The sequence below is a fragment of the Phacochoerus africanus genome, chromosome 11, assembly GCF_016906955.1.
Source record: "Phacochoerus africanus isolate WHEZ1 chromosome 11, ROS_Pafr_v1, whole genome shotgun sequence".
NCBI classification, from domain to species: Eukaryota; Metazoa; Chordata; class Mammalia; order Artiodactyla; family Suidae; genus Phacochoerus; species Phacochoerus africanus.
The window spans coordinates 130,073,619-130,213,622 of NC_062554.1; the positions used below are offsets into that span (position 1 = coordinate 130,073,619).

Sequence of the window (140,004 nt, forward strand, 5' to 3'; positions counted from 1 at the left end):
GCCATGTCTGCAACCTACACCACAGCTCACAGCAATGCCGGATCATTAACCCACTGAGCAAGGGCAGGGATCGAACCTGCAATCTCATGGTTCCTAGTCGGATTTGTTAACCACTGCGCCACGACGGGAACTCCGTTTTTTTGGTTTTTAGGGCTGCACCTGCGGCATATGGAAGTTCCCAGGCTAGGGGTCTAATTGGAGCTACAGCTGCCAGCCTACGCCACAGGAACGTGGGATCCGAGCCGCGTCTGTGACCTACACCACAGCTCATGGCAACACCAGATCCTTAACCCACTGAGCAAGGCTAGGGATCAAACCCACATCCTCATGGATCCTAGTCGGGTTTGCTAACCACTGAGCCACAAAGGGAACTCCCAGGTGAGTTTTTAAAACATTATGTCAAGTAATGAAACGTTACACGGAAGTGTTCATAGTGTATGATTTTATATAAAGTTATAAAAAACAAGCAAAACTAATCAATGTTGAAAAAACTAAAGACTATGGTTGCCTCTGGGGTAGAGTGGGAGTGAGGATGTACTGGAAAGAGACACTGGGAACTTTTGAGGATGATGTTAATTATTCTCTTTCTCTCTCTGTATTTTTTGTCTTTTGTCTTTTTTCTAAGGCCACCTCCATGGCATATTGAGGTTCCCAGACTAGGGGTCCAATAGAGGCTGTAGCCCCTCACCTACTCCATAGCCACAGCAACGCGGGATCCAAGCCACGTCTGCGACCTACACCACAGCTCACGGCAACACTGGATCCTTAACCCACTGAGCAAGGGCAGGGACCGAACCCGCAACCTCATGGTTCCTAGTCGGATTCGTTAACCACTGCGCCACGACGGGAACTCCATCTCTATATATTTTTTGATAGCTTTATTTAGATATAATTCATATGCCATACAATCCACCTATTTAAATATGCAATCTAGTGATTTTTAGTGTATTTATACGTGCAACCATCAGCTCAAAAAAGAAACCCTTACCCTTTAAATTTCTAAATCTTGATAGGTCTTTGCTTTTGTTCTTTGTCCAAACTCACTGAATGATCAATCCACTTAAAATTTGTGCATTTCACTCTAAATATATAATATATGTAAACTTTACCTTTAAAAGTTTATTTGAAGGAAATATGAACTAATTTTCAAAGTTTGTGTGTAGAGTCATCCTTCAGAAAAGAAAATATTGATAGTTTTGATTACTTTAAAAACCTTTGTGTGTCAAAAATGTATAAATATAGCCAACATTAAAATGCAAATATCAAGCCAGAAGATGATTATTTTTAAAAAATATTAGAAAAGGAGAAATTTGTCTATATATTTGATATATGTGTAAAACATTCTAAATCATTACAAATATTAAGATAACAACAGATAAGTGGACAAAGGTTCTGAACAGAAAGTTCACGTGTAAACAGGAAATAAAACTTTATATAGGAGGAAATTTCTTCATGTTTACAGGAATTTGAAAATATATCAAGAGCAATATATATATCAAAGGCCCTAGGATTTATATACTCTTTGATTTAATTTCCTTTGAGAAATATATTTATTTATTCTCCTTTGAGAAGATATTTTAAGTGAATAAGAATGGTGATGCACAAAGATGTAGCTTCAAGAATGTTTATTGCAGTACCATTACATTAATATTGACGTGTCTGATATTACCCAAATGTTTAACATAGTGTATTAAATAAATTATAGTAAAAAGGGCTCCTGTACAACCATTTTAAATGATGTTGTAAACTACTTAATGATGCTTACATCTTAAGTTTAAAAAAAAGGAAAAAAAGGCCAAAACTCCCTTGATCCTGTTAGGCTAACCTGTCCCCTATGTCTCTGCTGTGAACACATAGGCACTGAGCCCTTGCCAACTTTCTCTTTTCCCTTCTTCCCCACTTCCCTCTGGAAGCTGTTCCAGGAGGAATAGGCTGGCATTAGAATTGGGGGAAAAAATAAAACACTTTAAAAAAAGTGAAAACGGGAAAAATGCAAAACACTATTTCAGTTAACCAATTTTTTTAATGAGAAAAAGTACATGTGTAGGTGATTAAAAATTAAAACAGTCAAAAAATGCATACGATGAAAGTCTCTCTCTAGTCCTAGTTGCCTTCATCAGTTTTTCTTATCTCCTTCTGGATATGTTTTTTAAAAAGTAAGCAAAAAACAAAAGGAAAGAGGAAAGAAGGAAGGAAGGGAAGGAAAGATGGAGGGAGAGAAATAGAGGGAAGGAAGGAAGAGGGAAAGATATAAAGAGGGAATACGGAGAAAAATAAGCGTAAGTTTTTCCATGAGGATTCTGAACAGGCCAAGTTTATTTCAGAATATATGTTAAACATTTGGGTCTCAAATATTCAGCAACCTGCTAATAATAAAACTATTACATGAATATTACATTATTTACACATATTTACAAAATAAATGAATCAAGGTTAAAAGTAAGAAACCTTCTAACTCGAGATGCCTTAAGGATCAGTGACTGTGTCATCCAAACCCAATTTAGGGTTCCTAGCCTGACAGGCATTAGCGTGCAGGAACAGCAGAGTAAAGGAGGTGAACTCAGGAGTGTCGGGAACATGCAGCACTGATAGAACGGAGGCTCAGAACCTCAGAAGCAGCCCCAGCCTGGATTTACCCCACTAGAGAGCGTGCCTAGGGCAGAATGTCAAATGACAGCCGCTGGGAGCCCACACTTTTCTTTTCCGGCATCATCTTCGGATGCTCGGGACAGGACCATATATCCTGACCTGTCTTTTACTATCATTTTGGATTGATTAGCCATGAAGGTACCGGTTTATATTTACTGCTTGAAGTAAGCCTGACAATATTGTTGTAATGGATGGGGAAAGGAGAAATCGGTCAATCCAGGTCGTCCACAAGACACACACCTAGGCCTCTCAGTTGAGGGCAGGTTAGGGTTCTCAGTGGGTATCTTTCCCTGGGGGCCATCCCTTTTTCCCGTGATGCAAATGCAGAGCCTTCTAAGGTAGTGTAGTCAAGGGATGAGGTTTGATAAAATGAATTTTTACTGCTTCATCAAAGACATTCCTAAGTGAAGAGGAATATTTGTGTGTGTGGTTAAGCTTGGTAGCTCAAAAATAATTAGCAATTTATTTATAAGTGAGCTTATAATTAGTTCATGACTTTTTCTTTTTACATTAAAAAAAACAAAAAACAAAAAAAACATCAACCCTATTGACCACTCTCCAGGGGGATGACACCTTAAGACAGTTCATGAGAAGGAATGCTTGGGGGAAGCAGCAGGGAACCAGAATGAAAGGAGTTAGCTTAGGGATGGAGGGAAGAGGGAGAAGGAGACAAAGGCAAAGAAGCCAAAGCAGGACTGGAAAGAACAAGAGAACAGAGTGATCCTTGTAAGCCCTTCTCAAAATTTAGAAATCTGTTCTTCAGTGTAAAATCAAATGAATGTTTTTCCCTTTTTTTTTTTTTTTTTTAAGTGGCAGGATTGGAGTTCCCTTGTGGTGCAGCAGGTTAAGGATCTGACATTGTCACTGCCCCTAGCCCAGGAACTCCCACATGCCGTGGGTGTGGCCCCCCCAAAAATAGCAGAATTAATCTTTCCTAATTTCTCCTTTTATTTTGTACTCTTAAGTGTGGATCTGAGTGGAACTTTTATTTTTCAAGGGTTTAGTCAGTCCAACCACTTATCTTTCACTGGCCATCCTGATGCCCCAAACCAAGTTGACTTTTGTTATAACACTTGCGGTGATGCTTTCATTCAAGATCCAGCAGGTGAAATTAAGCCTGCCAGTTCTCCAGATGTAGCTCCAACATATAAACAAAATTACTGCCATGTTTTTGAGTGAGCCTTTTCTAAAGGAGTTTCTGATTTGAGCATTTTCTTCCCTCTGACTTTAGCAGTTGATCCCAAGGATGTGAGCAGTTATTTTTCCGTATTAGTGCTGGTATGTCAGCAGACGAGTCTCAAACTGAGCCCCTCAGCCCTGGGCACAGGGAACTAAAGGCAAGAAGACCAAATAAACCCAAGAGCAGAGCTCTGATGTTCAAAGCTCTTATCTCATTCCTTAACTCTGCAAATGCTTACTGAGCACTTACAATGCGCGAGCTCCAGGTTAAACACTGGAGGGCACAGGAGCGGGCACTCTTGCTGACCTCCCAGAGCTCAAGGCTGTTCCTCTGAGGTAGGCAGAACAAGTGCTAGTAATATTCCCATTATGAGAAACAGAGGCAAGGACAGAGACAGCTCTGGAAGAGGACTGGAACTCAGCTTTTCTCTCCTAAGGTCTAAGTCAATGGCTCTCAGACGTTCCTCTTACTAATCAAAGGAGCTTTGAGAAGGCTTTCATGCCCCTACCATGGGCTTCTGCGCCCCATCTTTGAAATTCAGGAAATGATTTGTGACCTCTTTCCTGTCTTAGAAGAAGTAGCCCATTTCTTCACACAACTTTAGATTATTATTATTACTGGTAATAATTTGGCTTTAAGAAATAGTTGGTTGTAATCTAGGTCCATCTTTGCCTAGAATTGGTTATATGAAAATGAATACTATGAAAACATTTTTTTTTCATATAAAATGATCAGACAGCCAGATATTCAGCTAAAGATGCTATATCTGGATCCTTCCTCAGGGAACTCTGAGTTCACCTGCCTTTCACAAAATCCGAATCTTTCCCAAGGAAGAGGAACGGAGAAAGTCAGCTTCTTTTTCTGAGAGCATTTTCTTACTCTTTCACTGGTTTCAGCTGTTAGCAGCAGCTGGCTCCCTCAGCGTGCTGAAATGCCCGCTGCTTCGTCAACATTCTCTCTAATACCGCGCATTACTCATAGTTTGAAAATCACTTTGACTCTTAAAACATAATTATGTTAATGTCAGATGAGTCAGCAGGGGGACAGCAAGCGGCTCTTATGGCAGCCACGCCTCCTGCCAGCCTCTCAGCTCCCGGGGCTTCAAAAATAAAAACAAAAAAAAATTTTTTTTTGGCAAAAAAGAGAAAACCCCTTTTGATGGGAGAGAAGAGAAATTACGCTTATGGCTCAAAGAACGGCTTCAAAGGAGTGGTCGGTCGATTTCATTTTCGCTGTAACATGAAAGGGAGACGAAGTAAAATCGCTAACCCTAGGTTAATCCGTTTACGTAAAGAATAAACAGGAATTTGGAGAGTTTCTCTAGCAGATCTGTGATTTTCCCGCAGAGATGAGTCGAGACAGGTCACTCTGGTGAGCATACAGCCGTGATGTGATTTCCAGGGCTCCCCTCGGAGCTGTTTTTACACCCCTAGGAGGTGATGCGGGGCAGCCCAGAAGGTGCTCAGTTCAGGGCTATTACCCCCGGGCAGCGGTTAGGAAATGAGAGGCTGCTGGTTTGCGCGGGGATTCCAGCCCTGGTCGGGCTCCCCTCGGCCTCTTTGCTTTGGCGCCGTGCGCACTCGGGCAGCGCGACCCCCTCAGATAAGAGTTTGCAGCCACCCTCTTGGGCTGTTCTCAGCATCGCTTACAACCTCTCAATAGTTTCCCCCTCCCTGGGCTGCTGCTGGGAAATGACGAGGAACCGAGGAGGACTGGGTCGGAGGTTTTCACGGCCTGGACGACCCCCCCCCCGGCTGCTAGCCCTGGCCTCACCCCACCTGCCGCTAACCCCCACCGTCTTCTCCTCAGCCTGCCTTCCCCCACCTTCCCCCTCGGAACTCAGGAAATCACTTCATTGCATTTATATGGTGCCTATGAAAAGGCTCATTATCTCACCCGTATTTTATAAATTTTATAAAGGCTCATTATCTCACCCTGATTCTATAAGTGAGGAAACTGAGGTTCAGAGACAGCGTGTCCTTGTGGAAGGTCGCAAAGTAACCTGGCAGAAGCACGCACTTAGACCGCAGGCTCCCTTTCTTGTCTGCCAACAACAGACCAGGGGTCCACGCTTAGAAGACTGGAGAGGGCAAGCTAGGGTTAAAGGACCCTGAGAACGCAGTTTTACAGACAAGGCAAGCGATCAAAATCTGCAGAGAGACGGTGACCTGCTCAAGGTCAGCAGGCTCAAAAAGTGGCAGAACCAGCTGCCACACAGGGTCTCCCGAGCCCGGGGTCCAGGGCTTTTTCTCTCTAGCCTCTTCATTTCCTCACTCTGGAGATATTCCAGGTTAGACACAGGAAGAGTCCGCTTTCCCCAGTTCACCTAGGCATCTGCACGGCTGAAACAAAGCATTCTGTTCCCAAAGCACAAGGCCCCATGGGAGGCAGAGATGTCAAGGAGGAGAACTCACTGGAAGGAAGGGGTTAACCACATCCAGTGGTTTTCCATTATGATATGACTGATCAATATGCCAAATTAGCTAAGGCACTGATCGGTGTTATCCCCAAACCATGGCTTCATCTAGGACATTTCAAAGGCTGAGAAAACATCATTGCCTCAGTGGAGTGATTTGGCCTGTTATGTAACCTGGGAGGGTAAAATGCCTAATCCAACCTAGAGATTCTGTAGCACCCTACCTCCAGTCCTTTTCAGTCTCCTTCCCTGAGACCACTTCTTTGGGTGCCATGCAGATGTCATGTAGCTGAGGCATGGGACACACTTTCTCACCCTTCTACAAGGCGGCGTTGACCCCGGCCATGGTGGGTATCCTTCCAGCTGGAGACTTCCTGACTGAACACCTTTCTCCCATGGCATTTCCCCTGCTGGGTCCCAAAGACAAAGAAAATTCAAGACTCACATTTTAGGGGTGAGGTGCCAAAAATCCTTAGGAAGCTGTGGAACACCCTTATTTAGAGGAGGATTTCTCCTCTTTTCTGGTCTCCACCTCCCGTACCATCCAATTTATCCTTGAGGCGTGGTTGGTCAACAAAAGCTGATCCCCGCCTCTGCCCCCCAAAGCAAATAACAGCTGTTACTATATTGAGTAGCAATATGATGTCATATCATAGGTGACTAACTCATAGAGGCTGTCCTGCGAGCCATCGTCTAAATATGACAGCCTGCCATCATCCTGACCTTTTCACGTGAGAAAGCTGAGTGAGGGGCTTGATACTGCCTTCCAGGGTCAAGTTCATATCTGGCATTCTGTGGCCACCATCTGGGACAGGGCATGTGAGGACACTCATGCCCTGTCCCACACACAGATCCCCTTCCTAGTAGAAGGTCACTGTCATTCAAGACAGCTTTTTCCTCCACTGGCCTGACTCTGGAATGAGTAGCCATTAGAATAGTTAATAATCACACTGATAAAGGGAGGAATTGGGAAAAGGGTTTTTTATATTTACTTGTATATCCCAGGTACTGGGTTAGACACTTTACATATAGTTTGCTTGTTTTTGTTTTGTTTTGTTTTTGTTTTCTTTTTTAGGGCCACACCCACAGGACATGAAAGTTCCCAGGCTAGGAGTCAAATCGGAGCTGTAGCCGCCAGCCTACACCCGCAGGATCCGAGCTGCATCTGCAGCCTACACCACAGGTCATGGCAATGCCAGATCTCTGACCCACTGAGCAAAGCCAGGGCTCAATCCCGCATCTTCATGGATAATAGTTGGATTCGTTTCTGCTGCACCACAATGGGAACTCCACATATAGTTTTTCATTTAATTTTCAAAATGCTCTGAGGAAGGCAATATAGTCCTGCAGAGTTAGAGAAACTGAGGTCAGAGGCGTTAAGTAACTTTCCCAGAGTTACAGAGCTGGTCATGGTGGGGCTTGGACTCCAGCCCAAGACTCTGTGGCTCCAATGTGAACGGAACTCTACATACAGAAGAGTGTTACTGCACCCGGATTTTTAAAATACGGACTGTATTTTGTAGAGCAGTTACACATTTATAGCAAAATTTAGCAGAAGGTACAAAGAGTTTCCATATACCGCTTACCCGCCCCACCCACACGCTCCTCAGCTGGACCAGAGTGGTACATTTGTTGCAGTTGATGAACCGACACAGACACATCACAATCCCCAAAGTCCATAGTTTACATCATGGTTGGACCTTGGTACTGTACATCCTGTGGGTTTGGACAAATGTATAAAGACATGCATCTACCACTGTGTATCGTACAGAGGAGTTCACTGCCCTGCAGATTCTCTGTGCTCCCCTATTCAGACCTCCCTCCCCTCTAACCCTTGTCAAGCACTCACAACTTTACTGTCTTCATAGCTTTGCCTTTTCTGGAATGTCATGTAGTTGGAATCATAGGCATGCAGCTTTTCCAGGTTGGCTCTTTTGACTTAGTGAAACACATTCAGTGTTTCTCCATGTCTTTTCGTGGTTTTATTTATTATTTATTTTTTCTTTTTACAGCCACACCTGTGGCATACGGAAGTTCCTGGGCCAGGGGTCGAATGAGAGCTGCAGCTGGGACCTATACCACAGTCTGTGGCAACGCTGGATCCTTAACCCATTGAGCAAGGCCAGGGATCGAACCCACATCCTCACGGAGGCAATGTCAGGTGCTTAACCCACTGAGCCACAGTGAGAACTCCACTATTTATTTATTTTTGATACTGAATAATAGTCTGTTGTCTGGATGTAGCACAATTTATTTGTCTAGTCACATGCTGAATCACCTAGCTTTTAAAACTTCATTCTCCTGCAGTTCATGGTAAAAGCTGAGATAGCCACAGGGTCTGATCCTTCTCTTTTGGACCTCATACCTGCCTATTTGCTCCTGCCACCCCTGCCACCCATCCAGCACCTGTCAGAGGGCATCCTTTTGGCATCCCTTGTTTATGCATCATGTCAGCAGCCTGGGAACCAGGTCTTCCCTTAGGATGAGCTCTAGGGTGACGAGGAGAGCTTACACAGGCACATCTGCCATAAAATCGGGACAGTCCTTTTTCCCTCCATGCCAGCTGTACTCTCACGTTGCCCTCCAGCCTCTATTACAGTGATTCCTAATGTGTCTCACCAGTTACCACACAGGTTTTCGTTTCCTTTTTAAAAGTCCAAGTATCCAACCACCCAGAAGAATTTACTGAGCACCTACTCTATGCTGGTCCTAGGCGGTAACTCTTTAGAGAATATTGAATGAGTATCTGTAAGTTTGCATGCAGAGTGACACCCATCCCAGCACCCCACTCCATTAATCAATACTGTCTGATGGGTGTGTACGTGTGTGTGTGCATGCGAATATGGCGGTAAAAACAACCACAGTGAGTGACTAAAAATAAATCTGTGAGACCATCTGAATTAGTCTCATCAGATTATGTTTGTTACATATAACATTATAATGATACAATTATTATTACTGTTATAAAAACACTTACATAGCACTTTCTGTGTTTTGATGCTTTTACATAAATGGTAAACCTACTTATGGCCTGAAAGGGCTGTCCAGGCTGAAATATAAATAGATTAAGGAAAGTTTCAAGTAAATTCCTGGAGGGCAGATCTATAGCAAGTTATTAAAGTGGAGTTAGGAATAACCAGTGTGCATTCCGAACCAATGAGAATGATGTCACGAAGGGTAAATGCCATGATCCGGCCCAGTCATCTCAGTGGCTCCATCTGAGGCAGGCGCTTAAGGGGGGCAGAGCTCAGGGCAGACCCTCGGACATTGCTAAACAGTCACCATGGACGTGGGTCCACCCTGGGACCCCAGAGCCTCCCTACGTTAGGAGCTTCCTCCATGGCTTCCCCCATCCTCCACCTCTGTCAGGCCAGCAGCTGTTTGTGTTGTTGTCTCAGGTACCTCCCTCCACAACCCCTCCCCAAAAGAAGCACTTTGCTTTGTGTCATCCAGTGAGTCACCAGCACGGTTGGGAACAGACCCAGGAGGCCTGCTCTTTTCTTTGCTGGGGCTCTTTGCTGGAGCTCACAATTCTTCCACATTAGTTGCCAGTGACACTTAGAGCTCTTAACAACCTTTAATGGGGCTCTGAGGATAGGAAGATGATGGGAAGTGAAGGCTGGGAGATACAAAATCAAAACCTGAAATAACACATAAGGTCTTGATTACTGAAGGTTTAAAATGGCAATCCAACTCATGGAGTCCTCCCCTGGGAAATGGTTCCTGGGTCCGAGGAGGAATAACCCCCTCCCCCCGCCACTATCCTGAGGCTGGATGGGAGACAGAGGAAAGGAGAAGAGGAAATAGCCAGGGGTCCTCAGAAATGTGTTCTCCAATTCTGCCCTATGATTTTACTTATCTCTGTATTTATTTCAAGTCACTACTTGTCTTCTCTTCCGTCATGTATATGACACATTAGTTTTTTATGCACACTTACGCTCACTGTTCCACCTGAGACTCATAACAGAGGGTGTGACCCATGAATACAGCAGTGAGTTGGGAGTCAAGTGATTAGGGCTCTCTACCTAACAGGGCAGGTCCCCTCACCCAGACCTTAGTCCCATGGATATAAAACGGGGCTGGCCTGCTTGGCCTGAAGGTCCCACACTGCTCTGAGGTTCCACGTCTGTGTGCCCAAGCCCAGTACAGAGGGAGAAGACACTGCCCACAGCTGAGGCTGCCTGTGGTTTTCACCATCTCTTCCTAAGATGCGATGTGAGCACACATAAGATGTTTGGCCGCAGGTTCCAGAAAACCTAGAGAACAGAAAAAGCAGCAGGCAGTGACTTCATCAGCATGATGGAGGGGACAGGAGCAGGGGACACAAAGAAGAGAGCTTGGCAGTGGCTGGAGTCAGGGTATGAGGGGAGAGGGATCAGTTCTCAGTGTCTCTGAGGAGTGAGCTGAAGAAGGAAGGAACTCCTGGTGGACCTGGCAGGTGTGGCATGGGGGTGGGCTTGTGTCACTCAGCCAAGAACCAGTAATGATGGCCAGAAGAGAACAGTCACAGCAGCTCACCCATTTGGCTCCATTTCCAGTACACAGGCACCATCATTTTGCTAAAAACTTTAAGAAGCTGTTGTTTCATTTCTTCTTGGCATGACTATGCCTTTTCAACAGGAAATTTTATGTTGTTTTATAGAAAGGGAATTACAACGGAGGAGAAACAAGGTATTTCTTCTGCACTTGGGTAGAACTGGCTGGTGAGGTGCCAGGTGAGGAAGCATGAAGCAGGATGCCCTCTTTTAGCTTCAAAAGAGAAAATAGGAATTCCCTTCGTGGCTCAGTGGTTAATGAACCCGACTAGTATCCATGAGGACTAGGGTTTGATCCCTTGCCTCTCTCAGTGGGTTAAGGACCCAGCGTTGCCATAAGCTGTGATGTAGGTTGCAGATGCTGCCTGGATCCCAAATTACTGTGGCTGTGGTTTAGGCCGGCAGCTGTAGCTGATTCGACCCCTAGCCTGGAATCCTCCACATGCTGCAGGTACAGCCCTAAAAAAGACAAAAAAAAAAAAAAAAAAAGTAGAGTCAAGGGTAGGCACAGCAGAGCTGGGACTAGGGTGCAAACCTCAAGGAGGCACTTGCTTTCAGGGTCCTGCAAGTACAACACCTCCTCACTCTCCTCACCCTCTTCTGTTCCCGAGGCCCCGACCTCCTGCTCTTTGTATCTGCAGGCAGCGACTACTTGTTGAGAAGCACTGGGATTGCCTTAAGGGTAAAAGCGGTCCTAGGGAACTCAAAATACCCAGAACACATGCACTTCACTGCCCACCTTTATTACCAAAAACACTGACTTGGAGTCCAGCTGACCTGAGAGTGGCTTCCAGTTTGCTATTCTTTAGTTATGTAACCTAGAGAAACGTACTTAACCTCGCTGTGCCTCAATTTCCTTCCCCTTGTAAAAGGGGGACAATGACACCCACCTCAGAGAGCAGATGGGATTAAAGAGAGGGGCCAGAGGATAATGAATAATACATATTAAACCTCGATGAATTGTTAGCTCCCTGTGAGGCTGTGATACTACTGAGTGATCAAGCATTGGACAGGGTCCCTGCCTCTGGAAGCTTCCACAGGGTAAAGGGGGTTTGGATTCACAGATTTCATGCCCAGAGAGTTGAGTAACTCGCTGCAGGTCACAGACTAATGAATGAGTTTGGATACAGTAAAAACCAATGATAAAAGGGGCACAGACGCCAAAGTTGACGGATTACATAAATATTCAAACCACAGCTTTCCTCTGTCAGCAGAGATGTAAGTAAGCATATGGGGAGAGGATACAAGCAAAGGCATAGGGAGTCAAAGGCCATGGACAACTTCTCGACATTTGGGCCAGGAACAAATTCTGGTGAACCCAGGAGGGCTTCTAGGAGGAAGCTCTGGACTTCTGGGAACCTCCAGTGAGGCTCAGTTGCTCTCCTTTTTTCATTCCTGTGGCAACAATCAACTCTTCTCAATACAAAGGGGTAGAAGATGGACTTGGACTCTGCAGGTGGGTGAGCAGAGTCACCTACTCAGATCTTTCACGATCCAAAGCCTGGTCCCTTTAAGGCATCGAAGCTCGGCGAACGTTCTACGCCTGCCTCGCAGCCTTTCCGAGGCGCGCTTACGTCACCCTTCGGGGAAGCGGCTGACGTCAGCGCGTCCTCAGCGAGGGGGGCGGGGCGTGACTCACTCGGGCGCGCCCCTGGCCCTGCTCCGCCGAGGGCACGTGAGCGCGCTGCGCGCTGGTTTCTAAGTTTAGCTGCGCCTGCCCAGGTGGGGTCGGGTGAGGTAAAGGCGGGCAGAGGGGACGAGAGGGCTGGGGGCGCGGTGCTCCGGGTCCCTTGCTGCCCCGCCGTCGGTCCTCTTGGAGGACGGGGCCGTCCCGCAATGCACGAGCGCGGGCGCTTCCCCAGGCCAGCCCGAGGGGTGTCCTCCGGGTGCCAGCCCAGCCCCGAGCTCGCCTGGCTTCAGCGTGGACGCTCAATAAATAAATCGCGGTTCCCTCCTGGATGGCGACTTGGGACTTCCCCGAGAGGACCAGGGTTCTGGAAAGTTCCCTGGTGGACGGGGTGCAGTGGGCTGAAGTCAGAACAGGAGCGGGGCCTTGGCGAGGGCTGGGCGGGAGGCGTGGGCTGAGCCTGTCGGGGCGTCAGCCCTGGGTCCCCTCTGTGGGGCGGTCGCGCAGCATCTCTCAGGGGGCCCTGCACTTGGCCAGCGTCGCCCTCCGCCGGGGGAGGGTCCTTCAGGACCCGCGCTGAGCCGCCGCGTCAGAATCCGTGGCAGTGGGAGGGATGGGGACCGTTGTGGGGTCAAGCTAAGCACAGAGGCCTGAAGGTCACCAGTTGAGCCACGCTGATGCCCCCAAACCCAGGCGCTCCAAAGAAAGCAGTGCCAGGCCGCTTGTGAAATCGACACGCTCCCCATCTTTGGGCGGTGAGATGGATGGAGTTCTGGAAAGAAGCTCTGTCAGCGTAAAGTGAACTGCAATTTCGACTTTGCAGAGTGGGCTGCCGTGTCACAGTGACCTGCATTCTGGTGTGGCATCGTCAGACCTCATGGGGTTCGCCTTCGCAGGTAGCCTGTAAAACAGTGTTCAGGGAGCTTTTGGCCTTGTTAGGTGAAGAGAGTTAGATGTTACAGAAGAGTATTACATAGAATGATAAACTGGGAATATCAGATGATAGTAGGGAAACATTTTCTGATTGTTGACTTGTTCGAAATTTATATTTCAGTTACTGGAAGGCTATAACCTTTTAAAAAAAATAGATTTCATATGCCCTTTTCTTAGAAATGGTGGAAAGTTAGTTGTGGAATAAAGATCTTGGGGATTATAACGTGAATGAATGTCAGAAACCCATAAATCACATGTGTAATGTTCATTTCTCCCCCGTCAAAATGCCACATTGGCCTTGGTAAAGTGGAGATTTATTTTTCAGGTATAACTATGGAAACTGCAGGTGTTTAGGTCTTTATTACTCATTCTGTGGCGAAGCGGAACGAATCCGACTAGGAACCATGAAGTTGCGGGTTTGATCCCTGGCCTTGCTCAGTGGGTTAAGGATCCGGCACTGCTGTGAGCTGTGTAGGTCGCAGGCGCAGCTGGGATCTGGCGTTGCTGTGGCTCTAGCGTAGGCCGGTGGCTACAGCTCTGATTAGACCCCTAGCCTGGGAACCTCCATATGCTGCGGGTGTAGCCCTAAAAAGGACAAAAGACAAAAACAAACAAACAAAAAAACTGACAGTTTACAGTCTAACAGTTGAATACATCCAGAGGTATGATACTGTTTTATATTGTTCGTGTAACAACAGAAGTCTCTGTCCTAATTTTGGACAGTTGCTACCACGTAGTCCTCAATGTAATACCTGTTTAGGGAGGGACCTAAACTGAGCGGGTGTGAATGATGATGAATCATGTTCTCAGACTGAGCTAATTTCCCTTGTTATGGGTTATTGGTGTGTGTTTATATAATGTATAAGAACCTGAATGTAAAAGTCCTCACATTCAGAAATTAAGGTTTTTAGTCTGGTCATTGGGTTTTTGCTTTAAAAGTACTTAGCCTTGGAATGGGCCGCCTGCATCCTGAAAACAGCCATTTCTGTGAAATCTTCACTGTCCGGTAGTTGTACCGACTTCCGGATGTGTCTGAATCACATCTGTTAATTCAGTTTCTGTTCACCTTTGTGACTGTTCACTTACATGTTTGTTTCTTCCACTCCTGGGGCTATGAATTCCCATCTGTCTTTGTATCTCTAGCGTCTACAATAGCGCTTGCATGTGGTAAGAGCTACCTTTTTTTGCGGTGTTTTGTTTCAGTTATTTTCACGGTTGTAACTGTTCACTTACATGTTTTGTTTCTTCCACTCCTGGGACTATGAACTCCTGTCTGTCTTTGTATCTCTCCCATCTACAATAGCGCTTGCATGTGGTAAGAGCTACCTTTTTTTTGTGGTGTTTTTGTTTAGTTGAATAAATGTGAGTTTTCCAAACCAGATTGCACATTTGGGGAAGAGCGACTTTTTTTTTTTTTATAGTTGAGAGGATTGGGCTGTGGACACTGCTGTGAGGGACACATGTCCCTTCTTTTCCAGGCCCACTCCCACCACCATCACCACCCATGAGGAAGAAGCCAAAGAAATAAAACCAACAATCAAACTCTAAATAGTGTACTATACTTTTCAAGATGATAGAACATTATTTGGTCTGCAGGCCAGGACTAATTTACACATTGGCACTGGTCAGGTTCTTTTCACAAAGGAGTTGGCTAGTTTTTATTTTTTTAAAACATAAGAATTTCAGGAGTTCCCGTCATGGTTCAGTGGTTAACGAACCCGACTAGTATCCATGAAGACACGGGTTCAATCCCTGGCCTCATTCAGTGGGTTAAGGATCTGGTGTTGCTATGAGCTGTGGTGTAAGTCGCAGATGCTGTTTGGATCTGGCATTGCTGTGGCTGTGGTGTAGGCGGCAGCTACAGCTCCAATTCGACCCCTGGCCTGGGAACCTCCATATGCTGTGGGTGTGGCCCTAAAAAACACAAAAGACCAAAAAAATAAATGTAGGAATTTCAGAATCACCATTGGATAGTTAAGACTGGTGCTAAATGGAATGTTTACATCAGTGATAGAATGTGTTTCCGCACAATGATGTCTCATGTCTACCTTAAGAAAAGATTTAAAGATATAAAATGAAGAGATTGTACTTATTCTTTTCTTTAGAATTGTCAAAGAGAGGGGGATTTTTACAGTAAAGCTTTACGAGCCAAAATTCTAAGCAAACTGGCATTGTTGCCTCACTTAATTTTATGAAAGGCTGACAGCAAAATAAGTTGCTATCAGAGATTGAGTTTTGAAAATCAGGAGTTCCCGCTGTGGCTCAGTGGGTTAGTGATCCTGCTTGTCTCTGTGGTGTTGCCCTAGCAATGGGTGCTGAAAAAGGGGAAAAAAGAAAAGAAAAATATATACATACTATGTTGCCGTGATTCCTAATATTTCCTGTAATAACTCAGTACCACTGCAACACACTAAATCAGAAGGTCCCCTTTCTACATCCACTATGTTTTTTTTTTCTTTCTTTTCTTTTTTCTTTTCCCACTGTATAGCAAGGGGATCAAGTCCACTATGTTTAAGTTAAGAGAGAGTGGATAAATATTTGGACAATTTTATTTATTTTATTTTATATTTTGTAGTGATTTTTATTTTTCCATCATAGCTGGTTTGCAGTATTCTGTCAGTTTTCTCCTGTACAGCAAGGTGACCCAGTCACACATACATGTATACATTCTTTTTTCTCACATTATCATGTCCCATCATAAATGACTGGATATAGTTCCCAGTGCTTTACAGCAGGATCTCGTTGCTTATCCATTCCAAAGGCAATCGTTTACATCTATTAACCCCAAATTCCCAGTCCATCCCACTCCCTCCGCCTCCCCTTGACAGCTACAAAGCTGTTCTCCATGCCCATGATTTTCTTTTCTGTGGAAAGGTTCATTTGTGCCATATGTTAGATTCCAGATGTAAGTGATGCCATATGGTATTTGTTTTTCTCTTTCTGACTTCACTTAGTATGAGAGTCTCTAGTTCCATCCATGTTGCTGCAAATGGCATTATTTTGTTGTTTTTTAAGGCTGAGTAGTATTCCATTGTGTGTATATATACACCACGTCTTCTTAATCCAATCATTTATCGATGGACATTTAGGTTGTTTTCATGTCTTGGCTATTGTGAATAGTGCTGCAGTGAGCATGCAAGTGCATGTGTCTTTTTTAAGGAAAGTTTTGTCTGGATATATGCCCAAGAGTGGGATTTCTGGGTCATATGGTAGTTCTATGTAGTTTTCTAAGCTCCCTCCATACTGTGCTCCACAGTGGTTGTTCCACACAAATTTAATATTTGGACAATTTTAAACAAGATTTTAATTAAGCTTTTAGAAAGTGGTTCAGCTCTGAATTTTCCCATGCAAAGAGTGTGATGAATCAGAGAAAATCGATTTTGTGAAAATAAGAGAGGATTAGAAGGAAAGAACAAGGGACAATTTGCTGTTGGTTTGGTGAAGCCTTGTCAATTCCTACTCACTTTCCTACCACCCTTCTCACTTTCCTACCACCCTGCTTTACCTGGATTTTTTTCTTGAAAGAGATCCTTCTATAGTAATAATAATAAAAATAATTAAAAAAAAAAAGTATTGACAACTTCCATTTATTGAGCAGTATGTGCCAGGCCCTGTGCTCGGTGCTTCATAAAATTATTTCAAATAATCCTTGTTACAATCCTATGCTCAATGGATTTTTAATTCCATTTTATAGCTTCAGGGAGGTTAAGGGGCTTGCTTGGGTCACACAGTTAAGAAACAGGTTATATTGGGATTCTCCAAAGAAACAGAGCCAATAGGTTGTAAATATTTGTGTATGTGTATAATATAATATATCATATACTTATAGAGAGAGGTTTATTATGAGGATATAGGGAATTGGCTCATGTGATTATGGAGTTTGGCAGATCCCCAAATCTGCAGGGTGGTTGGCTATCCGGACACCCAGGAGGGCCAAAGCTATCATTCCATTCTGAGTCCAGAAGGCAGGAAAAAGTCGATGTTCTAGTTTGAAGGCTATGGGGTGGAAAGAATTGCCTTTTTCATGGGGGAAAGTCAGTCATTTTGTCTTTTTTAGGGCTAAAGTATATGGTGGTTTTCAGGCTAGGGGTTGAATCAGAGCTGTAGCCGCTGGCCTATGCCACAGCCACAACAATTCCACATCTGAGCTGCATCTGCAACCTACACCACAGCTCATAGCAATGCCAGATCCTTAACCCACTGAGCAAGGCCAGGGATTGACCCTGCATCCTCATGGATACTAGTCAGATTTGTTTCCACTGAGTAAGGGCAGGAACTCCCTTTTTGTCTTTCAAGCCTTCAGTTGACTGGATGAGGCCCGCCTACATTATGCAGCACCATCTACTTGTCTTCCAATTTAAGGTCACTCTCATCCAGAAACCCCCTCAGAGAAACGCCTAGAATAATATTTGACCAAAGATCTGGTTAATAAACTATCACTCAGATCCATTTGATTTCTAAAGCTCATGCTTTTAACTCTTATTTCACGACCTCTCCCTCCCACTTTGGGATTCACAAAGTAGCTGTAACCCTAGGGCTTTCCCCCCTTATCTGGAATGTCTGTCAAACTCACCCCACCTGTACCTGTTGAACACACCTACTTAGTGCAAGTGCTTGAATATCGGTAACCAACTCAGAATCCCTTTCTCAGTAGCACATACAACACAGCTATTTCCTTCCTTAGGATAACTCCCCAGCCTCCAAATTACATTCCAAGTTTTTGGGTTTTCATTCACGTAACCCTTTGAACTAATTCCCACCACGCTAACCAGTCTCACCTGACTCCTTATTCAGTCTTCTTCCTTGATGTCTTCGAAGGTACCGAGACCTGATGATACAGCCCAGCCAGTTCATGAGCCTCTTTTCTCAACTGTCCCCTTAGGACCAACCTTTCTTACTGTTTACTTGACTCAGTCGTGCCATCATTGCCACTGTCTTTTTAGAACTCTAACCTCTACCTCTCCCCTCAAAAGAAGGAACTGTCACTACAGGGACTTCACTTGTTTGAGTTCAGTCTTGTGAACCCATATCTCAGAGAGTGCTTATTTAAAAGTACTTCCATGATCTATGTACTTTTAATAATATTTATTATTCACTTGGTTATAGTTTTGGAAAGGATAAAAATTCTTAGGGTAATTTTTGCCTCATTGGCACTGTTCTGCTGCATCCTAGGAACCCGATCATTGTGGATATCTTTATGCCAGTCCTGCAGATTTTTTTGTGAACAGTCTCAGAGCATAAAGGACAACTCGTTTTTAGCAAGTGAGTTGTCCTTCAATATTCAGAACATAGTCATTCCTAACAAAGTAACGCTTTTCTTTTTTTTTTTTTTTCGGTCTTTGTAGGGCTTCACTTGTGGCATGTGGAAGTTCCCTATGCCACAGCCACAGCAATGCCAGATCTGAGCTGCATCCGTGACCTGCACTGCAATTTGCGACAACACTGGATCTTAACCCAGTGAGAGAGGCCAGGGATTAAACCCGCATCCTCATGGATGCTAGTCAGGTTCTTAACCCCCTGAGCCACAATGAGAACTCCCCAAATAATGCTTTGAATACTTTCTCTTTCTGAGATAGTTGTGCTGTTTTTCATTGTTGTATGTTATTAAAGATAAAAACATTAGAAAATGTTTTTAACAATCACATGGACAAAATCAGGTTTTATTGATATTCAAGATATGGTCAAGCCTGAGAATCTTTTAACTGAAAATTTTTAGATTTTGGAAGATGAGCTTCATTGGGCATTGGCAATTGTTACAGACAGTTGTCACGTATTATCACTTAAGGGATATTTCATCTTTCCAAAAGCCAATTTACCAAGCACAATTCACTTAAAGGGTATTTTTATTAAAGCTGCAAATAAAAATACATTCCTCTCCCGTACCAGAAAAAAAAATCAGATATGTATTTTTTGATTGACAAATGGCATCTGCCACAGATATACAACTTTAATCAAGGCAAGAGAGCTCTTCCTATTAAACATATTTCTTCTAGGGTTTCCAGGGCTTGGAATTACATTTCTCCTCTAATTTAGATTGACTTGGTAGCCTTTGATCTGGGAGAATAAAAACAGAGGGTATTAAAGTATGAATCATAAAAATCTGAGAAATTTGATGTGTAATTTGGTACTGTTTTTTTTAAGTCAAATTCTAGTAGCAGGGAAATGACTTTGGTCTCAAACAATTCTGAGGCTGGGTGCTTTAAATGATTTCTTGAGTATATTTGCTTCTATTTTATTAAAGCCTTGAAAAAGAAGAGACATCACTTCACTACCTCTTCCTGTGTTCTTGATAGTGTTTTTTTAAACCAATTCTGTTGAAAACAATCATTTCTTTTTCTTTGCCTTGTTTAGGAGCTGAGCCGCTATTATGTTTTAGAATTCAATGGAATCAAGTAATCAAGCTAGCTGGTAATTTTTGTCCTTAACTATTAAAAGTAGAGTTTTCAGCATATTATGTAAGCAGGATTTATGGTAGTATTCTGGACGTTTAAGTCATTGACATTTTTAGCAGATTGTTATTTTCCGAGATTTTAAAAAAATATAGCATCTGAACAACATTATAGTTATAATAAAGGTTTTGCAATCTAAAACTTTATTTTTAAAAAATATAACAGGGATTCTTGTTGTGGCTCAGTGAGTTAAGGACCCAACATTGTCTCCATGAGGATGTGGGTTCAACCTCTGGCCTCCTTCAGTGGGTTAAGGATCCCGTGCTGTCACAAGCTGCAGCATAGGTTGCAGATGTGGCTTGGGTCCTATGTTGCTGTGGCTGTGGTGTAGGCTAGCATCTGCAGTTCCAGTTCAACCCCTAGTCCAGAAATATGCCATGGGTGCAGCAGTAAAAAGAAAATAAATAAATAAATAATATTTTTAATATCCTATTTTAAAATATTGATATATTTGTTGAATTATATAATATTGGATTACTAGAATTATAAATAAGTACAAAAAATTATTAGTCTTCCTTTACTTATGAAAATAAAATGTTTTGTACCTAATTGTAAATTGTATTTTAAATTTTATTTTATTTTTAGTTGGGTAGTTAAGATTTTTTTTTAAGTCAGATGTACTGAGGTAATTTACATGTAGTAAAACTCATCCTTTTAGGTATAAAATTCTAGGAATTTTAACGAACACAGTCATATAATCATTCCCAAAGACAGAACAATCCCACTACCCTAGAAAGCTCACTTGTGCCTCTTTGTAGTCAATCTCTTTCCTGAAAATAGAATTTTAAATTAAATTAGTAAGACTTTTAAAAACATACCTGATATACTGGTTGGGGGGGGCCATTGTTGCTGTAAGCTTGATGATGATTTTAGTGGGAAGAAAAATGTAATTGAAACACACCTTAGGAGTTACCGTTGTGGCGCAGTGGTTAATGAATCCGACTACGAACCATGAGGTTTCGAGTTTGATCCCTGGCCTTGCTCAGTGGGTTAAGGATCCGGTGTTGCCGTGAGCTGTGGTGTAGGTTGCAGATGCGGCTCGGATCCCGCATTGCTGTGGCTCTGGCGTAGGCCGGTGGCTACAGCTCCGATTGGACCCCTAGCCTGGGAACCTCCATATGCCTCGAGAGCGGCCCAAGAAATGGCAAAAAGACAAAAGAAAAAAAAAGTGGAATTTTGTTTCTACCCTCCTGAAATATGTCATCTTCATTTGTTAATTACCGTCTCTTCCACAGAAAATAAGCCAAAATGTTTGGTAAATAAATTAAATTTTCCTTTCATTTGAATGATTTCAAGCTGAGGAGAGAGTTATCTGAGAAAGACTTAGATTTTCTCAAGTAAATATTGAGAGTATTAGTCATACTGGATTAAAACTTAAAGCTAAGGTAAAAACCTGTTTTTGAGTTGGATCTATATTTGAATACTATGTTTGTCATTTAGCTATGAAACTTCAGGCAAATTCATTTCTCTTAACAGTTTTCCTGTCTATAAACTTCACAATGAAAAATGAAGCAATATGCATGTTCCATCAGAACTCTGTGAGGAGAAATTTGAGATTAAAGCACTTGGCACAGTGTCTTGCTCATAGCCTAGTTCTTTTTTTTTAATTTAAAAAAGTTTTTCTTGTAGTATTTACAAAATTGTGTTAGTTTCAGTTGTACAGTGAAGTGATTCAGATATACATATTTTTTTCAGATTATTTTCCATTATGAGTTATTACAAGATATTGAATATAGTTCCGTGTGCTATACAGTAAGTCCTCGTTTATCTATTTTATATATAGTAGTGTGTATCTCTTAATTCCAAAGTTTTCATTTATCCTTCCCCCACTTTCCCCTTTGGTAACCATAGGTTTATTTTCTGGGTCTGGGTCTGCTTCTGCGTATAAGCTATATCATATGGTATTTGTCTGTCTGACTTCACTTCATAATGATAATCCCTAGTTCTATCCATGGTGTTGCACATGGCATTGGTTCATTCTTTTTATGGCTGAGTAGTAGTCCATTGTATAAATGTACCACATCTTCTTAATCCTTTCATCTGTTGACGGACATTTAGTTTGCTCCCATGTCTTGGCTATTGTAAATAGTGCTGCTGTGAACATTGGGGTACATATATCTTTTCAAATTAGAGTTATCTCTGGATATGGGATTGCTGGGTCATATGGTAATTCTATTTATTTTTTATTATTATTATTTTTTTGTCTTGTTGTTGTTGTTGTTGCTATTTCTTGGGCTGCTCCCGCGGCATATGGAGGTTCCCAGGCTAGGGGTCCAATCGGAGCTGTAGCCACCAGCCTACGCCAGAGCCACAGCAACGCGGGATCCGAGCCGCGTCTGCAACCTACACCACAGCTCACGGCAACGCTGAATCGTTAACCCACTGAGCAAGGGCAGGGACCGAACCCGCAACGTCATGGTTCCTAGTTGGATTCGTTAACCACTGCGCCATGACAGTAACTCCGGTAATTCTATTTTTAGTTTTCTGCGGAACCTCTATACTGTTTTCCATAGTGGCTGCTCTGATTTACGTTCCCACCAACAGTATAGGAGGGTTCTCTTTTTCTCCACACCCTCTCCAGCATTTGTTATTTGTAGACTTTGTAATGATGGGCATTCTGACCAGTGTGAGCTGGTAGCTCAATGTAGTTTTGATTTGCATGTCTCTAATAATTAGAGATGTTGAGCATCTTTTCATGGGCCTACTGGCCCTCCCTGTGTCTTCTTTACAGTGCTTTTTTAGATCTTTGCTTTCTAAAAACCAACTGACAAGCTAGTTGAAATATTAGCATATTACCACATCTGCTTGACGCCTCTACTTCTCACCTCTCCTAGTCAGTGAGCTCCTTAAGTGAGAGATTGTATCTTTTAGCATATGAAACCTTAGAGCTTAAGGAAACAAGGAAAACACCCAGTAAATTCTTGTTGAGTGGATTTGAATGCCTAGCAAATAGCTACAAAGGGTGAATAACATCACCAGTATTTTGGAGTGAATCCAATAAGGCTCTCTACTCTTACCCTTTTCACCCTTGTGTAGGCATGGTCTAGTTTTGCCTGTGTGCTTGGGGGGGTGTGTGTGTGAGATGTGAGTGTTTCTGTGAGGTACCCATCTTACAAACCCACCCTCTCTTCCGTCTCTAGTTTAGAATCAGAAAGATTCGAGGGACCATCGTAACTTTCCCACACCTTTCGTTAAGGAAAGTGTCTTTAAGTAGTGCATGTCCGTTGAACATTTTTCCCGAGTAAAGATGTATGATTCCTTTACGATGGATTTACAGTTTCATTGGATTAATTAGAGAGAAAAGATAAACATAAAACCACCTTGAAAAGAGGGCATTGACATAGAATAGAGCGGATATCAGACCACTAGCAATAAACATTCTAAAGGAGGAGGGGCAGGAGTACCGCCCAAGCATGGACGGGGAGACCTGGATTCTGGCACTGGTGCCCCTCGGACTACCTCTGAGACCTATACTGGCCCTTGGATCCCTGTTTGTGTCCTCATCTGGAAAATGAGGGGGCTCAGTGACCTTTAAGATTCCTTCCAATTCTGTGGGTCTTTGCTTCAGATGACTTTGAAGAACGGAGTACTTGATTGCCAAAACTTAAGCCTTAAGCCTGTTTTGCATTGCTCTGTTGTGCCTTCACTGCATCATTGTGATGTAAACATGAGTCTTCAGAATTTCCATTTTCCAGATGGGAGTCTGAGTCGGGTGACTTTGGGTCATATGATAGATTGCCTAACCTCATTTTAGGCAGCTTCCTTAGATCATCATATGTTTAGGAGGAAAAAAAGCTAGTCTCTTCAAGACAAGAGAGCTTATTCTGTACCACTGTTGTGTTGGCCTAATCAGTTATTCCCTACTTTTTCAGCCAGATTAAATTGAGTAATCTCACTTTTCACATTTCCCCCCCAGTTTCTCTTATTTGCAGTGTTCTTAGAGCAACTGCAAAGTAAAAATCCCTGTTCATGCTTCATGGACTATGTTCCTATCATAATTCCCTTTTTCCTCCACAGAGAACTCCCAGGTTTTATTCCCTTTCCAATATTAGAGCACTCTTCCGGATTCTTGATATTTACCCATCTCTTCTCCACCCTGAACACTGGATCTCTACTCCTTCCATCAGCATTTAATTAAATTTATTTATTTATTTATTTGGCTACACCGTGGCATTCGGAAGTTCCCAGACCAAGGCTCAAACCTGAGCCATAGCAGTGACAATGCCAAGTCCTTAACCGATACCCCCGCCCCAGGGAATTTCATCAGCATTTTAAAAGCTTTGAGGGACAGACCCTTAGGTAAAGCACAAGGACACTAAACATTGCCCAGTTTCCTGCATACACTAATACTGGTTTTTCAAATGGAAGAATGAATACATGTGCAAACAAATTCAGGCAGTGGAAGAAGTAAATCTTCTTCTCACTCCAGACCCTGAGTCCTTCCTTCTAGAAGTAAGGCTTTTGAGTTTTCTGCTGTAATTTCTATTTTTCAAATAAACCATATATTATCTTTGGTTTAAGCTGCTTTCTCTAAGTGAAAATTACTAGCCTGTTTCTTTCAAGCAGTGTACACAAACCTGATTTATTACCATTGTTTAACACATTTCCATGCTTGATTTTCAAGGTGAACTACAGATTAAAAACCAAATTATATTAGGAATGAAAAAGGATGAGAGGAACACCAAACTGAAAGTAAAGACTTCATTTAGGTATAGGCTCTACCACTTAAGTCAAGTGAGTTTATAAGAGTGTCGCCTCTTTAATTCTGTAATCCTATGACTTTTTACACCAATACCTACATTTAAGTAATAGAATCCTCCAGAATCACAGTGATCCATGTGATTCTTCTATTAACTTTTTTTTCTTTTTTCTTTTTTTTGTATTTTGTATTTTTAGGGCCACGTCCGTGGATATATGGAGGTTCCCAGGCTGGGGGTCAAATGGAGCTGTAGCTGCCAGCCTGTACCACCAGATCCACAGCCATGCCAGATCTGAGCTGCATCTGTGACCTACACCATAGGTGTAGATCCTTAACCTACTAAGCGAGGCCAGGGATTGAACCTGCATCCTTATGGGATTGAACCTGCGTCCTTATGGATGCTAGTCAAACTTGTTTCCACTGAGCCATGACCAGGTCTCCTGATTCTTCTATTATTGACAGAAGGTATGAAACTGTTTTTGGAGGGCCAGTATACACCAGATTTGATGCTAATAAATTACTTTATTTAGTTTAAAGAACAAGGGGATAAGCTTGTTTTATGTGTGATGAAATAGGAATAATTTCAAGATAAATTGTTATGTTTTTTAAAAAGGTAAAATACATGTGAGTATGAATGGCTTGTTCCCATTAATGGTTTTTTTTTTAAAAGGTAGGTCCTTGTATATGCCTTAAACAATTCTAGAAAGCTACACAAGAAAATGTTAACTGTGGTTAACTCTGATAAATGTCACTGGGGGTTAGGAATGAAGTTTTACTAAATCTAAGTGTAAAAATTTTTACTTGTCATTTTATATTCTTTTGCACTTCTTTTAAAAACCAAGGGCAGGTATTGACCTAGTTCTTATATCCCCTTTAGGAGAAAGGAAATAAGAGGACATTTTGAAGAGCTAAGGGAATCGGTATTTGTAGTACAATTCATTTCATTGTCTTCTTTATGTGAAGAAATGACATTAAAGTAGAAGAAAAGATGGTTACCTAAGTATAGATAAGCCCATAGGGGCTTTTTTGGTTTTTGTTTGTTTGTTTGTTTGTTTGTTTAAGAAGGGTTAGAGACAACCAAAATATCCTAGGCAACCTAGATCCTAGGTTGTCTTTGTTCTGCCTTTGGAATCTAATTTCCAATTTTTGGCAGATGCAACTCAGAGGTAAATGGCAAAACAAAGACTTGCATGTGCAGTATGATGCGGCCACGGTGATTCAGTTCTTGTTGCACAACATGATTTTCATGTCTTTATTCTTCTTTGCTTTAGAGTATAAAGTGTGTTTTGCATTTGAATAAAATGCCCTCAAGAAGAAGAAAAAAGTTCTGGACCCCTACATGGTATTCATATCCTAAGCCAACTCTAAAACATGAAGATAATAAACCAAGTTGGGTTGTCTAAAAGACATATTATTGTTTTAAATAAAATGGCAGTCCCATTCTTTTTTTTTTTTTTTGTCTTTTTGCCATTTCTTGGGTCCCTCCCGCAGCATATGGAGGTTCCTAGGCTAGGGGTCTAATCGGAGCTGTAGCTGCCGGCCTACACCAGAGCCACAGCAACGAGAGATCCGAGCCTCGTCTGTGACCTACACCACAGCTCACGGCAATGCTGAATCCTTAACCCACTGAGCAAGGGCAGGGATCGAACCCTCAATCTCATGGTTCCTAGTCGGATTCGTTAACCACTGCACCACGACGGGAACTCCGGCAGTCCCATTCTTAGTCCCAGGCAAGAGAGGTCTCAGCCCTGGATCCTGGGCTTCAGAGGGCCTTGCAAACACAGACACACACAGACACACACAGACACACAGACACACACACACACACACACACACAGGCACCTCTGTCTCAGGATCTGGTGCGCAGCATGGCATGGTACAGCCTATAACCTAAACATCTGCTCTGGTGACTAACGTAATTCAGGTCCCGGGGAAACATCTCATTACATCTCTTGCTATGAAGTTTTGTAAATTACCCTGCCACCAGCATCCAAGTCTGATCTTCCTTTGGGTATGAAGGGTTGAGTGGAAGCAGCACTTAGTTAAAAGACAAATTCACGTGTGAAATCCTTCTTCTCAGGTACTGTGAATGCAACAGATTCTTGCATGAAGAAGTCCCCTTTCTTCCCATTGCAGACCCTACCCCCGAGTCCTTCCTCCCAGAGGTAATGCTTTCGAGTTTTTGGCCACAATTTCTGTTTTTCAAATAAACCATATACAACTATTTACAGAGCACTTACATTGTATTTGGTATTGTAAGTAATCTAAAGATGAATACAGTAGAGGATATATGCATAGCTTATATGCAAATACTGCACCACTTTATATAAGGGACTTAAGCATTTGTGGATATTGGTATCTGTGGGGAGTCCTGGAACTAATCCCCATGGAAACTGAGGGACAGCTGTGTGCCTTTATTTTATAACTTATGCAACACTGTCAGCTCATCAACAGAACACCTAGGCATATCCAATAATAAAGAAATTCTGTTGTCTTTCGTATTTTGCACATATAAAAACCACAACTTTCACCTTTTTTTCTTTTTTCTTTTTGTCTTTTTATCTTTTTAGGGCTGCACCTGCAGCATATGAAGGTTCCCAGACCAGGGGTTGAATCAGCTGTAGCCACTGGCCTACACCACAGCCATGGCAATACCGGATCCTTAACCCACTGAGCAGGGCCAGATAATCAAACCGCATCCTCATGGATACTAGTTGGGTTCGTTAACCACTGAGCCACGACGGGAATTCCTCACCTATTTTTTCAACAACGGTGCTGTGTTAGTCAGATTGGGCCGTCATAACAAGATCCCTCAGACTGGATGGCTTAGACCACAGACATTTATTATTTCATGGTTTTGGAGGTTGGAAGTCTAAGATCCACAAGTTCCACAGGGTTGGTGTCTGGTGAGACCTCTCTTCCTGGCTTGCACACAGCCACCTTCTTGCTGTGTCCTAACATGGCCTTTCCTCTGGGCACTTGCATGAAGATATCTCTGGTGTCTCCTCCTCTCATAAGGACACCAGTCTTTTTTTTTTTTTTTTTGGTCTTTTTGCCTTTTCTAGGGCTGCTCCCACAGCATATGGAGGTTCCCAGGCTAGGGGTCCAATCGGAGCTGTAGCCACCGGCCTACGCCAGAGCCACAGCAATGAGGGATCCGAGCCGTGTTTGCAACCTACACCACAGCTCACGGCAACGCCGGATCCTTAACCCACTGAGCAAGGCCAGGGATCAAACCCTCAACCTCATGGTTCGTAGTCGGATTCGTTAACCACTGCACCGCAACGGGAACTCCAAGGACACTAGTCTTTTTTTTTTTGGCTGCTCCCGTGGCATGCAGAAGTGCCTGGGCCAGGGATCAAACCGACGCCACAGCAGTGACAGCACTGGATCCTTAACCTGCTAGGCCACCAGGAAACTCTAAGGACACCATTCTGATGGGATTGGGACCTCACCCTTTTGCCCTATTTAACTTTACCTCCTTAAAAGTCCTAACTCCAAATACAGTCATATCAGGGGTTTGGGCTTCAGTATATGAATTTGATGGAGGACACAGTTCAGTCCATTACAAGTGTTATGAAAGTGTATTTGTCAAGGTAGAGATATAGAACGTACTTAACAGTTTTTCTGCTTGATTTATGTAACTTGTACCTATTTAGACATACGGCATGTACTCTGCCGTCTTTACTCTTACCCTGGACCACCTCACAAATGTAAGGGGCAGGCCCACAGCAAAGAATAAGTATATGCTGCAATTTGTGGCTAAGAATGGCTTCCATGAAACCTAGCCCACAGGGTAGTTCCACACGAGTTTGTCAGTGAACAGAGCTGTCTTTCAGTGGAATGATTTATGTTGAGAGGCCGTAAGCTTCCTGTCACAGGACACATTAAAGCAGCGGATGGATGACTAAACGGCAGAAATGTTGGAAGGTGGTGCCCATGCTGAGTAGAAGGTTAAACTAGGTGATGGTCAAGACCCCTTCCAGCTTTAAAAACCTGTGAAGACTGTTACCTAGAAAGGCAGTCTTTCAGGTCTTCTTCCTTAGATATAGCTTCTAGAAAACAACACTAGCTTTCTAATGCTGGATTCAGAAGTTTTCTTAGGCTACTTAGTTTCTTCTGAACATTTTGCTTAGTAGTCAGCCACAAAAGCTGTCTTCAAGCTATGTGTGTTTCAAAGACCTTTGGCATTAAATATTTCAGATTATGTAGTAAAACCTAACCAAAATGCATTATTTCCTGTAAGTGTAGCTCAGGTAACATCTGAATAAAGTATTTGCTTCAGAAAAACTCACAAGAGGAGACATTACAGCAGAATTTACCATTCTCTAGAAGGTTGCTCATAAGGAGATATTTGGGGAACTTGGAAGTATTATTTACCAAGCTCTAACTATGGAAAGGCTGGAATTACTAATGTTCTGCCCTACCTGAGAGAGCTTTCTTTCAGTAATGAGAATTTTCCTCGTTTTTACAGAAAAGGGAACTATGTGTTGTAACGGGAATTGTAAAGTAGGAAAAGACCTTAATGGTAGATCCCCTAATATTTTCAACTTGTCATACTAGTAAGGAAACAGACTGGAGAAGATAGAGTAACCCAGCTAGTTACTAGTATAGCCAGGACTCTATCACTGGCCTCCTACTCTTAATCCAGTGTTTGTTTCCATATACTATGCTGGCATGGCCATTTCATTAAACGGTTTGGAATCTGGACTCCCAATAATAAGGATCAAAAGCACCTGGGTAGAAAAATATCCTTGTTTCTAGACAAAACGAAATTTACCTTAAAAAGTATCTAGTGTTGTGATGATAATATCTGTCTGTGAGTTCTATTATTCGAGGTATTGAAATCATGTGAATAGTCCAGAATTCTCTGATTAGAAGGCCATTAACTTCTCTCTTTCTCTCTCTGTCTCAACAAGATGACATTCAAATTCTTCCACGCCTCTTCTTTCAGTCATGTGTATTCTTTGTAAACACACACACACACTCACACAATCTGTAGGTGTATACAACCCCTTTCAACAAGGTGTTCTAATACATCACAGCACTTAAATCAGAAAGTTCTGGTTGAAGTTTAATCTAGAGGGCTCCCGAGGAAATCCGTTCGAGATAAATACATGCATATCAAAAGAATATAGGAAAACTAGAAGACCTTCAGTGAAAAAAACATATGGAAACCATAAAAGGTAACTTTGCTTGCTTAATACAGACTGTGTAAGGAACTGAAACATGAGGGAAAATGCACCAAAACTGGAACTTAGGTCAAATCCATCAAGAAGAGGGATGAGGCAGAGCAGTACTGGAGGCTAAGAGTGATAAAAGCAGAAAACTCAAAACAGGAATTGAAAGTCAAGTGACAAAAGGCAAAGAAATTAAGAATTCTTTATATAAGGAACTAGAGGAATAAAAAGGAAAACATTGCCTTATTTGGTGTTGGAGGGGGAAAGGCACCTCACTAGCCCTGTCAACACAGAGATGCCGGGGGAATCAGTTCAGCCCCTTGGGAGCAGGCTGGCTGCCAGCTCCCAGGAGGCCTCCCAGCTTGGTATTTGTTACTCATGGGGAATTATCTCCAAAAGCCCCAATTTCCCAAACTGTAAGTTGAAGGTAGTAACAGTGGTTCCTAAAAGATTACAGCAATGTTCATAAAGCATTCAGCATAATACTGGTTCCTAATAAATACTGGATATGCGGTGGCTGTTATTAATGTCATTACAAAGTTATTACTCCAAATTTTTAGTCTCTCCTTATGCTATTATTTATTACAGATAATAGTATGGTAGTTATATGATCTTGAAATGCATAGGTAACTACCCTCCCAGGAGTAAGGCCATCATTGGTAATAATCTGTTTTCATTACCACCCTTGATGATGGGACATTAGTGACAAATTTTAGTAACTCCGATTTATAAAAACAGAAGCAGCTTAAATAATTTTACCAATGTGACACAGTAAATCAGTGACTTTGCTGAATATAACACCTGCATCTCAGAGGCCTGTACTCTAGCCATGGTGTCCTGCTAGGATAAAAATAGCCACTTTTTACTTTTACTTTTTTTACTCAATAAAAGAAGTAAAAGTAAAAAGTGGATATTTTACTTTTTACTCTTTTTTTCCCTAAGTTTTATTTTATGTATGTACGTATCTATGTATTTATTTAGGCTGTGCGCATGGGATGTGGAAGTTCCTGAGCCAGGGATTGAACCTGCACCCACATCACAGCAGTGACAACACTAGATCTTCAACCTGCTGAGCCACCAGGGAACTCCCTACATTCTTATTTATAAGCAATATCATGAAGCATAATCTTAACAATTATTTAGACTGATTTAATTATAGAAAATCTACATTTTCCTGGTGGTATTAAATGTTTCTTAGAAGGAATGCCTAAAGCACCATTTATATTTGCAAACTAGGCCAGCAACCATTGAAAGTACAGAAGCATTTAATAATTTTAAATAACAAAAATATTATTATACATCTTTCACGAGGTGATATACTCATTAGGGAAAACCCTCTGATCATCTGTACCTATCACACTAAAAACTGTATATGTTTTATTTGGCCTTGTTTTCTGCCGCTCCATAATCCTAATATAATACTAGTGACATTAATAGCTAATTTTATTCCTGCTTCCCTAAAATTTCCCTCCCTTGCAGGTCTCCAGCTTTCAGTTACAAGACATTACATTGAAGAAGGATATGAATTAGTGAAGAGTCTAGAGATTGAGCATTTATCCATCCCAAATGCAGTAGTAGGGACCAGAAAGGCCAGACAATTAGAGGCAGTAAACATCCAGATTGAGGTTTCCCAGATTTAGGGTTCAGGCTTCAGTAAATTTTCAAAAATTTGGGCGGATTGGCATTGAGATGTCACCATCTAATTTACCAAGTAAGGATATTTAAAACAACTACTACTACCAAATACTAACATTTATAACTAAAATTAAAAACTTGTGAATTTTAAGAAAAACTTGGTAGGGAGATCAAAAGCATCAGAGTAATGGCAGTCAACAAGAACTGATGAATAAAAACCTTAAAATCTTTTTCTCATTTTGCTGGAGGCCAGTGAAAGTGGACTGGCCTAATTCTGTAGACTGGCCTTTGAGTGCTGCTCCAGAGACTTCCAAAGAATCGCCGTGCAGGCCAAATAAACGTAAAATACAGACATAACCAGGTGACTTTTATTGAGGGGTCACTCTGCTCCAGACCCCGTGCCCGGAAGTGGTGACCTCTTGGTGATGTCTGAGTGGAGGAGCCTGCCCTCGCTCCTTTCTGAGTCCCATTACCGTGAACCCCATGAAGACCCACAAGATCTCACTGGTAAGCTGTTCTTTCCAAAAGCATCATCTCCATATGAAATTTTAAAACTCCACTCTACCAAAGACTTGAGCAGCCCTTTGGAGGTTGTCTCTATAGGATCTAGCCACAACTAGGAGTCAGTGTTCTTTCACAGAGGGACAAAATGTTGCCAGATTTTTTTGCTGCAAGCTTCTTTGCTGTGACAAAGCACTGCTTTGTCCAGTGTACTGGGCCTGGTCGGAGACCACAACAGCCAGCCAGTTATGACAAACCAAAAATAGCCCCATAATCTAAATCAAGACATGCAGAGAGTGACCACCCTGAGTCACCCAGACCCATCTGTCACATACTTTATTTTTGGATAAGTTTAGCGGGTACTGAAAGTGTTTCATTTGGTCATTTTTCTCTCCAAATAAGAGTACAAAGAAAGGAACTCAGTCATGTGGTTTTGTTTAACTTACTGCGAAGCCTGCAGCAAGTACTGATGCGATTCCTCAGCTTGGGAAAGCCCATGGCTAACTGGTAGGGACGGCGTTTCTCTCAGGACTGCTTCAACTGCCAGAAAGATCTTGGCTCACGTTCCGTTGCATAAGAAAGTTTTGCTCCCAGGAAGACATATTGATCGATCCAAGATCTTTGCTGTCATTCAGTGTGAGAGAACACAAGTAAATGAGACTGTTGATGGTGTGACAGGATGTAGTAGAAAGCTTCTGTGCTTTATGTAGGCTTATTTCCTACTTAAGACTTGAGTTAATTGTATAAAGGGTAATAATTTGCACTGTAAATCTTCTAAGTGTAAATGTTTCGTTTGAGCAAATGTGTTATTGTCATCCTTAAAAGTGATTTCTGTGATTCTTCATCTGGTCCTCCTACCACTCTAAACGCGTGTCCTGGCGTTGCCCCTTCCGTTCACGGCTGCTTAGCCTTCTCCTCGTTCTCGGGAAATGCCAAGGTCGTTCTCCCCTAGAGCCTTGGCATTTGTGGATTCCTCCCGGGCACTGCTCTCCCTGTCATCTTCACAGAGCTGGCTCCTTCTCATCCCTTTCGTCTCTGTTCAAAACCATGCCTTGGCGAAGGCTTCCCTGATCACGTGGCTGAAATAACCCATCCCCATCAGTCACTCTCTGGTGCATCACCTTGCATTACTATACTTACAACACTTGTGCATATCTGCAAAGATCTTGCTCACCTATTTGTTAACTTACAATTTACTTTCTCTAGAATGAAAGCCCCATGAAAATAGGGAGTTTGTCTTGTTTGTTCCTATAGCCCAGCACTGAAATAGTGTCTGGCACATAGCAGCACTCAATCAATAAATGAATGAATCAAAGAGTAGAATAAATCAGCATTTTCATATTTGGTCACCTTTGTCCCAGAGAGTTCATGCGATTTTGCACAAAGGCTAAAGTACGTTCCTCGCTTCTCTCAATAATTTTATCAATAAATGTAGGCGGAATGAGTCATGATATAAGCTACCTGGCATGGCTTCGCTTATCTGTGATTGATCACAGCACTGAACAGCTGCTACATCCCCCCTTCACTGAAGTGACATTGTTGAGTCTGAGAGAGCCATCGGGTCAGAGCACAAATAAAATTTTATTTATTTATTTATTTATTGAATTTTTATTTTTATTTTTTTACAGAATAAAATGCATATGTTTAAACACAATTACATTCACACAGATTATTATATCATGGATCTTAAGAAACAGATTAAGTGACTCCCTCTGGAGAAGTGGAATGGAAAATATGCTGAGACAAATAGGAAATCTATTCTATACTTTATCCCATTTTGCATGGCATTCATCTTTACTATTTAGTACTATCTATTACATTTCAATTTTTCTTTAAAAATTAGCATTATATTAAAATTGTGTATATTATGCAACTAAAATTTATAAAGAAGAAAGCCTTATGTACCATTAAATATTTTATATAGCCTAATAAAAAGAATAACAACTGGTAAGAATAACAATACACCTTCTTAAAATAAGTAAAATATAAAATGCATAAATTGGTTAAAAAACAGTGTAACTATATAAATATGTCCTCACAATTTGTTACATCTTATTGATTCTTCAATATAGGCATTACACCATTCTAGGTGATGTGATAAACAAGACATTATAGACCTTACATTGTACCATGGAGAGAAATGGTTATTAATAATACAATTGTAGAACTGTATTATTTAATTGTACAGTTGCATCATTTAATTATAATTATCATAAGTTCTTTGATGGAGAGGAAATCAGAATCAGTGGATTAGGCACTTATTTACTATGAGATATATTTCTTCTCCACAGATTCCTTGTTTGTGTATCAATTGTAGATTTTTGGTTTGCAGTTATTTTGAAGTTTTGATATAAGGGTCTATATGTATATGAGATTGTTTTTAAGTTGTTGTTCTCTTAATGCAAGTTCATCTCCCATGTCCTGCATTTGACCCACCTTTTCTCATGATTTCTGATTTTGGTGGCATAATTGTGCATGGATGATTTCGTATCTTTACTGTATATATACCTTTACTGGTGAGCCTTGTCATTTGTGGCATTTTTGTTTCCTGTTGCTGTCTTTTCTTTTCTGCCTAGAGAAGTTCCTTTAGTATTTGTTGTAAGGCTGGTTAGTGTTGCTGAATTCTCTCAGCTTTTGCTTATCTGTGAAGGTTTTGATTTCTCCTTCAAATCTGAATGAGAGCCTTGCTGGGTAGAGTAATCTTGGTTGGAGGTTTTTTCCTTTTATCACGTTAAATATATCACGCCACTCCCTCTGGCCTGCAGAGTTTCTGCTGAAAAATCTGCCTATAACCTTATTGGGGTTCTCTTGTATGTTATTTGTTTCTTTTCCCTTGCTGCTCTCAATGTTTTCTCTTTGTCTTTAATTTTGGTCAGTTTGATTAATATGTGTCTCGGGGTGTTCCTCCTTGGGTTTATTTTATATGGTACTCGTCTTACTTCCTGGATTTGAGTGAGTGGTTCCTTTCCCATGTTAGGGAAGTTTTTGACTATTATCTCTTGGAATATTTTTTCTGTCCCCTTCTCTCTCTTCTCCTTCTGGCACACCTACAATACAGATGTTGGAGCATTTAACATTGTCCCAGAGTTCTCTGAGACTCTCTTCATTTGTTTTCAGTCTTTTTTCTCTTTTCTGTTCTGCATCAGTGATTTCCATGAATCTGTCCTCCACCTCACTTATTTGTTCTTCTGCTTCCTATATTCTGCTGTTAGCTGCCTCTAGTGAATTTTTAATTTCAGTTATTGTATTTTGCATCTCTTCTTGTTTAAGTTTTATGTCTTGTATCTCTTTGCTCAGTGTTTCCTGTAAACTGTCCATCTTTGCCTCCAGTTTATTTCCAATGTCTTGCATCATCTTCAGCATCAACAATCTAAAGTCTTTTTCCTGGAGGCTGAGAATCTCATCACTTAGCTGATTTTCTGGGGTTTTTCCTTTCTCCCTCACCTGAGTTATAGTTCTCTGTCTTTTCATTTCTATAGGTTTTTGATGTGGTGACCTTTTTACAGATAATAGAGTTGTAGCCTCTCTTATTTCTGGTGTCTGCCTCCCTTGTGGCTGAAGTCGGTATGGGGGGCTTGCTGTAGGCTTGCCTGCCCACTTGGTGGGTGGAGCTGATTCTAATCCCTCTGGTGGGTGGGGCTTAGTCTCTGGATGGGATTAGAGGCAGCTGAGTGCCTGAGGGGTCTTTAGGTAGCCTGCTTACTGAGGGGCAGGGCTGTGATCCCACCTGTGTTGTTGTTTACCCTGGGGCTCCACAGTGCTGATGGTTGGGGCCAGATTTTCCCCAAATGGCCACCTCCAGAGAAAAGCAGCTGCTGAATATTCCCAAGAGCTTTGCCTTCCATGTCCTTTCCTTACAAGCCACGTTCACCCCTGTTTTCCCAGGATGTCACCCAAGAACTGCAGTTCAGGTTTGACCCAGATTCCTATGGAGACCTCACTCTGCCCTGGGACCCAGTGCATGTGAAAGTCCATGTGTGCCTTTTAAGAATGGGGTCTCTGTTTCCCCCAGTCCTATGGCGCTCCTGCACACAAGCCCCACTGGCCTTCAATGCCAGATGCTCCAGGGGCTCTTCCTCCCAGTGCCAGATCCCCGCATGTGAGGGTTTGATGTGGAGCTCAGAACTCTCACTCTTGTAGGTGAGTCTCTGTGAGCCAGTTAGTTTTCAGTCTGTGGAGCTTCCCACCCCAGAGGTATGGGGTCGTTTATATCGAAAAATTGCCCCTCCTACCTCTTGATGTGGCCTCCTCTTTTTCTTCTGGAGTAGGGTATCTTTTTTAAGGTTTCCAGTCCATATGGGTGGAGATTGCTCAGCCTTTAGTTGTGAATTTTGTTGTTTTTAGGAGAGAAGTTGAGCTCCAGTCCTTCTGTTCTGCCATCTTAATCCTCACTTACTCCCACAAATAAAATTTTAATATAGAGAGGAAAAGTTAGACTTCAGTGATTCAGGATAAATACTTCTTAAAATAAAAATAACAAATCAACAGCTAAACTGATTATTACTTGTAGGGAAAAAAAACCCACTAAAAGCAAGAGGTTTATTCTTTTCCATTTTTAAAGTATCAGTATGAAAGTTCCAACCAATTATTAAGATAAGAAAAATAAATACATGAGATGATTATTTTAATAGAGACAAAATTGTCTTTACAGATAATTATGATCTACCAGGAAAACTTAAGATAATTTTTTAAAGGACTAATAATGGAGTTCAGTGAGGTACAATTACAGAATAACTACATAAAAATGATAGATTTCTTATAGAGCAGCAATAGTTATTTAGGAAACATGAAGAGAATATTATGGATGTTAAAATACTGGCTACAGTTTTTTTCTTTTCCTAGTGTCCAAACATGGCATTAATCTTAGACTGCAGGATGACTATGGGTTTTAACATAATACTGTGTTTTCTTATGGAAAAGTGTAACTTATCAGTTGTTCATTCTGCTAACATTTATATTCCAACTCTATAGTTCTATACAAACAACTGTAGAAAATAAAGGGAAAGGGAGAAAACATTGTCTTTACTCTTGAAGGGTTTATACTCATGTTGGAAAGAAGTAATGTACACATGTGAAACTACTAGAAAATTGCTTCTGGTAATGTTTAGTTAGTAACTATTCATTCATAACAATAATGAGAAGGTCTCTTTGCACGTCGCATGTGGAGCAGAGAGTGGCCCTACCATAAATATGATTAGAACTCAGTCATTGCCATCTGTTCGAGCCATTGGGGAATAAGGCACAAACCTTTATAATAATAAAGCAATTAAGCCGAACCTTGAAAGAGGAAGGACGGCTTTCAGTGAATAGGGATAGACCGGATGGCATTCCAAGTGGGGGCAATGACGTTGGTTAAGAAAACAAAGTATAGGAGTTCCCGTTGTTGCTCAGCAGAAATGAATCTATCATCCATGAGGACGCAGGTTCAATCCTTGGCTTCGCTCCGTGGGTTAAGGATCCAGCGTTGCCATGAGCTGTGGTATAGGTCACAGATGTGACTTGGATTTGCATTGCTGTGGCTGTGGCATAGACCAGTAGCTACAGCTCCAATTCGACCCCTAGCCTGGAACCTCCATATGCCACGAGTGTGGCTCTAAAAAGGAAAAAAAAAAAAAAAAGATATGTTGTAGCTCTGGGGAAAGAAAATCAGTTGACCAGAGCAGTGAGATCTCAGGCAAGATTTGTTGACTAGCAGAGAAACTCAGAGCCCCCAGCCTTTGGGAGAGAATCAGGTTTTATAGGCAGGGGGTCATGTGCTGAGTTCTGTAGGTCCGGGGTGGCAGCTGAGATCACGGTATAAAATTTAACTTTCTCCTTGGGGTTGTGTTCGTCCTTGGGAAGTCAACTGCTTCATGGGCTTGATTGTTTTGCCTGTGGAGGTCCGATAAGGTAGAGACCGCTGGTCTGGGTGGGCCTTGAGTCCTGCGGACTTACTCGGACTTACCCTTTTTTCGGCCTTCATTTTCATTTCCACCTAAGAGTGCGGGACTTGTTTGTGAACCCTGAGCAGTCCTGTTTGGCTGGTGGACAGGTGTCCTGGAAAGGGGACTGGGAGGTAGGACCAGGAGGGATTGGAGCTCAGGTCTCGGGATGAGGGTCTTGCATTCCTAATTGCAGAGTTTAGATTATGATTTTTGAACCTTTACATATTTCAAAATAAAGAAGCCACCTTACAGCTCAGTTACAGAAGTATTTGTCTGCTGGCAGCATGTGGTCTGAGTCAAAGCACAAAGAGACAGGAGTGAAGTGCTGTTAGGGAACTTCAAAAAGATGAAGGAAAAAATGAAATGTTCATATACAAAGGAAATTTAGATTATGATTTAAGGTCGACAAACGCTTCTTTATAGTATCTACTTTAACAGCTAAAGTGATAATTACTGGTAGGAAAATACAATACTAAAGGCGAGAAGCCCATTTAAAAAATATTGAACTGGACGTTCTAACAGACCTGAATTAGTCCGGAGTTGACTTTGAGAGACACTTTGGAGGTGATACCCAGGGACTTTGTCACCTAGAACAATGCCTGGCTCTTAATGGGCATTCAGTAAAAATTCCTCAGATGAATGCTTTTCTGTCCTCCCTTTTTTAAGTTCTCAGGGAAAAGACCAGTCTCCTCTGTCTCCCTCCTTCTCTCCACGTATATATTTTTATTTTTCCCACACTACATCCCCACGGTCCGGCGTTAAAGGAATGCCACCTCGTTAGAGACGTCTCCTCAGTGATTGTCACCTCGCTAGGTATGGGACTGAGAGGTGGAGGAGTACAGAATTATTCAGTTTTGAACTTATTTCAATGTTAGTGGCATGTTTTCTTTCACAAATATTAATAGAGAAGTTAGGATAAGGGGGCTGGTTTGGGGGAGAAAATTTGTATGCTTCTAAACTGATGCATTTGAAAGACTAGGAGAATTATCTAGATAATGCAATCCAGCAGATGGTTGAAAACATGAACACAGAACTTCGCACATCAATTGGACTGGGTGTGAAGAGCTGGTACTATCTGCATAGAGATATTAGTTAAAACAGTAGGAGTATTTGAGACCACCAGAAAGGAGGTATAGAAAAGGGAAAGAAACTGAGTTGACGGCAGATCTTGGGATATATTTGTGCTTTAAATAAGGCACGAGAGGAGCCAGGAGATAGAAATAAGATGGTTTGGGGAGGCAAACTATATTCCAATCGCTCCAAAGACCATGGAAGAAGATTTTCAAGATGGTAGTTCACAGGTGCCTCAAATTCATTAGGAAGATTAGAGAGGCTAGAATTCAAGAAAACTACTACATCTGGCAGAATGAGAACTTCAGAGTTTGCCTATATGTGGAGGGAGTGTAGAAAACGAAATCAGATTTGACTGGACGAGGTATGAGATGGTGGGAGGAAAGATTACTCTCTCAAGAAGTCTGGTGGGAAGAGAGAGAAAGGAGAGGTGTTTGACTAGTTTCTTTGCAGATGCCTCACCATTAAGTGAATAACTTGCCTAGATTTTCAGACCACACGCTAGTCCTGTGTAGGGTCCATCTATCACACAAGGTCCCATGGCACCCTCGGTTGCCAACAAATACTTGCTGCTGACCTCCTAGAGCAGCAGCGTGGACTGGATTCTGTGAAAGAAGATGCAGAAGTGCACATGTAAGGACAGCCCAAGACAGCAGGTTGAGAGAAACTACATATGAAGCAGAAGAGAAGCACACAAAGATCAGAGCCAGAAGCAACGGAAGTAACCAGCTTGGTTCCTTGAGATCACTGACCTCTTCTCCCGTGCCAGGCACTGGGATCAGGTTAAGGAATGAATCTGGAGGGTGAGTAAGGTCTCCGCCTAATGGTGGGATGGGTCTACTAGTAGCTTCTAAGCTAGAATCGTGAGGGGCTGGAATAGCAGGACAGGTGAATTTGAAGCTTGGCTTTAATGAGTCAGAGTGGGAAAGAGAAGGCAGAGTTCAACCTGTGGAACACGGCCTGTGTTGTCTTCATCACAGGCATGAGGACTGCCTTCAAGTGGCCCAGCAAAGTCTCCTTCTGACTGCAGTGGATGTGAGGGTCAAGGGCGAATGAGATTTCCAAGATGATCCTGAAAGCGATTCCCTGACGGTGGAGGTGGATAGCCCACCTTAAAGCCGGAAGAAAATGTTTCTTTTCTGCTTGTTTCCTCGTCTCTCCCCCACTGTTTCTCTGAGCTGAAAGCAGAACCACTCTCTTGTGTCATGGTCACACCGCTGGTTAAGAAAAACACTTTCCGCCACAATAAAAAATAACTGTTCACCGTCTGTGATTTTCTCGTGAAAGGCCCTCTCACGGCCAGGCAGTAGTTGGCCATTCACCTTTTTGGACTAGGAGGAAGGAAGAACTCACCATAGTCGTCCGAATCAACCCACTCTTTTACCCGCAAACTGCAAGACAAACACAACAGTCTCTCCAGATGCCCTGTCACTTTTTGGTCATCTTTGTCATGAGAGCAAGACTGTGCTGGAATACCCATGTGATTCCAAGATCTTCTCCTGCCTTTTAGCCTCCATCGTCACAGTTGTAGTTTCAAAGAAGGAGGTTGAACTTTATCTTTCTTAGCATCATTTGATAGCAGACTCTTTCCTTAAGAGCCATTTCATTTTTAATATTGGCGTTAGGCGCAGTGACCTCTAAGATCCCTTCCAAGTTTAAAAGACATTAAGGGCTGGAGGTGAGCTAGTGAGCTCTCTCAAGGGGCACTATTAGCTTGTTTACTCCACTAAGAAAAGTCCAAATTCAGGGACATGAGACTTCTAAGACCACAGGAGGACCTGACTGTAAGGAAGTGATTCTGTGATGTTCTTCCATGGGTGCTATTTGCTCAGGATAAAACAGAGGAAGCAGGGATGTCCACTGAGACTGAGCACTGTGGGTCTAGGCAGGAATGTGGAAGATACGTGGAGTTACCCTGTCACCCGTGATGCTCCAGAATGACATCCTCCTGTCTGATGCAATACTGTGTACAGCTTCTTTGATGAAAAGTTTAACAATAAACACAAATTTCCAGGAAAGTTCTGAAGGCTTGGAAACTGGAGTTAGTATGAGATGTTCAGTAAAGTGGCAAAGAATCCTGTCTGTCATCCGCTGAGTCTTTGACATCCATGAAATGGATGTGCTAACAGCTGCTGTCTAGAAAATCACAACCATACCAATGAAGGTGCCAGGCTAATGAGTTTTGAAGAATCCACAGCATGATGTTTCTATTCAGTATGTCTCAGATAACTAACTTTTGGAATTTCTCTTGGGGCATTTGGGACTTTAAGAGTATAAAGTCAAGGGGTGGATCTAGAAAAGACCTAATATCCAGGAGCAAAAACAACCTAGTCTTTGCCGCCCGTCAACATAATCATCTCAACTGGCCTCTGGAGAAAAGATTAGCTAAGTGTCGGTGTGTTTCTGGTCTTCAGTTTAATCCAACGGTTTATATCAAAGACTCAGAAGCAAGTGGTGCACAGAGTTCCCTTGTGGTGGAGGCAGTGGGTTAAGGAACTGGTGCTATCACTGCAGCAGCTCTGATTGCTGATGTGGTGCAGGTTTGGTCCCTGCCCCGGAAATTTCTGCATGCCAATAAGGGGCCCGGCCAATAAATACATAAATAAATAAAATAAAAAATAAAGACTTTAAAAAAGCAGTTGTGCTATGGTGATGAACACCCTGGAAACAGACACAGAGAAAGATTTCTTTTTGGCATCATTGTTTCTGGCAATCACAGGCTCATGGCTCAGGTATTCAGGTTACTATGACTGAGATGAACCCCTAACCATACACTTTGTAAAAAGTAGCCTCTGTTCCTGAGCAGAGTCTAGATTCCCTTAGCAGAGGCTGTAACCAGGAAAGATTCTCACTTTCATTTACAGTGCGGCATTTCCTGATTCTCTCTTTTTTTTTTTCCCCTTCCTCTTAAGCATACCACAAACCATGTGGCAATAGTCAGTATAGGGACTCAGAGCTCTCACTCACTGTGAGTTACAGATTTCTCACAGGCTCTCCGTGCTTTGCAGAGAAAGCGAGGCCAAGGAGAGGGCCATGCACGAGAGAGAAGGCTGGTAGACACACCTGCAGCTAATACCCCCGCACTCCCAACCCTGCCTCAGCAACCTCCCTGGGCCGGGCTGCATTCTGACCTGGTGGTGTTTCCTCCCTCAGATTGGTGCTTAAAGCTTACACTAATTCGGTTTCACCTGGATATAGGTGTTGATGGGACTAAAGCCTTATTTCTAGACATCAGAATTTGAATCTTTCAGTTTATCCAGATCTAGAACATAAGAATCAAGGGAGACGTAGCAGGAGACAGTTTGCTCTGAGTGAAGCCCTCCCTGTTCTCTTAGAAGAAGGTGACTCTTGGGTTTGCTCTGCCCATCTGATCAAGTCTAGAGTCCCTGGGTTTCACCTTTCCACCTGTTTCAGTGTGAGTTTGAGAAATCCTCAGCAAGTAGAGATTACCGTATTTCTCAGATTCTCAGTTACCACCAGTGTAGAAGGGGGAATAACATCCCTCCTTTCTCTGGGTTGTTAGGAGAATCAGGAGCTAAGGTACCGGAAAGTGCCTGACACAGTGTTTCTCAAGAGTTTGCCTCTTTGTCATCCTTTTTTTTTTTTTTTTTTTTTTTTCTGCTGAAAGCACGCTTTCTCCTGAAAAATGCTCCAGGATGCAAGTTCAGAGTGACACATTCTCTTAGTATCATGAGGAATACGGTTAATGGGAAATGACTTCAGTTTACTGCCTCTGCTAGTAATCCTGTGATGCCATCGCAAAACAAAAAGCACATGACTACTCGTAAGCCTGCAGTACCTGAAAAAGAAATTGGATTTGACTCAGAAAATCAGACTATACAGTTAACTGCTCTGATCCAATAATGCGGCGCTGCAGAATGGCCTCATAGCTCTGGGATACAGAGAGGAGGGAGGGCAAGCCGAGAGAATGAGCACTGGGGAGGCAGCTGCCCAGCTCTCCAGACACACAAGCCAATGAAAAATTCATAAGGAGATGTTTTATAGCCAATGTCTAATCTACTGCTGGGTCACAAGCTGAACGGAGCCAATCAATAGTATTCATCATCCTGAAAGGAACTAGTGATTGCATGTTTATGAGAACTGGGAGATTTTCCAAGCCAAGGGCAGTTTCTGGTTATGTGGTATGTGTCACCCTTAAAAATATAGAACTTATTTTGAAAATGGAACTCAAGACCTTTTAAAAAAAAATGATGCAGAGAGGAGGGGCAGAGGTGCTTTTTAAATCTAGGGGGAAAAATGTTTCAATTCTTAAGTCAACCCAAGGACTAGTTTTTTTTTGGTTGTTTTTTTTTTAAAGTGAAATTTTTATTAGTTATCCAAATGTTTGCCTTACAATGATACATAGAATTATTTTTCTTTTTCTTTTTTTTTTTCCAAGGACTAGTTTTTAAATTGAATCTACTTTGTTTCAATCTTTGGCAGCCATTTTTTGTACATGATTTTTTTTTTCATTTAGCTCTAAAATTCTTTAACACTTTAGTATATGTATCAAACTGTTCCAAATACAAATGGAACTGTACCAGAATAAAATCATAGAAAGAAAGATACATGGAGTCAACTTTGTCATTATACATCACTAAGTTCCAGGTTGGTTTGATTTTTGAAAACCTTTTAAAGATCTTAGAAACTTCAACTTGAGTTTGTGTTTGTTTTTTGCACAGGCAATAATTTAAAGCAAAGGGAGGTAGAAACAGCAAGATGAGTTTTAACGGTCTTAAGCTCAGAGGTCTGCTGAGGATTCCAGGGGAATCCACACCACAGTCTGGTTAGATGAGAAAAGCTCTAGAAAACCAGGGCTTCCAGGTGTGGCTAAATTAGAGCCCTCCCTAGGCCTTCAAACAGATGCCGTTGAACGCCGTCTCTCCCACCCTCACACAAAAACTGTTTCTGAACAGGTGAATTAAATACCAAGAGCTCACGAATGAAAAGTCTTGGAAAATCAACTTGTGAGGTAGGAAGACAGGAGAGGAAGAGGGTCAGAATGGGATGAGGAATTTTATCCTCTCCTTCCGTGATGGTGTCGGGGAAGAATCTGTGCCGTTGCGTCTGTGTAAACAAATAATATTTATTTTAATGGCTCTGACAGTATCGCAAGATCATTGTGTTTGAAAAACACCTGGAAAAGTAAAAAATAAAATAAAAATCACTCATAATCCTACTCTCCTGAAAAGTCTAAGGCGATGAAGTATATTTTCCAGGCTGTCATCTCTCTATAAAGAGGAGGTAGAAATCGAGGTATAGAAATAGATATACTGCATTGGAATTTTACTGTAACTAGTTTTATATCCTGAGTTTTCAATGCATATTTATTTTGTAATCTTTTTTGCATGTCAGAATATTCAGATTTGATATATTTTTTTAATTTAATTTTTTTCTTTTTTCTTTTTAGGGCCGCACCCATGGCATATGGAAGTTCCCAGGCTAGGGGTCAAATTGGAGCGGTAGCTGCCAGCCTCCACCACAGCTCACAGCAACATTGGATCCCTAACCCACTGAGTGAGGCCAGGGATCGAACCTGCATCCTCATGGATCCTAGTCAGATTCGTTTCCACTGAGCCATGACAGGAATTCCCCAGATCTGAAATTTTATTGTCTAGTTAGAAGTCTGTTAAAAGGATGTGCCATTATTGCCCTTCTTTTATGGACAGATGGGCCATGCATTTTCAAGCCCCAAGAGTTAGTTCATGGCCTGCCCATCTCTGTGCATTGAACCCTTACTTGACTAGTTAGTTCAGATGCCAGCCCCACTGAAGCTTCCCCCTTCCCCACTTAACAATTAATCCCGCTCAGGAGGCGGGGTGTTCGAGTGGAAGGAGTTTGGGCCTTGGGGGCTACCAACCTGGGCTCCATGCCTGGGGCATCTCTTACCAGCTGTGTGACCTTGGGAAACTTCTTAACCAAGCTTCCATCTCATCACCTATAAAATGAGGATAATTTTATAGAGTGTTAATGTAATGATCGAGTAAAAGAAAATATGTGTTAGTTTTCTTTCCTCCACCCTTTTTTTGGTTTTCTAGCTTCTCCCCAAAGCAGCTAAAAGTAGTGGTTAAGAGCATATGCAAGTAACCCAGGCTTTCTGTGCCTCGATTGCTCCATCTGTATGTTAGGGATAATGGTACCCATCTCTGCATTCATAGGATTGAAGGAAGGGTTAAGTCAGATGATAAGGAAGTAACATAACACATTTGGGGCCCACACAAGTAGGAGCACACACAATAAAGTTTGGTTCTTCTTTTGTAATTTTATAGGAACTTTCGTGAAGGTCCCTTCACTGCTTTCACCAGAGTGTGAGCTCCTCTGTGCCATCACAATGGACGGTGAGTTCCCCTGTTGGCTGCCTCTGTCTGATGTGCCTCCAGTGCCATGGGTGGGCCCTGCCTCACCACAGGCAGCCACATCCTGTGGAGGGCTCCAGCCTCAAATTTCCCCAGCAATCCCTGCTTGACCAGTGCTGGAACTGAGGAGCCCTTTGGAGCAAGTGGCCTGAGAGGGAGAGACCACCTTAACCACAGTCCAGCACTCAGGTATCTGCCAAAGGAAAGGAAGTCTGGCTATGAGAGAACTCCCTTGGAAGAGGCTGAGTCCGGTTTTCAGAAAAAGGCCCTGAGGGAGAGAGAACCTCAGGGGAAGGCCATAGTGATCTGGCCCTGCTCTCGGGTGTTTCTTGGGGGAGGATTCTTTCTGACAGGAGGTGGTAACATCTTGCCTTGTTGCTGCTGGGCAGGATCACGATGAGAAGGCAGGATTCCCCCAGAAAGCAGCGTGTGGTAGCCGTCTTGGAGGGTGTCGCCCAGCCCCCAGCCCTCATGTTGGGCTCCAGCAGAGGTTCTCAAAGCGTGCTCCTGGGGCCAGCAGCATCCGCATCCCCTGGCAAGGTGTGAGAAATGCAGGTTCTCAGTTCTGCCGCAGACCTGCTCAGCCAGAAACTTGGGGGTGGGCTTGCCTGCAGTCAGTATTTTCATGCACCCTGCAGAGGATTCTGATACACTTTCAAGTTGGAGACCCACTGCCCTTGGGGACTGCTGGGGAGAGGAGAGGAGGAAGTCTGGAAGGACTCCTCTTTTCCAGGCCCTCTCTGAGGACTGGCTAAGTTCTTGCCCAGCCTTTTTTTTTTTTTTCTTCTTCTTCTTTCTTTCTTTTGCTTTTTAGGGCCATACCTGCGGCATATGGAAGTTCCCAGAATGAGTGTTGAATCAGAGCTACAGCTAGGCCCACACCACAGCCACGGCAACCCCAGATCCTTAACCCACCGAGTGAGGCCAGGGATTGAACCCAAATCCTCATGGATACTAGTCAGGCTGGTTACCACTGAGCCACCATGGAAACTTCCGTTGCCCAGCATTTTTATCTGCACTTGTTTTGTTTGCTTGAGCTGGTGTCAGCAGATTTCTGAACTAAAGAGTTTGGGGTAATGAAGCAGAGGTCATTGAGAGAAAAACCATAAGTGAAGCTGTGGGGTCCTTATGCCCCCCTGCTTCGGTGTCTCCCCCTTTGGGTACCCCCAAAACCCCTGGTCAGGAAGCCTGGTGGTGACTAATAGCTCCCCTGTTGCTTCTTTCTGAAAGAGAGACGGACTGTACCAACGTGATCTGTCCCTCAGAATCCCGCCGAGGAAAAAGCAGCTTGTGGGCACAACTATTTATGTACAAAGATGTTCATCTCAGTATTACTTGTATAGGACAAAATGAAAGGAAGGAATGGAAGGGGAGCCAAAAGTGTAGGTTCAACAAATTGTGGCATACCGATATAATGGAATCTTATGCAGCCACAGAAAATGACATATTTATAAAACACGTGGTGGTCATTTTACCACTCCATGGCATCTGCCTAGGACTCTCTCTCCCCCAGGGGAGAGGGTGATTACTGGAAGCTCCTCCCCCACAAAATATATTCCCCTTTAATCTCCATTTCCACCATATCGTTTTTCAAGAATCAGGTGGATCTAGGGCAGTTTCACGTCTTTCCCATCCTCTGATGGCCTTACTTTGATGACAGCAGTGACTAGCTGAGTTGGCATACCTGGAACAGGCTCAGATATGACCATGCCAGGCCCAGACTGCAAACAGATCTCGCAGAAAAGGAAAAGAAGCAAGACCAGAGTGGGACATTAATGCACAGGGGAAATAGAAGAGGGTCCAGCTGTGCCCCTGGGCCAGTCTGAGCTGGCCACAGGCAGCTCTGCATGGTGCCCTGAGGACAGAGTAAATTCTGGCAGTCAGTGATCCTTGGAGCCAGCAGGCCCAGCTACGGGCAGATTCAGGCAACCAGAAAACAACACAACAGCCCAGCACAGTGCCTGACGTACAAGGGATACTCAGTAAGTCTGTGTCGAGTGGAGGAGTAAATGAAACTTCATCACAGTCTCTGGTGATCAAGACCTTCCATCAGAGCATGTCCTCGGGGCCAGGGCTCTGGGCACAGACAGGTTTTCAGGAAAGGAGCCTGGGGAGAGAGCTTGGCTGTGTGTAGAGAAATGGTGCCGGTGGGGAAAGCAGGAGCCTTGGAATCCAACCCAGGTTTGAAACTTCTACCACTGAGCAGCTGCGTGATCCCGGGCAGTTTACCTGCCCTCTCTGGCCTCACCCCTTCCCTGGCTACCTGGGGCTAACTCTTTCCCCACCTTGCAGGGCTGTTTTCCCGTGTTGCTGTGACATAATGGAAAGTACGTGAAGGACAGTTACGGCTCCCCTCCCACAGCTCAGTGGCAGCGTGAGAGCAGATTAAGGCAGGACTGTACTGTGACCCAGGTCGGCACCAGCAGGCGAGGTGGGACATGCTGCCACTCGCCCAGGAACCTGGGCAGGTCGCTGGCATCAGGCACCAGCTCTAGTTGGCAGTGGAGGCTGCTCCCTCAGCACTGCCTGGCTCAGAGGCTGGCCGGGTCCAGGCCTGGAGATGGATCCAGCAATGACCCAGGGAAGCAGAGGAGCTGGGAAGGAAGAAGGGGTGGCTTCAGAGACCAAAAGGGTAGGAAACAAGAGTAAGATGTGGGCGTGGGCACCCAGCAGGATCCTCAGACAGAAGATATAAATTTGGTTTCCTCTTTCGCAAGGGCAGGTTTGGAATCTCATGTACTTGAGGTGACTTGCCTCCATGAGCGTTCGTACCCTCTTTGCTGGGTGTACTCCAAGGCCACTCAGGTTCCTCCTAGGCACACGCTGTTTCAGAACAGCTTCCTACTGCTGTGGCAATGACCTGAGGCACATTCCTTCTTCTCACACCCACTGGCTCTTCCTCCCGGAGCTTTCTTGTGGCCAAACCCCACCCTCACACCCCTGGGTTTATCCTTACTTGGAAAGCACCTCATATTCGTTGTTACCTGGCTGATCCACCAGCCCTGTCATTCCCATATGCATCCTGGGCAAGATTTGCCAGCACAGCCCTTCCCGCTCTCTCGTGGCTCTCTTCTGACTAGTCCCCTCTGTCTTAAGTCAGCCTGTGCCAGACTGTGTCTCCTTACTGGGTGTGGGGTTTGTGTCTCATTCGTCTTTTGGCCTTTTGCAGACCCTAGCACAATGCCTGTCTCACAGCCTGGTCTTGACATTGGCTGGGGAAAATAAAGAGGGAGGGGAGGGAGGGAGGCAAACACTGGGGATCGGCCACCCAAAAGCCTTTCATGACCTTCTCCCCTCGTTTTCTTCTACTGAAGGCTTGGAAACAAAATGCATATTCATTTTTCCCAGCTATTCTTACAGCTGCGGGTGGTGTGTAAAACAGTTCTGGCCAATAAGATATGTCTTTAAGGAAAGTTTTCTTTCTGGAAGAAGAAGCACACTTCTCTAAGATCCTTCTTTGATCCTTTTGCCCTTTGCACACTTCTTTGATCCTTTTGCCCTTCCCTTTTCTTCTTACCTGGAATGCAGACATGATTTCTGGAGGTACAAGAGCCATTTTGTAACCGCGAGGCAACATGCAGCAGTCAGAATGGCCACTGAAAAAGAATAAAATACTGTGGTTCTTTTTTTTTTTTTTGTCTTTTTGCCATTTCTTGGGCCACTCCCACGGCATGTGGAGGTTCCCAGGCTAGGGGTCTAATCGGAGCTGTAGCCACCGGCCTACACCAGAGCCACAGCAACGCGGGATCCGAGCCGCGTCTGCAAGCTACACCACAGCTCACGGCAACACCGATCGTTAACCCACTAAGCAAGGGCAGGGATCGAACCCGCAACCTCATGGTTCCTAGTCGGATTCGTTAACCACTGCGCCATGACGGGAACTCCACAAATACTGTGGTTCTTGATGGCATCTCTGATGACTGTTATTGCTAACCTGACCAAGTGCCTGACTTGTTTGGGACTCAGGGGTATCTAGAGATGCAGGACTTTTGATGCTAAAACAGCAATGTTCCTAGACAAACATGGTCTTTGGTCACCTATCCTGTCCTAGCCCTGACTGCTTATTTCCAGAGACTTCTTGTTATATAGTGAGGAAAAAAAAGCCCTCATTTATCTCAGGCATTATAGTCAAGTTTTTCTGTTATTTGTAGTCAAAAGCAGTTCTGTGGATACATGTGAAAGTTGGTATTTCTAAGATTCAACAAACAGACATGTACAGAGTTGCAGGTCATTGAGTGTGAGCTGCCTTCATGAAGGTTATCTCAATGGAGTTTTGTAATGATCCTTCATGGTACAGATGAAAAAACTGAGGCACCAAGAAGTTTAGCCCAACTGGAATCCAAGTCCTATACATTGATGCCAGGCCCCTTCCCCCATAGCTACTCTGGCTCATTTTCTTTTACCTCAATATGTGATCATGTACTGTCACTCTAGGCATAGACATCTTTTTTTTTTTTTTTTGAATGAAGTCACTGCGAGATGCAGTATTGCCTTCTCTTTATGATTTCTTTCTGGACAACTCAAAAAATCCTGGCACCTGACTTGTTTCTCACTACTGTTAGTGAATAAGAGAGAATTGATTTGTATACATTTAAAGAATTTTTAGGAGTTCCCTTCGTGGCGCAGTGGTTAACAAATCTGACTAGGAACCATGAGGTTGTGGGTTTGATCCCTGGCCTTGCTCAGTGGGTTAAGGATCTGGCATCGCTGTGAGCTGTGGTGTAGGTTGCAGACTCAGCTCGGATCCCTCGTTGCTGTGGCTCTGGCGTAGGCTGGTGGCTACAGCTCCGATTAGATCCCTAACCTGGGAACCTCCATATGCCACGGGAAGTGGCCCTAGAAAAGACCAAAAAAAAAAAAAGAAGAATTTTTAAAAATTATTATTCAAAAAGTACAAAGGGGAGTGTAGTAAAAAGTCTCCTTTCCACCCCTGTGGCTTTATAGGTGAGGAAAACTTCCATCGGTTTTAAATTGATGGTTTTGAATGTGGATCATAATAGTCCCTTAAGTTTGCATTCAGCTTTTGAGATGACAAAATACTTTCAAAGGCACAGGCGCATTTTCTCTTCCCAGCTGGCTGGGGAAGTTTTCTTTTGATGCCCTTCAGAGTCACAGCTCTTGGCAGATCTTCCCCTGATCCTTCCCCATTCCAAGAGGCCGACTTCCCTCTGGGTCCCTTGCCCCTTTTTAGGTTATCTGCCTGTGACCAAGGCCACACCCTGGCCAGTGCTGGGACTCCTGAGTCTCCTGGGTACAACCATAGGCTCTTCATGTGTTCTCTGTATCACTCATGGCACCAAGAACAGGCCCCTCCCAGGAGATGCTCTGAAGATGCTGTTGATGGGCCCACTGGCCACCTGACTTGCTCTTGTACGTGTGTAGTGTATGAAATACCCTCTTCAATGATCACATCTGATTCATTTTCTCTGACAGTTTGCATATTTATTTACGGTTTTCCCCTTATTAAAAATAATGCTTATGAAGAGTCTGTAATAACATGGGCAGATATTGTCACATTAATGGAAAAAAAATGTGTCTGTATCTATGTATACCTACAGCTACACGTATATTAAGATTCTCAGAACAAAGCCTATGTGTAGAACAATTTCTGGAAATAACTCAGTATTTCCTTTCTCTCAGCTGAACTCCTCACCAAGATTTCTACATCTTGGTTGGGATTCGCCCAGGTTTCCAAGCCAGGTTCCTTAGCATTCTTATCTTGACTCCTTTTTCCCCACTCCCATCCCAGCACAACTGTGGCCACTGATCCTGCCCTTCTCCTCCTAAGCTCTCAGATCTCTCTGCTGTTCTCCATTCCCACAGCCGCCTCCTTGGTTCAGCCCCACCACCTCATACCAAGTTTCAGCTACATCCTTACATCCAGGCTCCTGCCTTCTATTGTTTTTACATTGATTTTATTGAAGTATAGTTGATTTACAGTGTTAGTTTCTGCTGACCACAACATGATTCAGCTATACGTATTCTTATACATATATGCTTTTCATTTTCTTTTCCATTAGGGTTTATCACAGGAGAGTGAATATAGCTCCCTGTGCTCTACAGTCGGATCTTATTGTTTATCCATGCTAATATAATAGTTTGCATCTGCTAATCCCAAACTCCAAGTCCATCCCACTCCTTCCCCACTCCTCCGTGGCAATCACAGGTCTCTTTCCTATGTCTGTGAGCCTGTTTCTATTTGGTATTGAAGTTCATTTGTGTCATATTTTAGATTCTATGCATAAGTGATATCATATGGTATTTTTTAGGTTTTTATTTTTTCTATTACAGTTGATTTATTTGTTCTGTCAATTTCTGCTGTACAGCAATGTGACCCAGTTATACATACACATACATTCTTTATCTCATATTATCCTCCATCATGTTCCATCACAAGTGACTAGATATAGTTCCTGTGCTATACAGCAGGATCTCACTGCTTATCCACTCCAAATGCAATAGTTTGCACCTACTAACTCCAAACTTCCAGTCTATCCCACTCCCTCCTGCTCCCTCTTGGCAACCACAAGTCTGTTCTCCAGATCCATGAGTTTGTTTCTCTTCTCCATGTGCATGAGAAAGGTTCATTTATGCTGTATGTTAGATTCAAGATACTTGAAATCATATGGTATTTGTCTTTCTCTTTCTGACTTACTTCACTTAGTATGAGAGTTTCTAATTCCATCCATATTGCTGCAAATGGCATTGTTTTGTTCTTTGTTACAGCTGCGTAGTATTTCATTGTGTTAATGTGCCAGATCTTAATCCATTCCTCCATCGATGGACATTTAAGTTGTTTCCATGTCTTGGCTATTGTGAATAGTGCTGCAGTGAACAATAGGGGTGCATGTATCTTTTTGAATGAAAGTTTTGTCCAGATATATGCCCAGGAGTGGGATTGCCTGATCATATGGTAGTTCTATATTTAGTTTTCTGAGTTACCTCAATACCATTTTCCGTAGTGGTTATATCAATTTACATTCCCAGCAACAGTGTAAAAGGGTTCCCTTTTCTCCACACCCTCTCCGGCATTTGTTATTTGTTGATTTGTTTTTTGTTTGTTTGTTTTGTCTTTTTTTTTTTTTTGCCTTTTCTAGGGCCGCTCCCGCGGCATATGGAGGTTCCCAAGCTGGGGGTCTAATCGGAGCAGTAGCCACCGGCCTACGCCAGAGCCACAGCAATGCGGGATCCGAGCTGAGTCTGCAACCTACACCACAGCTCACGGCAACGCCGGATCCTTAACCCACTGAGCAAGGCCAGGGATTGAACCCTCAACCTCATGGTTCCTAGTTGGATTCATTAACCACTGAGCCATGACAGGAACTCCATGTTGACTTGTTAATGATGGCCATTCTGACTGGTGTGAGGTGGCATTTCTCTAATAATTAGTGATGTTGAGCATTTTTTCATCTGTGCCTGTTGGCCATCTGTACATCTTCTTTGGAGAAATGTCTGTTTAGGTCTTCTGCCCATTTTTAATTGGGTTGTTGGTTTTTTTGCTGTCGAGTAGTATAAGTTGTATGTATATTTTAGAGATTAAGCCCTTGTCAGTTGCATCATTTGAAACTATTCTCTCCCATTCCATGGGTTGTCTTTTTGTTTTTATTTTTTATGGTTTCCTTTGCTGTGCAAAAGGTTTTAAGTTTGATTAGTCACATTTTAGATTCTACACGTAAGTGATATCATATGATTTTTTTAGATTTTTATTTTTTCTATTATAGTTGATTTATTTGTTCTGTCAATTTCTGCTGTACAGGAAAGTGATCCAGTTTTATATATATATATATGTATACACACACACACACACACACACACACACACATTCTTTTCTCACATTATCCTCCATCATAGTTTATTTTTGTTTTTGTTTCTGTTGCCTTGGGAGACTGACCTAAGAAAACATTTGTGCAGTTGATGTCAGAATGTTTTGCCTGTGTTCTCTTCTAGGAATTTGATGGTGTCTTGTCTTATGTTTAAGTCTTTAAGCCATTTTGAATTAATTTTTGTGCACGGTGTGAGGGAGTGTTCTAGCTTCATTGATTTACATGCACCTGTCCAGTTTTCCCAGCATCACTTGCTGAAAAGACTGTCTTGTTCCCATTTTTATATTCGTCTGTCCTTTGTCGAAGATTAATTGACCATAGGTGTCTGGGTTTATTTCTGGGTTCTCTCATATGGTATTTGTCTTTCTCTTTCTGACTTACTTCACTTAATACGATAATCTCTAGGTCCATCCACGTGGCTGCAAATCTGCCTTCTAAGTCTTGCTCTACCTTGATCCATTTGCCACATTTCAAAAGTCAGGGTCCTTTTTCTTTAAAAAAAAGAAAAAAAAGAAAGGGTGGGAGTTGCCCTTGTGGCTCAGTGGTAACGAACCCTACTAGAATCCATGAGGACGTGGGTTTGATCCCTGGCTCTCCTTAGTGGATTAAGGATCCAGTGTTGCCATCAACTGTGGTGTAGGTTACAGACTGGGTCAGATCCCACATTTCTGTGACTGTGGCATAGGCTGATAGCTGCAGCTTGAATTCTACCCCTAGACTGGGAACTTTCATATGCCTCAGGTGCAGCCTTAAACCTCCCCCCAAAAAAGGGAGTTCCCTGGTGTTCTAGTGGTTAGGACTTGGCAGTTTCACTGCTGTGGCCCAGGTTCATTCCCTGGTCTGGGAACTGAGATCCCACATCAAGCCACTGCCAGCTGTGGCAAGAAAGAAATGTTCGTTGAAGCAACCCTCCAGACCTGGAAAGGCAATGCCCATGCACCTAACCTTGAGCAATCACCAGTGAGTCTCTTAATACATACCTTCTGTCTTCATATATCATTTGCTATGATATTGGATTATATTCTGATGAGGGCTGACTAGACACCATTAGCCTGATTTTATGATTTGCAGAGAAAAGTAGTGATGCTACCAGGAATTTAAGGGGATTCCCTTTACAAGTCCTTTAATCAACCTTTGAATTTACTGTTCATTAACTTCTCACCTGTGGAAAGTAAAAAAAAAAAAAAAAGAAGAAAAGAAAAAAAGTTGTCATTTGTGAAGCCCTGAACTTTTAGATCGAAGAACCAGGTCTCTGTTCCTTCTCTTCCATGTATCAGACTTATGACCTTGGACAAGTCACCTGGGCACTTTTAAACCTCAGTTTCCCCCAGTTTTAGGATGGGAATAATAATACCTCACAGGTTATAGCTACTCTCATAGGGCTGTTATAAAAGTTAAATTGCTAATGGATGCAGACTTGATTGGTAATATATGAAGTGTCATTTAAAAATATGAGAGCACTTTCATCTTTTTTTTGTTTGTTTGTTTTTTGTTTTTTGCTTTTTAGGGCTGCACCTGCAGCATAGAGGTTCCAAGGCCAGGGGTGGAGCCAGAGCTGCAGCCGCTGGCCTACACCACAGCCACAGCAACACGGGATCCGAGCTGCATCTGTGACCTACACCACCGCTCACAGCAATGCTGGGTCCTTAACCCACTGAGTGAGGCCAGGGATCGAACCCACATCCTCACGGATACTAGCCAGGCTCATTACCACTGAGCCACAATGGGAACCTCCCACTTTCACCTTTATTATAAATGAAAGTTTTCTTGCCTCTGCTTTACTCTCAGCATTCCAACCCAAACACAAGCTCTCCACAGGGAGGTAAGTGAACTGCACCGATTTTAAGGAGAGAGGATGTCCTTCGTCTCATATCAAGGAGATCTACTGAAACCCCCTTCTCAGGCCACTCCGGAGTCTGGGATAGTCGTGTCCACCTTGCCGGGGATGGCAGGGCCTCAGGGCAGGTGTGCTGCACACCTTGTGAGCTGCTCTACCATGCTCAGGCCCCAGTGGGGTGGCACCTGCTGGGGAAGCGGCCCGTGCTCAGCTCTGGGAACATTAGCTCCTCCCACGGGGAGCTCTCTCCTCCAGACTGCCCTCTTCGAAAGGACAGTTCTGCTTAGGTTTGTCAGGGCTCTTCCACGGCTGCCTTTTAGTCTCCCAATAAACCGGTTAAGCAGTGTAAACAGCCAAAGTGGGCCCCAAACCAAAGACTCCAATAGAGAAGGGGAGGAGGGGACTCTGGAAGGAGAGTCACATCTATACAGTTGACACGAATCTAACCTCTAATCAGAGGCCTGGACCCAAAGCCTTTCTCTGATACAAACCGGCCGTGTGACTCATCCAAGCTCTCTGAGCCTCTTAGTATTATGTCCTATCAAATGAGCATGGTAATACCTAAGTTTTGGTGTTATTTAAGGATTCCATTTGTATGAGTTTTAACAAATGGAGAATTGCCACGGGACTGTGAGCTGAATATAAATGTATCTGCCTAAAGGAATTATTCAGAATAACCCAAATGAATTGTGCATCTCTGGGCTTCCATGAGGTTGTCCATTAATGGGCTTTAAATGTGATTCTAAAAAATCACAGCTTCTGGAGATGAGAGACATGCCATGAAAGCCAGTTGGTTTCAGATAACCGAAGGCCACCCCCAACTGCCTTTGTTCCCTATTGCACAGCCCGCTCCCTGAAAGGGCACACTGGTAACCCCTTCGTGCCTACCTCTACTCCGTGCTTTGTGGTTGCCAGGGCCCTTCCTCGGCCGACTTTTATACTCCCAGTAAACTGTTAGGTTAGCAGAGCAGACAAACCCTCCCTTCACCCCAATGCACTTTTTATGAAGGACTTGTTTGAGGCCACAAAGCTCAAAAGGACAGTTCTTCTGCAGCCTGGAACCCCCAGTGTGGAGGGTCAGCTGGGATTCGAACCCAGGTTTCTAACAGTCTTGCTGCCCAGAGCCCAGGCCACGAGCCGACGGTTAAGAAAAATCCCATGGGCCGCAGCCTTGGGGGTTAACAGGTCCCCACCCCCATGAACATAGATTCCCTGGCAACCCCGGCTAGACCCGGGCACCTGCTTCTACCCTCGGATTTTTATTTTCTTGCCTTTGGACCAGGAGGCACTTGCTCTCCCTGCTTTGGGCCTCGCTCCCTGTATGTAATTGGGAGCACCCTGTTGGCCTCACGTGGTGACAAATGGGCTTCCTCCAGCAAGCAGGCAGTGACGGAAGCCCTGCCAGCATGTGGGCCCTCCCCTGCAGCACCGCACTCAGATGCGATTAGCCCTGAGTGTCACAATGCTTGGCAGTGGTTCCAGGAGGCAGTGAGGCCTTTGTCCGTGCCGCTGTCCTGTCACCTGGCTACGGTTTCATTTGGCTGCCAGCCCGCCTGGCCTTTTGCGTCATCCTAGCTGCTCCCTCCCCCTCAGCTAGCAGCTTAGTCCATCAGGGAGGATCCGGGGTGTGCAGGTGATGTTCCCACGTCTTCCCCAAAGCGGCTTTGGAATCATCTGGACAATGAGCAGATGCTGCCTGGTTTAGGTGGGAGGCTCCCTGAGACGTCCCCTGTTTGCCAGTGCAGAAGAGGGAAGGAGCATGTCTGGTAGAACTTGGCCCCGGCTCCCAGGCACTCAGGTCTGTACATTCAGCATTTGCTGCTTTAGCACATTTTAAGGGAGCCCATGCTATGTGCCTGGCACTATTCTAGACCCTGGGAATAAAGCAGTGAGCAATACAGATGAAAAGTCCCGCCTTGTGAGGCTGACCTTCTGCAGTGGAAAGCGGAATGAGGAGAGGAGACAGGCAAATAAACTTAAAAATAGCTGTGTTGGCGGAGTTCCCGTCATGGCTCAGTTAATCTGACTAGGAACTATGAGATTGCGGGTTCAATCCCTGGCCTTGCTTATCGGGTTAAGGATCCGGCATTGCCGTGAGCTGCGGTGTATGTCACAGATGTGGCTCGGATCCCATGTTGCTGTGGCTCTGGCACAGGCTGGTGGCTACAGCTCTGATTAGACCCCTAGCCTGGGAACCCCCAGGGGGCAGCCCTAGAAAAGATTAAAAAAAAAAAAAAAAAAAAAGCTATGTTTGGGTTCCAGCAGTAGCAAATCTGACTGGTATCCATGAGGATATGGGTTCAATTCCCTGGCCCGCTCAGAGGGTTAAGGATCTGGCGTTGCCCTGAGCTGCGCGTCACAGACACGACTTGGATCTAGCGTCGCTGTGATCTGTGTGATGTAGGCTGGCAGCTGCCGCTCTGATTGGACTCCTAGCCTCGGAGCTTCTGTATGCCGCGGGTGTGGCCCTAAAAAGGCAAAGGTATGTCTATCTACATATAGCGACATTAGAGGATACTATGGGGACAATTAAAACAGGTGAGAGGAAGCTGCCCAGGGGTTGCTCTTTCCAGGGCCCACACAGTGCACAGCGGAGCAGGTCCCTGACTCTGGTCTGGCCAGCTCCTCAGGGCTGAGTCTGATTCCCACACCCCCCAGCTATAGCCAGTGAGGGCTGCTAGGATAGAAAGACCCCCTGGAATCACCTGCGACCCCCAGAGCCAGATTCTCTGCAGCTCAACCCCCTCAACCCAGCCCTGCCAGGACGTTCTCTTCTCCTGTATTCCTTCCCCCTCCCTCCCCCAAAACTGACACCTGAACCCAGCCGCTGAGACCTGCACTGTCCCGAGAGGGGACTTGGGGGGGAAGCAACCAGCAAACAGACCATGACAGTACTGAGAGGTCTGGCGGGGCCTGTGCAGGGGCTGTGAGAGCCCCGGGGTGGGGCCAGGTGGGGGCTGAGTTTTCTGTCTGGCTGTCTTGTGCATTGGAGTGTGGCTAGCAGATGCCAGCGGCACCCCGCCTCAAGTCAGGACAACAAAAACATCACCAGACATGGCCAAATAGTCCCTTTTGCAAATCACCCTTCCCTTGAGAACCCCTAGTTTAACGCAATGTCACTCAACTTATTTGACCAAGAAGCACCTTTTATTTGGGGGTGGGGGGACATCTCTTAATACTGCATGTAACTGTTATTCTGAACACTTCAGGAAGTGCTGCATCCAGATAAAGCCCAGTTCCCTACCACAGGGTCAGGGCTTTAGGATCTGGGTCCTGTGTGTCCCCGTGGCCATACCCCTCACCGCACCAGTCTCTGCTCTTTACTTCGGTAAAGCCCAGCAGTTTGCAGCTGCCTGTATTCCCTCGGCATTTGATGCCCTGGGCCTTTGCTCCGGCTGCGACCCGCCCCCTGGAATGCCCTCCCAGCTGTCCTTGCCGGCTCACCTGGTCATTCTTCAGGATTGCACTTGGGTGTCACTTCCTGCAGGAAGCCCCCGGATGCCCAGATGGGGCCGAGGGCCCACTTTGTTCATGAACTCCTGTCCCCCCAACTCTCGTCCTTCTCTCTGAGACCTGAGACAAGACCTGTAGTCCTCTAGTCCTCCAGGCCATAGTGTTAGTAGTTGGGGGTCATGGACCCACTTCTCCCGATTGACCTTCCAGGCAGAGGCTCGGTGTTTTCATCTCCAGACTCTGGCAACGTGTCTAGCACAAAGGAGATGCTCCCTAAATGTCAAAACTAGTTGACAACTAAATAGAGCGCAGAGATGGATGAGATGCGGGGACTGAGGACCAGACTACACAGGCTTAGAGGAGGGAACAGACCAAGGGGGAATCTCCTTTTATGCAGAAGAGGAGGTGGTTAAATTGCCTGCCCTGGTCCTCTTTCCTTGAGGGTAGCGCTTCTGTTGCCTTAACCTTTCATCCCGCATGCACCTCGTTTTGAAGCCCTCTAATCGGCTTTGCCGTTCACCTCCCTCCGTGCCTTCTCCACATTTTCCAGAGGTTGCATCTGTTCAGTGGGATGTGTTCAGAGCAGCAGGGATGTGAGCCTGTTCCCCCAGAGCGAAGCTTCCACTTAATTAGCTCGGGATTCTGCAGTTCCCCAATCCTCATCGCCCTGGGCCTGGAGGCTGTGGGAGCAGCCCTACCTCTGGGCGCCAGCAAGTTGTTTCCACAGAGAAGTGAGTGGAGAGAATTGAACTGGTGGTTGTGCTAATGAGTTCCTTTTCTGTGTCAGGACTGCTCCACAGGGAGGCTGGGCTTCTGGGGCTGGAAGGACCGGGGTGTGGAGGGCGGAGGTGGGGGTATGGAGTGCGGAGGTGGGGGACTGGGCCTGGAGAGGTGCCGTGCTCTGAGCTGGAAGGTCCCCACTCGAGGAGCTCTGAGGGATGTGGCGGGGTTGGTGCCTTCGGCTGTGATGGGGGCAGGCTGGGGGCCCAGGGCCCTCATAAGTTCTAGGCTCTGGAATCCACAGCAGTCCTGTGAGGGAGATGCCATCTCTGGTCACAGACAGCAAAGCTCTGATGGACAGATGGAGGGACAGTCTCAGGGGCACCAGTTAGGAGGGAAGACACTGCCAACAGAGAGGGGGTCATTGCAGCCCAGATCTCGACCTCCCAGCCCGGTGATTTCCATCACCCACAGCTCCTTCTTGGGCTGGACTCTCCACGTCAGAGGCAGCTCTGTGGCCTCGACATTACATGACACAGGCTCCGCACTAGGCTGGGCAGCCTTGAACTCCCAGACTGTGACACCCTGGCCAGCCTGCCGGCCTCTCTCGTTGGCAATGGCCCTCAACCAGTTTGAACCTGTGCCTTCTAGAGTTCTCCTCGTGTTCCTTCTGTCTAGCCTGCCGGTGCCACCCACCTCAGCTCCTTACACAGCAGCTGCTTGGGGTCCCTGTGGGCCCCTCACCCTTCAGTGGCCCAGCAAATCCCTGCCACGCTGGCTTCTGTGTACCCCTGGGCCTGACTGGGTTTTGTCAGTCAGACCATCATCGGTCAGTCTGTCCGTCAGTCAACAAGTGTCTGTTAAGGGCCAGGCGTTGTTCTAGGTGATGGAGATGCCGAGGAGAATGAGGCAAAACTCCCTGGGAGCTTGTGCCCATCCTCATAGGGTGGGGTGGGGACAGTTTAATGCAGGGAGAGATGCAGGACCTGTGGGCTGCAGGACCGCCTTCCCCTTTAATGCAGTCCAGCTCCACGGCAGACACACAGGGGTAGCTCTGCGGTGGACAACCCCGCCTGGGCTTGTGCCACTCTACCCCCTGCCCCCCCAGGATGCACGGAAGCTGCGGGAGATGCCACACACACACACACACACACACACACACACACACACACACTGCGTGCGCTTAGGGAGAGGCCTGGAGGCTCCTAAAGGAACGCAGGGTCCGCCAGTTCTGCCCCTGGTGGTGGGTTGAGGTCATCTCACCTGGATGTGGTTTCCAATCAGACTGCTCTGGCCAAACTTCATGCCACACTGATGGGAGGCACTGGGCCCTTGACCTGAGCCCCGGTGCTTCATTTTCCTCTGGGAAGTGGCACTGCACTAGGCCTGGCTCACAGGCATGTGTGTGCATGAACAATGCACAGTGTTGGCATGGGGGGCACGCAGCAGGGACTCGGTGAATGACAGCTCGGTGGCCTCCCTGCACCCTCTGAGGAAGTCCTCTCTGCCTTCTCGGTCACACCTCCTTGGCAGCTGTCCAGCATCCTAAGAGTGAGCCACCTGGGAAGAATGCAGTGACAAATACTCAGCCACATCCGGAACCTCCCTGCTGGCAGCTGGTCCTTGATCCTGGGCTTCCCCTGGAAGCGGCTGTGTTTGGCTCTGTCATGCCCCTGGGGGTGGCCTCAGGGAAGTCACCCAAACTGGCCCAGCCTCAGTTTCCACCCCTGCCAGCCACAGATAAGAGTACCTCCTTGGAGTGCTGGTTGAGTGTGTCGGGTAACACAGTGCAGGAGTGGCCACCTTTCTTTCTTCTAAAGAAAGCATGAGAAGGTGGAGTGGACGGCAAAGGACAGAACGGCAGGAGGCCGAGTGGCGGTGGTCATGAGCCAAAGAGACACGTGGCCCTTGACTGGAGTCGGCACAGAAGCTATCAGCTGCAAGCATGGGGCCTCGCTGCCTGCTGGCGTTTTGCTCAAAGCTCTTTACCCAGTGTGCCTCACGGAAGCCTTACAGAAGCCTCATGAGTTAATCCCATTTCACAGATGAGGAAAGGAGAGGCTAGAGAGGAAGCTGCTTAAGGTTGCCCAGCTTGGAATTGGCAGAGCCAGGATTCAAACCCCCATCTACCACCACAGCCCCTCCACAGGGCTGCCACCTGGGGTGAGGGGCAGGGTCTATCCCAGCTGGGCCCGAGGGGCTAAGTCCCTATATCCCTCATCTGAGGGGCGGGGGCGTAGACCTTCCAGCTCTACATGGAATGTGTGACATTGACTTGGGGGTCCTCGCCCCTCTCCAGCCCTGACAGGGAAATGCCTTATAAACAGAGGATTAACTATTGGCTCTGCTGCCTTGAGTCACATCTCCTGTCCTGCCAAATTGTTGGAATGGTTCAGTGACAAGTGTGTTCTTAGGAAGAAATTTATGAGGTCTTATTCAGAGTGAGTCACCACATCACTGTGGTGAGAGGCACAGGGGAACAGCCTGCTGTAGAAACAGGCTAACTTGCTCTGCTCCCAGCTGCCCTGGGCCTGGCTGCCTCCCCAGGCTCCCACGAGCGTCAGTGCTGCCCAGTGAGGGTGAGGGCAGTGGGGAAGGGAGATGGCCTCCAGCTGGGGGAAGTTGGTGCCTTGGGGTGGATTTGCATAGACCTCACACTGGGTGTGATGAACTCCAGAAGTCTTTTTTTGCCTGTCACACAATTTCTTAGGGTGCTTTTGAATCAGGCTCCAGGTCACCCTCTAATGACTTTCCAAGGGTTTTTTTTTTAGTTCTGGAATTTTCCATTTGATTTTGTTTAATTAGTCAGTGAATTTATTACATTTATAGTTGTACAATGATCATCACAACGCAATTTTATAGAATTTCTGTCCCACACCAGAGCATCCCCCCACCCCCAAAACTGTCTCCTTTGGAAACCATAAGTTTTTCAAAGTCTGTGAGTCAGTATCTGTTCTGCAAAGAAATTCGGTCTGTCCTTTTTTCAGATTCCACATGTCAGTGAAAGCATTTGATGTTGGTGTCTCATTGTATGGCTGACTTCACTTAGCATGATAGTTTCTAGGTCCATCCATGTTGCTAAAAATGCCGGTATTTTGTTCCTTTTAAGGGCTGAGCAATATTCCATTGTGTATATGTACCACGTCTTCTTGACCCACTGCTCTGTTGATGGACATTTATGTTGTTTCCATGTCTCGGCTATTGCAAATAGTGCTGCCACGAACATCAGAGTACGTGTGTCTTTGCGAGTCATGGTTTTCTCTGGATAGATGCCCAGGAGTGGGATTGCTGGATCAAATGGTAGTTCTCTTTTGAGTTTTCTGAAGAATCTCCATGCTGTTTTCCACAGTGGTTGCACCAATTTACAATCCCACTAACAGTGTATGAGGGTTCCTTTTTCTCCACACCCTCTCCAGCACTTATTGTGTGTAGACTTTTGGATGATGGCCATTCTGGCTGGTGTAAGGTGGTACCTCAGAGTGGTTTTGATTTGCATTTCTCTAATCAAGAGTGATGTTGAACATCTTTTCATGTGTTTTTTGGCCATCTGTATGTCTTCTTTGGAGAACTGTCTGTTTAGATCTTCTGCCCATTTTTGGATGGGGTTGTTTGTTTTTTTTGGTATGGAGCTGCAGAAGGTGTTTATAAATTTTGGAGATTAATCCCTTGTCAGTGGATTCACTTGCAAAGATTTTCTCCCATTCTGTGGGTTGTCTTTTTGTGTTGTTTAGGGTTTCCTTTGCTGTGCAGAAACTTTGAAGTTTGATTAGGTCCCATGTGTTTATTTTTGTTTTTGTTGTCAATACTCTAAGAGGTGGATCTGAGAAGATGCTGCTGTCGTTTATGTCAGAGAGTGTTTGGCCTATGTTTTCCTCTAAGAGTTTTATAGTGTCTGGTCTTATATCTAGGTCTTTAATCCATTTGGAGTTTATTTTTGTGTATGGTGTTAGGGAGTTTTCTAATTTCATTCTTTTCCTTGTGGCTGTCCAGTTTTACCAGTACCACTTATTGAACAGGCTGTTTTTTCTCCATTGTATATTCTTGTCTCCTTTATCATAGATTAGTTGGCTGTAGGTGCATGGGTTTAATTCTGGGCTTTCTATCCTGTTTCACTGATCTATATGTCTGTCTTTGAGCCAGTACCATGCAATTTTGATGACTGTAGCTTTGTAGTATAGTCTGAAGTCAGGGAGCCTGATTCTTCCAGCTCCATTTTTCTTTTTCAGGATATCTTTGGCTATTCTGGGTCTTTTGTGCTTCCAAACAAACTTTAAAATATTTTGTTTGAGTTCTGTGAAAAATGTCCTTGGTAATTTGATAGGGATTGCATTGAATCTGTAGATTGCCTTAGATAGTATAGTCATTTTGATAATATCGACTCTCCCAATCCAAGAGCATGGTTTGTCTTTCCATCTATTTGTATCATCTTTGATTTCTTTCATCAGCGTCTTAGAATTATGAGAGTACAGGTCTTTTGTCTCTTTAGGTAGGTTTACTCCTACGTATTTTGTTCTTTTGGATGTGATGCTAAACGGGATTGCTTTCCTGATTTCTCTTTCTGATCTTTCATTGTTAGTGTATAGAAATGCCATTGATTTCTGTGTATTAATTTTGTATCCTGCAACTTTGCCAAATTTATGGATGAGCGCTAACAGTTTTCCGGTAGAGTCTTTAGGATTCTCTAGGTGTAGTATCAGGTCATCTGCAAATAGTGATAATTTTACTTCTTCCTTTCCCTTTTGGATTCCCTTTATCTCTTTTATTTCTCTGATTGCTGTGGCTAGGACTTTCAAAACTATGTTGGATAGTAGTGGGGAGAGCAGACATCCTTGTCTTGTTCCTGATCTCAGCAGGAATTCTTTCAGCTTTTCACCATTGAGAATGATGTTCTCTGTGGATTTGTCATATATGGCCTTTATTTTGTTGAGGTAGGTTCCCACTACGCCCACTTTCTGAAGGGTTTTTATCAGAAATGGGTGTTGAGGGAGTTCCCGTCGTGGCGCAGTGGTTAACGAATCCGACTAGGAACCATGAGGTTGCGGGTTCGGTCCCTGCCCTTGCTCAGTGGGTTAACGATCCGCCGTTGCCGTGAGCTGTGGTGTAGGTTGCAGACGTGGCTCGGATCCCGCGTTGCTGTGGCTCTGGCGTAGGCCGGTGGCTACAGCTCTGATTCAACCCCTAGCCTGGGAACCTCCATATGCCGCGGGAGCAGCCCAAGAAATAGAAACAACAACAACAACAACAACAACAAAAAGACAAAAAAAAAAAAAGAAATGGGTGTTGAAATTTGTCAAAGGCTTTTTCTGCATCTATTGAGAGGATCATATAGTTATTATTCTTCAGTTTGTTAATGTGGTGTATCACACTGATGGATTTGTGGATATCGAAGAACCCTTGCATCCCTGGGATAAATCCCACTTGATCATGATGTTCAATCCTTTTAATGTATTGTTGGATGCAGTTTGCTAGTATTTTGTTGAGGATTTTTGCATCGATGTTCACCAGTGAAATTGGCCTGTAGTTTTCTTTTTTTGTGGTATCTTTGTCTGGTTTTGGTATCAGGGTGATGGTGGCCTCATAGAATGAGTTTGGGATTATCCCTCCCTCTGCAATTTTTTGAAATAGTTTCAGAAGGATAGGTGTTAGCTCTTCTCTGAATGTTTGATAGAATTCTCCTGTGAAGCCGTCTGGTCCTGGACTTTTGTTTGTTGGAACTTTTTTAATCCCAGTTTCAATTTCAGTTCAGTGATTGGTCCATTCATCTTTTCTATTTCATCTTGGTTGAGTCTTGGAAGATTGTACTTTTCTAAGAATTTGTCCATTTCTTCTAGGTTTTCCGTTTTATTGGCATATAGTTACATATAGTAGTCTCTTATGATCCTTTGTATTTCTGTGATGTCTGTTGTTACTTCTCCTTTTCCATTTCTAATTTTTGATTTGAGTTTTCTCTCTTTTTTGCTTGATAAGTCTGGCTAAGGGTTTATCAATTTTGTTGATCTTTTCAAAGAACCAGCTTTTCATTTCATTGATCTTTTCTATGGCTTTCTTCGTTTCTATTTCATTGATTTCTGCTCTGATCTTTATGATTTCTTTCCTTCTACTAACTTTAGGTCCTGTCTGTTCTTCTCTCTCGAGCTGCTTTAGATGTAAAGTTAGCTTGTTTATTTGAGCTTTTTCTTGTTTCCTGAGGTGGGCTTGTATTGCTATAAACTTTCCTCTTAGAACGGCTTTTGCTGCATCCCATAGGTTTTGGAGTGTCGTATCTTCGTTGTCATTTGCTTCTAGGTATTTTTTAATTTCCTCTTTGATTTCTTCAGTGATCCATTGGTTGTTTAGTAGCATGTTGTTGAGTCTCCACGTGTTTGTGTTTTTTGCAATTTTTTTCTTGTTGTTGATTTTCAGTCATATAGCATTGCAGTCAGAAAAGATGCTTGATATGATTTCAATTTTCTTAAAGTTACTGAGGCTTGATTTGTAGCCCAGGATGTGATCAATCTTAGAGAATGTTCCATGTGCACTTGAGAAGAATGTGTATTCTGTTGATTTTAGATGGAATGTCCTATAAATATCTATTCAGTCCATCTGGTCTAATGCTTCATTCAGGGCCTGTGTTTCCTTATTGATTTTCTGTCTTGATGCTCTGTCCATTGCTGTAAGTGGGGTGTTAAAGTCCCTCACTATGATTGCGTTATTGTTGATTTGTCCTTTTAAGGTTGTTAGCAGTTGCCTTATATATTGTGGTGAACCTATGTTGGGTGTGTAGATATTTAAAATTGTTATATCTTATTCTTGGATTGATCCTTTGATCATTATGTAGTGACCTTCCTTGTCCCTTAAAATATTCTTCATTTTAAAGTCTATTTTGTCTGATATGAGTATTGCTACTCCAGCTTTCTTTTGATTCCCGTTTGCATGAAATATTTTCTTCCATCCTCTCACTTTCAATTTGTATGTGTCCCTAGAAATGAAGTGGGTCTCTTGAAGGCAGCATATATATGGATCTTGTTTTTGTATCCATTCAGCCAGTCTATGTCTTTTGGTTAAATGTCCATTAACATTTAAGGTAATTATTGATGTGTGTGTTCTTATTTCCATTTTGTTAATTGCTTTGGATTTGTTTTTGTTTCTCTTTTTTCTTCCCTTCTTCTCTTGTTCTCTCCTCTTCTAGTTTTATGACTACCTTTAGTGTTGTATTTGAGTGGATTTTCTTGTTTGTGTATCAGTTGTAGATTTTTGGTTGGTGGTTACTCTGAAGTTTTGATATAAGAGTCTATATGTGTATGAGATTGTTTTAAGTTGTAGGTCTCTTAATTGCAAGTGTGTCTCCAGTGTCCTGCATTTGTACCCGCCTCTTCTCATAATTTCTGATTTTGGTGGCATAATTGTGCATGGATGATTTCATACCTTTACTGTATATATACCTTAACTGGTGAACCTTGTCATTTCTGGTATTTTTGTTCCTGTTATGGCCTTTTCTTTTCTGCCTAGAGAAGTTCTTTTAGTATTTGTTGTAAAGCTGGTTTAGTGTTTCTGAATTCTCTCAACTTTTGCTTATCTGTGAAGGTTTTGATTTCTCCTTCAAATCTGAATGAGAGCCTTGCTGGGTAGAGTAATCTTGGTTGGAGGTTTTTTCTTTTATCACGTTAAGTATATCATGCCACTCCCTTCTGACCTGCAGAGCTTCTGCTGAAAAATCTGCCTATAACCTTATTGGGGTTCCCTTGTATGTTATTTGTTTCTTTTCCCTAGCTGCTCTCAGTGTTTTCTCTTTGTCTTTAATTTTGGTCAGTTTGATTAATATGTGTCTCGGGGTGTTCCTCCTTGGGTTTATTTTATATGGTACTCGTTGCATTTCCTGGATTTGAGTGAGTGGTTCCTTTCCCGTTTTAGGGAAGTTTTCAGCTATTATCTCTTGGAATATTTTTTCTGTCCCCTTCTCTCTCTCTTCTCCTTCTGGCACCCCTATAATACGGATGTTGGAGCATTTAACATTGTCCCAGAGTTCTCTGAGACTCTCTTCATTTGTTTTCTCTTTTCTGTTCTGCATCAGTGATTTCCATGAATCTGTCCTCCACCTCACTTATTTGTTCTTCTGCCTCCTATATTCTGCTGTTAGCTGCCTCTAGTGAATTTTTAATTTCAGTTATTGTATTTTGCATCTCTTCTTGTTTAAGTTTTATGTCTTGTATCTCTTTGCTCAGTGTTTCCTGTAAACTGTCCATCTTTGCCTCCAGTTTATTTCCAATGTCTTGCATCATCTTCAGCATCAACAGTCTAAAGTCTTTCCCTGGAGGCTGAGAATCTCCTCATCACTTAGCTGATTTTCTGGGGTTTTTCCTTTCTCCCTCATCTGAGTTATGGTTCTCTGTCTTTTCATTTTTATAGGTTTTTGGTGTGGCGACCTTTTTACAGATAATAGAGTTATAGTCTCTGTTACTTCTGGTGTCTGCCCCCCTTGTGGCTAAAGTTGGTACAGGGGCTTGCTGTAGGCTTCCTGATGGGAGGGACTGATTCCTGCCCACTGGTAGGTGGAGCTGATGCCTCCCTCTGGTGGTGGGGCTTTGTCTCTGGGTGAGATTAGAGGCAGGGCTGTGTGCCTGGGGGCTCTTTAGGCAGCCTGTTTACTGATGGGTGGGGCTGTGATCCCACCTGGATTGATGTTTGCCCTGGGGCTTCTCAGTGTTGATGGGTACAGCCAGATTTTCCCAAAATGGCCACCTCCAGAGAAAGGCGTGCTGCTGAATATTCCTGAGAGCTTTGCTTTCAATGTCCTTCCCTCACAAGTCACATTCACCCCTGTTTTCCCAGGAGGTCCTCCAAGAACTGCAGTCAGGTTTGACCCAGATTCCTATGGAGACTTAGCTTTGCCCTGGGACCCAGTGCATGTGAAGTTTGTGTGTGCCTTTTAAGAATGGGGTCTCCGTTTCCCCCAGTCCCATGGAGCTCCTGCTCACAAGCCCCACTGGCCTTCAATGCCAGATGCTCCAGGGACTCTTTCTCCCCATGCCAGATCCCCACATGAGAGAGTTTGATGTGGAGCTCAGAACTCTCCTGTAGGTGAGTCTCTGTGAACCAGTTACTTTCCAGTCTGTGGGGCTTGCAGCCGTGTAATCACACCTCCTACCTCTTGATGTGGCCTCCTCTTTGTCTTCTGGAGTAGGATATCTTTTTGAAGATTTCTGGTCCATTTGGTTGAAGATTGCTCAGCATTTAACTGTAAATTTTGTTGTTTTTAGGAGAGAAGTTGAGCTCCAGTCCTTCTATTCCACCATCTTAATTCCATCCCTCCAAGGGTTTTTATAACTTTCCCAGAATTGGGAGAGCCAAGAATATTTCACAGTTTGGGTGAATCCTTTTCTCTCTGCCTTTGAAACACAAAAGAGGAAGGTGATAAAGAATTGAACTTCAGAGGGAGGAAGATTTAGCTTAGGTGTTACAGTTCTGCTGGGGTTGTTTTTTTTCCCTTGTTCAGGAGGGAAGCTTCAGCCTTAAAGATTGACTCTTTTGGTAATCAATGTGGCTATGTTAGAAAAACTAGTATAAGAAAACATCTGTCACGGACTAGCAGATGATCTCCTTAGACAGATGTCACTGAAAGTCACCAAACGAGGCTGACCCTCCCCTGTCTATTCCTGGGTACAGTGTGAAGATTTCTTTGATGTATCCAAATCCACAGGTTAGGATGGAGATCAGGAATTCCCATCATGGCTCAGTAGTTAACGAACCTGACTAGGGTCCATGAGGACACAGTTTCAATCCCTGGCCTCGCTCAGTGGGTTAAGAATCCAGCATTGCCATGAGCTGTGGTGTAGGTTACAGACATGGCTCAGATCCTGTGTTGCTATAGCTCTGGTGTAGGCTGACGCTTATAGCTCCAACTGGACCCCCAGCCTGGGAAGCTCCATATGCTGCAGGTGCAGCCCTAAAAAGACAAAAAAGACAAAAAAAAAAAAGATGGCGAACACACACAGGGCTCAGGATACACGGTCTGCCTGGCAGACATTGAAAGTGCCCATAGCATGGGCATGGTGAAAACCAGCTCACTTACTGGTGATTGCCCATCTAGTCATCCACATTTTGCAAACAGCTAAAGGCCAGGATGCAAAAGCAGATGGCTGGACAGCAAAAAATGGTGTCCACAGTGTCATTCATTGACTTTCACCCCCTCCCCAATAGGCGAGTCCATCTGGCCTCTTCAGTCCTGTGGACTCCTACGTTAATCATACTTCTAACAGGGTAAACAAATTTCTCAACCCAAACCACATTAGGAGGATATATGCTGGAAGGATGGGAAAAACTTCTAAAGCTGAAATGTTCAATATTTTGAGAGTTGGTGACCTCCCTGAGAAGCTAATGATAACTGTGAAGTCTGGCCCCAGAAAGAGGCATTCATACCTGATATGCAGTATCAGGTAGTTCTTAGTCCCCCAAGGCTCACCCATCAAACCCAGATTAAGAACCATTTGTTGGAGTTCTCATTGTGGCTCAGTGGAAATGAGTCTGACTAATATCCATGAGGACACAGGTTCAGTCCTGGCCTCGCTCAGTGGATTAATGATTTGGCATTGCTGTCAGCTGTGGTGTAGGTTGCAGAATTGCTCAGATCTGGTGTTGCCATGACTGCGGTATAAGCTGGCAGCTACAGCTCCGATTTGACCCCCAGCCTGGGAACCTCCATATGCCACAGGTGTGGCCCTAAAAAGACAAAAAAAAAAAAGAAAAAAGAAAAAAAGCACCACTTGTTGAGCATATGTGATGTGTCAGGCACTCTTCTAGGTGCTTTATTTATTTTAATTCGTTGAATTCTTGCAATAGCCCCAAAGCATGTTTCTGTAAAGAGCCCGGACCTAAATTCTTTTGGGACTTCCCTTGTGGCTCAGTGGGTTAGGGATCCAGTGTTGTCACTGCTGTGGCTCAGGTCGCTGCAATGGCACAGTTCCTTGATGCTGGAACTTCTGCATACCGCAGGCAAGGCCAGTACTTCAATCAATCAGTCAATCAATTAAACTCTTTTTCTTAAACTCCATCTCCAGGGGCTAAATTATTAGAAATGTAATATTTTCCCAGAAAAGTCATTTGCTGGTACCATTGAACACTTGCTTTGTGTCAAACATTGTGCTGCATATGGGCTTTTCATGTGTTCATTCATTTATTATGCACAAAAACCACACATTACAAATAAGGAAACTGAGGCTCGGGGAGACCGAGTGACATGCATGAGGCAGTAGGGGTATAAGCAGTGGGACCAGGATTGGACCCAAGTTTCTCCATTTCTGAACCCTTCGATAGGCGTTGTTATGCTCCACTCCTCTCTCCAGTGTGGGCTTGTGGTCTCTACCCTCACAGCGACCCAGACCGATGGGGGTTGAGTTACCAACATCCTGGAAAGAGGCTGTATCGGTGTTCGGTGCGCAGCCCCTGATGGAGGGGGGTAATACAAAGAGCACAGAAGATTCCACGTCAACGGAGTGGCTTGATCCCCTGCGTTATTCTCTCTCACAGATTCTTTTGTACACATGGCGAGGGGGGTGAAGCCCGTCGGCCACGCAGCCAGGACGCCCGGGTTCAAATCTCCTGTGACTTGAGGTAAGTAAATTAAATTAATCTCTGTAAGCCTCACTTTCCACTTTTGTAAATGGGAGCAATAACATGGCCGTACCTGATGGGAACGTCATTAATCAGGATCCCAAGAATTCAACTGCGCAAAACTCGGAGTCTCATTATGGTGACAGTACAGGAAAGAGGAGGCGCTTGGAGCCAATTGTGCTATGTCTACTCAGTTACTATGAGGTGTTATAGTAGGATTCCTGTGGATTGTGTGTATATATCTACATAGAGTGTGTAGGTATACACACTCAAATATACACTCTGTATACATATATACACGTGTGTACAATATATTAAAATATTAATGTATGTAAAATGTTTATCACAGTAAATGTGCAAGGGAAGTGACTAATTAGTAGCAGTCAAACCAGCGCTCCCCAGCTGGGCTAAGCGTGGGCTCCCCGAGAGGGATTAGTGTGCCGGCTGGGAGCGACAGGTCCGACGCTGGCTGGGCTGCTGAGCCCACACTCCTCGAGGCCAGGAGTCCTGCAGGCCTGACACCCCAGTGGCTTCCAGGACTGGTTCTGCTCCTTCCAAAGGTAGAGTCTAGAGATCCTGGGAAAAAGCTCTGACTTGTCATGACCTCTGGGCAGGCGGCAAAGAGATTTCTTCAAGTTCCCGAGAGAGGAGAAGGAGGATAATGGTGTCAGTTAGAAGCCACTCTTCCCTTTTCTGTGAGAAATGCTCAGAATCCTGTGCGTGATGGTATCCCAAGCATTTACCCCCCTGGTGGCATCGATCACAAGAGAAAAGATTGGCTGCTTCTTGCCAACAGAGGAAAGCAGGATCAGAGCTGAGCCGGCTCCTACTTCTCCAGCCCTCCCCCGCTCCCCAAGAGGGGCCGGCAGAAGGCTTTCTGGGCCAGGGCTGCCAGCCTCCACTCCCTACCTGTCTCTGTGACCAGCTGCCTCAGGCCATCTGCAGCTGCTCCCACCCCAGGGGGCAGCTCAAATAGGAGCCTGGGGCCCACTTACAAGACAAGGACTGGGAAAGGATTTCCTGCTGCAGTCTGGGCACAGTTCCATTCAGCATCTTACAGGCGCAGATATCAGAGTGGGAGGGGGACCCTGAAAGCCTCCCCTTTACAGACGAAGCACTAAGGCCTGGAGAGGTGTCAGCCATGCCTCCCTGCGCACTGCCTCTCCTCCCGGGCACAGCCTCATTCCTGTCTTCAGGCAAATACCACCTTTTCAGTGAGGTCTTCCCCAACCTCCTTAGTTAAAATTGCACCCCCTCCAAGTCTGTCTCCTCTTTTTACTCTCTTCCTCTCCATGACACTACCACCATCAAACACATGACATTTTTGCTTCATAAGTGTTTGTTAAATGAATGAGTGAACAGTGACCAGTGATCCCTTTTTCTGGTTCCTTCTCACCTCCTGACCTCTGATTGTTGGTGTGCCCCAGAGCTCAGAGCTGGGACCCTCTCGCACCCTCTGGGGGACCTCACCCAGGCCTGCAGCTTTCTGTACCATATAAATGTACCTGCTGACAACTCTCAAATGTACACCTCCAGTTCAGACGGTCTCCTGACCTCCAGACTCATATCCAACTGCCCACTCAACTCCTCCGCTGGGATGTCTAATAGGCATCTCTCTCCTCATGGGTGTAAAACGGAGTTCCTGATTTTTCCTCCTCCCATTGTCTTCTCCAGTTGAGGTCATGGCAATTCCATCATTGCCCAAGACAAAAACCTTGGAGTCACTCTTGGCTTCCATTTCTCTCATGTCGTCCCCAGTCCATCAGCCTCCCCTTCCACATACATACAGATCCCGACCCCTCCTCCCTCTCTCCGCCCTCACGCTATTCCAAGCCACCGTCACCCTTGCCTGGTTTGCAGGTTTCCTTAATAGTGTCCCGGCCTCCACCTGTGCCCCGCAGTTTGTTAGGAACTGTCCCAGCAGCCAGGCTATCCTGTGAAGAAGGAGGTCAGCTGAGGTCTCCCCTCAGCTCAACGCCCACCCATGGCACCCCGTCCCAGCCGGAGCAGTGGCCCATCTTACCTTTCCATCTATTCGCCTGCACTCTCTACTCTCTCCACTCCAGACCCAGTGGCCTCAAAGCTGCCAGGTGTGCTCCCACCTTGAGGCCTTGGTATTTGCAGCCCATCTGTTGGGACAGCTCCCCGCAGGTTTCTGCCTGCGCACTGCCTCTCCTCCCGGGCACAGCCTCATTCCTGTCTTCAGGCAAATACCACCTTTTCAGTGAGGTCTTCCCCAACCTCCTTAGTTAAAACTGCACCCCCTCCAAGTCTGTCTCCCCTTTTTACTCTCTTCCTCTCCATGACACTACCACCATCAAACACATGACATTTTTGCTTCATAAGTGTTTGTTAAATGAATGAGTGAACAGTGATCAGTGGTTCTGGTGTATCTGTCAGCTTTCTCCGTGCGTACCGTTGCACTTAGCTGTGAATGAAGAGCAAGAAAACACCCTAGAGCATCAAGTTCAATTCTACCTTCAGGAGAAGGACACTGAGATGCAGCAGGGAGGAGGATATCCCAAAACATCATAGCACATTGACTTGAGAGCTGAGGTTGGGAATGGATCCCCCTGTCTCCCGAACAAAGCCTGTGTGTCCTCTGGTCCCCCTGCCACCCCCAGAAGTCACTCCATTCTGACAGCAATTTCCAGTCTCCTGAGCTGTAAAATTAGAACAAGGAACCTACAAAAAACAAAGAAGTGAAGTGGGGTAGGGGTATTTTTAGCCTCGTTGGTCTCTAAGTCCGTACATGTGGCTATAAATAAGTATTAAATCAGGAAGCAAGCTGAAAGGTGGTCAGCTTTTCTGGGGGTGGCTGAGTGAGGCTGTTGCAGCATGGACACTTTGGGGCCAGAGTGACCAATTCCAAGAAAACTGGCCCTGCTGAGTCATCTGGAAGTCACATACCTCATATTGGCTGTTCTGAGAGAGTCTGAGGAATTAGATCCTCCTTTTTCTTCTCCTCCGTCAGCCAGAAGTACCAGTGAAACTCTAAAGCCCACCCAGCATTTAATGGTCAAAATCTCCCCAGTGCTGGATGGCTATCTTTGGGGGCAGATGGGGATTTTGAGTAGTAACCTGGAGCCTCTGTGTCCCCTGTTGCCCAGAGACACCTCTTGGGCTCTGGTCCCTTTGTCCACTAGGAACTTTCTGAAACCTCAGGACCAGGCCTAAAAGATGAGACCTGGATTAGCATGAAGCACTTCCTCATGGTTAAACACTGTTCATCACATGGGATCTCATTTTATACAGTGACTTCCTAGGGACATACTTTTATAGTTGTCTCCATTTCGTAGTTGGAAAAGCTGATGCAAAGGGTGGGTAAGTGATGTACCCAGGTCTTGCTTAAGTGGCAGACCCAAGCAGTCTGGCTCCACGGCCCATGTCCCTAGCCACCAGGCTATGTTGCAATGTCTGGGGGGCAGGAAACCTGGGTCAAAATCCGAACTATGTGTGGCTGTCATTCACCCAACATTCAGTGAGTATTACTGAGCGTTTACCAGTGGAGCGCATTTCTCAGGCTCTGAGATTCACGGCTGGATCCAGGGTTTGATGCCGCAGATCTTGGGCTGGCCATCGAGCTAAGCGATGGACGTGTAGTGAGCACGTGGGTTTCTGGTGGAAACTGAATGAGGACGGGTCTGTTGCTCTCCTCTGGGGCGCTTGGAGGGAAGTATTCTGATTCATGCTGTAGAAATATGGACTGTGTCCCTCCGCAGGTCAGGAGAAGGACCAGGCACTAAAGCTGGGGCAGCTCCCTGCCCTCGTGTAGTTTACGGTGTAGTTGGGAGACGCAGACAATGACCACAAACAAATAAATGAGATAATTAAGATGGTATAAAGGCCCTAAGTAAAACAAAGTGATGGAACTGTTACGGGTTGACCTGTGTTCCACCGAAAGTCACAGGTTGACCCAGAATATGACCTTATTTGGAGATAAGGTCTTTACTGAGGTAACTGCGTTAAAATGAGACTATTAGGTAGGCTCTAATCTAACATGACTGGTTTTCTGGGAAAAAAAAAAAAAAGGAATATTTGGGAGTTCCCTGGTGGCCTAGTGGTTAGGGATTCAGCATTGTCACTGCTGTGGCTTGGGGTGGGGTGGGGAGGAAAACTTGGAGAGAGGCATACAGGGAGAATGCCATGTGACGATGAAGGCAGATCAGAGTGACGCACCTCCCAGCCACGGAGCACCAAAGACTGCCACCTGCCACCAGCAGCTGGGAAAGGGGCACAGAGCAAGTCTTTCCCACAGCCCTTGGACGGACCAACCCCTTGTTGACACCTTTTTTTTTTTTTTTCCCCCACTGTACAGCAAGGGGGTCAGGTTATCCTTACATGTATACATTACAATTACATTTTTCCCCCAGCCTTTCTTCTGTTGCAACATGAGTATCTAGACAAAGTTCTCAATGCTATTCAGCAGGATCTCCTTGTAAATCTATTCTAAGTTGTGTCTGATGAGCCCAAGCTCCCGATCCCTCCCACTCCCTCCCCCTCCCATCAGGCAGCCACAAGTCTCTTCTCCAAGTCCATGATTTTCTTTTCTAAGGAGATGTTCATTTGTGCTGGATATGAGATTCCAGTTATAAGTGATATCATATGGTATTTGTCTTTGTCTTTCTGTCTCATTTCATTCAGGATGAGGTTCTCTAGCTCCATCCATGTTGCTGCAAATGGCATTATGTCATTCTTTTTGATGGCTGAGTAGTATTCCATTGTGTATATATACCACCTCTTCCGAATCCAATCCTCTGTCGATGGACATTTGGGTTGTTTCCGTGTCCTGGCTATTGTGCATAGTGCTGCAATGAACATGCGGGTGCATGTGTCTCTTTTAAGTCGAGTTTTGTCCAGATATATGCCCAAGAGTGGGACTGCGGGGTCATATGGAAGTTCTATGTATAGATTTCTAAGGTATCTCCAAACTGTTCTCCATAGTGGCTCTACCAGTTGACATTCCCACCAGCAGTGCAGGAGGCTTCCCTTTTCTCCACACCCCCTCCAGCACTCGTTATTTGTGGATTTATTAATGATGGCCATTCTGACTGGTGTGAGGTGATATCTCATGGTAGTTTTGATTTGCATTTCTCTTATAACCAGCGATGTTGAGCATTTTTTCATGTGTTTGTTGGCCATGTGTATATCTTCTTTGCAGAACAGTCTATTCAGGTCTTTTGCCCATTTTTCCATTGATTGATTGGCTTTTTTGCTGCTGGGTTGTATAAGTTGTTTATATATTCTAGAGAGTAAGCCCTTGTCGGTTGCATCATTTGAAACTATTTTCTCCCATTCTGTAAGTTGTCTTTTTGGTTTCCTTTGCTGTGCAAAAGCTTTTCAGTTTGATGAGGTCCCATGGGTTTATTTTTGCTCTAATTTCTATTGCTTTGGGAGACTGACCTGAGAAAACATTCATGATGTTGATGTCAGAGAGTGTTTTGCCTATGTTTTCTTCTAGGAGTTTGATGGTGTCCTGTCGTATATTTAAGTCTTTCAGCCATTTGGAGTTTATTTTTGTGCCTGGTGTGAGGGTGTGTTCTAGTTTCATTGCTTTTCATGCAGCTGTCCAGGTTTCCCAGCAATGCTTGCTGAATAGACTTTCTTTTTCCCATTTTATGTTCTTGCCTCCCTTGTCAAAGATTAATTGACCATAGGTGTCAGGGTTGACACCTTGATCTTGGACTTCTAATCTCCAGAACCATGAGAAAATGAATCTCTGTTGTTTAAGCCACCCAGTCTGTGGTGCTTGTTACAGAAGCCCTCACACAAAGAGTGTCTGCCGGAGAAGAGAATTAATTCAGCTAACAGATTAGGTAAGGTCTATCCGAGGAGGTGACACTGGGCTGAAACTGGAATGTTGAGAAGGAGTTGGTCCTGTGAGGAGCTGCAGAAGACCCACACTAACTCAGGGGGCTGTGGGAGAGACAGAGGCCCCAGCGGCTGGAGCCGGAGAGGGAGGGCAGGGAGGGTCGGGGTGAGGCAGATGCAGTAGAAGGCGGGGGCTTCCTGAGACAGGCTGGGGATGTGGATTTTACGCTAATGGCAACGGGAAACCACTGGAGGGAGTGACCGGAGACCCCGACTTTCTCCTTTAAAAGATCCCTCTGGCTGTTCTGTGGAAAAGAACTGGAGGATGCGGGTGCGGGAGAACCAAGTCATAAGGCTCAGGTTCCTCCGAGAAATGAGTACCCTTGGCTGAGGGCACTGGCAGAGGAGGGGGAGGAGTGTCTGGTTGGTGATAAACTCTAGAGACCCCCAACTGTTGGAGAACCCCAACAAGACTTGCTAGTCCTGGGAGGAGAGAGAAAGAGAGGTATGGAGACGACTCCTAGGGCTCTGGTCTGAGCAGCTGAAAGAACTGGTGCTTTTGGCAGTGGAGGCGTGGAGTAGAAGGGGTCTCTGGAAGAGCAACAGCCAATCAGCTCCCACCCAGAGGAGATTTACAAGATGAGGCCAAAACAAAGGTTAACGAGACCTAGTCCCCGTCCTAGAAGTCAGAGCCTGAGGGAGCAAACGCATAAACAAATGATAGCAACAGCCTGTGTGATGTCACCAGCTATACACAGCCATGGAAGGGACTCTGGGAGGTGGACCAATGAGGAAAGGGTTTTTGTTTTGCTTTTTCCAAATGATTTCACTTACATAAATGTTGCAAAAGCATACAAAGAATTCCCAAATACCCTCCACCTAGTTTCCCCAAGTGTTAACATCCTGTGGAGTTACAGTGCAGTCATCAAAACCGGGAGAGTAACATCAGCTAAAAACCTCGTTAGAATGTCATCAAGTTCCCCACGAACGCTCTTCATCTGGCCCAGGAGCCAGTCCAGGTTCACCCACAGCACTTAGCTATCGTGTTTCCTTCGTCTCTCTAGTCTGGGAGGGCGCCTGCCTCTTACTCCTTCACGGCCTTCATATTTGGAAGGGTACCAGCCAGTTGTTTTGTAGAATGTGCCGCAATTTGGGTTTGGCTGGTGTTTCCCCCGGTTGTGCATTTTGACGAGAGCACCGCAGAGGCGATGCTTCATGGCACATTGTATCCGGCAGCACACGAGGCCAGCACATGTGTCACGTGTCATGTTGACTCTGGTCACCTGAGCAAGGTGGGGCCTGCCTGGTTTTTCCACTGTAAAGTTACGCTTTTCCCCTTTGCAATTAATAGGCATCTCCCGGGAAACTACTTTGAGATTATGTGAACATCCTGTTTCTCATCTTGTTGTCACCCACAATTGTTTGTTTCCATTGGTGAGTCTTACTTAAAACAATCGTGAGTCTGGTTTTGCCAAATGGTGGCTTTCTGTTTCTATTTCCTTCACACCTTCCAACATGCATCAGTTGGAATTTTGCTGTAAAGAGGCTGTCCTTCCCCCGTATTCACTTATTCAAACATCTGCCTATTCTGATATAGGTAAATGTCTTTCTTTACTCTTATTGTTATTCTTTATTCTTTCCTTCTTTATTCTTACTCTTTAGGTTATCATCTATTGCAATCATTACTTATTTTGTGATCAGATTATCTCAAATTTGGCCATGGGGAGCCCCTTCAAACGGGCTTCTGTGTTCAAGAGGAGAGTTTTGAGCTGGGTCGTAAATGAGGCATAGGGCCTTGTAGGGAAAGGGAGAGAAGAGGCTTCCAGGCCTGGAGGGCAGCCGTGGGCCATACACCCAGTGCTCTCTGAGGATGCTGACCAGCCTCTGAGCTGGCTGCTCATGACCAGGAGGGCCAGGAAGATGCAGCCACACACCTTGCTCAGGTGGCAAGTCCTCTACTCAGGGTGCCCCACCTCCACTCCAGGACTTCCCCAGGGACCAATCAGCAGGCTGCAGCTGCTACGGCACTTGGGCTGTTAATGTATCTGCCTGGATTTGCTCAAGAAGGGCCTCCACCATGTCCACGGACACACAACCCCCTCCCCAGCCACTTCTTGCCTGCTGCTGCTTTGCTAGCTCAGCCATCACCTGGGCCCTCTGAGGTCCCCACTGCTCAATCCATGGCTGAAAGGTGTTCCTTTGACCTCCCTCTCTTAAGAGGTTGTATCTGGGGAGGTGGCAAAGCTCTCAGCTACAGAGTGACAGAGAGACCATCAAGGTGAGACTGGCCACTGTTTTGACTGGTTGTCATTTTTTCAATCCAGGGCCTCTGTGAAATCTCACGGTAATACCCAGTAGGTAAAGCGGGCAGGAACAGGTGAAGGGGGGCAGAGGAGTGGCAGCTGCATGACCATCATTCTGGTCCAGGCCCCTGGGACCCAAAAGCCAGGTCCAGGCTGGGACCCAAAGGGAAAATGACTTATCTAAGGTCACAGGGGTAGTTGGTGGCTAAGCATGACTAGGACTCAGTGTCCAGAGTCCAGAATCCTTCTGCCCTTCTCACTGCTGCACATTCCCAATCCACTCTGCCCCTTTATTTATAGATTTAGTTTGGCTGAGCCCGAGGCATGCAGAAGTTCCCAGGCCAGGGATTGAACCCAAGCCACAGCAGGGACAATGCTGAATCCTTAATACTAGGCCACCAGGGAACTCCACTGGGCTTCTTATTTATCAGTGACTGATGAGGCTGCAGTCTGGGTTTCCTTGTCCGTTTCCCTTGTTCCCACAGCAGGCAGAGAGACAGAGGCTTCCAGTCCCTTCTGAGGGAGGGCCTCTAGGCACGTGAGCAGCAGTGACGACTCACCCACAGGGCAACAGAGCTGTCCTGGAGGTTTAGCAAGTCAACGCCAAGGTCAAGGCCCGACTCACCTTGCAGCCTCTCCTGACTGGAGACCCATGACCTCACCCAGACCCATGGCTAAAGAGCTAGAATTCGGTCACCCTTTCTTCCTTTTCTCCCTCCTCTTCCTTCAGTTCTGGATGGGAAGCATCCTTCTCTCCTCTTAAATTTCAAATTAAATTAAAGATCGGTCAGACATTCACATGATTGAAAATTACAAAAGTTACACTGTAAGAAGTCTCCTTTCCAATTCTGTCCTTGGACTCCTCTCCCAGGGGCACTCACTATGGCTCATTTCTTGTGCAGCTTTCCAGGGACCTATGTCAGGTTAGCCAACTTTTTCTGTAAAGGGCCAGATTGTAAATATCTTTGGCTCTGCAGGCCACGAGGCCTCTTTCACAGGGCTCAACTCTGCCATCGTGGTGGGAAAGCAGACACAGATGACACATAAATGGACATGGCTGGATTCCAATAAAACTTTACAGATGGGCACTGAGAGCTAAATTTCATATAATTTTCACATCACAGAATATTATTCTTCATTTTTTTCCAAACACTTAGAAATGTGAAGACCGTGCTTAACTCCCAGGCCATCCAAAAATATAGTATTTCAATGTACTGCTAAACCATAATGTATCCAAACAGTGTCCTGTTGGAGGACTTTCAGCCTAGTTCCAGTCCTTTGCCACCTCATGGAATACCACAGTGAAGAAACTTGCCCCCACATCATGTCACATGCAGGTGATGGATCTGTAGGACAAATCTGGGGACAAGTGTGATCAAGTCTGAGAAGCCTTTGTTCTTCTCCCAGACTCCTCTACCTCCTCCTCTCTTGAAAGTCATCATCCTGCTCCCTCCGTACCAGCTACATATACTCAGAGCCTCCCAAGCACCAGTCCTGCCTGTTTCCTCCCCGTCTGTCCACTCAGCCCTGCCCCAGACCAGGCTTGCAAGTAGTTCTCACTAGACTCCGCGCCTCCTAATGGGTTTACTTTCCTAGTGGAAGTACTGCCTTTACTCTCTCCCTGCTCCAGCCCTTCCTCAGGGAGCCTCCCGGAGGAGGATGCATCAGAGTCACAAGTCTGTTTCCGATGGCCTGTTGCTCATTTCACAGATCTGAGCAAGAAAAGCCACATCCCCTAGAAACTGGGCTGAATCCTGGCTCTTCTCAAGAGATTTGACTTTAGGCAAACAGGCTTTTTCTTAGTGAAAGCTTAGCATCCTGATCTATGAAATGAGCAGAGTACTAGTCCTCACCTTATAGAATTGTGAATTACTTCACGGAAGACATTTAGAACAGTGGTTTGCACTTACTGCACATGCAGCGAATGCTGGCCACCATGGTTTTTATTTGAAACTCAGTCACGGCTTTATCTCCCACACTCAGTACCCAAGTTTCACCCCCTCGGGCTCCCCACACTGTCGTCCTACTAGATTGCGACCATTCTGAAATCACCACACAACCAGTGACCCTTCTGCATCCTGTTCATGCTGCTCTTTCAGGCTGGGCAGGTCCTCCCCACGCTGCCCTCTGTTGAAATGCCACCTGTTCGCCAAAGCCCAGCTCAGACGCACCGTCCCTTTGAGGCTTCAGTCTCCTCCTCCTCTGTCTTTACCCCTCACCCCTCTCAACTTCTGTGAGGGCCTTTCCACAACGTCCTGCATTCATACGTGAGAATCAGAGAAGCTTGTGTGCACCCCCAACTCAACTGCCAACTCCCTGAGGGCAAGCCTGGGGTCTTTCTCATCTCTGAGTTCCCGCAGCACTGAGCACAGGAACTGGGATGTGGGAAGCGCAGAAATGCTTTAAATTTAAGTGCAGACTTGAGCTCCTTGGGGTACAGAATGTGGACATGTGAAGAAATACTTCTGCTGCCCAAGTAGGACTCATCACTTCTCCATGGTCTAGAATCCATGCTCTTAGAATCAGAGGGGACCAGGTTTTCTCCAGACCTCGCAGCTGGGTAAGAGTTCTGCTGGCCTCTGCTCCCTCTCATCCTGCCTTTGATGGAACAAATCCTACAGTCCTGCAGACAGTGTTTGCCTTGCATTCAGCATCAATCTTTCATTCCCCCCAAAGGATAAGGACCAGGGGATGAGTGCAGGACCTCATGAGCTTTGGGGCACAGACACCTCGAGGGTATCAGAAACTTCCTCCTCCTCGCACGTGAGGCTCCAAAAAAGTCTGGATTGTTAGGCTGCTTTGCTTATGACCAAAATCTCCCCAAGTACAGTTGTGACCCTATGTGTGACCACAGCTCAGAGGAGGGGGAAGGGTCATTAACCAACACATCCACAGGGACTGCACTGGGTTGCATGTAATAGAAATCGTAAATAAGCGATTTCTTCTTCCCTCCTGTAGCATAAATCCTGACGTCTGGTCAACCGTGCCCCCAGTGGGCCAGGCTTCTTCTACTCTTTTGCTTTGTATGTGACTTTCCTCTTCAAGGTCGCCATATGGTCATGACACGGGTCCTGTGGCTCCAGATATCGCATGTGTACTCCAGACAAGAGAAAGGAGAAAGAGGGTAAGGGACAAAAGCAGCCGCTTGAGTCAGCCGTCTTTAAAGAGCTTTTTCAGTGCTCGCTTTGGCATCACATATCCTAAAACTGGAAGAGTACAGAGAAGATCAGCACGGGCCCTGAGCAAGGAGGACATGCAGAATTGGGAAGCGTTCCATGTTTTTATATCGTTTATATGCGGAATCTAAAATTTGACACAAATGAACCTATCTGCAGAACAGAAACAGACTCACAGACATGGAGAATAGACTTGTAGTTGCCAAGGTGGGGGGGGGGGGAGTGGGATGGACGGGGAGGTGTAGATGCAAACTGTTACATTTAGAATAGAGGAGCAATGAGGTCCTGCTGTACAGCACAGGCAACGATAGACCACGATGGAAGATAATATGAGAAAAAGAATGTTTCTGTAGGTATGACTGGGTCACTTTGCTGTAGGCAGAAATTGACACAACACTGTACATCAACTATACTTAAATAAATTTTAAAAATAACAAATAAAAAGCGTTCTCAGCATCCCTCCTAGCAACTTCTCATTGGCCCTTCCTGTGACCCATGCACACCCTCATGGCAAAGGGGTCTGGGAAAAGTAGTTTCTTAGCTGGGCACTTTGCTCCCCTAAATAAACTTCAGGTTTTGTTTGTGATGACAAAGTGGGGTGTAGGGATGGGCTAGTAGTTAGCTGTCTCTTCCAGTTGGGATAATCAAGGAAGACCTCATAGAAGAAATGAGCCACAGTTGGATGGGATAAGACCTTACCACGTGCCAGCCACTTTACCAAGTTCAGGTGGGGAGGAGAGCCTTCTGTCACCTGCACAAGCCAGGGAGCTGTTCCAGTTTTCACTTGAGAGAGAAGGAAAACAAAAGCTCAGGGTCACACAGCTGGAAATGAAAGTCTAGATTCAAATTCTAGAATCCACCGGCTCCTCTGTCCTTCTGCCAGGCTCACCTGTGCCCTGCCAGTCTCACCTGTGCCCTGCCAGGCTCTGTGTACATACGTGAGAGGAAGGAAAGTAGAGGGGTTCCCAGACGGGGAGGCTCTCAGTGTGTTTCCAGAATAGCACCCCGACAGGGTCAGAAGGAAGAGGGATGGAGGGACCCACATTGCTCCAAGTGGGTATTTTGAACACAAGGATATCCTATTTACTTGCAGGCTAATTGCCAGATGAATTTGATCTGTTTTACACTTTTAAAAAGTCAAACATGAACTAAAAGTCAAACAGCAAATGGAAAACTGAGGAAGCCTGTGTAGGGCATGAGCGAACCTTTTGTTGGGGTCTCCAGAAACCAACAGAGAGAGGGTGGGAGGCCAATGCCAGGCCGGAGGATGAGCAGGGAAGGGGGTCTCTCTGCTCAGGCCAAGTCCCTCCTGCTCTAGGCAGCAGCCAGCAGACTGGCACCTGACAGGAGCTAGGGAGGCCAGACGAATAAGGAGTGTGGCTGGCTGCTCTGAGTTCTGGGAACATTCTTCCCTGGGGCTGGTGGCCAGCAGTGAAGCTCTCTGGGTGCCCTGCACCTGGGACCACATCCCTGCCTCCAGGTCCCCTGCAAGGCTCAGCAAGAGGAAAGGGAACTTACCTCCTCCTCTTCCACGGGGGTGTCCCTAGACCAGGGGAATGCTAGGGCCTCAGGTTTCACCCCAGATTTGGCAGCTCTAGGGTTAGCGCCTGTGGGGATGCTGCACAGCAGCTGTGCCGGAGCGCCCCCTCTGGACAGGACCTGGGACTGCATGCAGAGCAAAGGGGTCAGATGCATCTCTGCCCCTTAGGAGCTGGGTAGCCTGAAGCAAGTCACTTAACTTCTCTGACTCTCACCCTCTGCATCTGAGAACCAAAATAATCCTACTTTGCAGGAATTTAGGGAGAAAAAAATCAAGGTGATGTACATAGCCTGGCAAGTGTTTAGAAAGCATATCCTACAGATTTCATTAATGTAGTTACTATTATTGCTGTTGATTTTGTTGTCTAGTAGATGATGGCACCATTAACTAAAACCTGGAAAACAGAAGAGGAGACAGGTGGTGGGGGTGGCAGGGGAGGCTGGAGATAATCCATTATTGCTGTTCACAGAGGAGATTGAGTGCATCCCTGGCCTAAATCAGTTAATGCATAGACGTGTTGATGATGGGAAACAGAAGAAACCATATTCCAACACTGCATGAATTTATGAGTAAACGGGGGGTTGGTAAGCCCCCATGATGTGCTAAGCATGGCTCTAATCTCTTTGACAAATGTATTAAGAAGTAGAGTGAAAACTCAACTCATCAAGCTGTTAGGAAATTGTGGCAAGTGATTTTTCTGGACATTTGAAAATTTGCCAGCCCCACACATTTTAAGTGCTTTTTTTTTTTGTCTTTTTGTCTTTTTGCCATTTCTTGGGCCGCTCTCACGGCATATGGAGGTTCCCAGGCTAGGGGTCGAAGCGGAGCTGTAGCTGCTGGCCTACGCCACAGCCACAGCAACGTGAGATCCAAGCTGCATCTGCAATCTACACCACAGCTCACGGCAACGCCGGATCCTTCACCCACTGAGCAAGGCCAGGGATCAAACCCGCAACCTCATGGTTCCTCGTCGGATTCGTTAACCACTGCGCCACAACGGGAACTCCTTAAGTGCTTTTTTAAAAACATTAAAAGCTTTGGGAAGTTCCCATAGTGGCTCAACAGTTAATGAACCCAATTAGTATCCATGAAGATTCGGATTTGATCCCCGGCCTCACTCAGTGGGTTAAGGATCCAGCATTGCCGTGAGCTGTGGTGTAGGTCACAGACACGGCTCAGATCCCCTGTTGTTGTAGCTCTGGTGTAGGCCGGTGGCTACAGCTCCAATTGGCCCCCTGGCCTGGGAACCTCTATATGCTGAAGGTGCAGCCCTAAAAAGACAAAAAAAAAAAAAGTTAAAAACTTTGGATGAAAATATTTTTCAAATGCACTATGCTCGTCCCTGGCTTCCTGGAGGCTAATGGAACAGTGTTCATTGGAACACTGTGTGCTCTGCTGTCCTGTGACATGACGATGGCCCCGGAGGCTGTGGGGTAAAGGTGGCTATTTGCTTCTGCCCTTATGGTGGGCACTGTTTTGTTCTCACATCTGCTTTAATACTTTTTCTAGTTACCCCCTCATTGTCAGGCTCTCTTGTGTGAGTTTTCCTTTCTCTTTTTGAGCCTCTCTTCCAGTGCTTTCACTTTATCGCTTCTAATCTGCTTCTAATTAGGTGGAGACCAAACATAAATGGTTCATCTCTTATAGCCATCTTGGCCCAAAATGGAATTAAGAGAACTATTGTAATTTATCCAGTACCTATTTTGTGCTGAGCGTCTTACCACCTGTTTTATAGACACCCTTTCATTTTTCACAACAGCGCTGTGAATTGGAAATGTCTATCTCCATTTTAGAGATGCGTAGACTGGGGGCTCAGAAAGTTGAAGCAATTTGCCCACAGTCACCCACAGCTGCCGGGGCGTGGCCAGGCTAGAATTCACATGTGGTGTGTCTAGCTCGGCGACCACCCCTGCTTTTCCTGCTTCACTGCTCCGGGTCTGTGGTACATTTCATTGTTGCTTGTTATTGTGTTGGGCTAGGATAGTGTTATCTTCCTAAATAGAAGCTAAGCCCCTTGAGGGCAGCGCCCTGGCTGCCACTTACACATTGCCCACACCGTTGTCTGGTGCCAGGATCCAAGTGGTCCACCAGTTGCTTTGCCGAGAGCAGGAGCCCGGAGGAGTGGGGGCAAGAGAATGGAGTGGGCCATTGCCCCTTCTCCCCCAAGACCTGGCACCTCTCTGCTGCCTAGAACCTTCCACTTGCCCCAGGCATTTGCTCAGCATGTGCTGAGCCAAGATCTTCTCTTGGCTTCAGCCAGCAACTGCTGAGGGACCCCGCGTGGGCAACTCTGGGTCGGGAAGGAGGAATGGCTGCTGGCCTCTCCCTGGGTACCGACCCACCGACGGGGCGGCCAGGCCCAGGTGAGACACTGCGGGGATGTTGCAGCCCAGTAGGGAAGGCTGGTGTAGTCCAGGACTTTTGCTGAAGAAATCCTAGAGCAGGTGCCCTGAGGAAACTTTCTTACAGAGCTTCTTTCCTGGAAGGAGAGTGACTGAACTTCCAGGGGACTCGACTTTCCAGCCCAAAGCAAAAAAGCAGGCCAGCATCCCAGCAGGAGCTGATTTTGCTAAGTAATGCTGGCTCTGAATCTCCGCTTTGTGACTCAAACTTGGAGGTGGAAAACGGCCCCATCACATGACTTACGGATTTTGCCCTGACAGGACAGTTTCTGTTTGTGTTTTGCTTCCTCGTCAGACACTGAGCTCAGGCGGGAGCCCCTCCCCCCGCGTGACCAGCACCCTGGGGCTGTGTCACGTGACTGCAGTTGCGTGCGAGCCAGGCATTCCTCCGGTGACATCATGCCCTTGCTGATTGCCCAGGTGTTTCACGGCCTCCCGGGGCTGACACGGAATTTGCATCATTTCTGAGACCTGGGCCTCGATTTGTTTGCCTTTGGTTAATAGCAAATCTGGATTGGGGTTGAGGGAAGTTGTTGAGACAAGCGGACAATAAACACGTCCCCCAGAGAGCCTGGCGGGACTTGGACCTGTGGCTCCCTGCCCCTTCCCGACCGGGAGCCAGCGCAGGTCTTCTGGGCTCAGACCTCGGGCGGAGGGCTTGCTAGTGCTGACTCTAGCACTGTCCCAGGACTTATTTCAGCCTCAGGACCTCTTTGGACCAGGCTCAAAGGCCCAGAGCCAGGCCCTGCTGAGCCTTATGCCTTTATGTGGCTCTTCCCTCGCTTCGCCCTCTTCGGAGGAGCCAGCTCCAGAGGACCCGGGATTCCTCTGCTTCTCTCTGCTTGGCCTTCTCACCCTCCCACTCACCTCAGGTCCACGGGCCATCACTTCACAGACGCGTGAAGGGCCAGGGCCCGGAACTCTGCAGAGACCCCCAATCCCATTGCCTTGTGGAGGAGGACACCCAGGCTGGAGGGTGACTCAGCCCACTTCTCTCACCCACCCGTTTCCAGCAGCTTCCTCTCTCTGGCCTCAGTGTGACCATCTGCCAAGGAGCGGGAAACAAGCCCCATTCTCCCCACGCAGGGAGGACCAGCCGGGTTTGAGGAAGGGCGCCTTCCCCCTTTGCTCCGAGGCTGTCAGACTTGACAGCATGAGAATCCCCTGGAGGGCTGTGGAAACAGGGCCTCCCCAACCCCCACCCCAGGAAGTCTGGGGCAAGGTCAGAGAATTGCACATGTTCAGGGACCACACTCTGAGAAGCTCCAAAACACGGCTTCTGGACCTTTCTCTGGGACTCACCCGAAAGAGAGGCTGTGCGCGTGGGAGTCGCTCAGCCTGGCCCTGGGAAGTTGGTGGCTTGAAGTCAGCTGTGATGGGGGTCGTCGCCCCTCAGACATCGGTCGGTGCTACAGACCAGAGCTTTTTTTTTTTTTTTTTTTTTGCCAGAGAGCTGGTTGTTAAACAGTTATTGGCACACCGCTGGGTAAGAGGGGGGCCCTCTTTCTCTTCCTCTGTGCTCCAAGACTGGGTGCTGCACTTCAGAAAAGGGACAGGAAAGTTCAGTCAGGATTCTCTGTGCATCCATTTCTCTGTAAATTGGAAGCAATACGAACATCCACCCCACGGGGCCATGAGAATTAAGTGAGAAAATACCTGTAAACCCCTGAGCAGGTGCTCAGCATAGAGTACGTGCTCAAAAATATTAGCTGTTGTCATAAAGTGCTTGGGATTGGAGTGAATCTGTATTTGGTTCCTCAAGATTATAAAGTTCTGTGTAACTGTAAGCCCAGACCATGCTATTCTGAGCCTCACAGCTTTGGGGTGCCTGCTGGTGCACAGTCCTCCTTCTCTGGGGACCCCCCCCCATTGCACAGTGCAAGCCCCACCCGGCCCCTGGGTGTGTACTGTGACACCCCTGGGCATAGCAGCTTATACTAGATGCTCTGGGCTTTCAGAGTCTCTTTCCTGGGAACTTGGACCTGGAACCCAGAGCTGGCCTGTAACTCACCACCTCAGGGTCCGTGGGGCAGGCAGGATCTGCCAGTAGCCAGAGTGGCTGAGGAAGGGCTGCAAAGAGCAGGGTGGGGCAGGTGGGCAGCGGCGTGGACAAAGAGGACTCCCGCCTCTGAGAATTCTGCTGTCCTGCTCTGGGCCGGTATCCTCTCCACCTCTGTCCCCTGTGGCTCATGTTGGATCAGGTGGGCTTCTGTTAGCTGCAACCTAGGAGTCCCCACGGCTCCAGTCACTCCTCTTTTTGTGCCCCACCCCCCCGCATGGTGCCTAGTGCCAACTTGGCCCTGCCTGCTGTGGGCCTTGGGCAGGACTCCAAGCCTCCCTTCTTCAGTCTCCTCACTGAATGTGAACTTGGACGAGAGCAAGCCCCCTTCGGAATGTCCCCCATTATATAACTAGGAATGGATATTCCCAACATCAGCTACCCAAGGTCCCTGTTCCCTGCTCAAGACCCCTCGGCACCTTCCTGCTTGCTCTTGCATTGGGTCCCCTGTCTTTTCCTGCGCTGGAGGCGCTGCCTGAGTCTCCCTTGGCTCTTCTCCTCTCCCACCCCCACTCTCCTTGACCCTGAGCAACACGGGACCTGCATTCAGTTCCCCATGTCTCCCCGGCTTCTCTCTGTATGGGTACAGTTTCCCCCCAGCCTACACACAACTACCAACAATTCTTCAGACCTCCCTTTAGATGTCACTTCCCGCATCTCCCCAACACGGTCCTGGCCGCCCCCTCTGTGCCTTGCAGCCTGTCCATCCCAGTTGTCACTGCCCTCACAATGGCCTACTTGTGTACCCACCTCCTCTGCTACAGACACGTCCCCAAGGGCAGGGGCCAGTGGCCAGCCCTTCTTATTTCCCCCGGTCCCATAGTGCCAGTGCTCATTGAATCGTTACATAACACTGTGACCTGAGGAAAGTGGGCTCCAGAAACTCAGGGACCAGCACTGTTTCCACGGTAACCTCTGGAAAATCAAGTTTTCCAGAGGGAAGACAAGGACAGGAAGGGAAGGAGGCAGCCCTGAAATAGGTCAAGCAGACGTTACTGATGAATTTGCCGCTGGGTGATCAGACAGAGAGCTCTCCCGGAGGAGAAGGTGCAGGTCAAAGAAACAGTGAATACGAGCCATAGCTTCTGAATCCACCCATCTGTCAGTGGACATTTAGGTTGTTTCCATGTCTTGGCTATTGTGAATAGTGCTGCTGTGAACATAGGGGTGCATATATCTTTTCGAATGAAAGTTTTGTCTGGATATATGCCCAGGAGTGGGATTGCTGGGTCATATGGTAGTTCTATATTTGGTTTTCCGTAGTGGTTATATCAATTTACACTCCCACCAACAGCGTGGGAGGGTTCCCTTTTCTCCATACCCTCTCCAGCATTTGTTATTTGTAGACTTATTAGTCATGGCCATTCTGACTGGTGTGTGGTGGTACCTCACTGTAGTTTTGATTTGCATTTCTCTAATAATGAGTGATGTTGAGCATTTTTTCATGTGCCTGTTGGCCATCTGTATCTATCTCCTTTGGAGAAATGTCATTTCAGATCTTCTGTCCATTTTTCAGTTGAGTTGTATGAGTTGTTTGTATATTTTGGAGATTAAACCCTTGTTAGTTGCATTGTTTGAAACTGTTTTCTCCAATGGAATACTACTCAGCCATAACAAAGAACAAAAGAATGCGATTTGCAGCAACACGGATAGAACTAGAGACTCTCATACCAAGTGAAGTAAGTCAGAAAGAGAATGACAAATACCATATGATATCACTTATATCTGGAATCTAATATATGGAACAGATGAACCTATCTACAGAAAATAAACAAACTCATGGACTTGGAGAACAGACTTGTGGTTGCCAAGGGGGAGGAGGAGGGAGTGGGATGGGCTGGGAGTTTGTGGTTAATAGATGCAAACTATTGCATTTGGAGTGGATAAGCATGAGATTCTGCTGTGCAGCACAGGGAGCTGTATCTCATCACTTGTGATGGAACACGATGGAGGATGATGTGATAAAGAGGATGTGTATATATACGTATAACTGGCTCACTTTCCTGTACAGCAGAAATTGACGGAATAGTATAAATCAATTACAATAAAAAATTTAAGATAAAAAAATTAAAAAAAGAAAGTGACCTCGCAGAAAGGAGGCGATGTGAGGTGGAGGGGATAAAAGCACAGTGTCTGGCGGGAAAGTGAGGAGGAGAAAGAGGCATCTGAGCCCCTGGCATTGGACTCCCCTTCCTAGACCCTAGGCTCACGCCATGCACACTCCTGGAGGCTCAGGCCCCAGGTGCTCGGGGGCTTGCCCGGGGCTCAGCCGCCCCATGGACATGTGTCTAGCCTGAAGGAAGTCCTGTGTAACCTGACCTAAAGGAGGCTGCTGGGCAAAGTGACAGCGAATACAATTCTCAGGGGTTCCCCTGCTCTGCTCAGCTGCCCACGCCCCTCGCCATAGCCAGCCCTGCTCGGAGGGAGTGGTCACGGTGCCCAGTGCCAGGCAGGCCATCACAAGGCCCTTGGCTTCACCCCCTGGCTCCAGGCAGGCTCCTCCGAGGCCAGCCAGAGGGCCGGCTGGTTCACTTCCCTTGGGCACAGGTCCCCAGGTCACCAAGCCACCACAGCCTTGCTCCAGCTGAGGACGTCACTCCCCAGCCACCGCAAAGCAGGGCGACAACTGTTCCCACGGTGTGGAAATCCTGGTTTCTCTCTCCTCCTGGGAGCCCTCCCAGCCAGCCGGGCCGACCGCAGAAGCTGAGCTTCTGGTCCATTAAATTCTCAGTCCTGGAAGCCTGAGGCATGAGGCTTCCTTGTAATCTGTGATGTATTTTCGGGGCTGTCCAAGAAAAGACTTGATCAGGCAGACACTAGGACTCTCATAGATGATTCCACTCAAGTTGAGGATACAAACAGGAAGCTAAGGGAGTTGAGAAGAAACCTACATTCCCCCGCCTTCCCGGCAGCTAGAGAACTAGTTGATCCCTCAGAGCTTATCATCTAGGTCCGGAAAGAAAATGAACGTGCGTTTTAAAAAAGCGTGGAGACTGATGAACTATTAAGCGGAGTGGTGCTTGCTGATTGCCACAGGACCGCGATGTGGCTCAGGGAGGCAGTTCCGCATCAGGGAATTCGCGGGGAAGGGGAGAACAAAGCGGGGCCTGCAGCAGCGGTTTCGGATCAGTGGAGGAGAGAAGGGAGGCCTCCAGGGGAGGGGAATTGCCTGAGCAGTTGCCTGCAGAGTATGCGGGCCAGGAGGCCTGGATTAACCGGAGCTTGTCCATGAAATGCAGGAAGGTGAGGTTGGCAAGAGGGTTGGTGTATATGGGCAGGTGGAGGCGGGGCAGCCAGTGTCTGTACACCCAGCTCCAGGAATTTGGGCTGATGGAAAATGATGGAAGGAGGGTGTGTGGGGAGGGAGCCGAGGAAGCTTCCAGCAATTGCTGGCCACCAGCAGGCATGAGAGGCTGAGTTTTCCTGTGGGGTGGCTGACTTGAGGGCTGAGGGTGCCATCCTCCTTCTGGGTCCTGCCCCTGCTGTGGCAGAAGGGCCTCCAATGATCTGGTCACCGCTGCCCTGTATGCCCGAGGTGGCCAGCCTGTCACAGGCCCCCCGAGCTACTGCAGGGCTGTGCACAGGAATGGCAGGGTACTTCAACAAACATTTTGAGGGTAGGTACTAAGTGCAAAGCACCACAGGGAAAGAGGGTGGAGTGAGGCGGGCGTCCTGCCCCCCAGGTCCCCAGTGTAGGATCTGAGGCCTGTTTGGTCTGCGTGCACAGGCTGGGGGCAGCAGGGAGACACATCCCGACCCGAGAGAGGGCGTCTCAGGGAGGGCGTGTGTTTGTACGCCTCAGAGCATATGTCTGCTGGGCAGAGAAGGAGGGCAGGAGGGAGGAGGTGCTGCTGAGAGAGCAAAGGGGCTCAGGCAGAGGCCGTGGACCTTGTGACCTGCCAGCAGGAGGGCCAAGCGACCTCATGCACAGGCCCAGAACAGGAGGGAGGCTGGGGACAGAGGTGGGGGCTGGGGGGGGGGGGGGTGAGGCGGGCTCTCTGCCCTGTTGGCGGAGAGAGGGGCTGGGGACTCGGGATCTGTGCAGCATTCATGGGGCCCCAGCTCGAGCTGGACGTCAGGACACAAAGGGATAGACAGGCCTGGCACCACAGGTCTGCAGGCCTGTGGAGGTGGCTGGAAACAGGAACTCCTGGTCCGGGTGGAAAATGCTTGAATTCTGTGGGTGCGCAGAGGGAGTGGTGACCTCTGCCCTGGATCTGGGGTGCAATGGGGCTGGGGAGATATCTGGGCTGGGCTCGGGGCCTTGGGGAAGGTGGGGGTTCCCAGGTGGAGGAAGAGGGGGTTTCAGGCCGAGGCGTCAGCATGACAAAGGGGGCGATGCTAGAAAAGAGCAAGAGGCACAGGGACCTACAGGTGAGAGAGGGACAGACAGAGAGAGGCAGAGACAGACAGACAGAAAGGGGAGGGAGGGAGACAGAAAGCGAGCGAGCGGGAGGTGGGGCTGGGCCAGGAGGCCTTCATCTGCCTCCCAGGAGACCTGGACGTGGTCAACGAGGAGATCAAGGGTTTCTGAGCAGGAGCGCTGCGAAGAGCCGTGTGTTAGAAAGTGAATTCTGACCCCGGTGGAGGAGGATGGGGGGGACAGAGCCAGCGGGCAGGGACACGGGAGGAGGCTGGGGCTCTCCCCACTAAGAGAGGAAATAGAAGCCAAACAGTCTGTGGGGCAGGGCGATCCTGTCTCGGGCAGTCTGAGTCTGAGTTGTTTGGGGCGATGCCCAATAAGAAGCTGAAAATGCTAGCATGTGGGGCAGAGGTCAAGGCCTTGAGGGGCACCACCTCCAAGCCTGGGTGGGACGAAGAGAACATCTAGGAGGTGGCTTCAGCGGTCACGTGCAAGGAAGGCCCAGGGGGCGGCCGTGGGGGAGGACAGGGAGGTCCCCACGAGAGACCCAGGTGGAAGGAGGGTCATCCGTGTGCACGTGGAGAAGGCCATTAAACCTGGAAAGCGTCGGTGTTTGAGGAAAAGGAGTCCTGTGGGCAGGGCGTGGAGCCTGTTTAGTCTTGGGGGGGGACACTGCTGTGGGAGCCACATGCCGCCTGCAGAGGTGTTGATGAGCGTGGAGGAGGGAGGAGGAGGACGGGGACCGCGACGTGGTTGGCGAGGAAGGCAGGGAGGGCTGAGCCTCCGAGCGCCTGCAGTCCCCTGCGCCCAGCTGTCACCCAACAAGAGAGCCTGGCGCCACCCTCGGCGGTCCTACTGGGGCTGGAGGGCTCCAGTTCCCTTCCCAGAGCCCCATGCCCGCCCAGAAGCCACTCTCCCGAGCACCTCCCTCACTGTTGCCTGGTGATTCCCAGTGTGGCCTGGGACCGGGCAGGACTGTCCAGGTGTGTGTCCTGTCCCAAGCAGACAGGAGCTCTCTGAGCATCAGGACCTGTGCCTCCCCTCTTCCTGTTGCCTTCAGTGTCCTGGACAAGGCCCATGCGTGCCAGGGGCAGACACCCCACATGGCACTCGGTCTCCCAGGCAGACAGGGTGCCTCAGTTCTCACTTCTCCCAGCAGGAATTTGGGCCAATCCCACGAGCACGCAGACTTGTGGCTGCCCCAGACTTCCTGGTTGGACAAGATCACTCAACACAGGTGGCAGGGTAACGCCCTCTTGGCTACTTACCTAATCTGCTCCAAACAGATGAGACGCCCGGGATTTGGGGTGAAGGGGCAGGAAAGGTTGTTTTCACCCAGACCTGCTCAGCCCACCTGTCCCAGTGTTTCCACGTTATCAAATGTTTTCTAGTTCCCATGGCAACCGAATCACAGAGCCAGGATTTGTTATTGTTCCAGGGGAAAAAGGGAAGGGCCGCAGTGCAAGGGCTGACGTCCGAGCACCGTCCACCAGCCAGGCAGCTGAGTCACCACCACGGTCTGGTGCGTCCATGGAGTCACCTCCCTGTGGTCTGAGGCTCCCACTGGCCCTCCCTCTTTGGCAAGAGGCCGGTCCCCAATCTGCGCCTGTCAGCAAGTGTGGGTGCCTGGGTCCAGGGGTGCTGAGTCCTGCCCTGGGCACTGTGGGGGGGGCTAGCGGAGCAGAGAGGGAATTTCCTGCCAGAGCCAGGACCTGCCTTCAGGGAGCGGAAGCTCAAGGGGCTGGGGACACATTTCTTGTCCTTTCAGAGCCTGTGTGCACTCACGGATGGCTTCTAGGGTCCCCTAGCCATTGGCTTACAGTACGACCTCAGCCCAATCACCTGGGCTCTCTGAGCCTCGGTCTCCTTAGGTACATGGTGGGGAAACCGGCCCTTTCTCATCAGCTCGACGGGAGAGAAATGAGATCGTGCCTATAACGCGCCCCACGGCAGCCCAGTTTCCACAAAGCGCTCCTAAGCCTGCACTTATGGCCATTCCTGATTGGCCAGATACTGGGCCCATCTCAGGACCACCTGGAAGGTGAGGCAGGGGGAACTCCCCTGCTCCCTGAACACACGTGCCACCCACCCTCAGGCAGCCACCCCGCAAACCACCCCCACCCATCACCACCAGGACCAAAATAAGAAGCTTCAATCGTTCTGACCCAGTAGAGGTCAATGCGTCAGCCAGAGGGGGTGGGTCAGCAAGGGTTTGGGATCAAAGCAGGGCCCCTGAAACGGGCGTCCCAGAGAGGTCCTGCTCTGGACGCCCAGATCTGCCCCCGCTGCTAAGGACGCCCTTGCTCTAAGGCCATGCTGGCCGGGTGCCTTCTGATGACAGCCTGGTTTTCCGGAGAGAATTCCCACCCGTGAAAGGGTGCCGATGGGCGAACACGGCTCTGGTGCCCACCGGACCGTCCTGGGGGGTGGCTGAATCCGGACCGCAGCGGTCGTGCCCGGTTGTTGTGTGAGTCACCCCGGAGCGCAGCAGCTCAGAGCATCTAACCAACACAGCTTTCTAGCTTACAAAGTGGAAACCCGGCCCCCGGGATGGGATGACCGCAGAAAGGAACGACCCCCAGAAAGGAGTCCAGCCTTCCCCTAGGGGAGCCCCGTAGACACCCACTCTGCAGAGTCATCCAACAGACCCCCAGCACGTTCCACGCTGACCTCTGCCAGACGCCGTAGCCAGGCCAGCTGATAGCGGCCTCCCTGGGGCTGGCCCCACGCGTGCTTTGCAGATGGGATTGAGAGCCACAAGTGAGTCATGGCATGAATTGAGAGGGTGGGACAAGCATTCCTGATAATTTGACAGAATAGAGTCATATATCAGAGCCCCTGGTGGGGAGTAAGAGTGAGTGTTATTTCACGAGTCTCGTGTGAACGTGTGTGTGTGCGTGTAATGTATGGACACACGCCGCGTGGATACAGCAGTAGAAAGATGGCACATTCTGATTGTGTCATCTGTGGGCATTTAATAAAGGAACTGTTTACAAAGACGTGGGCAGGGTGTAGGGAACTCACCAGAGCTGGGGCAGGGCCAGGTCAAGGAACTGCGGGGCTTAGTTATCAGCCTCAGCCTTGAAAGCTTGAAGGCAGAAGGTGTTTCCAGAACTTGGAGACGGAGAGAGTCATGTGGGGAGAGCTCGGACAGGAGCTGTGGTCATCAGCAGAGGGAGGAAGCCAGCCAGCTCGGGGCAAGCCGATGGGGCATAGATACTTACTCCCGCTCCTCCCTCTCCCTCCCGACTCCTGCCCGACTGCCCACAAGCTGAGTGTGGCAAAGCCTGGGGCCGGAGCCAAGGACCCCGTCCATATGTGGAGAAGACCAGCAATACTGTGTGCACGGGATGCCGTGTAAAATGCACAGTGCTTCTCTCTGCGATTCTCGCATAATGAAGTCTTAAAACCCTGGAAGGGTGTGCCTGACACTGACCTGACTGCCAGAAAGAGGCAGAATGTTTCGGAATGGCCCCAGGTCAGGGCTTCGGGTGGCAGCTAGTACCCATAGGAAGGCATTGTCCGGCTTTCCCTGGCAACCAGGAGCGCACCCATTCTCCGGATGTGACCTTCCCGCCAGCCCAGAGATGACCAGCAGTGGGGCTGAGCGCAGCCCACAGTGTTCCCAGGCGGGGGCTGAGGCCACAGAGGAAGAAGGGCAGGAGGGGAGTTGGGGGGCGAGAGGAACCAAGGGGCTGTGGCCGGGACTCCCACACGGGGCAGTTGCCTCAGCTCCTCAAGGACAAAGGGCAGAGTTCTATTTCCAGCTCCCCGTGGGAGCGGGAAACGGCCTTCTCGCTTTCCACACACTTGCGGTCGGCTCACTAATCCTGGGCTACGTGTGGTTGTTCTGGACTCACACAAAACCGTCTCTGAGCCTCGTTGCCACGGCCCCCACCACTGCCGAGCCCATTGTGGCGGGTCACATGCTGGCGACTCCACGCCATCCTGGCCACGTGAGACCAGGCTCCAAGGCCGAGCCTCCTGAGCCCCAGAGCATCGGCCACGAGCCCGCCCAGCACCCACCTTCAGGGGTTCCATTCCCAGCAGACGCTTCTAGAAGGGAAATCACTTCCTCTGATGACTCAAACAAACAAACAAACATGCTCCTGATAACAGAGCTCCCTCTTTTTGCCCCCGCCGCTTCCTCAGGCAGCGGAAACAACCCTGCCTCCGCAGACCTGGGGCCTCGGACTCTCGCATCCACCCGGAGGCGGAGGTGTTTACCTGGTAACAGGGTGGACAGCATGTTGCCCTTTGAACGCTCCTCCTGCAGAGTTCCCTCGTGTCTCTCTGCCACATTCCTGGTACTGGTCAGGGCCGGGCCAGAGTCTCACGGACACGGGGAAAGGTGGTTCCTGCCCGTACCCGTGGAACCTTGGCCCAGACCTGGGTGTTAGATCCCCAAAACGCCCCAAGGAAATGGCTCGCCCATGTCATCCCTCTTAAGTCAACTGAACAGGAAGCGGCTACCTGACTGCTTCATCAGTCTTAACCAGGGCATCAATAAACCGTAAGTCAGAGGGAAAGAAAAGCGAAGCCCGAGAGGATCAGGTCTTCCCAGCGGTGTGCCCGCCGGCTTGGAACATGGCAGGTGGGAACCAGCGCCAGAGGCCGTGCCTGCTTGGCAGCCCTGCCTGGCTTCTCTTAATGCTTCCTGGCTCTGCCTTGACCCATGTGGGCCTCACTCCCTCTCAGCGCCTTGCACTTCCCGCCACACTTGGGCAGGGGCGACCATCTCTCGACAACTTGAGAGGCAGCAGCTCTGTCTTGTTCATCTCGTGCTGGCCCAGATTTCCGTGCCCGTGCCTGGGCTGTCAGCACGCACCGTGACATCTGTCTAGGGCTGGAGGAATGCATTTAACATTCGTTACAGCTAAATTTTTCAATGTGGAAAAAAACAATGAGGAGCTAGCCATGGCTTTCCAAACTTTGATGTTTGGGGAGTGAAAACCCTGACTCCCAAAAAAAAAAAAACTAACATAAGCCCCAAACTAAATAAAAGCAAAGCAGGAGGACACCCAAGTTTGCCAGGTTTAGCAAATAAAAATGCCAGATATACAGTAAGATGGAATTTCGGAACACTAAATACTGCATGGGCCATACTTACCCTAAAAAACTCACTGGCTGTTTGATGTTTAAATTTAACTGGGTGTCCTGATGGTAACACGTGGGACCCTGCACACGTGGGACCCCAAGGGCACCCTGGGGCTCTACAGTCTGGTTTGTGAACCACTGTTTTAGGACACTTTGTGAGGCATCCACGGCCGCTGTCCTTGTCCCATCTCTGGAGCTGCTCTCCCTCTGAGCAGGTGTGAGGCCTCCTTCTGAGCACCTCTGCCTGGAGCCCAGGTGTCTGTGTGGGCCCCAGGCTGTGAGGAAAGGCGGCTGCTAAAACTGGGCTCAGTTTCCCAAAGCGTCAGTGTGTTAAGTGTCAAAATAACTCGATAGGCAGCCAACCCTTATGACAAAGCTTTGCCAGCTTGCGCAACCGTTTCAAGTCAAACATAGATTTCTTCACACCTTGTTTTCACCAGAATCTTTTCCTGAGAGACTTTCCCTGAGAGACTGTTCCATGAAGGCACATGACGGAACCATGGTGGTTCTGCTTCCCTCTTCTTGCTCCCAGCCCACTCCTTCTGGGGTGAACACAGAGGCCACCACATCCAAACCAGTCGCCCTGGTTCTGCAGGGTGGATCCTGGTGGCCTCTGTGGGACCAAGCGGACATCATAGGGGAATGCCGCCCCTCCCTCTCTTGAGCGCCCCCAGAATAAGCAGTGAAGGGGCCCCTCGGAGCATCACGTGAACTCCTGAATGCCCTCTAGGAGGAGCTGGCTCTGGAGAGGGAGCACCGGGGTGGGCCCTTCCCAGGGGGCTGGTCCAGCGTGTGGTCCTGGGGGGATGGTCAAACAACGCCCTAGGCCCACTGTCACCCAGGCTCGGCCCCGGGGATGCTCCGCCTTGGGGCTTTGACTCTCGGGGGAGAGGAGGGCAGTTAGAGCTGGCGCTAAAGGATGTCACTGGATGTCCCTCTGCAGCTCTCAGGTTCCATGCTTCCCAAACTAGCAGTGCTTTTGGAAAAATAGGGACACAGGAGTTCCCATCGTGGCTCAGTGGTTAACGAACCCGACTAGTAACCATGAGGTTGCGGGTTCGATCCCTGGCCTCGCTCAGTGGGTTAAGGATCTGGCGTTGCTGTGGCTGTGGTGCAGGCTGGAAGCTGTAGCTCCAATCGACCCCTAGCCTGGGAACCTCCATATGCCGCAGGTATGGCCCTAAAAAAAAATACAGGAAAAAAAAAAAAAGAAAAATAGGGACACAGGCACCACTTCTTCCAGATAAAAGCCACACAGGATCATGGTCCCACCACGGTGTGTGCAATGGCCAGAGAAATGTGGGCAGAAGGGGTGAGTGTCACTTCTGGGTGGAAATGGCCTTAAAATCCAGTTCATCTTTCACCACGTTTCCTCCAACTGTCACAGAAGCCAGCAGCTCTCCAGATGGTGGCCACTCCATCTGGGTCCTGGAATAAGGACACCTCAGGGGAGAGTCCAAAGCCAAGTCTAGGTGACCACTGGAGTCAACTAGGAAGAAACATCTGTGGCGTCAAGCCCCTGAGAGGCAGGGGCTGTTTGTTATTGCAGCATAACCTCTTCCCTCGGGCTGATACCCAGGCCTTGTTCCACACCTCCCGTATCTCAGTCACCATGGGAGCCTGAGCAGAGGCATTTTTCCAAGTGTCACTCACACACTTGTGACTTTGGGGATCAGCCGGGTTTGGGCAGCCCCACTTTGCTCCACACTGATTCTCGGGGGTGGCCCTGAACTGTAGGGTTGAATGGTGGCCTCCCCCCAAATGGACCCACATCCCAACCCCTGGGACCTGTGAATGTTACGTTACTTCAAAGAAGCATCTTTGTAGGTATAATTAAGAATCTTAAAAAGAAGAGAGCACCCCGATTATCCAGTAGGTACCATGACAAGTGTCCTTATGTAGAGCAGGCAGAGGGGGATTTGAAACAAAGGGAACAGAGGATCCAGAGGCAGAGACCGGAGCGATGCAGCCACAGGCCGAGGCACACCGACCACAGACAGAAGCTCGAGGAGGCAAAGAATGCATCCTTGCCTAGAACCTCAGTGGAGAGTCTGGCCCTGCTGACACCTGGATTTGGGGCTGCTGGCTTCCAGAACTGTGAGAGAATACATTTCTGTTGCTTTAAGCCGCCGTGTCTGTGGTACTTTGTTACAGCTGCCAGTGGACAGTGTCCACTCACCCCAGGGGTGCTCCCAGTCTCACAAGGCAAATCAGGGCTGTACCAGAGAGGGCTGGGCAGCAGGGATTAGAGGCAAGGCAGCCAGAGCTGGGCTTCCTGCTTGGGAAACAGGCTCGTTGGAGGGGAAGTTGGAGCCGCTTAGTGGAGAAGGGAGAGAAGGATGCTTTGGAAAAGGGACTGGTAGCTGTGAACACCAGGATGGGGGCCTGGCGGGTACTCCAGCCACAGAAGAGTCACAGGATCAGCGCTGGGGATGATTGAGTGGAACAGGAGAGATGGCAGACTTGGCCTTGAAACCCATGCTGGCCTTTCTTCATATCACTATTTATAAAGCCAGAATGGTAATTTGAAAAATTGCCTATGATTTCACCATAAGCCAAGACGGTTAAATTCAAAATTATATCTATGCCCTGACCACAACCACAAATTTCATATATATAATGCATACATAATTTATATATACAGAGATATTAAGCCATCAGAAAATTATGGGATAGACAGGAATTTTTTCTTTCATTTTTTTTTATTGTTCTTGAGGTTGCAACACTTTAATAAACAAAAGCCCAAAATGAGAAGTTTTGGGTTAATATAGAAATAATAATGAGCTACTGAGTGTTCTTGAGAAAGGGTGGGTAAGGATGGCAAAGAGGAAAGGTGATAAAAATGTCAAGGGAGGTAGTGGCACAGTCCTGCGTGTAAAGGAGCGGAGAGGTGCGGCAGAGGCTTGCAGACCCAGAAAGGGTTGCGCAGCATTCCAGAAGGGAGGCCCACCCAGCGACCGGCGTGAGGACGCAGCAGAGCTGGAGCCCAGCCTGCAGCCGGGGCCTCCCAGCGCTGGCATCCTCCGGGGGCTGCCGCCAGACGCCCGCTGCGCTCAACTGCCCTCTAGTGGCCAAAGCCGGGAAGCCAGTCAAGGCTTTGAGGGCTGCCTCCTAGGAGTCCGAGGGTTGTGGGAGCCCAAAAAGGGAGCACTTGCTTCCACTGAGCATGGTAGTTCTCGATAAGGGGCCCAGTCCAACTGGCAGAGGTGTGGCAGGCAAGGCATAAAGAGGGACACGGGCAATAGCATAAAGGCTTGAGCCTGTATTGCATCACCAGGGAATGCAGGGTATTTAGTAGGACTGGCCAGCAGGGCTTGTAGAGGATGGTATAAGATGAGACCAAGAAGGGGAGCTGAGGCTGGGCCTCTGAGGGGCTTCGAAATGCATCTGAGGCAGTGGGAAGCCTTCCAAGAGTTTAATCAGGGGTCTGGTACAGAGCCAAAGGGAGGTCACAGCACATTTGCACGTTAAAAACTCATTCTAGCAGAAGTGTGGAACGCGGGCTGGTGGGAGGGGGACCAGTTCGTCCAGGAGAGAGAAGCTAAGGCCCTGAGCTAGGCGGTGACAGTGAGGCAGAGAGACAATAACTCAGCTGGCCTTCATTCATTCAAGCCCCATGCCGGGACAGTGTGCGATGCTGGAGTCTCAAAGCTGCCCGCGGACACCCAGGCGCCCTCACCCCCTGCTTACAGAGGAGAGCCACTGGCCTGCCCGCACGTTTTGAGCACCGGTGATTCAGAGAGGTCCACAGTGACACTCACAGCGTCTTTAACTCTGCGTTTTGCCAAAATTACCTGAGGACTGAGCACACACTGAGGTTGGAGAACCCTCCGTCTGAAGGCCTTTGTTCTCCCTCTCCCCCTCCCCTCCCCTTCTCTTCCGCCTTCCCCTCCCCCTCCCCGTCCACCCACCCCCTGCTCTCATCCTTCCAGGCTCCAGGACTGGAGACAGGGTAATGCAGCAGAGAGCTGAAAGGCAGTTAACTGGTGAAGCTAAGCACAGGAAGCAGGTGGCCAGCAGAAAGGGGCTCTGGAGAATGCTGGGTCTTCCCATTCATGTACTGAGTGCTCTTGAACCTGAGGACCAGCCTGATGCCTGGATGGGAGTGTTCCGAATGCCAGCGTTGACCTCTCCTTGCAGGGCGGGGTCTTCATTGCCAGGGGGCATCTCTAAAATGTTAACACACATCGCCTTTTATACCCCACTTCGTAGCTGCTCTCTGCTTTGTACCACCCTTCACTGGCTGGAGTTGGACCCTAGTTTGTGTGTCTGGGTCAACCGCCTTCTTGTTTGTCATCAAAAACTGGCATATTGATTAGGTCACAACCCAAGCAACTAAATACTGTTATGTTCCCATTTTACAGATGAGGAAGACGCAAAGAGAGGCAGAGGGCCTCACCAGTGGTCACAGCCGAGGTGACAGAGCTATAGCTCCTAGCTACAGCTCATATTAACTCACAAGTCTGTGCTCCTGGCCACTTACCATTCCACATCCACTTTGCGATGGTCACACACCGATGCCCAGGATCACACTGGGGCGTGTTGACCTTTCACCATCTTTCTTCCTGTCCGCCACCCTCGTTCAACTTGTTTCTCACTCCCTGAAGGTTATTTAATGGCTAAGCGAATCCCAATTAAATATTAACTAGGAAGAAAGGCACCTGTGACTTCTCCCCTGGCACCTGTCCTTTCTGCTCGGAGTCCTGGTGTTTGCCACAGCGTCTGTGTTTGTGGAAGGTGCATGGGTGCAGACTCCTCCATAGGACTAATGGGAGGGCACAGCCTCTGATCTGGGGAAATTTATATCCAAAGGGAGTTGAGGCAGATGAACTAGGCAGCTTGCTCCTTGGCTCGCTAGCAGCGTGGTCAGCCAGTGTTTTTTAAACTGTGAGTTTCCACACCTTCGTGAATGGGGACAACGATGCAGTGCTTCTCACATCACTTTCTATTTCAATGGAAGTAGATAACATTTGAAATATCAGGTGCACGTCATGCACTAGAGTTTAGAATCGTTTCAGGAAAGTATGTTGTCGTTGTGTGCGTCTGCGCATGTGTGCACGCACACACTTGGCTACGATAGAAAATACATTGCTTCCTGTGAGTTTCGTCCAAAAAGTTAAAAAGCCACATATCTAAACGTTTTTCTCCTCTGGTTTCACAACACTTGTTTGCAGGAGTTTTATAATCCATGTTTTGCTTGAGTTAATATGAAAGTGAGTTTCCACCAGCCAGTCTACACTGCCGGCACTGGAGTGGGGCGGGAAGTGGGGGGGTGGGGAGAGTGCTGAGCCAGCACATGGAGGGAAGCTATTGGCCACAGAGCTGGGGTTGTGCCCATCGGCCACCAGAAGTGCCACCCAGACCGTGACCCAGTGCCTTGCCTGCTGGGCCTAAGTCCTCTCACTTCGTTAAGACTCTGAGGCCAGTGAACAAGTTAAATTGTTTCAATTAACACAGCTGGTTTGGAGTCAAACTATATTTTCCTAGTGCATATTTGTCATTAAAATCCTACTCTAAAAAACATTTTGAGGAGTTACTGCTGTGGTGTGAAGGATCAGCAGCGTCTTGGGAGTGCTGGGATACAGGTTCGATCCCCAGCCCAGCACAGTGGGTTAAGAATCTGGTGTTGCCGCAGCTGCGGCTTAGGTCACAACTGCAGCTCAGATCTGATCCCTGGCCCAGGAGCTCCATATGCCATGGCGCAGCCAAGAAAACAAACAACAACAATTGTATTTTAAAAATCCAGCTTATGGACTTGTCATCTATTCTTCCCTGCCTCTAACCAACCAGTCCTGACATATTTATACGACGGCCTCCTCGTGTCCCAGGCCCAGATCCACAGTGGTGTGGGTGGTAGGGTGGTCTGGCCAGCCAGGACATCAGCAAGCCTGGTTTAGTGGCTTCTCAGAGGCCCCTCCCCACCAGCCCTGCCCCCACCCAGCACCAGCCCCACTCTGAGGCTCTGATGCTGTGTCTTTATTCAAGGAAGAGCACCTTCCCCCGTTGGGCAGCCCAGACCCTGGGCTCCCTGGGACTCCTCACGCTGAAGCCAGGGATGTGCCCACGCCTCTGTTTATAACCAACCATCTATTTTTACTCGACAAACCTGCCTCCTGACCCACCTTCTGGGCAGGATGGATCATTTGTTTGTTGGTTTGGTTTCTGTTTTTTTAAGAAAGCAGGTATTAGAGAAGTGAGAGCGGGACGTGAAATCAGACTGCCTGGATTCTCATCTCAGCCCCTCCCCTGACAAGATGATGCCTTTGGGCAAGTTGTTCAACCAAACCCAGGGTCAGCCGCCTCCCCTGTGGAACGGAGGGTCCTGAGAGCACCCATTTCATCCCATTGCTGGGAGCGTCGAAGGAGGTGACTCAGGCGAGGCATTGGAGCCCCGCGCTTCGTGAACAGTAAGTGATCGCTGGGCGGCACCTGCCTTTACCGTAATGATGCCGCCTGTTGCAGCAGCCTTCCCGGCAGCCTCAGGGGGGCCCCACGTCTGGGAGCCACAGGCCCCGGGTAAGTCCCCACGCCCGTTTCTGCACCGCCCGCTGCCTTTCCCACTGCGGGGCCTCTCGCTTCCCCCGGGGCTGCTCGGCCCCGCCGCCTGCTCGCCTCTTCCTGGCCCGCCACCCGCCTCAGCCTCACCTCCTCTGCTCCAGGGCCAGCTTTGAGGGAGGCTGGCCCCTCAGTCCCTGCCGTGGTGCGACCACAGTAACTGGGTGTGAGAGGACCTGGGTTTGAGTCCTCTCTTTGCTAGTTCCTGTCAGGAAGCATGTCTCTTTGCTTCAAGTAAATCAGGATGGGCTGAGGAGGGGTCCTGAGCCTGAGACTCTGCCCAGGACCGAAGGTGTGTGACAAGGGCTCCTGTGCAGGGTGTCCAGCCGCTGGGCGTCCGGCAGGCAGGAGGAACACCGAGCCAGGGGGCGGGGGGACTGGAGGCAGGCAGTCGCCCCGCCATCTCCCGGACGGGGCTCAAGGGAGCCTGGAGAGCTCAGGGGGCCCCAGTGGGAGCAGGGCCTGGGGCGGGGGCCCTGAGGTCGATGCCCAGACACATGCCCTGGGCAGGTCTTGTGAGTGTGGGGAAGGTCGGGTGCCCCCCCAGATGGCTGACAGGTCACCCTCTCCAGGATCCAGGTGGTGCTGAAGGCCACGGTGCAGGGGCTGCCGGCTGCCGTGGTCCACACGGGCCCAGGCCCCCGCTCAGCCTGGGTTCGCTCCTTCCCGTGGGAGCCGTGTGGAGAGGGGTCTCGCTGGTCACCTACGGCTTTTCCTGCCTCCTGGGTAGACGGCACAGGCCAGTGGGAGCAAGGGCAGAGCTGGCTTGGCTCCAGGGGAGCCTGGGAGACAGAGGCTGGGCAGTGGGGTCCCGAGGAGGTGCTGGGCTGCTTAGACTCACTGTTCTGAGGCTCCTTTAACTCTTCCAGGAGGCCCTGGGCCGCTTCTTCTGAGACGTAAATAAGGAGTAGTTTGGAAACAGCCAAGCTAAGATGCTTATATTGTCATTACTGTGCCTTGGGTAAGTACACAAGGATGTCACTTAAATTCCGCATACTGTAAAGCGAGAGAATACACCGGAGAATTCACAAAGGTCCCTGAAGTCAGATAGCTTCTGAGGGGGAGTGGCGCGAGGATGGGCCCAGCGTGGCGGGAGAAGCATCTGCGAGGGAAGCGAGGGAAGGGAGGCAGTCACTTTGGCTCAAAACTGGCGCCACAACCGGACTTTGTCGTTTCCTGAACTGGGGCCTCGGTGCTCAGCCGATGTTCAGGGCTGGTGCTGCCACGACGGGGGCCCCAGCCTGAGACCCCCCTGCTCTGGGCCAGTCGTGGGGGCGTCTGGGGAAAGCCTTTGGTCACGTTACGTGGACAGACCAAGTTCAATTGTGGAGCAGGGAGCTGGTTCAAAGCTGCCCTTGGGGTTGAATGAGCCGAGGCAAAGAATTAGGCGTCACCTCAGAGGCACTTCCGTTACATTGCAAGAGATTCTGCAGGTTTGGAGGTTTCATATCCCCCATACCTCTCATCCTGTCAACACGTTAGCCCAATTATTATCCCTTTTTTGTTGTTGTTGTTGTTGTTGTTGCTGTTGTTGTTGTTGTTTCTATTTCTTGGGCCGCTCCCATGGCATATGGAGGTTCCCAGGCTAGGGGTTGAATCGGAGCTGTAGCCACCAGCCTACGCCAGAGCCACAGCAACGTGGGATCCGAGCCGCGTCTGCAACCTACACCACAGCTCACGGCCACGCCGGGTCGTTAACCCACTGAGCAAGGGCAGGGACCGAACCCGCAACCTCATGGTTCCTAGTCGGATTCGTTAACCACTGCGCCACGACGGGAACTCCTATTATCCCATTTTTAACTGCACAGAAAAATAGGATTTGCCCAAGGGCACATGGCCAAGTTGGGACTAGAACCCAGGTCCCGGAGACCAGGGCTGGCCCTTCTCCCCAGGGCCCTGGGAGGCTCAGTGTCCCGGGACTGGGGCAGGAGCCAGGATCAGACCCAGGCTGTGGCCAGTGGCTCAGAGGACAAGGACCTGACAGTTCCAAGCACAAAGGCAGGTGGCACATGTCTTGCTGGGTTGAAACGGTGTCTGGCGGCAGCCTGCGGGAGACCTGTCCTTTCTGTTTAGAGTTTTATGTGCTGATCAGAATTTCTGCAGAAGCAAGCATTACATAGCCAGACCACATAATCACGTTATTTCTCTGGGGGTGGGATGGAAATCTGTGCGCAGCCACGTCAGGGTCCTTCACCCACCAGCAGCTGCTTCTGGGGGCAGGTCTCTGGCCTCTCGCTTTCGGAGTCCCCTGATGCCCTTTTCCTGATGACGATTTCACCAGCTCCGATGTCCAGTTCTCGCAGCTCAGGCCCCTTTCTGGCAACCACAGCTGCCCTCCCCCGCCCTTCGAGGGTTTTCCAACAAACCTTTTCCCTCAGTTCCTTGGCAGAAGATGAGGGGTCACATGGCTGAGTGACCGGCGTTTTCTGAATCACGGAGTGGAAAGAAACACTACCCACAGAACCAGCACACAGGGCCTCTGTTGCAAGCCTGGGTAACAACTCGGCGGGGAAGTGATTCATCCGAGCCCACCCCACGTGCACACACGTGTTGGAGCGAGGGCAGTGCGGTGCTCGCCCTGCGCCGTGACTAATGGGGCTTCTCAGACAGAGGGCAGCCCGGACCCCTCCCAGGCACACCAGGGAGCCTGCTCCCCAGGGTCTGGGGCTGCCAGAGGGGTGTCTAGGGAGGTTTCAGGCAGCAGCTGGGGACAGAAAGTGAGGAGGGTGGAAGACCCGGGGGCAGGGGGAGATGCGGGAAGAAACTAGGCAGACAGGCGAAGGGAGAGTATGGACAGCCCCTCCTGAAAACCAGGAGCTGGCTCTGACTCCTCCACTTCGCATCCCTGGAGCCCACCCAGAGCCCACCAGCTGCAGGAGACACACGCTCACCCAGGTCAGAAGAGCCCGAGCGAATAATTCACCTGTTTGTGGGGTCCTTCTGAAGCCCGTCCCTGACTTCCTCCTCCCGAGAGCCCTAAGAGCACATCCGCAAACCCATATGGCAGGTGAGAATATTCTTCACAGAAACATGAAGTAACTCACCCAAGGTCACAGAACCGCTAAGGGGAATTCTAACCCAAGTCGTCCGGTTCCAGAGTCTGCACAGAGCCCCTCTTGTCCAGGCGCTGTCTTTCATATACATGATCTAACTTCATCATCGCAGCAACAACGCAAAGAGGTATCGTTATCCCCATTTTAAAGATGTGAAAACTGAGTCTCAGGGAGGTTAAGTGTGTTGCCTGAAGCCACACAGCTGGTGCATGGTGAAGGGGGGACTCCCCCCGGTCTGGCTGCATCCAAACCCACGATCCCTACCACCTCACCGTCTGGGTTCACGTCATTTTCTGGGACAGTGTCCCTCTTCTGTGTGCCCACTCCCTCACCTGTGGTTTGGATTGGTTAGAGTTTGAGTCTTGGTTGTTCCCCACAAGGTCCTTCCTTGTTGGAGAAACAGGAGTGAGGCTGTGCCCCAGGGCTCTTGGGATGACGTCCCCATGGGGCAACTTTGAGCGTTTTGTGCAGGTGGGGAAGGATGAGGGCAGTGAGGCAGTCCTGGCTAGCCAGCAGGACCCGTAGCTCTCCCCTGGCTCTGTATCGAAATCCCCTTTTAGGAAGCAGAGAGGCTGGGCGTGGCGGAGGTGCGGGGGTGAGGCCGGTGACGCTCAGGGGCAGCGAGGCTGAGAGGCCCTCATCATATCCAAGGCTGTGCTTTACCCCATGGGCTGCCTCCCTCTGGAATCAGCTTGAAAGTAGAAGGTAAATATAGGCTCTCAAACTCCTAGTCCATAAGCCACATCAATAGATTAGACATAGGTTTTATTTGGCTAGATTTATTGTTCTTGTTGTCACTTGAAGTTGATGTCTTTAAGCAAAAGGTGTGTATTCTCCAGTTCGCCACAGGCCCCACCATGCCCCATTGCCTCACACCATCTCACTCACTCAAGATACCATTTTACTGTAGCTCCTGATAACGCTGGAGTCTGAAACCCTTCAGATATAATTTGGTGTCAGGATTTCACCTGGAAACAAACCAACCTGTGCCTCCTAGGCCAACATGAAGACCCCGAGGCACTGGGAGGCCACCAGCAGGTCCCCCCTGAGCAGCTCCTGGGACAGTCAGGTGTAGCTGGAGCATAGCTCAGAATTTATTATACTCTCTGCTTCTCTGGGACCTGGACCTGTGAATTGGTGTCCTATAGCTGTCATAATAAATTGGTGTCCTTAGTGACTTAAAACATAAATTTATTGTCTTACAGTCTGGAGGCCAGATCTCCAAAGTCAGTGTCACTGGGCTGAACTCGGGTGCCGGCGGGGCTGCGTCCCCTCTGGTAGCTCTAGGGGAGGATCAGCTCCTGGTCTCTTCCAGCTTCTAGAGGCAGAGTCATCATTGTCCCCAATGCAAGGACGGGGAACCTGAGGCTCAGAGCCTTCAGCAGCGATTCAGGTGTCAGGGACAGAAGCACATGCAAAACAGGAGCTGAACGTTTTGATGGAAAGACTATGTACAAAAGTGTAGGAGTTCCCGTTGTGGCGCAGTGGTTAATGAATCTGACTGGGAACCATGAGGTTGCGGGTTCGATCCCTGGCCTTGCTCAGTGGCGTCACTGTGAGCTGTGGTGTAGGTTGCAGACGTGGCTCGAATCCCACGTTGCTGTGGCTCTGGTGTAGGCTGGTGGCTACAGCTCCAATTAGACCCCTAGCCTGGGAACCTCCATATGCCACGGGAGGGGCCCAAGAAATGGCAAAAAGACAAAAAAAAAAAAGGAAGAAGTGTGGGTAGAGTTAGTGCCCACAAGCGCTGGTGGGAGCCAGAGCCTGCAAAGTGGGAGCCTGTTTGCCTTTGCCTTCTGGGGTCTGGTGCGTGCTGTGTCTGCCCTTGAGGAACGGGGGCCTCTGGAGAGACAGGAGCCACTGCCAAGCCCCAGCCCAGGAGGGAAGGCATCCAGACCTCGCTGCCTCTCACCCAGCCAAAGCTGGAGGCAGGGAGAGGTCCCTGGGGCCGCTCGAGGCCAGCCTCCCTAGCACAGGGCTGGAGCAGCCGGTGGACAGTTCGCCTTTTGCCTCTCAAATCATTTCCTATCACTGAGTCCCCACCCCATCCTCCCCACAGATCCCACCCTCCCCCAAAAACCACCTCTGCGTTTAGGTGGCCCACCCAGCTACACTGATTGGCTTGGGCTCGGTTAATCCAAAGTAGACTCCATTTCAGCCAAAACCAGGCAAACTCTGCAAACAAAATTTATAAAGAAAAATTTATATAAAACCAAACATGCAATCCGTATCGAAGAGAACTGGCTCGAGATGACCCATTTGCTTTGGGTCGTCTCACGGGTGCCTGCTCGTGTGGAAGACAAGGCTCTGAGTTCATTATTGTGCGTGTGCTTGGAATTAGAATTAAGGACTGTCACGTGGAGATACATGTCAATAGACACACCCACACGGGAAAGGACCTGTAAAGGCATACCCTTGGCTTTGCCAAGTTAGGAATTATCTTACTGGGCCCGGCTTCGGAGGCGGGACCGTCGGTGGGAAGGGAGGAGAATCTTCCTGTTCATCATTGACTCAAGGCTCACGTGGCTTTTTCTCCTGCAAGCACCGATGCTCTCTGTAACACCAACGTGTTTCTAAGACTGCTGACGGTCCAGGCAGCCCTGGGGGCATGTGTCGCCTGGGACTCACTGCTCTCCAGGCCCCCTGGTTCTTTGTAATGTGGACAGGCTTTCTCTAAGTGGCCAGGTGAGGATGCAGGGTGGCACGGGGGAGAGGAACAGGCTACAGAGGGACTCGCACAGCCACAGCTCCCTTTTGGACTGACAGACCTGTTCTCCGCCCCCCCACCACCAAGGCCCCCCTAGCTCCCCAGGCCCTGGGGCAGCTGTAAGGAACACCTAGGTCCCTTCATCACTCGTTCCAAACACCACCCCAGGGCCCGCCCTCCTTGCTGGAGGCCTGCCTGTTCTGGTTCAGCACCCCGTCCCTACCAGCCAGGGTCCCAGAAACCCCCTCTGGGTGGCCTCCCTGTGCATGCCAGGCTGCCGTGGGACGATGACAGGGAGGAAGAGGGAAGGGACAGGTTTCTGATTCTTCTCCCCTAGAAACCCTGCCTGGGACCTTAGTGTCCAGAGGGAGGAAGAGAAGAGACTCCTGCCCCTGGGGAGCTTCCAGTCTGCTGGGGAGCACGGAGTGGGTGCAGACACACCCACACACCCACACCCACACCCACACACACCCCCACGAGAGCAGGTCCAAAAGAGAAACCCCGTAAAGGCCAGCCCAGACTCCTCCGCCCTGCAGAGTGACACACCTTGGTGACCGTGGAGCAAAGGCAGGGGTGGAGCCCAGGTGAGACAATGGAATGTTCTCCCGGGAGAATCCTGGCGGGGAGAAGGGAAGACCCCTGAGGGTGGTCATGTCACACACCTCGGCCAGAAGGAGAATGCCAGGCGGCCTATGCTTGGCACCTAGATGTGGGGGGGGGGGCACTTCCCCAGGTGTCCCCTCAGCTGGTGGTTCCTGCCGGGGGCGGGGGGGTTGGGGTGAGGGATGTGGGGGAGCGGGGCAGCCGGCCAGAAAAGACCCACAGGGAAGGGCATCCACTGGGGGAGAAGCCAGCTGGTACCCAGCCCCAGACAGAGCAGAAGTTAAATGATGTTTGAATGCTAGGAAGGAGAAGAAGGGAGGGGATCCATTTAGCAGGATCATTCTCGTTACCGAGCGAGAAAAGAAGACATAAGACTGCCATTAATGAGGATTCTTTTTACTTTTTACTAGATAAATGCATTTGAGCTTGTAAACATCAAACTTTCTAGAAAGAAACCGTGACGTGGATTCTGGAGAGATGCATTTCCGAAGCTTCTGGGTGATCCCCTCACCCTCCCCGGAGCTGCAGTAAGCCAGGACAAGGGCTTCCCAGAAGGGCCACCTCCCTCCCACACACATAGCTGGGAGCCCAGCGAGCCTGAGAGGTGGGCAGGGTCCTGAGCTTCCTTCCGAGGCCCAGGTGTCTGTCAGGCAGGCCTGGCTCTCAGGCCTGGGATGCACGGCGCTCCTCTCAGAATCCCCTCTCCAGCTCAGCTCTGGGGCCTTCCAACCCTCACACCCTGTTCCTCCTGGTGCCGAGAAAGTCTGGTCCCCCTGGAGCCACCTGAGGCCACTCCCCAGCACTGCCTGGCCAGGACCCACGTCATCCTCTGAGCCTGGACTCAGAGCTCCCGCGACTGAGAAGGTTCAACTGGGAGCTTGGTTTACCCACTTTCTGTACAGGCTGGTCCAGGCCTCCACCTGTCCGACAGTGAACCTGGGGTCGGATCAAACAGAGGGGTGCTGAGCACAAGAAGGCTGAGAAGTGCCTTGTGGGAAACACAGGTATGCGGGGGAAGCTTTGTTCTCACGTGAAGCCAGTTTATCCGCGTCTTCGGAGCCCTGCCCCGTCGGTGGGGTCTGTGCTTATTAGGGCTTAGGAGGATGGGTGAACGAGAGCGCCTGAGGCCGGGCATGTGTCCAGTCCTGTGTCAGCTCTAGGTGGGCGTGGGGGTCCCTACTGGCCCAGGGCCCTGCTGCAGAGCTGAGCGCTCAGCTTCCGGCCTACCATGGGCCCAGCTCTGCGGCTCATCCTCTGCAAACTGTGCAAATTCTGCAGAGCGGCTGGGGGCTCCTCCAGCCCAGGCCCAGGCCCTTGGAGGATGCCCAGGACAGAGCAGGGCGATAGCGGAGGGAGGCTTGTGGCTGCAGACTGTCCCTCCCCTGCCTGTCCTCAGAGAACCCCCCCCACCGGCCCCCCGCTTGGCTCAGGTGTGAGTTACGATGTTGTCGGCTCCGAGTTCAACATGAATGAATCAATGGATTAAAGTGTCTTTAAACAGAAACCTGCATAAAATGGGTTATGTATTGATCAGCTGATCAAGTTTGTGTCCAGAAGCTCAGAGGAGCCTAACCCTGTATTTCCTCTAGGGACGAAGATTCCGTGTTTGCTAAGTCAGTGTTCCTACGACTTTATGGACTAATTACCATGAATAATGAGGATCTACCATCCAGGCGCTACACCTGGGCCCACCTGACTCAGCTGAGCAGGGCCTGCTGGGTCTGGCCGCTGCCCTCTGTGGTGACCAGACTCCACAGGTGATCCTGGTGCAGGGCCCGAGTGGGAGCCACGGCAGCGATTCCTCAGAGCCCCCATGTCAGGTCCACTGGGCCTTCTGGCTGCAGTGGGAGGGCACGTGTAGTGCGATGCAGTGAAAAGAATGTAAGACTGCCTCGGTCATGGGGATGTGAAGACTGGGTGTGACCTCAGGCAAATCCACCAACATCCAGGGCCTCAGCTTCCCATGAAGAGAAGACCTGTGCGCGGTGGGGCTTTGCTCTGCGATTCAAGCATGTTTTGTGGGCTGGGACACCAGGAGTCCACGGGTGTCTTTTTAGAAAGAACTCATCACAAGAGGCTCGGCCGAGAATGCTGAGCACGGGTCTGGGGAGGGAAAGAGGAGGGACCGCTGGGTGCTGCCCCTCAGCTCAGCCTCTGGCCTGGCCCCTGAGAGCTTGTGCCGAGGAGCCCAGGAATCTCGGTGAGACCCAGGGAGCCCAAGGCCACCAGCACGGAACTGGCACGTGGCCCTGGGCAGAGGCAGGATGCTTCCCCTTCAGGGAGGGTGCCGCGCCCCACGGCTTTCTGTCTTTCTGGATCATTCTGTGGGAGCTGTACCTCCCTGGCAACACCCCCACCTACCCCCACCTCGTGCTGTAGCTCCTCCTCCAGCTCTGGAGGCACTGAGGCAGCTGCGGCAGGTGTCACCTCAGAGAAGAATCGGAGCCAAAAGGCAAGGACCCAGCTCCCAAGCTCAGGTAAGATCCTTCCTCCCCAGGAGCTGGGGCAGGCAGAAAGCCCCAAGCGGTGAGTTCCTGTTTGTGTGACCATTTTCTTAAATTTATTTTATCGAAGTTTGGTTGATATCCAGTGTTATGTTAATTTCTGCTGCACAGCAAAGTGGATGCAGTTGTGGTAAGTATTCTTTTTCATATTCCTTTCCATTGTGGCTTATCACAGGATCATTTAATTCCCTGTGCTCTACAGTAGGACCCTGTTGTTTATCCATTCTGTTTATAATGGTTTGCATCTGCTAATCTCAAACTCCCCGTCCATCCCCTCCCCACCCCGCCTCCCCCTTGGCAACCACAAGTCTCTTCTCCATGTCTATGAGGCTGTTCTGTTTTGTCGATAAAGTTCATTTGTGTCATATTTTAGATTCTGCACATAAATGATATCATAGGGTATCTGTCCTTCTCTTTGTGACTGACTTCACTTAGCATAATCATCTCTAATTCCATCCATGTTGCTGTAAATGGCATTGTTCTTTTTTATGGCTTTATAGTATTTCATTGTATTTATGTACCACATCTTTATGCATTCATCTGTTGATGGGCGTTTAGGTTGTTTCAAGCCTTGGGTATTGGAAACAGTGCTGCTAGGAACAGAGCGAGGCGTGCGTCTTTTTGAATTAGAGTCTTCGCTTGCTTGCCTGGGGTGGAACTGCTGGATCATATGATAGTTCCATTTTTAGTTTTTATGAGGAAGCTCCTTACTGTTTTCCATAGTGGCTGCACCAAGTTCCATTCCCACCAACAGTGTAGGAGGCTCCCTTTCCTCCACACCCTCTCCAGCACGTGTTATCTGTAGACTTCGTAATGATGGCCATTCTGATCAGTGTGAGCTGGTACCTCACTGCAGTTTTGACTTGCATTTTGCTAATAATTAGAAATGATGAACGTCTTTTCATGTGCCTGTTGGGCTATTCGTATGTCCTTTTTGAAGAAACGTCTATTCAGGTCTTCGGCCCATTTTTTGATTGGGTTTTTTTTGGGGGGGTTTGTTATTGAGTTGTATGAGCTGTTTGTATATTTTGGAAATTAAGCCCTTGGTGTGTGACCATTTTTTACCGCAAACTTGTGTGGCTGGGGAGGTGGGGGTCCCGGATGCTTGAGAATCAACTGGGCTGAGAACTGTGATGGAGTTTGGAAAGGTCCAAAAAGAGCCTGATGGACGCAAGGGCGTTTTCCAACTGTCCTTTAGACCCTCCCCGCCCCCACCCCGGCATCTCCAGGAGCTGGAACCAGTGCATCTCTGGACTGCATCTCTGCAGGGAGGCCAGGCCTGATGGAAGCAGTATACCCAGAGATCCCCATTCTCTCAGAAGCTCAATGCCACACAGCCTGGTCTTTCTGTCAGTAGGGTCATATTTTGCGGTGTTTCTTCGTTTGCTTTTGGTTGAGAAACTGTATTTCCAGAGTTCCCGTCGTGGCTCAGCAGTTAGTGAACCTGACTAGCATTCATGAGGATGCAGGTTCTATCCCTGGCCTTGCTCAGTGTGTTAAGGAGCCGGCGTTGCCATGAGCTGTGGTTTAGGTCACTGATGCAGTTTGGATCCTGTGTTGCTGTGGTGGAGGCTGGCTGTTACAGCTCCAGTTGGACCCCTAGCCTGGGAACTTCCATATGCCGCAGGTGCAGCCCTAAAAAGACAAAAAAAAAAAAAAGAAAGAAAGAAAGAAACTATTTCCCTCCAACTTCAAAGCCAGATGATCTAGACCAGAGGAAAATATGTAAGGGCAGAGAGCTGGTCCTGCCAGAGGCTCAGCGTCCTGCCCCTTGTCCCACCTGTTCTGTGCAGGTTCTGCCATCCAGCTCTTGGTCATCTTGTCTTCTGAGACTGTCCTCTGCCCCCACCGCTCCTGCTCTCCACCCACCACCCCGGAGCTGCTCGTCAGCCCTCAAGGGGCACACGTGGCTCTAGGCCCCAGCACAGCGCCTGCTGCTTTGCAGATGCTCAGTTCACACCGGGGTCCTTCTCCTTTCCTCCTTGCTGCAAAGCTCCCCTTAGGCCCCGCTCCCTGGGCTTTTCTGGCCTCAAGAAGCAAAGACTCAGTCAAGTTATGTTAGGAAAAGAGGTTTTATGGGCAAGAAAAACGTGCCTTGGACAGGAAACAGCAGCCCATCTCTGTGTGCCCACAAGTGCACCGGGTCTCCCGCCCCCACCCCTTCCTTCCTCCCTGACCCCAGCCTCTGCCTCACTTCCACTGGCCCTTGGCTGCCCGTCTCCTGAGCATTCACCCTGAGGCCCTCTGCTAGCTCGGGTTCTGTGATGCCCCCACTGGAATTTTCCAAGGCAGGAAGGAATTGGCCCGTCTTTTGGGGGCCCTGTGGGTCAGGCACAGGGGTCAGGGGCCATGTGGGACAAATGGCCACCCTGTATCTTCATCACACGGCGGCTCCTCCTGAGCCCTTGTGGCCTTACCATCCGCACTGAGTGACAGTGGGAACCTGCCGAGGCAGCCAGAGTGCTGTGGGCAGAACGGGCCACAGGAGGGGTGTGGCCCAGCTGCGGACGGGGGTGGGGGAGTGTGTGCCCAGCACTGGAGCTGAGACGGCACTGCCCCCTTTCTCCTCGCCATCCCTGCTCCCTGACATGCGGAGGCCCTCACGGGAGGAGCTGAGAGCAGACCCACTGAGGTCTCCAGGACAAGGTGGGCTGTCTTTCTCAGGGGAGAGCAGTCAGGGGTGGAAAACTGGTTTTCTCTCATGCCCACAGTGGCACGAAAGGTCTCCAGAGTCCAGGACATGGTTTGTGCCACCTGACACTAGTGTCAGAGAAGGCTCGAAATGTATCACAGAGGTGGCAGCCACAATAAGCACCACCACCCCTAGGGCGAGGCCACGGAGGGAAGGTGGGAAATTGTGAAAACTTAGAAACAGGGGCACGGGGCAGGGTTGGGACCCAGAGGTCTGAGATGGGGGCTGCGGCCAGCTGCTGTGACCTCTCTGGGGCAGAGGACAGGTGATGGCATTGGTTCTGCCAGTGCTGGAAAACTGCAGACTGGATGTAGCTGCTGCTGTGGGCAGGGACCTGTTGCTGGGGAGAAGGAAGGAAGTATTGCAGAGCCAAGCTGCTCAGGGACAGAGCGGGTCTCCCTCCAGCTCACCAGGTCTCTCCTGGCGCCTCCTACTGGCAGAACCTGGAGCAGCTGCCTAAGCCAAAGGCCCCTTGCCTGGTCCCAGCCCCAGAGCTGCAGAGGGAGACAAAGACCAGTGTACCCAGGCTGGAATGTGAGCCTCTTCTCCTGCTCCGGTGTGCCTGCATGCACACACACACAGATACACACATAGATACACAGATGCAGATATACACAAATGGATATACACACAGATATAAACACAGATTCACACAAATATACACGCACAGATACAGATACACAGAGGCAGATATACATACAGATACACACAAGTGGATATACACACAGATATAAAGAGATTCACAAAAATATACACACAGAAATACAAATATACATGTACCACACACAAATACACACAGATACGCACATACACAGATATACACAAACACACACACATAGATAGACACACACACACACACTGACATACACACATGCAAAGACCACAACTCCCTCCTTGCAGGCTGGATTGTAGGTCCTACCCCTTGGGTATCAGACCTAAGTCAGCAAACACGCATTGATGGGGGGGGGGACTTCTCTGAGTCTATACCCCCAGCCCCTGGGCCTCGTTACTTCCACACCCCCAACCAGCCCCTGGTTTGAGACCCTTATACCAAAAGGAAGCTCAAACTTCTCCATCTGGGGAGCCACATCTGGGCATGTGGGGGAGGCAGCATCACCGGTGCCCCTGCCCCACTGTCATGGACGAGAATCCCAGGAGCTGAGATAAAGCCAGCTCTGCATCAAATTGCTTATCACGCAGGAAACACAATGAAACTCCTTTACCCATAGGAGGTGCAGACCAAGAACTTTCTTTAGGGCTCCGTTTAACCGTCTCCTCCTCGAAGAGCTTTTCTCAGCCCACTCCGGCTCTTTAGGTCCCTCGGCCACGCCACTGCTCTCCATCCCCATGTGTCATTGCTGTTTCCTTCAGAGCCCCTGTCGTGATGGCAATTCCTTTTTTTCTTTTTCTTTTCTTTTTTTATTTTTGCGGTTTGTTTATTGCCTGTCTCCTCCGCCTCAAGACACAGACCCACAAGGACAGGGCTGTGCCGCTCTCCTTCAGCACTGTAGCCCCAACATCACTGTAGCCCCAACATCGGTCCCAGTGCCTGGCCCCTTGTAGGTCTCTGTAAGGGTTTGTCCAATGAATCAACGTAACAATATGAAATGATTCGGGATGAGTTGTGATATGTTGCTGGATGGCGGATCTGTGAATTAGTGGTGTGGGTGGCGTAACTAACTGAGGATATCGTGGAAGGCAAGTACTCTCCTTTCCTGTAAACCGTTGCCCGGTGGAGAGGCCAGCGGGCAGGAGGATCTGCCCTCTGCAGTGTCCCCACTAGGCTCATGGTCCTGAACGGCCACGGGGCCTCACCCAGGCTTCTTCCTTGTCACAACCTCACCTCCCAACCTTCTGAAGGTATTGGGCTCCCTGGATGTTAGAGCTGGTGGGACCCCAGAGCTTCCAAAGATGGCTCCACACCACGGTCACCTGGGGGCCCTTTCAAAACTATTCGTGGACCCTGCCGGGAACTTAGGTCCTGACCCTGCCACACACTGTGTGAGCTTGGGAAATTTACTTAACCTCTCTGTGCCTTGATTTCTTCACCTCTTAAATGGAAATAATAACAATGCCAACCTCAGAGATTTGCTGTACGGATCCACGTCAACAATGTAGGTGAAGCTCTTGGCGCAGTGCCTGACTCAGTACCTCCTGAATCAACGTAGCTCTTGGTGCAGTGCCTGACTCAGTACCTCCTGAATCAACGTGGCTATTATTGTACCAATTATCTCACCACTAGTTAGCGGCCGATGTGGGGCGAGCATCCAAGCCTCCTGATCCTGGATCCAGTGTTCTTTCCAACACGTCACTCTGAATGTGCACGCAGCCTTCCCTCTGAGGCCAGGCTCGAGGGCCACAGAGGGGACATGTGGCTGCTGCCTTGGGACCCTTTAGTCAAACCGAATGGAAGAGAGAACTGCATCTGAGAACAAAGGGCAGATCTGACCCACGGGGAACAGACGGCTTGAGAGTGTGGGAGTCGCAGGCAGTTTTTCGGTCCTTTGGGAAGCCCGCTGGCTGCTCCTGTTAGTATTTCACCGTGGAAATATTGGGAACCAAAAATAGATGTTCTTGAGGGGAGCTTAATCCTCTGGGCTTTCCAAAACAGCTGCTGGAGAATTCCAGGAACCAACCACCAGGGGGCACGTCCATCCCATGCGCTTGGTGGCTGGTGAGCCAGACCTGGTCGGAAGTTTCCATGAAACTCCCAACACCCTGCCACAGCCTCACACCCCAGCCTTGTCCTGATCAGGACCCCGTGGCTGGGGTCCCCACAGATCAGCAGCTCTGTGTCCTAAGGAAACTGTTTTGCAACTCAGCCCATGGCTCTCTGCCTCAGGGACCCTTAAGAGCAGCAAGAGGTCTTGCATCTATTTTCTTGGCTTCTCCCCTGCACCCCTCCCCCAGGACTAGCCCAGCGCTGGATACACAGCAGGCACGTGTTGGTTGGAAGAGGAACGTAGGAAGTCCGGTGTAATGAATGAATTATGGAAAGGAAACCACCCCCGTCTGGGGGATGGTGAGAGCGTGGAGTGATATGGATCAGAAAGGGGGTTACCAGGAGTTCCTGTCGTGGCGCAGTGGTTAACGAATCCGACTAAGAACCATGAGGTTGCGGGTTCGATCCCTGGCCTTGCTCAGTGGGTTAAGGATCTGGCATTGCCATGAGCTGGGGTGTAGGTCGCAGACGTGGCTCGGATCCTGCGTTGCTGTGGCTCTGGTGTAGGCTGGCGGCTACAGCTCCGCTTCGACCCCTAGCCTGGGAACCTCCATATGCCGCGGGAGCGGCCCAAAAAATGGCAAAAAGACAAAAAAAAAAAGAAAGAAAGAAAGGGGGTTACCGCTGAGGGTCAAGAGGAGGGTCATAGCTAAATGGGAAAGTGGGGAGGTTCCCTGGTGGCCTAATGGTTAAGGACCCAGGATGGTCACTGCTGTGGCACGCGTTCAGTCCCTGGCCTAGAAACTTTCACATGCTGTGGGTGCAGCAAACAAAAAACAAAAAAACAAAAAAAACCTAAATGGGAAACTGGTGAGAGGCTCAAGCAGGGAGGCAACAGATGTACTTCCAAGATCCAGGTACTAAGAGACTGCTCTGGGCTGCAGCCCAGGACATGGGGTGGGAGGCAGTGATGAGCCCAAGCAGCCGGGCACTGCTCAGCTGACCTCCAGATAGGCGTCGTTGGCCCCACGGCCACATAGGCCGCTCCTGTCTTTGGGGTGGTTGCCAGCTACCATCAGGCTCTGATCTCCCACAGGGGAACCTGGGTCGCACTGCCTCCCTCTGCGTGAGGCCCTGGGGCTCGGCACTCTGAACCTGTATCACAGAAGGTTCAAGAAGTCCAGAAGTCTCTTTCAAGAGAACCTCCAGGGTTTTTTTTTTAATTAATTAATTAATTTATTATTATTATTATTATTATTTTTGTCTTTCTAGGGCCACACCCAAGGCATATGGAGGTTCCCAGGCTAGGGGTCCAACTGGAGCTGGAGCTGCCTGCCTACACCACAGCCACAGCAACGGGGCATGTGAGCTGCGTCTGCGACCTCCACCACAGCTCACGACAACGCTGATCCTTAACCCACTGAGCGAGGCCAGGGACCAAACCCGCATCCTCACGGATGCCAGCCAAGTTCATTAACTGCTGGGCCACGATGGGAACTCTGAGAACCTCCAGGGTTTTAAAGTCTCTGCCACCAGCCCAGCATGCAGCATCCTAATTCCACCTGCCCAGGGGGGTGGGTATCCCCAGAAGACTTGATTTTCGGGTTTAATGAGGCAGAGCGGAAAGAATACAGGATGGAAAAAATCTTGGGTTGGAATCCCAACTCTAGACCTGTTGCTCTCAGAGGTATGGTTTCCCTGAGACCCAGACTGTCACCTGTGAAATATCAGTACCTCCTTGCAGAGGATCAGAGGAAGCAGCAAATGCTCAGTGCCGGCCTACAAGGATGCAGAGTCTGGGCAGATGGGCAGCTCCTTTGGCTGTTTTTTTCCCTTTGAGCTTCAGAGCAGGTGGTCGCCAGGAAGCTCTGAGAAGAGGCAGCCGAGTCCTGCCCAGCCCAAGCGGAATAGCAACAGCCAGGGCAAGGCTTCTTTCCTCCAGCCTGAAGGCTTCCCAGGACTGTCCGTGCTGGTTACCATGTGCTGTGGTGGTTGCCAGGGAACCACTTACTATTTTTATGTGTTCCCACATGACGGGCCTGCGGAAAGGCTCAGACATGGTTGGTTCAGGAGGGATCCCGGAAGCAGCGATGCCCAGTGGGCTCTGCTGGAGACCTTGGCCACTGGTGCCAAGGGATGGGAGCTGTGGTGAAGCCCCAGGATGAGGCCTGGGATTCAGACCTATATCCCCAAGTGCAGGTGGGTGGAGACTGCTGAGGCGAGGGGGCCCTGGGTGTGGGAGCACCAATCCATTCACCCACTCCCTCATTTCATCAAACCCAGAAGGTGCTGGGCAGTGTGCTGGGGGTGGAGAGACGACTGGGAGCAGGGCGAGTGCATCTCAGCCTGGGGGAGAGAAGGATAATTAAAAAAACACCATTGCTCCACGGAGCATGCTGGGTACCATCTTGGCAGGGAGGGAGCCAGGGAAACTTCCTTGGTGAGATGACTTCTAAGCCAGGATAAGGTTTTGCAGGGGATGTGGCCAAGGGGTAGGAGCATTCCGGGCAGAGGGGACAGCATGGGCAAGGGGCTAGGGGAGATTGTGAGTGAGGCACCTTCTAGAACTGAAGTCATCTAACTTCTGGAGTGTGGGGTAGGCTCCAACCCCAGGGGAAGTGAAAGCTGGGGGCGGGGGATAAGCTGCACCACAGCGGGTACCCCTAGGCACACCTGGCATTAGGCCTCTGGCAGCAAGACTGCTGTCTAGGCGGTACCCTGGGGAGGGCATGGTTCCCAGTGCCCCTGGGCCTGTGGGGGAATCTCCAGGGCCTCTGGGGAACCAGAGAGTCTGAGCTCTTGGAGGCAGATTTCATCAGGGGAGCTGAGTTACTGCTCATGGTCCTGGGCTGAGCAGCTAGTGTCCAGGGAGGGGAGGGGAGGAAGCTGTAGCTGTCACCCTGACTTCTTCAACCCCAGCCTGTTGCCAGGACCCTGCACACACAACTAAAGGTTTCTTATCACCTCGGTTCATGAACCTGCTGGGAAGACTGAGAAGCCAGTCCTCTGGTGGGGGTGGAATGGAATGGGGAAATGAGAAGGTGACACCCTTGGTGTCAGGAGTCCGCTCACATGTCACATGTCACATCCGCATCCCATGCATGCTACATACACTACCAAGACTGAGCCTAGCACCAATCTTGTGAAGTGGGTACTTCAGCACCTCCCCCCCCTCCCCGTTTTTTTGTTTTGTTTTGTTTTTTTGTTCGTTTGTTATTTTGCTTTTTTGGGCCACACCTGTGGCATATGGAAGTTCCCAGGCTAGGCGTTGAATCAGAGCTGCATCTGTGACCTACACCACAGCTCAGGGCAATGCTGGATCCTCAACCCACTGAGTGATGCCAGGGATGGAACCCACAACCTCATGGTTCCTAGTCGGATTTGTTTCCGCTGCGCCACAACGGGAACTGTCAGGCTCCCATTTAAAGGAAACTGAGGCTCAAAGAAGCGAACTAACCTCTCCAGGATCTTACAGCGAGTGAGTCATGAAACCAGGATTCACACCGGTTCAGTCTGTCGCTAAACCGTGTCTCTCTCTCTCTCTGCAAAACAAATGAGATTTCCTGCACACCTGCTATGTGCCCGGCTCTGGGCTGAGTGCCGCAAACCCAGAGACAAGACGCCGTCTCTTCTGAGAATCGGATGAGATGGTGTGGGAGGAACAATCGCAGACTGTATCTTCCCCAGATGGCCCGGTGCCCCTTAACCCTGGGCAGAATACTGTGGCTGCCTTGGCCAGTGGAAGTGATGCTGCCTGGTGCCGGAGGCTGGGTCATAAAGGCAGGGGTCACACATGGAGAGGAGGGGAGCTCCTGCCCGCAGCCGAAGTCACCTCGACCTGTGTGTGAGCGTCCTCTTTCTGGCTGAGGCCCTAGACATCAGGGGCCAACAAGCGTTCCCACTGTGCCCTCTCAGAGTTACCGACACACACGATCTCTGAGCACGAAGACTAGCTGCTTCAGAGCTCCCACTGTGGCGTCATGAGATCGGTGGCGTCTCTGCAACCCCAGGCTGCAGGTTCAATCCCTGGCCTGGCCCAGGCACAATGTGTTAAAGAATCCAGCACTGCTGCAGCTGCAGCATAGGTCGCTACAGCAGCTCAGGTCCAGTTCCAGGCCTGGGAACGCCATACGCCACGGGACAGCCAAAAAAGAAAGAAAGAGGAAAAAAAAAATAGCTGCTTCATGCCCCCAAGTTCTGGGGGTGATGTGTAAGCCAGAGTCACTGGGACAAGAGCTTTGTAAAATATGAACTGCTGTGCACACGTCCGACGTCACCAGTGAGCCTGAGTCTGGCTTAAGGGGACAGTGTTAGTGTCTTAGGAAGTAAACTTTGGACCTGGGTTCTCCCCTCAAAGCAGAGACCAGGTAGGGGCTTGTGCGCAGGAACGAATGTTTTGGAAGTGATCCATGGCATCAGCCAGTTCAAGGCCAAGCCGTTACTGAGCTGACTCCTGCGTGCACAGCTGGGGCTGAGTCCCCGGCCCCGCGGGAAGCTGCAGAACAGGCCTGGTGCTGTGGGACTGGCTGGCTGGCTCCAGCCCTATTGGTGGAGGGCTGCTCCCACGAGGTAAAGTCCTTGCACTTGCCGTTGGGAGAGCCCCAGAATGGCTCAGAGCAGCTCACTTGGCAGAGGAGCCCATGGAAGAGCTGAGTATGGCACTGAGAGACAACACCACGTGTGCTGGGCTGACAGATGGTGAAATGGAGCATAAAAAATGAGCCACACATCATGGTATCAAGGCAGTGATTTCACTTGATGTCCTGGACAGAGGCCTGCAGGGCCAACCTCTGCCTGGTCGGTTTCCCCACCGGCCATGGGGCAGCCTGCCCGTCTCCTGGGAGAAGCCCATGCAGTTCCAGGCCTGCCTGAGCAAGGCCTCTGTGCTCTGGAAACCTCCATCTCTAGAAGCCCCAGGAGCTGACAGGGCCTACAGGCCATGCTTGTGGAGCCTGGGGCTTTGAGAAGCGGCCTTATGAAAGAAGCCAAGGTAGAGGATGAGGCTGCCTTATTTAGACCCTTAATTTTTTTCCTGGAGGCTAAGAATGGGGTGAGCAGACCCCCTAGAGCAGACGCCTGGAGGCCATGAGGTGTGAGAGTCGGGCAGTCAGCCATTCAGGTTCAGGCTGGGACCTGGGCAGGAGGAGGCTCTCTGCACGGCCCCACCTCTAGGAGCTGGCCTGCTGGTCAGGCCTCTCTGCTGCCCTTCTGCAGGCCGGTCAGCCCCATCGCTCTCCCCTCTGGCACATCCAGTGCTTAGCGGTCTTGCCTTTGGGATGGAGAACCAGGCTCCCTGCTCCAGGGCCTTGTTTCCCGCCTTTAAACCTTTCAGCCTCTTCATCCCTGTTATGGCCAGGGAGCTGGCTCGTTGCCACCTGGGCCGCTGCTGGCCAGGAGCACAGAGGGAATGACAAGCACTCTGGGTGCAGGAAACACGAGGCCGGAGGAGCTGGGAGACTATGGAGGGGCTGTAGCTCGCAGGAGGAACTTCGATTTGGGGAATCATGAATTACAGCAATATCAACACCACCCCAATGTGCTGGGTACCTACTATAGGCCAGAAATTGAGTGTCTGGTTCTGAGAGGTTGAACTTGAATCTGAGTGGTTAAGAGCCCAACCCCCTTCCACTCTCCCATGGCCCTTCCTTCACCTTTGCTTCTCCTGGGTAAAGATCAGAGCTCCTTTCTCTTTCTTCATCCTGTTGTGGCACACGACCTCGCCCCTGGGCCTGGGCCCTCCGCTGGGAGGACGGCTGGCCTCAGCTGCTGGTGTGGTTCTGTCCTTCGGGTCTGCTCAGGACTGAGGGGTTTCAGTGTCAAACCCAGGAAGTCAGGAGAGGTTGTCCACCCTAGATGCGTGTTGGTGCTGGGGCCCCGAGGCTCTCCTGTTTGGGGGAGACAATCTCACCAATAGGCAATGAGCGAAGCAGGTGAGAGAGCTAAGCTACCAGTGTTCCCAGAAGGGGAAGTCTCCCGACAGAGCTGGGTCCAGGCCGGTCTTGGAAGCAGGGAATAAAGAAGACAGGATAAGCAATGCAGGAGCGCGGGGGGAATCGGGCAGCAGGCTCTGGGCGCCAGGGATCTGTGTTTCTTTCTTTGGATCCTGCAGACACCAACGATGCAAATCACCAGGCCAGCCTGCGTCCCCCTCCCTGAGTGGAGCCTGTTTAGGTGCCTAGATTTTTGCGTGCTCTGTCCTGGCAAAGGCTTGTCTGGAACCTCCAAGTGAGAGGTGTTCGAATTGAGAGGAGATCCTTACTGAGGTGCTGGAGGTGGTCTCTGAAGTGGAGGGTGGGGAACTAAGCAGCATTTCCCCAGGAGTGAGGATCAAAGACCCCCAGGGAATACCGCTGTGATGGGGGCAAGGGGAGGAGATGGGAGTGAGGGAAGCAGTGCTGCTGGGAAATTCCCAGGGACCTGAGTTTGGAGACTTTGCCCCCCTGCGGAAATGGGGCTCTCAGGAAGGGAATCCTAGCCCCTCTTTGCTTGGTGATGCAGGAAGTGGATGGGACATTAAGTAAAAGAAGTCCTCTCTCTCTGGGGATTTATAATCGTGTGCATTCATTCACACACCATCTGTTTGGGGGCAAAACGTCCTAGTACAGGCCGCCTCGGCCACAGGAACAACTTGGTGAATTCTAGGTCAAGAATCCTGTCGGCTAAGTTCTAGACCCATTACTCTCAGATGGCCAGCAATCTCCCCACTTCTTGAGGGGGACCCAGGAGTTAGTCTGGACACACCAAAGAGTAAAGCAAAGGTCAAACCTGGTCCTCAGAATCAATCTGGAAAGTCTCCCTGAGGGGACTGCTAAGGCAGAGGTGGGGTTTCTCAAAGTATATCTGGGCCCCAGTGTATCACAACCTCCCGGGGAGCTCATTACACGTGCAGTTCCCAGACCATGTTCTAGAAATAAAACCGTAAGCCCTGGGGGTGTGACACAGGAATCAGCCTTTGGAACAGTCACCCCAGGGGAGTCTTCTGCTTAGAATAAAAATCCTTTCTTGTGGGGAGCTGCTCCTTGTTTTCATAAAAGACAAAATTTATGTCAGGGAAATTCACCTCTACCTTAAAACTTCCAGGACGATTCTAATGCAAGTTTTCTCAACCTCGGCACAATCGACATTTTGGGCCATGCAGTTCTTTGGGGGGGGGGGCGGTCCTGTCCTGTACATTGTGGGATGTTTAACAACGTCCGCGGACACTAGGTTCTAGTAGCATCCTGCAGTTGTGACAAGCAAAAATTGTAAAATAGCTCCAGATACTGCCAAACATGTCTGGATAAATCCTGCCCTCAAAAGGCATTTCCTTCTGAAATCTGACCTGAGTCCAGCATGTGGCATGTGCTTCAGCAGCCTTGGAATGACCTCCAGGCCAGGCTCCGCCCACCCGGACCCCAGCCCTCCTCACCACTTTCCAGCTACAGGTGGGGCTCAAGCCAGTCACACCAGCACTCTCCCAGGGGCGGGGAGTGCAAAGCCAGGCCCTTTAATAGCTCCCTTTCCCATTCTCCACCCTCCACCTAATGCACCCCACTTCTGCCACACCTGGCAGATGCTCCCGCCCGCCCAGCCCCTCACAGGCTGGGGAGACAGAAAGCAGCCAGCAGAGGGGCAGCGCTAGGCTGCCCCCCAACACGTGGCGCTGAGGCTCCACGGAGAGGGTGCCCTGGAAGAATCCTTCTCTCGTGAGACCAGCAGGTTTATTTTGGTGTTTATGCTAACGTAAACACGGTCACTGTTGAAAACTTGGCAAGTAGAGAGCAATATAAAGAAGAAATAAAGGTCACTCGTAATTGCTCCACCCCCGACGCCCACGATGACACCTAGGAGGTGTCCCCTCGGCTGCTATTCCCAGCTGGCTGCTGTGCAGGCAGGGGGGCAGAGCACCTGCCCAAGGGCAATGGGGGCGCTCAGCGATCCGGGCTAAACGTCTGCTTTATTCGGGGCTGGTGACCAGAGGCTCAAGCAGCCTCTTCTTCAGGGGATTTTGCCCTGAGTGTCTCCCTGCCGCACCCTCGCAAGAACGTGGTCCGGCAGACGGGACGTCAGAACTCGTCCTTTATGTCAAAATGGGGCTGGTCTTCAGGCTTGAAGTCCAGGTTGGGGCTGCCGTCCTCATTGAGAATTCTCCGGGCCGTGTAGCCGACGATGGGATATTTGGCTTTGTACACTCTGGTGAAGACGTCATCCAGGGACTGCAGCTCCTCGGCCGTGAGGCCCGTCTTGGGGAGAAAAGCCCAAGACAGGTGCGGGGGGGAGTCAACAGGGTTTGGCACCGCCTCTCACCATCCCGCCCGCCTTACTCTCCCCACACCCCCAGTGCAAGAGAAGAAAGGTCCCCAAACCAAATCATGGACAACTGCCTTTTTTTAAAGAGACAAGCCTGTGGGTGCATGTGTGCTGGGGGTGAGGTGGGGGGGAGCCGAGGCTGCGTCATGTGTTGTGGTCTCTGCTTACGTAGGACTTAAAGACTCCGGGGAACACTCGGTCTGGGCCAGCAGGGGGCGCCGCTGTGCAGTCTGCAGCCACCTCCTCTGCCTGATTGATCCCCGCTCTCTGCACTCCTCCCATTAGAAATTCAGACATCCTTCCCTGCTCTGGAATTTCTTAATTTGTTTCTTTAACGTTGTGGCTTAAGAGTTGGGCTCATCTGGGAGTTCCCATTGTGGCTCAGCTGAAACGAATCCGACTAGGAACCATGAGCTTGCGTGTTCAATCCCTGGCCTTGCTCGGTGGGTTAAGGATCCAGGGTTGCTGTGGGCTGTGGTGTAGGTCGCAGAGGTGGCTCGGATCTGACATGGCTGTGGCATAGGTCGGCAGCCACAGCTCTGATTCTACCCCTGCCTGGGAACTTGCATATGCTGCATCTGAGCAGTCGGGGTGAATGCCAGCCTTTCTGTTGGGATGACTTAGACCCCAAAGTGGTTTTTGTTAATGCGATTTTCTCCTTCAAAGAAGTACGAGCTTGAGGGAGACGCTGCTTTTCAACCCCGTTCATTCCCTAAGCCTCCAAGAATGGCCTGGAAAGCGGGTCTCAGAGAGGAACTGCAAATCTATGAGGCTGGCGGGGAGGGGGCTGCCAGGGCAAGGGCCTGTGACAATCACCGACTTTGATCACAAGTTCACAAGAAAGTGGACTTGACCCTGTAAGCAATGGGGAGCCACTCTTACTCAGAAGGAAGAGTGGCACAGTAAGATACCTACTTCAGGAAACCAACTGGCTACCACACCGAGCTCACTGGAACATAAAACAGGTTACTTAGGGAGCTTCGCTATTGCCCAGAGGTGGGGGCGTGGGGGTGGGCACGGGCCAAGGGGGTGCGACAGCTTGCCAGAGGCTCCTAATGTGACTCACAGTGTCATGGGTGAGGTCTGCAGGATCCAGGGACATCTTGGCTACCCCTCTGGTGGAGTCCTTCCCGGTCAAGGCGTTGTAGGGGGCTCCTCGTCCATAGAACTCTGCAGCGGGGAGGAAGGGAGAGGATGTGAGCGGACCCGCACACGCGGCAGCCGGGAGCCTGTACGCGGCAGGGGGCGGGGCTTCTGAGACTCCGCCCAACCCTGGAGAGGCCCCGCCCGACAGGGACAGCCCCCAGGACCCAAGTCCATTAAGCCGCCCCCAGCCTTCCAGCTGCATTCCACTAATTCAGAATATGGAGGAAGTCACACAGGCTGGGTTGAGAGGTGACTTTTTAAAGATACAGAAGGAAAATAATCTCCGAGTTCCCATCGCGTCTCATTGGTATGGAACCTGACTAGTACCCATGAGGATGTGGTTCAATCCCTGGCCTCCCTCAGTGGGTTAAGGGTCCCTCATTGCCCTGAGCTGTGGCATAGGTCACAGACGCTGCTCGGCTGTGGCCTGGCTGTGGCTGTGATGTAGGCTAGCAGCTGTGGATCCTATTCGCCCCCTAGCCTGAGAACTTCCATATGCTGTGAGTGCAGCCCTAAAAAGACAAAAACAAAACAAACAAACAAAAACCTCTTTAAAATATTTAGGAGTTCCCTGGTGGCCTAGCGGGTTAAGGATCTGGCTTTGTCACTGCCACGGACACGGCCAAAAAAAAACACCTTTTTTTTAATGTAAACAAGAAAAATGATCTGTCTTCTTAAATGTTCTTGGAAACCAAGTCCACTTCCAAACAGCTTGTGTCTGGTATCGAATACACAATGAACCATTACAAAACTGCTTCCACGATTTCAGTGGTAGTTTCCATTAGGGAAACCATGAAATGGCATTAAACTGTTCTATCATGTTCTATGATCTCAACTCTTTGCTAAGTAACACTCTTCCTCTCACTGCTTTAACCAGGGTAAATCACCCAGTTTGACTCTGATTCTATGGGCAGCAGGGAGCCATGGAAAACTTCTGAGCAGGAGCATGAGATGATTAGGGAAAAACGGTTGAAGTACAACTGACAAAGACTGCTACCTCCGTCCAGGGGAAAAGGACTTGCCCAGCGTTCCCTCCCCTTCCCTCAGACCTCCAGCACCCACTCTGGCTGCCACGCTCCTCAGAAGTAAGGATGCAAAAAGCCAAGCCGCTTACCCTTTCCCGAAGTGACATCAAACACCACCCCTTTGACTGCCATGTAGATGGGCTGATCTTCCTGGAAAGCAGGAGAGAAGTGCTGAGGAGGAGCCAACAGCCCGGCTCTCCCAGCTCAAGTTAGAAAGACCCCTCCCCACCCGGGCTGAGCACAGGGTGGTGGGACGGTCCCAAAGCAGCCTTCTTGAAAAGTGGCAAGTATCATGACAAGCTTAAGGCAATGCCTTTCTTAAAAAAAAAAAAAATCAGGAATGGAACAACTCTATACAGATTAAAATTTCTAAAGAATATTACATGATGAATTACTTAAATCAGTCCACATATGTACATACATAGGTGTAATCAGCATCAACAATCTATTTTATATTTTACTTCTTACAGGTAATATTAGTTCACACAAACATTCTCCTGTATTCAAGTCACCAAGACGGCGTCACTTAAACAGTTCTATCTTATTTTAGAGATACTATGCACTTGCTCGTTTAGCCATTCTTCTCTTTGGGGAATTTAGACTGTTTCCAATTCTTTAGAACTATAATGGCAGCATTACCAATATCTTTCTAGAAGTTACTTCAAATTTGTTGAGTTTTTTTCACTGAGGTCTATTTCAATATATCAAATTCCTAGGTCAAAGTAGATGAACCATCACTTTTTATATTTTATTAGTTTATCCTTCAAAAAACCATTGACAGTGCTAGCAACGTATAAGTTATGCTGTCCCCTTGCAGTTCTCACAATGTACACTTGTAGCATGTAACAAGGGTTTTACATTTTTTTTTGCTATATTCATGGGTTTACTAAAGAAGATAGAAAAAAAAATGTAATTTCCAAGGACAAGGACTCTGGAAGAATTTTAAGTTAAAACCAGAAGGAACCATGAAGCTAATCTAACACCCTCATGTTACAGATGCACCGTCATTATTCAGATCCAGGGAGACTCTAAGACTTGCCCAGAGTCACAGAGCAAATCGGAGGGGAAGCAGGTTCTGGACCCCAGAGCCAGGGAATCCAGGCCACAGTCCCCTCTCTGGCCTGTCCTGCCAGAGGGCCCAGAGCACCCGGACAGTGCACCTGTCTGGGACCAGGAGAGGGTTAGTGTCCTGGGAAATTCATTCAAAAGACCCAGGGCACTGGGGGTTTGGCGTCAGTAGACGCAAACTATTACATTTAGAATGGATAAGCAATGAGGTCCTGCTGTGGTGCACAGGGAACTGTATCTAGTCTCGGGGTAGAATATGGTGGAGGATAATATGAGAAGAAGAATGTATATGTGTGTAAAACTAGGTCACTTTGCTGTACAGCAGAAATTGACAGAACATTGTAAATCAACTATAATAAAAAATATATATATAAAAAAAACCCAAAGACCTAGGGCCACGAAGAAAAAGGAAGTGGGTTGGAGGCACCCAGATGTTAGGGAACCAGGGGAGCGGCCGTGTAAGTGATGGGAGGCTGTTCTCTTGGGCTTGTCTTACCACCTGGACTGCCTCCCTGCCTGTGGCCAGGCAGGGCCAGGACAGAGTGTCACCTGAGCTACCATGACAAAGGGGTACAAGAGCTGTGGGGGCAGAGGAAGGAGGGCCTCCTCCACAGCTGGGAGAGCCCTGGAGCCTGGTGCAGGCAGGAAGGCCAGCGGTTCCTGAGCCTCCAACATGCCAGACCCTGTCCCGGAGGCTGGTGGACAGAACAGAAGTTCCTCACCAGTGACTCTTCTCCTGGAAAAAGAGGGAAACTACTACAGATATTTTCTGCTGCAGAAATACCTAGGCCCTCCAATGGCCTAAGGCCATGTTTTTTTATTTATTATTTAAAAAATATTTTTTATTTTTGTATTTTCTAGGGCCACTCCCGCAGCATATGGAGGTTCCCAGGCTAGGGGTCCAGTTGGAGCTGTAGCCACCGGCCTATGCCAGAGCCACAGCAAGGAGGGATCCGAGCCACGTCTGCAACCTACACCACAGCTCACGGCAACGCCGGATCCTTAACCCACTGAGTGAGGCCAGGGATGAAACCCACAACCTCATTGTTCCTAGTCCGATTCATTAACCACTGAGCCACAATGGGAACTCCAGGCCATGTTTTTTTTTTAAATCTACAGTTGGCATTGGTAACAAATTTGTAGGTCATGGAATCAATTTTGTGATTTATCAACAGATTTTTTTTTTTTTCTTTTTAGGGCCACCCCCGTGGCATATGGAAGTTCCCAGGCTAGGGGTCAAATCAGAGCTATAGCTCCCAGCCTATGCCACAGCCACAGCAACACCAGATGCAAGCCAAGTCTGTAACCTACACTGCAGCTCACCGCCACACTGGATCCCCAAACCACTGAGCAGGGCCAGGGATCGAACCCGCATCCCCATGGATACTAGTCAGGTTCTGCTGAGCCACAACGGGAACTCCCAGATTTTTTCATTTCAAATGAAATAGGAGAGAGTTCCTGCTGTGGCTCAGTGGGTTAAGAACCAGACATAGTGTCTATGAGGATGCAGGTTCAATCCCTAGCCTCGTTCAGTTGGTTAAGAATCTGGTGTTGCTGTACTTGTGTAGATTGTAGCTGCAGCTCCAAGTCAGCCCCTAGCGTGGGAACTTCCATGTGCTACAGGTGTGGCCATAAAAAGAAAAAAACATTAAATAGGAAAAAAAGTGCACAATAGAACATAAACTAGAAAACATCAGAGTGCATCACACATAGTTAAGAATGAGCATCACTTCATGGCAATCTTGTTCAGTTGTGTGTGTGTATACCTGGGTAGGATGCAAAATATAGTCCTCGGAGTTCCCGTCGTGGCGCAGTGGTTAACAAATCCAACTAGGAACAATGAGGTTGCGGGTTCCATCCCTGGCCTCACTCAGTGGGTTCAGGATCCAGCGTTGCTGTATAGGTTGCAGATGCGGCTCGGATCCCTCGTTGCTGTGGCTGTGGCATAGGCTGGCAGCTACGGCTCCGATTAGACCCCTAGCCTGGGAACTTCCATATGCGTGGGAGCGGCCCAAGAAATGGCAAAAAGACAAATATATATATATTCCTTAACCCGGCCAAAACGTCTGCAAGGCGCCGTCATTCTACCATATAGTTAGGGTGGTTTCACCCCTTTACCCACCTGCCTTCACCATCTGGACCTTCTTTATTGTCTGTCCAGACTGATTCTTTCAGAGGAAGTACAGTCCTACTCTTCACTACCGTTAAGTTTTTAGAAAGAAAACAGGTGTAACCTCACCCCCCTTGGCACAGACTCCAAGGAGAGCTGGCGACTGAGCACAAATGCCATTTACAAAAAATAGCCCTGAAGACTAGAGGGGCCTCGGGCAAGTTCAGGGTCCAGGGTCGCTCTAAATCAACCCTATTTCTGGTCATGCTTGCCTTCTGCTATCTTCTTCTTCTTCTTCTTCTTTTTTTTTTTTTTTTTTTGTCTTTTTGCTATTTCTTGGGCCGCTCCCTCGGCATATGGAGGTTCCCAGGCTAGGGGTCCAATCGGAGCTGTAGCCACTGGCCTACACCAGAGCCACAGCAACGCGGGATCCGAACCACGTCTGCAACCTACACCACAGTTCACGGCAACGCCGGATGGTTAACCCACTGAGCAAGGGCAGGGACCAAACCCGCAACCTCATGGTTCCTAGTCAGATTCGTTAACCACTGCGCCACGACGGGAACTCCGCCTTCTGCTATCTTCTTAGCTGACCCAATATATCCCGGAACAGGTCATTGCCTGGAGTGATGGATTTTTTTTATTTTTATTTTTTTGTCTTTTCCAGGGCCACTCCCGCGGCATATGGAGGTTCCCAGGCTAGGAGTCTAATCGGAGCTGTAGCCGCCAGCCTACGCCAGGGCCACAGCAATGCCCAGATCTGAGCCGCATCTGTGACCCTCACCACAGCTCGCAGCAACGCCGGATCCTTAACCCACTGAGTAAGGCCAGGGATCGAACCCACAACTTCATGGTTCCTAGTCAGATTCGTTAACCACTGAGCCACAACGGGGACTCCAAGATTTAAGGGTGTTTTTGGTTTTTTGTCTGCCTGGAGTGATGGAAAGGGAGCCTCTTGGTGGTTCATTTTCTTTGAACAAAGAAAGGCTGGAGAAAGCGCAGCCTGGTGCGCTTCTGCTACTCACTAGCGGTGTAAATTTGGGCAAGTTACTTAACTTCCCTATGGCCCCCTCCTCACCTGAAAAATGAGGAATAAAAATGATCACAGCAGCCCCTCCTCGCGGGTCCCCACTGAATGAGTTAATGCTTTAAAGCGGTTAGGACAGTGCCTGGCAGAGTTGGCTCTATATTCAGTGTCTGTTAAAGAGAGACATCTGGTCCCAGGCCCAGAAGTCATGCTGAGGGTGTGGAGGCAGGCAGGAGAGCCGGGGAGGGTGTGGGGCCAGCCCTCCCTGCATTCGGTATCCTACCGTGCAATTAAGGCAGAAATATTTTTCCGAGGATGGCAAAAATCCGTTTTGTACTTGGAGAGTGGAAGATGACATTCTCTCTGGAACTTCCACATGCCACAGGCTCGGCCAAAAAAGAGAACACTCACACTAAGCAGGATAAAGAAAGGCTGCAAATAGACTTGCATAACTCCAACAAAGTTCCATCATCAAAGGAGTACAGATCAGGCAGAGTTTTGCTGTCAGATGACTTATTTAATTAAAAAAAAAAAACGAACACCTTCTGGGAGTTCCCGTCGTGACTCAGCGGTTAAGGAATCTGACCTGCATCCAAGAGGATGAAGGTTTGATCCATGGCCTCGCTCAGTAGGTTAAGGATCCAGCATCACCATGAGCTGTGGTGTAGGTTGCAGATGTGGCTCAGATCCTGCATTGCTGTGGCTGTGGTGCAGACTGGCAGCTGTAGTTCCAATTCGACCCCTAGCCTGGGAACTGCCATATATCACAGGTGTGGCCCTAAAAAGCAAAAAAAAACAAAAAAAAAACAAAAAACGCCTTCTGGTTTTCAGTTTATTCAATTTCCAAATTGCCCAACAGGATAATGGACCTGTTACACTGCCTCTTGTTTGTATCTTTAATAATTTTAAGCTAATCAAAATAATAGCAGCTAAGATTGATTAATGCTTACTATGCTAAGACTAAGCCAGGTCTGTGCTAAGCACTTTGCATATCACCATCTCATTTAATCCTCACAAAACCCCCTGATAGAGTAGGAACTCTTATTATAGCCCTGATGGTGGCTGGTTTCTGGGTCAGTTTGGGTACGCTACAGTATCCAGGTGTTCAGCACTTAGGAATCCAGGTATTGCTGTGGAGGTATTCTGTAGCTGTGATGAACGTCTAGTCGGTTGACTTTACGTAAAGGAGATTATCCTGGATGATCTAGGTGAGCCCGATTGAGCACCGTCAGCTAAAAGATCTTAAGAACAGAATTGAGGTTCCCCTGAAGAAGAAGAAATTCCAGCACTAAGGCTGCAGCATCTGCTCCCGCACAGGGGTTTCCAGTCTGCCCTTCCTGGTAGCATTCAGACTTACCTAGCCAGCCTGCATGATCACATAGATCAATTCTTTAAATATATATTTTTTATTTTATATTTTATTTTTTGTCTTTTTGCCTTTTCCAGGGCCGCTCCCACGACCTATGGAGGTTCCCAGGCTAGGGGTCTAGCCAGAGCTGTAGCCACCAGCCTACACCAGAGCCACAGCAATGAGGGATCCGAGCTGCGTCTGCGACCTACACCACAGCTCACAGCAACGCTGGATCCTTAACCCACTGAGTGAGGCCAGGGACCAAACCTGCAACCTCACGGTTCCTAGTCAGATTCGTTAACTACTGAGCCACGACGGGTACTCCTAAATATATATTTTTCAAATATATATATATTATATTGCTTTAAATTGTTTTGTTTTAAACTGGTTCTGTTTCTGGTGGAATCCTGAATGATACAAGTACCACAGATTGAAAAAAAAAAATTGAAACTCCAAGAAGTTTAGCTATTTACCCAAAGGGACGCAAACTCAGATTATGAGTCAAAGGTATAATAACTCTTACAGAGTGACCATACAATGTATTATACAAACAGTAATGTTTCTGAGAGTGAAAGAGGGTGCTATTAATAATTATTCCAGGACAGTAGACATAAACCAGAACCAGCTTGGGCAGCGCTCAGCACAGAGCAGCTCTAACCAGTGGCACTCAACCGCCCCTTTCCTCTTGCTCTCTCTGCCAACAGGCATCCCCTGGGCTCCACACCCAAAACAATTCTTTCCTTAACCTGCTTCCAACTCCAGCTTCCCTCTCTCCTTCCTGCAAGTGAGAATCAATCAATAACATTGGCATAAAAAAGCAAGGGGCTTTTTGGGAGTTCCCACTGTGGCTCAGCAGAAATGAATCCAACTAGTGTCCATGAGGATGAGGTTTGATCCCTGGCCTTGCTCAGTGGGTCGGGGATCTGACAATGCGGTGAGCTGTGGTGTAGGTCGCAGGTGGGGCTGGGATTTCTCATTGCTGTGGCTGTGGCTGTGGTGGAGGCCGGCAGCTGTAGCTGTGACTGGACCCCTAGCCTGGGAACTTCATATGCCACAAGTGTGGCCCTAAAAAGCAATAAATAAATAAATAGCAAGCAAGGGACTTTTCTCAGTCCTCATCCTGCAGCCTGGGCATAGTAACCTCCACTTAGAATGCTCTATTTTCTTGGGGTCTGTGCTGGGGGGTGGGGGGTGGCAAGATCACCTCCACATTGGAGATTCATGAGGAAGACTCATAAAACTCGGCATATGGTCGTCCTCAGAGCCAGGATTTATGACAGTGATGGAATAAAGATACACAGCTGGGCCCTAAAGGGAACAGACGCAGGCGGAGTCTAGAGGAATCCACCTGCCGGCCTCCTTATGCCCTCTTCCTCCCATGAGGGGTCGCACTCAGCGCACATTCCTTCCCCGGCAACAAGATGCAGCAACAGGTGTGTGATGTTTCTGCCCAGGAAAGCCCATGAGAGACTCGGAGCCCAAGGTTTTTACTGGCGGCTGGTTGTGCAGGCCCTCTGTGCCCCGCAGTGTTCAACACAAACCCAGTTTGTACGAAGAGCCCAGACTGAGGCCCCTTCATCTGTGAGGGCAGTGCCGAACGTCCTGGAAACCCAGACACCAGCCAAGAGCTACTCTTGCAAGAGGGCCTTCTCAAGAGGGGAGGCCTGCTATGCTACCTCTTTTCTGCACAGATTTCCTGCCCCTCTATCATCTGATTCTCTCCTGCTCCAAAAGGTGGGGTCCTGTAACATCTAATCACATCCCTCTCTCCCTCCCTCCTGTGAGCACAATGACTCAGGTTTCTAACCAACCTCTTTACAGTCAGTGATGCCCAAACTAGCACCACTGCCCAAGGGCCAGGTTTCTAAGGCCCCCTTGCGAACCTAGTCCATCTAAGGCTGCTGAACTTGGAGGTTAGGGAGCCCACACCAGAGGTTTTTAACTTGACAATATTAGGCTCCTTTCTTGTTCTTCCATGAACCGGTGGCCCGCCTCAGTTTCCACAGTATAAAACAGGAAGTTGATTTTTTATCAACTCTAAAATCAAGTTCCCTGATTCCCCCACCAAGCTGTGCCCCCATCTCCTGATCTAATATCAGCCCCCCACCCCCCATGGTAAGCATCTTGTTCTCATACTCCACCGCCACCACCCTGGGCCCCAAAGACCCGAAGGGTCAGCTGACTGGAGGAGTATCCCAGGCACTGGGGACCGCGGACGGGGATGGATGTGCCTGGGGGGCAGGGCGGTTTTTGCCTCCAAGCTTCGAATCCCCCTCTGCCCTCACCCCAGCTCTCGCTCAGCCCCGAGAGCACAGCGTTAAAAGCCAGTATGAACTAGTCTGAGGAGTCGACTGCGTTGGAAGCCCAGGATCTGGGGCAGGAAGAAGGTGCAGGGAAAGCCTGCATCACCCCTGGCTGCCCCCCCGTTCCCCCCAACGCAGGCCTTGCGGTCCCTCTCTCGCTCCTCCGCCACTCCCGCAGGGAGCCGGCAGAGGTGTCCGCCCCCAGCTGACGCGTACACTCAAAACAGGGAAGTTTTGAGGTTCGTGGACAGACCGCCAGCCAAGATGCGTCTCAAGGAACCTGCAGAGAGGGACGCGCCGGGCGCGCGGGGTGGTTTGCGGGAGGGGGCGGCAGGGCGCCGCGACTGCTCGGGACGCCCCCTTGGCCCCGGGTGGCGATCTGGGCCTGGGGAGAGGGGCCCGGCAGGCCCCGCGCCCAGCGCCGAGCCGGGGCTCCGGAAGGGGGCGCCTGCCGCCGCCGCCGCGACTCCGCCCAGGCCTGCGCCGGGCCCGCGCTCCCCGGCTCACCTCGTCCCCGCCGTAGCGGGCCAGCTCCTCCTCCGTGAAGAGCCGCACCGGGGGCCCCCGCTCGGCGGGGCGCGGCGTCTGCCCGGGCCCGGCTGCGCGGAGCCCCGCGGCCAGCGCCAGGACCAGGGCGAGCGCGGCCAGCCGTCGTCGGGACGCCGGGCCCGCCATGGTGCGCGCGCCGAGCCGGGGCTGCAGCGGCCTGGGCGGTGGAGCCCGTGCGCTCCCGCCCCGCGGGCCCCGAACCCCGCCCCGCGCGCCCGCCCAGCGCCCGCAGGCCCGGGGGCCGGGAGCCGGTCCCGACTCGGCGCCCTCCGCGTGCTGCCGGGGCGGGCGGCCGGCGGGCCACCGAAGCCGCGGACCGAGTTAGGATAAATCCGGCCCCTCGACTCCAAACTTCGGACTGAAAGTTGCGCCAGAGAGTGGCGTGTGTTCCCGCAGTTTCTTGGTTAGGTCCAGGGTGGGCGCAGCCCGACATTCCAGCACCTGGGAAGGTATATTTATAACCTAGAACCCCCACTTTATTAATTCACTTTTACTTTTGGCTGATTTTTTTCCCCCTTCCCAGTTGTATTTAAATTTCGTGTCCCAAAGGATTTTTGCAAAGTGGAGGACACGTGTAAGATATGCGCGGAAGTAATAATTGCTAATGTTTGTGCAAGGATTTCTTCATTGATTTATTCAGCAAATACTTTTCGAGCGCTTCCGTGTACCGGGTCACTGGAGACACATCGCTGAATAAGAGAGATCCAGGCCCAATGGAGTTTACATTCTATGGGCGAAATAGACAAGTAAGATACATCAGTAGTGTGTTAAGTGGTGATGCATGCTAGGGAGAAAAAAAATAAACGGACAAAGGAAATAAGGAGCATTGGGAGTTGCAATTTTATTTTTTATATCATTTATTTATGCTTTTTAGGGCCGCACCTGTGGCATGTGGAGGTTCCCAGGCTAGGGGTCGAATTGGAGCTGTAGCTGCCGGCCTACACCACAGCCACAGTACCGCAGGATCTGAGCTGCATCTGCGACCTGCACCACAGCTCATGGCAACGTGGGATCCTTAACCCACTGAGCGAGGCCAGGGATCGAGCCTGCATCCTCATGGATTCTAGTCACATTCATTAACCACTGAGCCACGATGGGAACTCCATAAATGCTTTTTTTTTTTTTTTTTTTGTCTTTTTGCCTTTGCTAGGGCCGCTCCGGAGGCATATGGAGGTTCCCAGGCTAGGGGTCTAATCGGAGTTGTAGCCTCTGGCCTACGCCACAGCCGTAGCAACGCCGGATCCTTAACCCACTGAGCAAGGCCAGGGATCGAACCCACAACCTCATGGTTCCTAGTCATATTCAACTGCTGCTTTTTGTTGTTGTTGTCGTCTTTCGTCTTTTTAGGGCCACACTCGTGGCATATGGAGGTTCCCATACTAGGGGTCTGCAATTTTAAATAGGCTGACTTGGGAAGGCCCCAGGAAGAAGGCAGTATTTGTATAAACATCTACAGGAGGTGAGGGAGGTAGCCTGGGGGAGGGCCATCCCTGCAAAGGGAAAACTTTTTAAATGCTGAGGAAGGAGTGCCCTGCTTTCTGGAGGAACAGCAAGGAGGGGAGAGGGGTAGGTAAGGGGGATGGAGGTGAGAAGGCAGATCTTCTGGGGCCTCACAGCCTATTTTTGAGTGACTTTGGCTTTTGTGAAGAGTGGGTTAAACTGTTATTTTAACTCACAGAATTTCTCTGGCTGTTGTGTTGAGAAGAGACTGAAGCGGGAGCTACTGCAGTAATCCAGGCAAGAGAGGCTGGTGGTTTGCACCAGGATGGTAACAAGGAAGGTGGTGAGAAGTGGGTGGATGGTGGATATGTTTGGAAGGTGTGGCCGACAGGATTTGCTGAATGAGACGGGGGTTCTGAGAGACAGAGAAGAGTCAAAGATGACCCTGGGGGTTTTGGCCTGGGCAGCTGGAAGGATGGAGTTGCAATTTACTGAGGTAAGGAAAGACAGGCGGAGAAGCAGGTTTGGGGGAAGATTAACATCAGGCTTGTTCAGTTGGAGAACACTTAGATATCCAAGGCGAGTTACCCAGTAGACGGCCGTGCGAGTCTGGAATTGGAAGAAGAGTTCCAGGCTAGCGGTATAAATTTTGGAATCCTTGGCATATAGGCTGTATTTAAAGCCGCAGAATAGATGAGGTCATGAAGGAAGGGCGTGTGGACAGGCAGGAGGGAGGACTGAGATCTGAGTTCTTGGGGACGTGCCAGAATTTTGCGGTGGAAGAACCGGCCACCAAAGGCGGGCTTGCTGTGTGTCAAGCACGGGTCCAGCATTTTGATGTGCATTGAAGCATTTAATCTTCACTATAACTCCGTGAAATAAGAACTGTTATTATCACCCAGTTTACGCCTGATGAAACGGAAGTGCAGAGACCTTAAGTAAGTATCCTGTGTCCTGGAGCCTGCCCCTGACCTTCAGGCTGTCCCTGACCTCTTCGCAGTGACGTCACCAAATTCTCCTCCATGTACTTCTGCAACAGAATGGGCTTCTAGTGCCGAGTAGCCTCAGCAGGATCTGTCCACAAATTGTCTGAATTTTAATTTCCAATTAGGAACATACCAGCCAGCCTCCTAGATAGGACTGTGTTGAAACTCAAGATGCTATGGACGTGGAAAGTGGTATAAGCCATGCGGTGTCCATGCTACTCCATGTCATGGGGTCTGCAGGGTAGATGAGGACCCTCTAAGCCCTCAGAACATCACCCGCTTCCTGGTGCCCCATATTCCTTGGCATATAAGGCGATGCTTCTCTGCTTGAGCCCATTCTGCCCCTACAGTTCTATCTGTTAAGACCTGTTCTGAGTCCAGAGAAACTCCCTATAATTTCCACTGATCAGATCCAGCTTCCCCGTCTTTGAGACACTGAGTGTGAGTCTATAATTTATTTGTTTTTTTAGGGCCACACCCACAGCATATGGAAGTTCCCAGGCTAGGGGTTGCACTGGAGCTGTGGCTGTTGGCCTACACCACAGACACAGCAACACCAGGTTCAAGCCGCATCTGTGACCTATACGGCAGCTCACAGCAACGCTGAAT

The 140,004-nt window shown here is 48.5% G+C and overlaps 1 protein-coding gene, 2 long non-coding RNA genes and 1 other non-coding gene across 5 annotated transcripts; 3 read left to right on the forward strand and 1 right to left on the reverse strand.

Moving 5' to 3' along the window:
• The first annotated feature begins 12,434 nt into the window (after positions 1-12,434).
• On the forward strand, positions 12,435-105,404 carry LOC125111304 (uncharacterized). 2 transcript variants are annotated; one of them, XR_007130853.1, is made up of 5 exons: positions 12,435-13,303; positions 45,069-45,137; positions 70,491-70,574; positions 103,501-103,732; positions 104,750-105,404. It is a non-coding gene; the product is annotated as an uncharacterized LOC125111304 (long non-coding RNA). The 2 variants fall into 2 exon arrangements; XR_007130854.1 differs by having other exon boundaries at positions 103,505-103,732.
• Positions 81,865-81,971, forward strand: LOC125112331 (U6 spliceosomal RNA). The gene has a single exon (XR_007131124.1). It is a non-coding gene; the product is annotated as a U6 spliceosomal RNA (small nuclear RNA).
• A 3,238-nt stretch (positions 105,405-108,642) lies between the features above and the next one.
• On the forward strand, positions 108,643-111,747 carry LOC125111853 (uncharacterized). Its single transcript, XR_007130961.1, has 2 exons — positions 108,643-110,224; positions 110,654-111,747. It is a non-coding gene; the product is annotated as an uncharacterized LOC125111853 (long non-coding RNA).
• Positions 111,748-125,787: 14,040 nt separating this feature from the next.
• Positions 125,788-137,110, reverse strand: NENF (neudesin neurotrophic factor). Its single transcript, XM_047753331.1, has 4 exons — positions 136,928-137,110; positions 128,651-128,711; positions 127,457-127,560; positions 125,788-126,323 (listed from the first exon to the last, which is right to left on the reverse strand). The coding sequence occupies exons 1-4, from the start codon at positions 137,093-137,095 to the stop codon at positions 126,147-126,149; spliced, it is 510 nt and encodes a 169-aa protein (XP_047609287.1). The 5' UTR covers positions 137,096-137,110; the 3' UTR covers positions 125,788-126,146.
• Positions 137,111-140,004: the final 2,894 nt, after the last annotated feature.

Coding starts and splice junctions, on each gene's coding strand:
- NENF (XM_047753331.1), bottom strand. CDS start 137,095: ATGGCGGGCCCGGCGTCCCGACGACGGCTGGCCGCGCTCGCCCTGGTC. Junction 128,712..136,927: donor CCCGCTACGGCGGGGACGAG/GTGAGCCGGGGA, acceptor CCTGCTTTCCAG/GAAGATCAGCCCATCTACAT. Junction 126,324..127,456: donor CAGACCTCACCCATGACACT/GTGAGTCACATT, acceptor TTTCTCCCCAAG/ACGGGCCTCACGGCCGAGGA.